This window comes from Camarhynchus parvulus, chromosome 1, assembly GCF_901933205.1.
Source record: "Camarhynchus parvulus chromosome 1, STF_HiC, whole genome shotgun sequence".
Classification (NCBI taxonomy): Eukaryota; Metazoa; Chordata; class Aves; order Passeriformes; family Thraupidae; genus Camarhynchus; species Camarhynchus parvulus.
Window position 1 is genome coordinate 91,518,533 of NC_044571.1, and position 143,136 is coordinate 91,661,668.

A 143,136-nucleotide genomic window follows, 5' to 3' on the forward strand; every position below is an offset into this window, starting at 1 on the left:
CACCTTGCAGTGCACTGAGTCAAATCAGCATGCCACACGTGCTACAGGCCCAGGATGAAGAAACCAGCCAGACCAGTGTGGCCACAAGGGTAGAAAGATCTAGGGGAATCAGTGTCTCAGCCCAGCTCCTGCAGTTTTGCTTTGTGGCTCCCTGCCCATGAAGTGGGGACAGCAGAGAGAGATGGCTCTTGATGTGTGGTCAAAGTGGCCTTGGAGAAAGAAACAATGCAATGGCCTACTTCAGTGCTGAGAAGTTTGAAAGTACGCCTAATCCACCCGGGTTTCCATGGACACATCCGCTCCTGCCATCTGGCATCGAAGGAGTGTGGAAATTTGCTTGTTGTTCAGGGCTGGTTTCCCTCAGATATTCCCGAGCTCTCCCTACGTGGCTGACATGTAAGCATAGGCCACTGCTGTGCCAGGGATCAGCAATGGCCTGTGCTATCCTGACCAACACATGGACAGGGCTCACCCAAAAGCCCATGCTGGCCATGCATTGGCACCTGCACTGGACTGCACCTGGTGCTGGACAGTGAGAGCACATCTCCCTCCTGATGCTCCTGCTTGTTCCACTATGCAGGCTTTCAAAAGCACAAACCTTTACACATGGGACAGTGTTCCCGCATAACCAGTCCTGTGGCCAGTAGGAAAAAAAACCTGTGATAGACGAGTTGACAGGGTTATTACTGTTTTTTCTTCTATTTAGTGACCTCTGTTTTGTATACACAGGTGTTCAGCAAAATAAACCCAGGGTTTTGTTTGAATTAGTTTTATGAAAAGGTACAGACATAGTTAATTGGGTATATATTTGAAGGGCTGTCATATTTCTTCTCAGATAGGATTAAAACAGTTCAATCTGCAAACTCTATTTCGTCTGTCAAAGGGAGATAACCAATTTCACAGACTGAAGTTATTAATGATCAACTGAGTGAATTTTATCCATCTTTTTATATCTTGGAAGGACACCTCACTGAAGCTGATTTTGATCAATTTGTAAGCAATGTCACCTTCAATAAATTCCCATCTGACAATAGATAACCCAGTAACAAGCTGGGAGACAGCAATGGTGATGTAAGACCTGGCATCTATTGCAGCCTTTGAACCCAACTGCATCCCCGCTGGATTTTTAGAGACATGTTAAGGCAAAAGGGGGAAAAAAAAGTAGCATCATCCTGGAAAAAAGCTTTCTTTTCAAATTTGACTCACAGAGATGTTTTTCATTGAGACATGAGAATTACATTACTTATCATAATTCTTTCAAAAGAAGAAGGTGGGAGTGGTTTATTTTCTTATTTTTTTCCTTTTTTTTTTTTCTATCCTTGTCCAGCCTAGCATGCACAATCTTGGAAGTATCTTAGCCCTTCAGTTAAAGGATCCTGTCTGTGTTCTTATAAACAATGCACCACAACTGAGTCCTGCAGTGGTTATCTGCCAGCATCTGATGCCTGGGATACGGCAAAGCACATCTCCTCTCTCCATGATGTACTATTCCATCGATGCTGAGGAAGAGGTATAGACACTCACTGGTGGGAAAATGGACTGCTAGAGCAGCATATATCTGTGCTCATAGCTCTAGTGTCCAACCAGCTGGAGTGTGCTGCAGTCACTGGATAAATGGTTGGCATAAGCCTAATATTCTGGGAAGGCTCAAGGACAGCTAAAGTGGAAATTCAGAGTTCCAGGAACAGTATCTCCTCGGCCACGTCCTTTCTGTACAATCTGCAACCTATTTTTGGAAGTGGTGATAAGGTGAAGAGGGAGCCAGAGTGAGAGGACTGACTGGTGCATCTGAAGATTATTATTCCCTGTGGCTGCTCCATCCTTCTGGAGTGTGGCCACAGATTGTTCTTGCAGTTGCTGCTAGAAGCAGCTAAAGTCACTTGCTGTGTCACTGTGGTTTGTAGGCATGGTACAGTATCTGCTGTGGTGACCAGGTCTGAAAGCTGATTAAAATGCTCCCTGATCCTAGCAGCTTGTATCAGGAAGGAGTCATTTGGGTCCATTTTGGGCAGAAGTGCTTTCTCTGACCACCAGGCTCTCAGTTCACATTATGCTCACTGCACTTTTTAGGAGGCACATTAATTCATTTACTGTAGAGGGTGAACTGATCTTTGCTGTTTACCTGCCAGCTGATGCACAGCAGGATGCAAGGAACAGTCCAAAGTGAGCTGGGATGGCATTTGCTAAATGCAGTGTCTCCTAATACTAAAAAACACACTTATTTCCATTAGGTCAAGACAGCTTCCAAGTCCTGGCAGATCAGGAAGGCAGTGCGGCAGTCCTAGGGAGAATATGCAGTTTTTCTTGTTTTCACTTGATTTGTCTTTGCATATTTTCATTCTTGGAAGTGATCTGCAGGAGTAAGGGCAGTGGCAGGACACTGTGCCAAACATGCTCTGTGCTCTCTGCCCTTGAGTTTGCTGAAGGAGGTTATGTTTGGCAAGAAACATCTGTGGGCCTTCATTGTAAGTGAATGTGCGGACATACTCATTGTATTCCTCAAGGTGGTCATTGTGTGTATGCACAAGGATGGAGGTTTCCTGGAACTGCTTCTGATCATAAAATCATCATTTTCCTTTGTCCTTTTGCTTGATGAAAAATGCAGCAAGTCAGCTGGAGAAAAGAGAAGCAGTCTGAGAGAGTCTGAGGAAACTTCAATTCCCATATTGCCACAGAATGAGGGGAACAGCTGGGCTATGGCTCTCCCTTCGATGCTTTTCTGAAGTGTTATGCTTCAGCTGCTTGAGCCTTTGCCAAGAGCTTGCTCCTTAATGGAGCAAAACCCTGTTTAAGTCTACCTGTCAATGGCAGGGCTGGGGTGGAGGGTGCTTTGCTAGAGTGCTAGAGCTGTCAGAACACCTGTATCAGCAGGTTTGATGTTGGAGAACATGCAGCCGGCACCAGATCAAACTGAAAAGAGACCAGAGGGTACATCCTCTGAGTCACCATGTGATGCCTTCTCACCTCTCTGAGCCACCACTCGCTGAATAAAATCCCAGCCCATGTGGTAGTGAGCAATTTTGCTGCCTGATGAGGGTAGGTCAACCATTGCTCCTTGTAAACAGAGTTAGTAGTTTTATTTCAGAACCAAGATAACTGGTAAACCTGGACTGCTGGGGTGGCATTTTTACTTAGTCCTCTGATAGAATTTTGCCAAAGCTTGATGCTGTCCAAGGCAGAGCTTAACCTAGGCTAACGAAGGCTGGTGAGATGGTAGTTAGCTTTACACATACTGTTGTTATGGGCACCAGCTTGCTTTTTTTTTCATGATTCTTAAAGAAATTTATGTTTTTCTACCCCTGAGACTTTTCCTTGCCATCTTCACTCCTGGGTGCAGCTCTCCCCCACCCCTCTTCACAGGGGTAGTGGAGCCATGTAAATGGTCAGAGCACCTTTTGAGGCAACTGAGGAGGCAGAAACCTGAACAGCGCTGAGCAATAGGGTAGTCTGGGCAGGGGGATGCTCCAAGGGACTGTTGCTGGGAAGGAAGGGGGGAGAAGCATGACAAGATGGATTTGCTGCCTGCAGGATGCAAAGGCTGCATAGCTGTGCTTTGGTGGGGAGGAAACGTTGAGTGGGGGAATGAAGCAATTGGACATTTGACAGAATTGTTAGAGAGTTTTCCTTGTCAAACTGCTTATTTTCACAAAGCAAAACTACTGTGATCAGACTTGGACAGGGACCTGGCTGTGCATGAGGTGTCATTCTATGCAAGCTTTCTGCTTGATCCTTTCCCCAGAAGATCACCCTAAATTCATACAGGGCTCCTTTCCTCCTTTTCTACCCTCTACGTACACACTTGATGTGTGCTGATTTTCAACTGATTAATATTTCTGCACAGCCTTAAGAACTGCACTGACTTAAGCTTGTGACACAACTTGTTGGCGATTCCTGCGTAACACAGTATTGCAGTTCCCCAACTCCAAGAACTGCCTCACACCCTTTGGAGATACCTTGGTCGGTTTTACAGGAGTGCGGAATGCTCGTGTTTCCCAGGCTCCTGCATGGCGGAGTTAGGGTGGTTCATACCTTTGCAGTGTTTATACCGTGCGCTGCAGCGGTGACCAGTCCCATGCAGACCGTCCCAAATATTTTGCTGTGCGCTGCCGCTATCGTCTTCAATGCAGCTGTAGGCAGGCTCCGGAAAGAAGAAGCCCCCACGCTGCCGCGATGATCCGGAGGAGCGGTGGGGGTGCAGTCTCCAGCCCTGCGCTGGACCGCACCTCCACACCCTGGCCCGTGTAGCATCCCTACGGATGCAGCGGCGCCGGGTTGGCGGGGAAGGGGAGGAGGGGGGAACCCCCAATTTGCGCGGAGAGAAGAGGAGGGTGGTGGGACGTGCCGCTGCGCGCCGGGACGGTGCCGCGCGGGGGGTGACAGCCGCAGCCCGGCGGGTTGCGGGGGCGGCTCGGGGCCGCCAGGCTGCGCTCTCGGTCCGGCCGCCGCGCCTGCCGCCCTCCCCGGGCGACCGGGGCTTGGGGCACGGCGGAGCCTCGCCGCGAGCGGGCGGTCCCGGGACGGCGGCGGCACCACCGGCGGCGGCACCTGCGGCGGCGGCGGGGAAAGGCAGGGCTCGGCGGCCCGCTCCGCGCCCCTCGCCCGGCCCGGCATGACGCGGCGGCGCCCCGGCGGCGGCGGGAGGTGGGTGCCGGCAGCCCTGGCCGCGCTCCTGGCCCTGAGAGGTGAGTGCTGCACGGGCGGAGCGGGGCGCGGCACCCGGCACGGGGCATCGCCCTGCGGCCGCGGGGTCGCCGCCGCCGGTGCCACGGCGGTGCCCCGCGCGTGGGGAAGTTTGGATTGCGGTCCCGCCGGGGATGCTCGGGAATGCGGCGGCGGGCGAGTGCTTTTGCAGGCAGGCGTGGGGAAGGAGCGCTGCTCTGCTCGGCTCCTTCTGCTGCCTCCGCTGCACCATCCTTCCTGCTATTCTTATATATACATATTTTATTTAATTTATTTTTTACGGTGCCGTAAAACTTGCTTGAAACTGGGCTTCACGTTAGGCTCAGTTGCCTGGGCCTAGCACCTTGGTAAGCTCACCTGTGTGGAAAACTCTGGTCTATCCCTCAGGCCCTGAGGCAGCCGGGAACTTTCCGCAGAGATGGTGACAGGCTGCTCGGAGCCCCCTGTGTCCCCCCATCCTCTCCTCTGCCTCCTCCTTCCAGGCACACGGCGCACCGCTTCAGCTCTAAGATACGTGCCTGCCCCCGGGGACGTGGAGACTCCAGCACCTCCCGCCCCCTATAGCCCTTCCGAAATAAGGTGTGTTCCCTGGTCTCTGTGCGGAGAGGAAACAAATTGCGTATGACAGATGCTACTCACATCACTTAGTGCATTGCCGGGGAGCACCAGGAGGTGCTGCATTAAGGGCAGCAGAAGAAACTACCAAGTGCAAGATGTTCAGGCTCATCTGTTGATCAGGTGGCAATGCCTCCTTTCAAGTAATGCTAAACTTTAGAGCAGCCTGCTCGGTTATGGTTTACAGAGGTCCACATGGCAATTTTCTTAAGGTCTGGCCTTTAATGCAGACACTCGCTAAGCAGTTTTGCAGAGCTCAGCTCAGCAGTGAGCAGCCCACAGCTTTGAGACAGCTGGGCCACCTTCACTGCTGGGAAACGGAAACTTGCTGCAAGAGGTCCCTGAGACAGAGGGAGGACAGTAAGAAACGATGGGATCTCCCATGAGAGGACCAGAGATGTCTCAGCTAGGTGTAGATGAAACCTCCTCACAGTCGGGATCTGGGTGGAGTCTGCTGCTTGGGTGGCTGTGCCGAGCTGTCACTGCCCTACAAGGCACAGCAGGCTTTCCCCTCTACCCAGGACCTGGTTAGAAACAAGTCTTGTGATGGATAAATGAACTTTTCACACAAATGCCTCAGCCTCAAATGCACCCTGCATTCCTGTCCTCAGAAAATGTTTGGGAGTCTGAGTCTCATGCATTAACTGGAAATTGCACCTGCTGACTTCAAAGAGATGAATTATGGAAAAAAAATAAAGTTTACTAGCATTAAGTTGAAAGAAATAATCTCAGCTTTCATACTTCACACTATTGATTTGCTTTTTTTCCTTTTCCCAGTTTGGAAAGCAAGTTCAATTATTTTCAGGTTCTCAGTGCTACAGATTTTTTTGCCTGCAGTCATTGCAAAGGTGTAAATGTCTGTGGAGTTACTGGACTTGCTCCAGTTAAAGGCGTATAAGTGGTGAAGTCCTTCTGTTGACATGATGTCACTGCAAAAACATACAACAGTAATCAGATATAAGGTTAAAATTGAAGGGATATTTAATCATCCTTTTAAGCATTGACTCAATATCTACTTTTTTTTTTGTTGAGGGCACACGGGGACAGTGGCATTGGACAGAACTAGGTGTGAAAACACACTTTTCCATGAAATATTTTTCTGCAATAGTGTAATGGTTTTTCTTGCAATTTCCTTTAAGACTTCAGAGTTACCTGAATGAAACACCTGTGTCTCAAGCTTGGCTTTATTTTTTCGTTTTGTCTTAGGAAAAGTCTTTAGAAGATGGTGGTAGATGAAAATAGCTGTGGTACACTGTTATTTTTGTGGAACACAACATGGCCATATTTTTTGGTGGTTCTTGAGTTTGAAAAGAAAACGCTGTAAGGGATAAGGAACAGACATACACCCAGGAAAGCTGAAATTAAATTGGGAGAGTTTTTTCTAAACAACATTTGCAGAAGATTAGTAAGTGTGCTTCTGCTCTGGGCTGCCAAGTATGGTTAGGAAGACTGATTTTTAAATTTTTTTCCCTGTTTTTGAGATTTTAGACTGGTTTAGAAGATAGAAGAAAAATGAGGGGTCATATGCAAAGTGATTCCTAAATTAAAAGTAAGATTTAAAAGACGAAGGATCTGAAACTGTAAGAGTGTATAATCAGGCAAAATACTTAATGCCAAGAAAATGAAAGTTGTTGGTGGGAAAAAAGACCTTGGAGGTCATTTCATCATTCTCACACTTTATACGTACAATAAAATAAAATTAGACGTCATAGTGATATTTAAGTCAATTATAGAGCCATTTTCTTATGTTGTTTTGCAATTTGTAGAATAACAATTATCCTTTGTAACTGGTGCTAGTTGCCCATTTTCTGGGTCTATTATATACATGTTAATGTCTTGGGCCAAGGGCAGCATCTATGTTTTCCCTCTAAAACATTGTAAGCGTAATAATTTTTTGTGGAAATAATATTTTCCAAGGAGAAATCTAGGGAAAGATAGGAGGGAATTCTCTTTAGAGCTTTGAAACCAAACCTGGGATTGCTAATCAATCCTCCTATGTCTCCAGAAATAGCATCCTGCAAGTTGTCAAATGTGGTAGAAATCACACATCGGGTACAGTCAGAGTGCAGAACTGACGTGTTGTTTAACTGCATGGTGTTTGGATCCTGTGACACAGAACTGCAACAGGTGAGATTTCAGTGTGTTACAGTCCATTGCAGATGGATCTTGCAAGACCAGGGGGTGAGAGTACCTGGCTGTAGAGGATTAATGCAACAGCAGGTCTACAACTCCTCACATGACTTTTTGGAATTGGCCTCCTGTCGGTCTGAGGTTCTCTCAGCTGAAACTCTTTTGGCCTTGCAGCACCCTTGTCCTACCCACCCATGCTTCCCAGCCCTGCACCAGGTCCTCAGCCCTAGAAAGGGAGTACTGTGTCAGTCCCTTGCCCTTCCATGCTTTTGCAGTTTGTTTTTGGAACAGATTGCCATTTGTGTCAAGCTGTGTGGTTTTGTGACGTGTAGATAAATCATTTTGCTCGTGACCTGACCTTGGTCCCCAGCGGTAGGCACAGATGCATTAACTACTTTTTGAAGTAAGCATCATTCCCTTATTTTGGAAACCAATTCTTTATCTCTGTTTCTTCAGTATTGCCTAAACTGCAATTTTCTTTTTATAAGATTCTGTTCTCAAGGGATCTCAGAGTGCCTCAGGAGCAGCTATATTTAGTTGCTCAGTAGTAATATGGATATACAAAGTATGGTATAAACAACTCCTTAACTTAGGAAACTTAGGAATTATTTTTCCTGCCTTCTTGAGGGAGTAGTGTTTTTATTCTTGTACCAATAGTACAGATGGAGAAAGCAAGACTCAGAGAGACCTTGTGACCCACTGAAGGTCAGTGGATGCTGGTAGTAGTCTTGAGTGTCTTGGAACAAACTGTAACCACAGGAGGATGCTTAAATTTATGCAGCAGGTTAAGCAATAATGTAATGGTCCTCTTTAGGGATGTTCACTACTAAATTGTGGCGAGTCATCTATATTTAGCAGGATGCTACTATCATCGTGCTTTTTAAGTAAAGTGCTTTTAACACAGTTTATTTCAAGGAGAAGTGCATGCACTGAAAATCTGTTCTTTGTAGTTTCCTCCTTGTGGAGCATTAATGCTGCCTTCCCTTTTGTAAGTGTTCAGAGAAAAATTTAGCTCCTGGTTGTTTAAGAGACAGCAATGTAGCAAAGACAGTTCTCTGGTTATTACTACCCTGTTTTTGCACAGTTATTTATAAACATTACCTAATTGAGAGTCTCCAAACTTACTTTGTGAGGGAAGTCAGTTTGATTTACAGCATGGAAAACTGATGTGTGCAGAGATGAAATGATTTTCTTGCTGTCAGGTAGGACATTTGCCCAGCCTCTCCTTTAGAGAAGTCACAATTACAGGGCTCCTGGTCATATGCCTCCCTACTTTATTCTTGCAACTGTTTCATGCCTCGTGCACCAGGGAGAAAGCACAACATTTTTTACTGTGCAGAGTGAACTTTTAAGGTTTTTTTTGTTGTTTTTTTTTTTTTTTCTTAGAAGTTTTAATCTCTTTGGTTTTGGAGGTCACTTGTGTCCTGGCTTCTGCCTTTTTTTTCACTGCTTGAGCTGGGCTGCTCTATTTCATCAGGATTGAGGAATTTGGCTTCATTCTAAATGGAAGTGGAAGTCAAGTGCTTTGATGGTTTTGAAAGGAAATTTTTGAGATAAATTCCATCTTAGGACACTGATATTTTGTCTCTTTGTGGAGTTGTATTATTATAATACAAGGAAGTACCCTAAGCAAAAAGATATTTTGATGTGAAAAGTCAAAATTTTTCATACCAAAGATGCTTAAATTGAATGTTTCTACATTTTTGATTTTTTTTCCTCCTTGTTTTTCTTTTGAAACAGAGTTATGATTTTACAAAAAATCCCATGTTTGATAAGTTTTGGTTTAGTGGAAGTAACTGCAGTAAAGCTTTAGTGGTTACTGCTTTTTTATTTTTACCAGGCATTTAAAAAGAACAGAGATAAAAACCAACTTGCAGCAATTGGTGGTACCTGTGCACAGTCTTTGCCCATTATTTTTGCCATCTTGACACATGTATGCAAACACCATGTACACGTGCATTGCTCTTGTCCTTTCCTTATTCATTGGGCTGTAGAGCATTGTACTGAAAAAGTCAAGTTTCTATTTAAGAAACACAGCAACTATTTGTTAATATTTGTTTCTCCTTCTGGAACAGTCACTGGAGAAATCAGAACAGGACTAGCAGGTTGAGCTCAGTCCCTTATTATTTGTGCATGTGCAGAACCACAGCTCTCCTCCTGGCAGCATAGCAGTACTTGTACATTTGCATCTCTGCATGAAGCTAATTTCAAGTGTAATTTTGGTATTATGCTCATCAGATTGCTTATTTAGGGACAAAAACTTGTGCAGTTATTTTCTCATACTCTCATGAGCCAACCTAGCTATGAGAACATGAGCTTCTGCTTCACAAGCATCAGCAGGAGAAAGCCAGTGTCTGAACTCCACTTACTGCAGTTACCTCTGGGCTTTGATTTTACCAGGAATGTTGAAGCCAGGAGTGTTGTTTGTGGGGAGGCAACGACACACAGTTTACAATCTGTGGTGCATTTCTGCAGCAGCCTGTCCAAGCAGTCCTGGGCCAGGTCAGCCTGCTGGTCTCTGCTGCCATGGCCAAATCTGGATGCTCCAATGGGAGGTGCCAAAACCTCCTCAGTGAGAAACTAGTGCCAAACATTTAGCAAAGGGGAGTCTGGTGTCACGTCTGTGCTACAGGTTGCCCTAGGAATAGGCTGGTGCATGCATTGCTCTGGACTTCAATGCCTACAAAACCCGATTTTCTCTTAATTTTAGGGTATGAGCGCACTCCACTTCCTTGCCATAAAATGAATTAAGTCATGCATTCCTTCTACCAATGCAGAGTGAATAAAGTATCCATCTCCTCCCCTTCCTCAGGCAAGCCCCCCAACTTGCAAAGCAGCAGATGTAAAACTTCTCCCTTGCCAGGGGCCCGGTTGAGCTGGGCTGAGCGAGCCCCCTGGGCCGTGTCCTGAGCTGGTGTCCAGCAGGGTGGGTGTGCAGTGGCTCAGGACACACCAACCCCTCGGCCTCCCGAGCTGAGGGGCTGCGGGTGGGCTCCAGGCTCAGCTCACCCTCTGCCCAGCACATTAACAGCTCTGCCAGGAGCAAGTGGGCTGGCACACCCTCTCTGCAGGCCCACTGGGGGGATTACTTCCTAATCCCCACTAATTAGAAGTTGGCTAGTGCCTGGAAGCATGAGGGTATAGTGATGTTATGCTTTTTTCATTCTATTTTTGGGGTTTTTTGTGTTCTGCCTTATGTATCTGTGGCTGTTCCCAGTATCCTTATCAATGCATGGGCCTCTGTGATTTCTGCTGAGCTCTTGACTATAACATGGGCTAATCATTCTTGGTAGTTAATTATTGTCTGTGCTTAGAAGAAGTAGAAAAAGTAAAACCAGAAAAGGAAAATGACAATATTTTCCTTATGTCTGGTCATGTTTCCTGCTCTTCAGTTATGCTGAACAACCTTTCTTTTTTTCTCTTCAAAAAACAAACAAACACAAAAAGCCCACAAGCAAACAAAACTCACAGAGATGCACCTGTTTCACTTCTTCATTCCCCTTTGATAATTTTTTTCTATTTAACTCATCTCCAAGTTAAATTGTCCCAATTTTAACAGTGTTTGACCATTAAGTGTTTTTGCCTGATGAATGACGAAACCTTTCTGTACCTTCTGCATTTTCAAATGTGCCACGCAGAAGTAACCCCAGCAATTCCAGCTGAGGGTGCAGTTTCAATGTTCATGGTGGCATTAGAATACTTCCAGCATCCTTCTTTTCAGCCTCTGCCTTTAGACACCCTGACAGCTTGCTTGCTTCTTTGACCACCGTTGTATGTTGAACAGATGTTTTCATTGAGCCGTTCACAGTGATACCAAGATATTTTTCTCAAGCGATTACATTTGAATTAGAGCCCCATGGTATATGAGTAGTTCAGATTATTCTCTCAAGTTCTTATTACTGTCCGTTTGGTAATGTTGAATTTCATCCTGCATTATGCTGCCCACTTGCTCAGCTTTGTCAGATCCCTTGGAAGTCTCTCTCAATCTTCTTTTGTCTCAGCCAGCCCAAATCACTTTGCCAGCTTCCTGTCTCTCTTCCAGATATTAAGGAATAGATTAAACCACCCCAGAACTGGTTAGAAACCTGGGGGTAATCCCTTGTAATCAGGGCCAGAGCGAGGGCAGGGGGAGAGGGGCTCCCATGCCTCTGAGCCTGGGCACTGAGGAGTGGGGCAGCAGCTCCAAACTCAGCCTGACCTCAGCTGGCCTGAACCCTTCTGGGGCAAGGCAAGGGGAGGAGTTCCCACACCAGGCAAGCAGGGGACAGGTCTGGCAGTGGACTGGCATCCTGCCCAGAACAGTTTAGCAGGTGCACTTTGAAGTGACAGAAAATTAATTACTTAGTACTGTCCTTTTCCTTGCAAAATTACATTGGATTGCAGGGCCACAAGTTCCCCTGAGCTTGGTTTGTCCCTTATTGTGTACTTTTATGGGCTTCGGGTACTGGGCTGGTTTAACCAAGCGCTGCTGACACTTCCAGGTTAGTCTGTAGCCTCCCTAATGAAGACCACACTAACTTCAAGAACCACCTGACCTAGCAAGAGTTTGCTGGTCTTTGCTAGTTACAGCCACTTGAGAAATTTCTTTCTTCAACTGTTCTGCACTTCTGGACTTGTCTCTTAAATGTACTGAAGTGATTGGGTTTTGGCTTTTGCAGTTGGCCTTCAGTTTTGTTTTCAGTCCTGTCTACCATTTTATGAGGCAACTGTTTAGACTGAATCACTTCTTGTTTCTGTTGTTTGGCCATACAATGTGTTCTCTTGCTTCTCAGCAGTTTTTTGTTTAGTGCACTGAGTACCTTCTCAGTGATGATGCTGAGATTGCTTCCACACACCACTGTACAGTGTAGCAATTTTAGTTTCGCTGCTTTTGGATTTCAGCTGTTTTGACCCTTTCTGCTTCTAATTGTTTTTTCTAACATGTAAGAGGCACAACGCAAAATTCAGCTACTGTATTTCTCACAGGGATGTTAAATTTGATTGTGTAGCAGTCACTGTAACTGCATCTTTAGATTAGTTGCAGGGTTTTAGCTTTCTAAGTGTGCTGGAACAGGTTGTTCCAAGTCCTACCTACGCTCTTTTAGACGCTGCAGAATTGTAGCCTGCTGTGACTCTTAGCTAATTCCTGCACATGTTGCTGAAGTCACTATTTTTTTCTATTTTCTTTGACTTTGTTCTTTTGCTCTCACTCCACACAGTGCAGTTGATATTCTTTACCTGATCAGGAGGCCATTGGGAAATACAGGTTGCTTTAGTGAGAGGTTTTTTTAGTTAACTTTTCTCCCTTTTCAGCCTTAGCTATCTAGATGAGTTTTGTGTATCACCCATCGAGCAGTTTGATGTGTCTGCCTCTTTACCCACGCTGGATTTCCGAGCAGGGCATGAGTCTGTGATGAATTCTGCAGCTGTGGGCACACAGACTGCAAGGCATGTTGGACACTGTGTTGGTTGGTATGGCTGCAAAAATAGGTTGTTATTTCATGTTGTAGGGGCTGGTTCACTGCATCGAACCCAAAGTGCTTCTTGGAGTTTTCTGCTCTAGCTCCAGACCACCTGCTCTGACCTGTGCTCCCATGTGGTCTATCAGCATTAGCTGCACTCAGGAATGTTCAGTTTGCAGGTGATATCTCAGCAAATGCAGCCCTTCTTCTTGGTTAAAGGGTCTCTGGGAGCTCCTGCAAGGAGCGCATCACTCACTCTGCTGCCTCTCACTGCCTGAGACAGTGAAGGGGGCCTGGTGCTCCCCAAGACCCTTGGGGAAGGAGACAGGGATGGGTGGAAGATGGGTTGCTTTAGTGAAGCAGAAGGTGATGGAGGGCTTCTGCAGGGCACTGCTGAGCGTGTGTGATTTCTGGGCTGCTTCCATAACTAACTGTGTGGTTGATCTTCACTGTTTGATGGGGTTTGTTGTCTGAACATCTCCATGGGTTGTGGAGCTGCTCGTGTGCAGACCTGCTTGGCTTTCTGGCTGTGTGAGCTAGTGACTCGGAGAGGTTGGGAGGACCTTGGCTACTTGGCAGAGGGACAGAATGGCCTCAGTCTGTCTGCAGAATCGTCATGTCCTTGGCTTGTCAAGGGCAGCCCTTCCTTTTGCCCCTGAAACAGCTGCTGCGCCCTGGGCCCTTATTACGGGACTCATCCGCAATCAGCGCCTCCCTCTCTGTGCTGGAAATGCCTCGGACAGGGAGAGCAGGCTTGTGCATCTCAGCTGCACGGAGCTGCAGCAAGGCTGTGCTTTGCTTGTTCTTTGGGGAATGCTCCATGCTAGCTCTACTGTAGCTTTTCTGCATAGTTTCATCTGTTCTCGCTGCTCTCGCCCTTATTCCCAGTGGCTGTTTTACCTTTTTTTTTCATTTTTTTTCTTTTGCAAGGCTTCATTTCAGCTGCCACATTGACAGTTGTCTGTTTATGCACAGAATAGGTACAGCACAGGCAGGCTTCACCCACCTCCTGGTCCCTATCCTCCAGCCCTCCTGCACTACGAGCCCCGTCCCCCCCAGCTTCACTCTTGCTGGGAGCTCCAGCCCCAAGCCAGAGGGCTCACAGCAAGGGCACCGCTGCAGGTGAAGGGGGGAGCTGAGGCATCCCACTGCCACCGGCTTGTGTTGCATCCTAATTGCAAATAGCCCTTCCGGCGTCAGCAGTTTGTGGGAATAATTGACAGGAGGTGCCGGCGAGGTGCTGAGTCAGAGCGAGGTGTGCTTGCCAAGGCACTGCAGCAGAAGGAGTCCGATCGCCTCGTGTGGAGGGAAGCCAATGGACGGTGGGTTTCCTAGCTGCCTTTTGGGCCTCTTTCTTTCCTTTCTCTGAGGCTGCAATTCAGCAGCAGTGATGCTATGCATGTAAGGGAAAAACGAGGGTATCGGGAGAGCTCTTTATTTTTTGCCTTTTCCTTTTTTTTTTTTTTGGCTGAGAGCACTGGGATTAGGGGATGTGGGCTCCATTCCCACCTGCTGCCACTGGGTTTCTGTGCTGTCATTTCTGTGCTCTGAGCAAGCAGAAGGGGTAGAGAACACATGTTGGGGGATAGTGTCGAGAGAGTGGCCCTAGTGACAGATTGATGTCTCCTGGGAGAGGAAAAGCAGCATGTGACATCCTCAGCTGGGCAAGGGGGATAGCTATGCAAGCTGAAAAAGCTGCAAAATAAAATTACTGAAAAGGTGTTCTGTCCTGTCCTTCCTGAGGGTTGTTTCTGCTGCAGTGTCCTACCATTTATTTGGGGATTTGAAATTACTCATTTGACATGCAGGACGATGAGTGCTTGTCCTGTACACATCTAGCACCTGATGGACATCCAGGTCAGGCTCGTGAGAGCTTTGTCATTTATTCCTGACCTGCTTGAATATGGCTAACATCAATGTTTATACCTCAGTTAAATCTGTCCCAGAGGTCTGGATTCTTTCCTTTTTCTTGCTTCAGGGTGACTTCAGTCATCTTTGTCTTTCTCCCTCTCTGTAGCTCAGGGTACCTTTTTCCTACCTCCTTTTTCCTACCTTGGACAAAAGTCAGTATTTGTTTCACAGTGATCTAAATATATGTGTCTGCTGTGTGCTGCCTTTGTAGGGAGAGCATACTATTTTTGCTTTTAGTAACCACTTTGTGGAAAGAGATGAGGAGAATGAAGACAGAGGCCCATGTATTTTTCAGAACCCTTCCTATCTATGCTGCGCTCTGCCCACCCACGTTTTTAATGCTAATCCTTGTATAATCTTTCTCTTCACTGACTCAGGTATCTAGCCCTGTTATCTAGATCACCATGCAGGTGATGGGGAAAACTGAGGCCCTGAGATGGGAAGTGCCTTTGCCATGATCATGCAGGACTCCCATGGCCATACTGAGGTGGGAGCCTGCATCTCCTGACTGCCAGCCCATGCCTTCTCCAGTGGGCAATGCTGCCTGGCTACTGATTTAATCAGTGGCCTACTGGATACTTTTCATCCTGAGTTTTTGTGGCAGTGGTTATCGATTCTGAGTCTTTAGAGAAAATCTGCAGTGACTAAATTAAATGCAGTTCTTCCCTCATCCTTGTCTTGACCACCTTCATGATGCATATTTTGCATTGGGCCCCCAGAGAGGTGGCCCTGGGGTCACAGGTGAGAGGACTGTGTGTGCACGGTATCTATCCTCCTCATTTCCAGCTTGCTGCCTGTTCACATGCTGGGTGCACTGTGACACTGGTGACAATCTTAAATAATCTGTGCCTTGAGGATGCTTTGGAGGAAATCTTTCCCAACTGGATTCTGCTGCAGGATCATCCAGGGCTAATCAGGATCAGATCAGGGCTGGTTTGGGAGGCCCAGGATGGTCTGAGCCATGACTGTCCTGCCTTCAAGTTGTGTTTCTGTGTGAGTTTTGCCCTGCATGGTGGAGATGTGCTAGCCAGGGCACTCCTATAGAGAAGAGTGAGTCTGGTCCTCAGGCATAGTGTGGTCTTTTCTTCATTGCTTAAGAGAACCTTGGTCTCCATTTAGTCTAATGCAGCCCTTCTTCCTTACCCACTCTCTACCCATGGTGTGGCTTCACCCTGAAAATAGAAAAAAATAGAGCATTGTCTGTTACAATTGGGATTTTATAAGATACCTATGGGAATTAAGCACACAATTCCCTTGGGTTCTTTTTAAACAGCCTAGCTGATGTGAATTTATGTTGGCAATAAGCAAGAGTGGAAGCAGTCCTGTCAGCAGAGCCGCAGCTATTCTCCCTATGTTTGATGTAGAAACTGCTGTGGTAAAGCTTATTTAGCTTTGAGGTCTGTGTGTCAGGACCTGGCGCTGGAGCCTTCAAGAGGTCTCTGATGTGAGTGGACCCCATGCTCTTGCCTCCTCTGGGGGTCTTTTCAAGCACTCAGAAGGTCTGTGGAAATACCAGTGTGTAATAACACCGTGTGTGGGGCCACTGTGCTGGGCTGAGCTGCACAAATGCACCTGACATCCCCTGGGCCAAGGACTGAGCCTGCTATGAGACAGTCAGGATGATGAAACTCTGCCAAACCAACTCTTCTTTCCTTTCCAAGGGGTGAAAACGTGCATGGATGGTAAGGAGTAGCACTTAATTGCAACTCACTGAATAGAATTTGCTTTGGAGATAATTGAGAGATTCTTCTGACAACTGCAAGAATCCTTTTTTATTCTCTTTCTCCACAACCAAAGAATGACAACTTGCATCAGTTTTCCACAAATGGAGAAATTCAGTGACAATCATTGTACTTTCAATTAAAAAAACCAGTTATGATATAAAATAATAAAACAACTGCTGGAGATCAAACAAGTTGTGGAATATAGCTGTCACTTAGAACAAATCAGGACACAAACAAGAAGAAAAACCTGCCTTCATCCTTGGTTACAAGTGAGAATCCTTTCTGGGATTTTGTTTTTGTGGCTAAGATTAATTTCATTGTGTAATTTAGGTTTCTTTTTGGAATTTGCTCCTCTGGCCATATAGCCAGGGCACAGCTGGAAGCTTCTCTTGCAGCTGCAGGAGGGGAAAAGTGATTCAAGTGATTCAGGTGGGAATGCTGCTGACCCTGTGATCCAGTGCTGGCCAGAGGGTCCCAGAAGTCCACTGTTGTCTCCCGCCAGTGATCTGCTTCCAGCTTCTCCTCACCCCTTTCACCTTTATGAAGACGTTCACTGTGTGGCTTGATGGACGCAAAGGAGTGTCCACCTCTCATTGTGAATTTATGTGAAATGGGCCCAAGTTGTGGAAATCTCATTAAATTAGTGAACTATGTAAGGCTTCCATTCATTTTGGCTTCGCTCAGAGTACAGCTTGGATTATTCTCTCAGATTTGAAGAGTTATTCAGCCTTGGAGCTCAAAATCAACTTAGAGGCTAAAATCAGACTAGGTCTCTTTAGCTTAGCTTTAAAAACAGAAACATATTACACTCAAAGTCCATTAAAGCCAAAAGGCTGTCTTAATGCATGTGTACATACATATAATATATAATAATGCACATATAACTGTACAGTCAAAATAAAGCAGCACTGGGAAATGCATAAGTTAATGATGCCTAGTTATGTATCCTGTATCATTTATGGCACGAATCCTGTATCTTTTATGGCATGAATTTTATAGTCTAAGTGGTAGTAAGATTAGAGGTAGGTGAATAATTTATAGCAAATAATTTATTTAATGAATTCCTCTTCCATTTCTATTTGAAAATTGTTTGTGAACATCCTGCGGTTTCTTTGCATTTTACTTATTTGAAATTACTTACTGAATAGCTTCTACAAATAATATTTGACATGCCATATGCTCATAAGAAGGTTTGTTGTTTTTTTTTAACTGTTTCCTAAGAGGGAGAGCAGCATTTCAGCTCCAGGTTTGGTTGCTCAGCAATGATACAAAGTGAAAGTTCATGCCATAGTATTTCACTATCCTGACAGCTCAAAGTAATTGCTGGAATTAAGCAGTTTCTGAAATGTATAAAGTATTAGCTACTAATTTTTAATAATTTTTCAGACTGTTTGTGGGGATAGGCAAATTCAAAACTCACTTTTGCCAGTGAGTGCTAAAATTGCTCAAGATGTGTTCCTTCCTTGTACATTTACGTCACTAAATTAGAATAGCTGCAGAAATGAACAGAATGCTCTGAGGTCCACAGTCAGCAGTGTGCTGTGCATATGCCTGACTTTAGGCATATTCCTGACTAGATGCATAAGTTGTAGAGTGGCAAATTATGAACTTCAGCATATGTTTAAGTGGTTTTCTGAATTAGGGACCAAAATAGAGAACAAAGCAAATTTATCTTTCATGAAAGTGAGCATACAAGAGAATTCTGTCTCCTCATCTGCAATTACAGGGCAATACATCTTTCAGATGGGGCATGTGGGGGAGTGATGATATAAATGTTGAATTAAGTTGCAGTATTCCTGATTTCATCCAATACAAGGCAGTTTATTTGAAGTTTCTCATACATGTCACTGTGCTTTTTCCCCCCCTTAAATATTGCATGAAATAGCATAAAGAATTGAAAAACAAACAAACAAAACCTCAGCCATTAGTTTCAGTTTTTTTATTTATGTCTTCATCTTTTAAGATTTCTCAGGTTTCAGAATATTTCCATGTACTTTTATTGGCTTGTCATCCCTTTAAGAAAAAATTAATTTGGAAATATTAAATAATGCTTGACAAAAGTAATACAAATAATGCATCACAGAAAGAAGAACTTTCTCTGGGTCTGCAAGGAATAGGTGTGAGTTACTTTAGCATCTTAAAGAACAGTTGCAACAATGTCAGCTGCTGAAGATCCACATTTTTGTGTGCAACTTTTGTACACATTGTGGAAAGCAGCTTCTGAAGCTGCGTGAGACACCCTTCAGCTCTGTAACACAGGTGATGCTTCGTTGCCCTACCTGAAGGCACAGTTAAGCAGTTGTTTTTTTGGGTCTGTGAACCAGTGAGACCTCATATTCTTCCTGTTTGTGTCTTTGGGCTGACCTGTGTGGGGTCTCTTATGTGTAGTAAAGGATGGAGCATGGCAGTGAGTACCTCACCTAATGTCATGAACCTTATGAAATGAAAATTAACATGTTTAAGGTCTTTGCTCTTCTGTCAGAGGAGGGCTTGGGTGCAGGGGCTTTGTGTCCCAAGGGACACAATGCTTCTGGGCCACAGGCCCCATGGTCTTACTGAGTTGAAGTAGCTAGCAGAAGAGCACAGACAGCTCAGGAGAGGGTGGTCTGAGAAGCTGGGAAGAGAAAGAGCCATCTCTGGGTGATTGATGATGGGTGGGATGCAGCTGCAGAAACAGGCTGTTTGGGTGAGGTAGAGCGGTTGTCCCTGCTGACTTGTGAGAGCTAAAATGACCCCCTTGGACCCGAGAGCCAAAGGAGTAAAGTGTTGTGTCTCATGCCAGTGATCAGAAATGCACCCAAGCCATGCTGTGCACCAAACCCCCAGACCAGACAGACCATGAAGACAAGCCTGCCAAATGTGGTCATCGATGTCCATCGGTGCTTGTATGCAAGGAACTTGCACCCATGAGAGGAGGGCTGCTTCCAAAGAGAGGGTTTCTGGACCTCTGTACACATTGCTTGCTCTTTAGGTGATGGTCTAGATCCCAGTCTTGCACACATGGAAATCAGTGGGAGAGTTTCAGCTTCACGTGGTTGGGAAGGTGAGGGAACGTTTGTCAAGCAACAGAAAGGAGGGCTAGATCTGGACTAGGACTGCGTGCTGCAGGGAGGACTGGGGAGTGCCTGGACTGTGCATTCCCCGATCTATGTTGCTATTTGTTGATCCATGCTCCTCACCCACCTGTCCTACTCCATGTACTGCACTGTGATTCCAGCCCCAGGGCTGGAGAAGATCCTGTAGGAAAAGCTGGCAGTGAAATTCGGAATATTGCACCAACAGTCTTTTCTCCTCTTTCTAAGGCTTTCAGAACACTAATCACATGAAATACATCCAAACTTGTTGCTCATGCTTGGCACCTTTTATGACCTCAGTGATGAATGTTAAAACATTGAAACATTGAAATTAAAAAGCAGTCACCTGTACTAAACAAGGTAAACAAAAAATGGTCCCAACAGTCTGCCACGTGCCCTAACACACCCCAGGGATGCCTTTAGCAGCAAAAGAAGTAGCACTGTGCAAGGTTTACAAGGGCAGTGATGCTATGCCCCACAAGGGCTGTGGCACTCGTGTCTATGACAGGAACAGCATCAAGAGACTTCTTGAAGTAATTGCATCCTCAGTATTTTGGGACCGGAGCCTGGCCAGCTCAGGAAGGTGGGAGATCAAAGGCCACTTCTGAATTTAGCTCACTTTCATAGAGCCTTGGGACAAAAATGGCAGAAGAGGTTGGTTTGAGAAGAAGTGTGGCTATGTCTCCATCCAGTGGCTAGTGCCAATGATGATGAGTTGGCATCCCACAGAAATTCAGTTTTATATGGGGTGCTCTCCTAAAATAAACATGTGGCAGATGCAAGGCTGCCTTCTTAAAGCTGACTTTTACAGAGGTCTAAGATGTGTCTTATCTTGTCTTGTGCCTTTCTGTGTTGTTCTGTCTTCGGTGTTACAAACATAGAGTTATTAACAGTATCAATAAAAAATATAATATAACAACAACAACAACAATAATATTTACTATTTTACACTCCTGTGGGAAAGACCCTGGTTATGCCAAGTGGTTCTGCTGTGACTCCAATGGGATGGTGCACAGTTGCAGACCTAAATGGCTGTGGCCATACATCACTCTCTCTGTGTCTCTCTCACAGTCAGCCAGGACAAGTCAAAACAGGCAAAAGGAAAGAAAATAGACAAATTTCCGCATCCATAGCAGCTGGAGTGAACGCCAAACAGATGGGCTCTTCCACCCCGATTATCCTAACCTCCTAAATATAGAAATACAGGCTTTTTTTTCCCCCTTCTTTTCTATTTTTTTATAAATTTAAATTACCCGAGGGGGTGGTGTTAGCTCACGCTAGGGCAGTGCTAACGAGTGCAAATAGAAGTCATCTGCTGACAGAGTCAGATTGTGGCTTCTGCTCATGACTATCCCCCCACCCTGCCCACACACATTTTTTTCCACTGGAAGTGTGGGGAATGATAGGGGCTGAAGCCGTCCTGTCTGTGGGGTGGGGGAATATGAATGTGTGTGTGAAGAGGCTTTTATTTCAAATTCTGTCAGTACTTATGCAAATACACAGAGTAAATAAGCACCAAAGAATATTGTTAAGAACTACACGTCCTTGCCTCCTCCTGCAGATGGTTTGGTGAGTAGATGGGGCAGCAGTGCTTTGAGTCACTGGAGGAGTTCACAGCTATTTTGGTTATCATTGCACAAGCACACTGATAGATACGGGGTAGAAAGGTGCAGGATCTGCTTTTTTATCATGTACCAACTTGCATTTTTTTGCAGCATGCAGAGAGATTGGAGGGATGTCTTCTGGCAGTAGGCTGGTTGTGCCTGAACAACCTCATCCTTTTTGTTCTGCAGTAGTTGACATCAGCAAAGCAGCAGCAGGGCAGCGCTTTGTGTGATTTTTTTGGACTTCTTTTGCTGTATTGAGGACTTGGATAGGAAAATTCTGATTTTTTTTTTCCAGTGGGGAAACACACCCCCTCACCAATGCTGTGTTTTCCATTCATCTTTCAGATTACTTTTGCTCTTTCTTGCCCTGGGGGCAGCATTTTGTACCTGTTATCAGGCTTTTGCTCCCTGACCAGTCTTGGAGAGCAGGTGGCAGGAGGAGGTGCTGCCTGCACAACACAGCAGAGGAGTGTGAGGCCGTGTCTAATCCCTGCCCTGTTCTACACTAGCATGGTGGAGAGTGCACACACCTGGGTCTTGCTTTCCTCACCTCTAGGAAGGGAATGAATGAAAAGGGCATGTTTCTGGATGTTTCAAGATGCTGTCAGGGAAAAGAATTGTGTTGGTGCTGTATTACTGCTATCACTGTAACCATGAACCAAGATATATAATGAGGATAAAGGTTAGGAACAAAACTGCCCTGACTTGGGGCCCAGCCAAGCAGAACTGCAATGTTTTTCCCTTGTCATTATGTACAAGGGTGTGTTGTGCTCTGTGGATGTATCTGTGCTACCATCAGTGCAGATATACAAATAGACCGTGTGTAAGACTTCAGAGACTCTGTGAAGAGGTTCTTTATCTTATGGGCTCCTCTCCATGTAAGGCTAGCACATAGTTTATTAAAGCTCCCAGGGCTCATTTTGCTTGTGTGCTCATGCTCTACTGCAGAAACTCAAATAGCTGCAACCTTAACCCCAGGTGCCAGAGTGCCATACATACCGTTGGGTTCTGTAGGATTTGCATCATCCTTGGAGGCTTCCCACATACAGGAGAGGTCAACAGCTTTTAGAGGAGGCTGGCTGGGAAGGCATGGAGTTTGCACTGTTGAAGAAGGTCTCTAAGAATAAGTTGATCCAGCAGCTGGCTGGGTGACAGAACTGCAGGAGATCCTGCCTTGGGGCAGAAGGATGAAGCTGGTGATTTCCTGAGGTTGCAGTGCAGGGGATTGTTACTCCATGTCTCTTCAGGGTAGAGTGCTTCTCTTGTTACACTGAGGTCGTGCAGAGTGGCTTGTCTGGACTGTGAAGCACACAGATGCTGCAGATACTGGGTAGTGAGGCGACAGCAAATAAATACATCTGAAAGCTTCCCCTGGAAACGGTCTGTTTTAACATGGTGGCGATCATTCCACTAATAATAAGTCCAGCTGAGGCTGTGCTCAATATTTGCACTGTGTCCCCTAGAGGCTGGGTCAGAAAAGGGCTTTGCAGCCTGGATGCAGTGGCAGACCTGTGCTAGCTTCCACGCCTTTGCTTAGGGCTCAGGATAAGCTCCTGCAGATACTGCATGTAGGGGATCCCAGTGAGAGGCACTTACCTGGCTTTGCAGCAGAGGAGCTTTGGCAGGGTTTCTTCACTCTGATTCACGAGTGGCTCTGTCAGACCTGGCTGGCACAGCACAAGGGCACTCGAGCATCTCTGTGCTGTGCACTTGAGTACTCCTGAGCAGCAGCAGCTCAGAGGTGCAGGCACACCCGTGCTGGCCCTGCTCCCTGCCTGCTTGGCAGAGCTGCCTCGCCCAGGCTCCCAGCCCTCCACGCTGGCTCTGTCCCTCGTGGTGGCTGTGCCCCATCCGTGCTGCTGCAGCCAGGGCACTTGGGGCTGTGCTAACCCTGATGGAGCCACCACCACATTTCTGCACCCAGGGCATGGGTAACCCACAGCCGGCTTGGACCCTCCCTAGGGACTCAAACAGCATTTTTAGGATTTAAAAATATAGTGGTACTGCAATCCGAGGCTTGTTGTGCTGCTTGTGTTTAAGGATGCCTGGTTATTTTTAGTTATGTTTGTCACCTTTTCTTGGCTCAGTTTCACTCTTAATAAATGTTGTTAAAAGTCCCCCTGAGTAGCTGGGATTTTCATGATTGTTATCCTATCTTTGCTTTGAGGCACTTTACTATTTTGCCAGATTTGAAAGAGATTGCCTGGAACTTTCCTATCCCTGGATTCTAGCTCAGATTGGCTTTGCATGGAAAATTTTACCCTCCTTTCTCCTATTTTTGAGAATAAGTTGGGGGGGGAAATGGGTTCCTGCATATATGGAAAGAGAAATGTTTTCTTTTGAATGCTGCCTTTCCACCATGTTGTGTAGCCAGGCCTCAAAATGCAGCGGAAGGGCGATCTGTGTGCTTTTTGTCACCTTTGGGACAGTCCACATGAATTAGGTTAGATAAAGAGCCTTTGAAAAATCAAATGTGATTGTCCATGTGCTCAGCAGAGGCAACACAGAATTCATTGAGGAAAAAGCCTCAGAGTTTTCTCTCCTTGCAGCTTCTTTGTGTGAACTGGGACAAACCCAGAGCTCCCCTGCAGATGCCATCAGCTGTCACTAGGAGCAGGGAATGGACCCATGTCTCCCTCACCTGCTTGGGAGACTTCCTTTGTCATACTTGGAGGTGGTGGAAAAGCCACCTTCCTCATGTCCAAGGAGAGAGGGAGCTGGTCAGGAAGGTGACCAAGGCAGGGGTGCCTGCAGACTGAGGAGCGTGGTGAGAATGGGAATGCACTGAAGGGGTGGGAGGAAGAAGGGAGGCAGCAGATCCATATGGGACTGAATGGAGAAGGACTCCCTGGGAGTGAGTCACATTAATGGGCTGCTCCCCCAAGCCTTTTCTGCTTCAGAAAATCACCTCTCCCAGCTTCTCCTGGGGGAAACAACAATCACCCAGAGGGATTGGAACTGGGAGCCTTTATGAGAGATCCTTTGGCCTGATGCGGCTCAGAGGAGACGGGGGCAGGATGAGTCTGGGCCTAGCTGTGTCACATTCCAGAGGAACTGAAAAACTAGAAGAACTGAACACCCTGAAAACCTCCCTAGGGACTCAGCAATTCTATCTTCAGTCTGGGATTTGAGGGTATACCACAAATATAACCTACAGTCACACGTTTATTCTAAAGTCAGTAAACCAGATGATTAAATATAGGCTCAGTTTCTGTCTATCCTGGAGGTTGAAAGAATCAGGGAGTAACAAAAGTACGTGATTTATTTATTTGTTGGTTTTTTTTTTTAGTACATAATCAGCTATATTTTAGCAGTGCCAGTGGATATGGCAGCTGTTGCTGTTGCTTTTCTGGCAGCATCTGGGCTGAATACCTGAGCTGTGTTGATACTTGAGTGATTAGACAGTTTGTTTATAAACTGCCTTGATGAAGGCTGGTACTTGCACCACAGAGGTTAAACAGGAGCTGAATTAACATAATATGAAGGTAATGATTAATAATTGCTACATTAGTAACAAGAAGCAGCAATGAATTTTTAAAATTGGGATAATTTAAATTTCTGTGAAGTAGATTGCCGCTTTCATCCTTTCCCTCCAGGTATATTACATTTCTGAAATGTCTCCTATCCCTTCTGTGCTGAGACACTGCTTACCTTGGCAGGGTCAAAAGATGCTTTTGGGGCAATAGTGCTCGTCCCTGCTTTTGTTCTTGTTCAAAAGAGTGGAAGCTGAGGACAAAACAATCTCTTGCCTGGATGTGATGTGTATTTTGTAGTAGCTGTTTAACCCAGCCTTTTGCATGGAAATGACTCAAAGTACCTGAACTTGGGCCCCCAACCTGCAGTAACTTAGCAGGCTTTTGCTCAGAATCTGTAGTTCAGAGACAAGATAGATGGTGTATTTCAGGGTTTGGGCAGAGTGCCACCTGTAAAGAGGGAGAGTGAAGTTCCCAGAGCACCTTCCTCCTGCCTCTCACAGTGCCTGGGGCTGTAGCAGGTTGGCTGGAGGTGAGAGGTGAAGCTGCTCCAACGCAGCTCCAGTAGCAGTTGATGGCATGGCATTATCCCTCCCTTCCCACTCATCCATTGTGGAGAGAAGGCACTAAGGCCTGTGAAACATATGCTGAGATCACCATGCTTTGTCAGCTCCAGTGAGCTGGATCCTGCTGCTCAGCGGGGTCTGTAAATACTCTTTACTGTGCAGGGAAGCTGTGGGGTCTGGCTGTCCTTGGCTGCTTGCTCCTAAAGCTTCTTACAGGCAGGTCAGTTGCAGAAGTATTTGGGAGATGTCTATTTGCTGCATGGCATTCCTGGGAGCAAGGAGGAAAATTTTCTATTTAGCTTTCCTGGTTTCTTGGTGTCAGATTTTGACAAGACACAAAACCCTGTGGTCAAGGTTACTGACCACATCAAGAGCAGGTGCAGGCAGACTAACTCTCTCTCAGATGGAAAGGGATTTTTTTCCTTAAATCATTCACCAAGTGATTGTGAATTAAGAGTGAATTATTTTCAAATGGATCATGAATTGAGAGTAAATAATTTTTTTAATGGTGTGCTGTGAAGCAATCACAGATAGTAAAAGGAACACCAGCCATTGCCTGGAGATAACTGAAATGCTTTCTCCTACAAGAATCAATGGCAGCAAGAGATCCTCCTCTCCTTTCCTGTCCTCTGATCTCCAGGTGCTTTACTTCATGTAAGTAGCTATTGAATATATGGCTGGTGTTGCTCTTAATTCCTTGGGGAATACACAGCTGGAGAAAGTGTTCATTTCTCTGCAGAACACATTAGTTTCTCCCAGTATGGAAGCTTAGCTTTTTAACCCAAGCAACCTCCCTCTCACATCAGTGAGCCTTGAAAAGATGTACTTTTGTTCTGTCTGTCCATGACATTTTGTACTTTTTTTTAATGGTTTAGATAAAGACTTTCTTACCTACTAGAGGAGTGGAGAATGACAGACTTCTGGGAAAATGAATCTTCCCTGTGTTTCTATTTCCAAGAATGTTCCTGTTGTCCATTAGATAGCTAAGAAACAGAGTGAATGAGAAACATAGTGAACAACTTACTAAAGCGAAGGGAGAAGGTGGGCAGGATAAACATGGTTTATTTGTTTCTTTAATCCTTGCTTTTTACGCTTCCATTTTGAATATCTGCCCCGTGGATGACCTAGGCGGTTCCTAGCGAGCCCAATTAAAAACCAAAGTTTAGTGTATCACTTCTTTTTTCTTGAGGCCTGTGATCTTGTCCTGTGATAATTGAGCTTTGGAGTAAGTCCCAGTGAATTACTCTGAAACTCCAACACCAAAGACAAAAAACAACACCAAACCCCAACTTTTTGTGTTTGCTCATGACCAAAATAGTAATATGCCAACTAAAGGTCACTTTTAGGTTCTACCTTTTTCCAGTGCCCTGGCTAGACAAATCATGCATGGGAAAGGGATGTCATCTAGATTGGGGAGAAGATATTTCCCTTCCTGGTCAAGCCTGATCCAGGATGGAGACTGGGATGAGGAGAGAGAAGTTGACCTGAGATGTTGGGCTCTGTAGGACAGCTGCTGGCTCCCAGGCTCTTGTTGGAGTTGTTCACACTGGAGAAGAAAAGGCTCCAGGGGGACCTTAGAGCACTTTCTAGTACCTGAAGTGGGCTACAAGAGATCCGGGGAAGGATTTTTTACAAGGCTGTGTATTGATAGGACAAAAGGTAATGGCTTCAAACTGAAAGAGAGTAGGTGTAGATTAGATACTAGGAAGCAGTTCTGTACTGTGAGGGTGGAGAGACGCTGGCGCAGGTTGCCCAGAGAAGCTGTGGATGCCCCGTCCCTAGAAATGTTCAAGGCCAGGTTGGATGGGACTTTGAGAAACCTGGTCTAGTGGAAGGTGTCCCTGCCCATGGCAGGGGGACTGGAACTAGAAGATCTTTAATATCCCTTCCAAACCAAACCATTCTATGATTCTACCTAGAATTAATTTTGACTGATGGCAGCACAGAGTAGCACAAGCACAGCTGTGAAAATAAAGCCACAGGTTGGCTTGTAGAATTTCCTGTGATTGAAGTCATAATGTCTCCTCTTAATTAACTGAATTCTGGTTTAATTAATTGAGGGTTTGCCTTGATTTATTCGGTTGCTGAATTGCTCACTCAGATGGCTTGTGTGAAGAGCTGCTGCATTTCCTTGCACAGACTGGAAAGTTGTGCTAAAATGTAATAATCAAACACAAATTCCTGATGATACTGCCCCCCTCCTCTCACCTTGTTCCACTCCTCCACCAGGGGAAAAATAATTGAAGAGGAAGGCATGGATCCACATGTTCTAATGCTTGAAGAAGAGCAAGACATTTCTTGGAACTTGATACCATTTTTGCATTGAGTTATCAGCGTGTCTCTGCGCCAGTCTGCTACAAGACATGGGCACAAGGTCTTATTCCTTGCAGCTGCTCTTCTTCTATGTGTAATGTGGCTCATTTGAGTTTAGGATGTGGTTTTGGGATCATGAGCATGTCAGATGCCCGGCCTTACCGCATTTGCTTCTCACGGGGCAAGTTACACTGGGCGCTCACCAGCAAAGGGTTTTGTTCTCCCCGGTTCTCCCCCTTCCAGCATCCACTTTTGCCGTGTATGTGCCGGACAGCGCCTCCCCCCTCCTGCATCCTTTTCCCGATCCAAAGTCTCCCAGCGATCTTCTTGTTGTTTGTGAGGAGCCAGCAACCCTCCTCCTCCTCCTCCTCCTCCCGGCTGGGAGCAAGGCCCTGATTTCCATTTGAATAGCAGCTTTTCTGCCGAGGCTTCCCCAGCGCCCCGGCGAGCGAACAAGGAGCCCACTGTTCCCGGACACGGGATGTTCAGCCAGCCCTGACGGCCCCGCTGTCCTCAATGCGGCTTTTCAGCCCCTCCGCTGAAGCCTGGGGCGCCGGGCTGGTGGGGGACAGCTCCCGGCCCTGGGCAACATGCCACTCATTTTAAGCAGTCCCAGCCTGTTCCCACTTCTGCCTTTATGGTCTAGCAGAAGCTTGTTTGAGTTGCAGCTGGTTTTCGTGTGGCACTGAGGTAATGAAAAAAAGGGAGGGATAAGTCAGACTGGAGTGGTAACAGGGGATAGGATGAGATGGGATCCTTTGCCAAAGGCTTAAAGGATGAGCGGGATGTGTGTGGGGGTGAGCCCATATCCTGGCCAGGGCTTCTCTCTCCTTAGCTCATGCTGATGCCTCAGGTCAAAGCTGACCTGTGCCTTGCTCCTGAAGTTCCCTTCTAAAAGCCACATCCTGGCCATGCAGCAAGCTCTCTGGGTTGGCTTTTGTTTCCAGACATGCAGGGGCACCTCCCCAACTCCAAGGTTTCAGGGTAAAAGCAGGACAGAGGAGCAACACCTGACCTGCCCTGGAACTGCTGAGAGTGGGCAAAGCCTCCATCCCCATCCCACCACTCGGAGCCTTTGTTAAGGCTGTCTCCCCAGTGAGCTAGTTGCAGGTTTTGTTTTTTTTTTTTTTTTTTTTTAGTTTTCAGCTAATTTTTGTTGAGTTTTCCTTCTAGAAGATGCTGGTGCAGGTGTCATGGTGGATTCCACCCTCCCCCATGGGGAAGCTCCACTTCCCAGCAAGGTGTGGGATAACTTGCCCGCTTCTCCTACTGCTTTTAGCATCCAGGAGCCCTTGGTGGCATGAGAAACCCCACTGGCAAGCCATAAAGGAGCTCCAGACGCTGAGATGTCCCAGGCTGACTGTGGGTGCTGCTTTTGTGAATCAGTTTTTGGTTTGGGGTTGTTTTTTTTTCCTCTGTGGGCAGAGGTAAGGGATTCCAGGTTTGTTTGTGTTCTTCCCCAGATAGTGTCACACTGATGACATTTAAATTCAGTGGAGCAGGCACAGAAGGGGCAGCAGCAGAGCAGGCTTCCCTCTCTGCTGCTGTAGGAAGAGCCAGCTGGAGCGTGGGGACAGTGATGAGGCCAGGCAGACCTCTGCCAAGGCTGGCAGCAAACAAAGCCCACTAAAACTGGTTACAATGTGTTAAATCGCTAGTTCACAGCACACATGAAGGGGAAACCTTTCTCTTCTGTGTGTATGGGTAAATTGCTCAGAACTAAAGGTAATCATTGCTTCTGGTAACATAAATTTTAATGTAGCTGCACCCTTTTTAGCTTTTTTGGTTCTTGCACTGAGTACTGTTCATTTGTTGCTTGAGTGCTGAGTTCCTGCAGTTCTGATTTCCCTTTTTTGAAGAAGACCTTGATTCAAGTGAGCTACACCCCTCTGCAGCACACAAATGATGGAGCATATGCAGGGGTCTGGAGGTCTTGCCTTCACCCCCTCATCTTCCATCCCATCCTGGCAGCCCGATAGGACTGGTGGTGCAGGAGTGGCACTGAATCCTGCAAGCAGGGTGGGGCTCATTCAGGTTGGTGGTGGAGGCTTGGAGCAGGTCAGAGACTATTTCTCTGCTGCCAGCAGAAGCACTGGAAATCCAGCATTCCCTACTCCCTGAGCTCTGGGGTTGGTGCCCTGAGTGGTGGTGTGAAGGATGCTGCATTTATTTTCAACTTTTGGGAGGAGTTATTTGTAATATAAAAGGATAGAAATTGCTGTGGAAAGTCAGTCACAACTTCTTTATTAGAAGAGCACTTCTTGCTCTTTGCCGTGAGGAAGAAAAAGGGATAGAAAAAACAAACTGATTAAAAAAATGTTTCCAGATTTCTGTTAGTGGTGGCACACTCTCAGGCAGCTCAGCGCTTGGTGCTCTTTGAGGCTACAGGGGCTGGAGTGCTCTTATGCTCAGCACTTCAGCTGGCAGCCTCCACAGATTTCCCTAGGGAGCACCACGGATGCTCAGAGCCCAGCAGGATCAGACCTTATATTAACATTACCAAATGATGAAGTGCAAGGCACCCAGAGAAAAATAAGTTTGAGTCCCACTGGAATTCTTGGGCTCTTGTGACAATTTTGAGTATGGAAAATTCAGGCAAGTTTTAACACAGCCAACAAATTGTTGAAGACTTTCTGGGGTGCACAGATCCTGCATGAGGGGACCTTCTTACCAGATAGCTTTTGAATGCTGCACTCCCTCTTACAGAGTTTGCTCTGGTGCAGCTTCTGGAACTTGTTCAGAGTGAGCAGCTCCAGTTATGTGTAAGAGATAATATGTAACTGAGCTGATATTTTTTCTTCCTTTTATTTTTTATTTTTTTACTCAGTGGAATTTGTTGGGAACTCAAGAAGAGAAAAATACAGATGCTTGTGTTACTGCAATATAAATGTCACAGATGAATAGGTTTCTAAATTGTGACATTTAGGAAATAATATCTTGTCTTTTTTGCACTTGGAGAAGACTATAATTTCAGTGTGAATATTTCTTTGTGTTTTTGTTTTTTAAACTTATTTTTAGAAGACTATTTTGCTGGGTATTGAGCATATAAAACCCTGAGATGATGTTGCTATGAGAACCTTCAGCATTTCATTTCCAGATTAGGAGTCTTTATCTATGAGACTGTCGCAATAGTTCAGCTCAGCTTGTTGCATTTTAGTTTTATGAATGAATCTACACGAGGTTATCACCTGGGTGACTTGAATGACTCTCAATTAAGTAAAAGGAAATGCAGAAGTTACCCCCCAAGAAAGCCCAAACCCAACAGTTTCTCTAAATATAAACCCCTCTAAATTCAGCTATAAATATGGTTCTGGAAAAAGCTCAGTGTTTTCTCTTGACAGCTGCATTCTGAATTTACACTTCCTTTGCTGGGAAGGGAGTATCTCTTCATGCTCATCTCTGTGCAGTTCAGCAGGACACATTCTCTAAGAAAAGAAACCCTTCCCAAGATGAGCAGGCTCTTCAGCTGCACGGTGATACTTGGGTACTTTGACTCAAGGTTATTTACTTTCCCTCCCTTTTAAATTTGTTTTAATTTCTATTTTTGTGACATTGGCATCCAGTTTGCTCCATTCCCTGGGGTTTGGGGTTTTTCTTGTCTTTTACATCCATAAAGAAGCAGAGCTCTGGGAGCTGTTTGTTGTGCCTCTTTTACTTTATCACACGACCTGCAGTGACTGCCATTGAGAGTAGGTGGTGAGGGAGAACAAACAGTTCATGCCTGTTAGGATTTCCTGATTTTGGTAACAGTGTGCTGCTTCTTTCAGATCCAGGTATGTTTGAACAGCCAGGGAAAGAGAAGTGGGTTCCACTGGCACGGCAGGTGTATTTCTCCAGCACACCCAGGACCCTGGCAGCAGATGCTGCAGGCTGGCTCCCAGCTCACTCTGCCTGCCATGCTGGATGGGGGGACTGGGAAGCTCCAGTGGACTGGCACTTCCAAGTCTGCATCAGTGAAATAAATTTTTCCATCAGAAGCCATTTCCCTCCCCACAGCAGCTTCCTGTCTCTCTTGCAGGGAGGATGCTGTGGCAGCAGCCACTGCTGCATCTCAGTAAGTCTGTGCAGACAACTTGCAGCAAGTCACAGAGAAAATGCCTCCTTTCTGCAGGGGTTTAGTTAAACTGTGAGTTACATTAGCAGAGAGGGCATATTTAGCATGCATAGGGTGGGCATCAGTCAAGCTGGGCACAAAAGGGCAGGAGCTGCAGGGTATGCAGAGAGACAGGGCTCCCCAACACTTGCACAGGCTGAATGAAGCACAGCACTTGTAGTGGTGCACCTCCAGTGAGTGAGGTCACAGGCTGCACCACCAGAACTGTGCTGGATCTCTAGAGAGGTGTGTGAGTGCTCTGGAATCCTCTTAGAGCTAGATGTGGTGTCAGCAGCACCTGTGCTGCTGTGTGTACTTGTGTGGTGGTCCTGCTGTCCTACGATGTCAAGCTTTGTTTTAACAGTGTGTGAGGAAAGGTAATATTTGAAAGGTTGTTTTGATGCTCTGAGTGGGCTTCACGTTGCCCACTGAGCCTGTGCTGGAAGGCTGCTAAACATTGAGTCATCTGTCCTTGAAATTGCCTCATGAGCAAAGCAGTGGGGATACTGCTGGGCACACAGGGTGGACATTGGCTGAACTGTGTTTCAGGAGGTATTTTCCTGCTCTTTCCTTTGCCATTCCTCACAAAGAGTCAAAACTGGATGACAAAATAGGAAATGGATCCTCCCCAAAAAGTGCCATGCTCAAAACCAGTAGCGATCGGAAGGGAGCGTGCATAACTTAGAGTGTGCAGCAAAGTGCCTGGTCTGGTTTATTCTGTGCCTGAAGGCTGAGCAAGCAGCTCTGAGTGAAATTATATACAAGTGCACACATGTGTGTGCACACACACACAAACACAGAGCTCTGCATTTGCCAGTAAAAGTGCAGTAACCTGCACTCTGCATATGAAAGATCTTGTCTGTGCTAAAGGTCCATCATCCAGGGGGAGTTGTGCTGTCAGGAACTACAAAGGAGAGAATCATTGATATATACATTGCTGGAAAACCTGAAAGGTTGCAGAAGCAGAACTAACTGTGCTGTTTAGGCTTCTTTTTTACATTTTTATTTATTAAAATGCTCTAGATGCAGAGTAGCTCTTCTCATTATTTATAACTGTCGCTGCTGCCTTGAAATGAAACTGCTGGCACTTTGATAAATGTGGTGAAAGCTTGTCTGGTGTCCCTGCCACTTCTCTAAAGTGCCTCCTGCGTCCTCTGCTGAATTGCTGTTTCATCAGTTTGGACAGCAGTGTTCCTCAGCAAATTGCAGTAAAAGTCTAGTTGCATCATCCCATGCTAATGGAAATGGAGCAGGAGGGAGTGAGCCTGTGCCATGAGCATCCTGTAAGTGCTAGGCAGAGCAGGAACAGGAGGAAGAAGACAGCCCTGCTGAGCCCCACTCACCTCTGCATCGTGGTGAATTTGGTGGGATAAAGGCTTTTGTTCAGGGTTGCTGTGACCATGTTTTTCTTTTGCCTTGTGCTGACAGCGAGGATGTCATTCCTGTTTGAATTGCCTGTGCCCAAGGGCAAAAATTAAGTTGTTCCAGCCCCTCCTTCCCATCATCTCAATGGCCATGGTGCCAGGACAGTCAACTGGTGGGCTGTACTGGGGCTGTCCTGATAGCTGAGTGCAGGGAGCTTTTAAAAAGCTTGAAGAATGCAAATCCCCTGAGATCAGAAAAGGCTGAAATGTTCACACTGAAAAATCTAGTGACCAAAACAAAGGGAGAAAGTTTGTTTTAAACAACCAACCAACCAACAAAGAAACTAACCAACAGCAACAAAGAAGAAGCCTCTCAAAACCTTGACTTCCCCTTTGAGCAGAGGGACTTGCTCTTAGATCATCTTGCTAAGCAGAAGCTGCAGAAGCTTGCTTGTGCTGAAGCAAGCCTGTCAGGATGATGAGGCAATGGAAAGCTTGTCCTACAAGGGGAGATTAGAAGAGCTTGGACTGTTTAGCCTGAGGAAAATGGTAGGGGAGGTATGAGAGTGCTCTGTAAATATGTTAGCAGGTAAACAGTGTGAAAAAGGGAGAGTTTTTAAGGCTAAGGAAAGGTGTTTGCAACAGTACAATCAATTATGATAGATCAATTGTGGTAATCTAGTCCAGGAATTAAACCACAGTTTCATTCTGTGAGGTGGGGGAAGTTTGGAGAGCAGCTTCCAAACAGAACAACAGGAACAAAACTCCCAGACAGGCTTTAAGAGGAGTCTTTATCTGTCTGTGAAGGGGATTGCATTAAGAGGGCTGGGCTCTGTGTGCCAGTAAATTCTGTTCTATGCTGCTTCCTGTATTTCTAGTCCCGGATTAACTATTTGGGCTTTTGTATGAGATGTGCATAAATAGAAATCATAGATTAAACTGAATGGTTTGCAACTTCAAACTAATTAGTTTGGGGTGTGTGGTTTTTTGTTTTGGTTTTTGTAATTTGGTTTTTGTTTTTCTTTTTTTTTTTTTTTTTTTTCCCCATCCTTTCAGGGTGTCCTTTTGACCCGAATATGCCACAGCAGCGTTTCACCCAGTGCCCAGGTTTCCCCTTCCTTGTCCTCAAGCCGTCTCACTTTTGTGCAAGCTGTTTCCACCAATGCATAGCACAACTCAGCAGTTTTAGGGGCTGAAAGCTATTTACCAGCTAAGAGGGCAAGAGTACAAAACTATTTTCAGCACTGTGACCCACCTCGGCCAATTGGATTGTGTCTGGTAATCCTATTTGGTGGAGATGGGTTCACATAACCTGAAATAGTTTCTGCTCTTTGCCTTCACCTCCGGTGCCTACACAGCAGCAGGGCTGGGGTGCCTGTGCTGTAAGACCTGACCTCCAGAAGGGAGAAGGGCAGTGGGAGAGCTTGGGCTGAAGCTCCTTTCCAGGAGGTTGTCCCTTTTTCCTCACTGGTGTCCCGTGGGATGATGCCCTTGTGCCATGGTGTGAGGTTGCTCTCCGCCCCTGTGGAATCAGGGATGGATGTGTCTAGCTCTGACCTTCTTATTACGGCCCAGGTACCAGTCTTGGCTTGTCTCTTTGGTGAGGAGCAGTGTTTTGGATTGCCACTGCAGCACTTTCATTTTTGCCTGCACTCCCACCTCCTCATGGTCATGTGTAGCCTGGAATGGGCAGGAGGGAATTGAGTCAGATGAAGAAAAGAACATCAGTATTCTCTTACACAATTCACTTCAAATGTGTAAAGTGTTTCAAAGTAATGAAAAATCTATTGCCCAAATTAGGCCCAGAATTGATATCGCTATTTTGCCCAAACTTTCCAGACAGGATTTGAGGCTCTAGAGCTTTTATTGGTGCTGTAACTAAACAGTGAACTTGCAGGATCCTTTTTTACCCCAGTTTGAGGAAAGAATTGTGAAGTTGCACTGTCTACTTCACCTTTTTAGCTTTGTACCTTGTTGTCACTTTTAGCCCTGTTTGACAAGGGTCTCCAAAATACTGCATTTGCCAGAAGTCATCAAATCATACATCCAGATTAAGAAAGAAAACCCTACTGAGGGAGAGGAGGTCTATAATGTGGATTTAGGCAGAGTATTAGGCGTAAGAATATCCAAGCCAGCAGGCTGCAGGAATCTAGGCTTCGATGCTGCTACTCAGGGATTCCTTGAGTATTTGGGATGGGAGAGGGTGTGTAAAGCTGAATATCTCTGAGTTTGTACAGGGCTACAGAGCAGGAATGTTGCTGAGTTTTGTGGTTACCAGTTATAGCTCAGCTCAGCTGAGGCACTTTCTGGCCTTGGTTACTGCAACTTTCATCCCTTTGATTGATGGAGAGTACCAGGCACACTGAGCTGGGCTCACATGCCTGCCTCCTCCCTCATCAAAAAGGAACAACTGTGGGCTAATCCCCTGGGCAGCCCCAATGGCAGTGAGAGATCCTGTGCCTTCCCTTGAGGGGTAAGATGAGATGTTCCCTCTGGCACAGCTCCCACAGGTGCTGCTCAGCCATACCATGGGTCAGTGCTGCTTCTGGGTTGTGCCTGTGCTTATCAGAGCTATCCCCCTTCAAGGAAATAAAACTTGGAATTACAGAGGCATGTTCTCTGGAGGAGTGGGAGGAATAGGAAGGCTGAAGATAAGGTGCAGTCTGGTATGAGAACCACAGAATATTCTGAGTTGGAAGGGACCCACAAGGATCATCAAGTCCAGCTCTTAAGTAAATGACCCATACAGGGATTGAATCCACAACTTTGGCATTCTGTGGTTATTTTAGCACCAGGCTCTAACCAACAGAGCTGTACTGAAGGTCCTTTTCCTAGCAAAACATAAACTGGAGGTTGTGGTGTGTTACTAAACCCAGTGTCAGCTCAGGCATGGGACTTTTGGTGCCATGGGTGCTGGACCAGGCTGAGCCTGACTCCCAATGCTGTGTGTGGTGAGCCTTTGTCTGCCCTGTGATGCAGCAAAACAGTTGGCAAGTGTTGTCAGAGACCAGTGCATGCAGTGCTTTGCACTGCTTTTGACAGTGCTTTTCATCATGGGCCATTGCAGATGCTGAGTTAAGCCTGGCAGCAAACCCAGGAGGTGGGCCAAGTGTGCTACAAGCTAGGGCAGGCTGGGGGAGCATGTGGAGTCACCCTTGTGGAGTCACAGGATGGGGAGAGCAGGGGCAGACTCCTGGCAGTTTCCCTTTCTTTGCAGCATTCAGACTCAGCATTCACGGCGCGATGGTTTGATTGCTCCAACCTGCACCTTCTCCCTCACCTGCCCTCCTGGACTGTGCAGCAGCAGCTGCTGCATGGGAATGAAATGCTTTTCCTGCTACACAAATATCCAGCACTGCAAAACTAGTCTGGAGTTTCTCCCTTTCCCCCCCATCCCAGTATCCTTGTTCCTCTGTCTTCTCAGGGATCATGTGAGTTGTCCCAGAGACATTCAGCAGTGACATGTGGTTTATTGTTGCTTCTTTTTTCTGCCTTCTCACAAAGTAAAACCCTTTTCTTCTTTCACTGTTGGCTCAGCAAGGGCATTGGATTTGGATCCAGCTTGAAGATGAGCAGCCAGCATAAAACCTGGGCGAGTTTTTGGAGTAAATAATACACCCAATTCATCTCACTGTGTCATTTGCACTAGATGTCTTGGAAACCAGAGCCTCAGTTGGACAGGCAAGCCTGCACCAACTGGAATTGAAAGGATCCCTCCAGCCTGAGTGCTGGCATCCCTGGAGGGATTTCCTTCTAGGCTTTCTCAGTTTACCTGGACAATAGTCATAAGCTTAACCTTTCTTGCACATGCTTTAATCTCATGTTTCAGACTGTCTGTTAGTCATCTGTAGGGTCAGGAGGGCATTTCTCTCTCTGATCAGTGTGGCAGATCTGCTGTAATCTGGTGGGGTTTTTCTTCCTTCTCAGTACTTTAGGGCACATTTTACTTTTTCAAATTTCTGGGCACTTTTGCCTAAAAAGTTCCTGCTGATGGTGAAGGCAGAACATTGCAGGGTGTCAGCGGAATTCTTTATGTGCATTCCTATCCCTGGGCACTCTGCAGTTAAAGCTCAGCAGCACAGGACACCAAGGGGAGGGTACAGTTTCTCTCTGTGGGACCTTTTCATATCAAAATGCCCATTGCCAGGCTGCCAGAAATTACATGGTGTTTCCAGTCTCACTGTGTCATTCATCTTCCTAGTGACTGGGATGCAATTCATCCAAGGACTGGCAGGGTGCTTGCAGTCTGTGGTGGGGATCCAGCTTCCTTGGGGATTGCCACCAAGTTTTCCTACATCCTGCAACAAATGTAGCCTGTGTCCTCAAACTGCTCAGATCTAAGGGCTGCTGTCCTCCCCTTCCCTCTCTCTCTCTCCCCCATATGAATTTTGCCATTCACCTTATTTAGTTCAGAATTGCAGCAGTCAGGGTATTAAAAAAAAAAAAACCAAAAATCTATCAATAATATGTGTTTAGAAACGAGCCTCCAGGGTGTTTAATTAAAGCAAATGTGATGGGAGGCAGCCAAAAGGCATGTGTGGTGTGTGTGTGCGCACAGACAGCTGCCATGGGGGAGCAGCACGTGTGTACGTGTGGGTGAGACAGGGAATAAAAGATCTGGTTAAACGGATCCTTTCTATCCGAGCTCCAAATATAATGTTCTTAAATGAGGAACCCATGAGAAAACAACAATCCTCTCATGAAATACTGGAGAGGCTTGTGCCAGGAAAAGGTCAGCAGCCCAGCTCTGCAGGGCTAGCACAGCTGTAGGCTGGGGCGGCTGAGAGTTTTGGTGGGGAAAAGACATCCCAGCTAGCCCTCTCCTGGGCACAGGGGCTGGATTTTCCTGCTGGAATCAAGCTGGAAGGCTGATGGCTCTCACCTAGTTTGAAAGAGACAAAAGGCAGGCTGGGAGAGGGATGCGTGGGCTTTTCTTTTACCTAGGCTTTGGTTGCTGACAGGAAGTGGAAAGAGGAATAGAAACAAAGCTATGAGTTTCAACTCCTGTGTTGTCCCTGGCATCCATAAAATCTATACCTCTTTCCTTCATGAGCTAATTAGCACCTGGATATCTAAGGACCTGATTTTATTTTCTTCTTCTGTTACTTTGGAAGACACAGAGAAACCTAGGTGTACTGGGGAAGTAATTCTGACCTACTAGACCTGCCTTTTCTTTTTAAATCAGTTTCATAGAATCATCTACACATTGTGTCCAATTTTTTTCAGCTTGTGTTCTCTATTTGCCAAAAATATTTAGCTTCTTCCCTTTCACAGCCCTGCAGAGTCCCTCCTCAGTTGCCTGCCTCTGCTGTCCCAGAAAAGGGAGGCAGAGGACCCTGGTGCCTGGTAGATCTCCCTGTGGGAGCCCTCAGGGAGGGTTGCCCTTTTGTGGGAGCTGAGGATGTAAAAGGGCCGTGTGCCTGCAGAGCTCAGTGCTGGCTGCAGTGGGTGCTGCAGCGAGCAGCTCTCCGGCTGCCAGTGGTACAGGGTGTGGGTGCCACAGCTGTGTGCAAAGCCAGCATCATTCTCCTGTGCCTGATGCCCACTTAAAAACAAGGGGGAGCAGAAAAAGGGGTTTTGTTTTCCAGCTGAAATAGCTTCAACAAGTCACAGGCCCAGTCCCTGTAAATGCAGCTGTTGTGTGCAGCCCTGGGATGAGTGAGTGGCTCTGTTGTGCTTGTGCCCAGGCGGCCGTCAGGCCCACAGGGGCTCCTCTGAGCTGGGGGCTGGTGAAAACCAGAGGATGTGATGGTGGGAAAGGATTGCCACAAGGATGGTGATTTGCCACCCATTGCAAATAGCCTTGCAGCTATTTTGCCATCCATTGCTAATAGCCTTGCAGCAGAGGTTTGCTGAGTGTGAAGTGTAGCTGTGGCTGCTGCTGAGCTTCTCAGCCATAGGAGAGCAGTGAGCCGTCAGGCTAGCTGAAATAAGAGGAATATTGCATCGAGGTGTTACCTAATGATGGTGGCTTTGTAGTCTATGGAGCCTGCAGTCATGTGCCTTCTTTGAAATTCAGGTTGGTGAAAAGAATTAGGGTGGAAAGGCCCATCTAGTCCACCTGCAGGCAAGAGCAGTGCAGCCTGTAACTTTACATTAAGGACTTCCAGCTGCACTTTTGCTGTCAGGTTTGGCGACTGCACCACCTTTCTCTGGCTTCCCAGTGAGCTCTAGACTGCCTCAATGTGTGTGGAGCCATTGAATGTGTTGAGTTGTAAGGGAGGGTGGCTGCTCTGTCGAGCACCTGGTTCAAGCTGCTCCTCCATGATGCCATTACTGTGCCACAGCAGGTAATGCAGGTTCTTATCAGCTCTAATTAATGCTACTGGCAGTGGTGACAAGTGTCCCGCAGAAGTGTGAATCTAGTTTAGGGAGACTAAGAAGCCAAAAGAAAAAAAAAAGAAATAAAGCCTTCTAATCTGATCCACTATGCTCAGGCCAAGAGATCAGCAAAATGATCAAGCAAGGAAGAGAAACAACTTCTGGCTACTAGATTTTGCATGCCTATCCAGGCCAAGTGCTGGGGTTAACTATTAAATGATTGTAGCACACTGAACATCAGTCTTGTAACAAGCTTGGATAATACCCTCTTGTGAATTAACAAGGACTGCTGATATCTAAGTGCTTTTCAGCTGTGTGTTGCCAGGAATAAGTCTCAATTCTGGGGGCCTGAGTCTCTCCTCAATCTGAGTTTAATTCCCTCCCATCTGCTGTCTGTATTTCCCGACGATCCTTGCCCAAGTAGGGCACAGTGAGTGTTTTGAGGGGAGTGGGGACTTGCTGGGCTCTCTGTGGGCTGACATTTCCCAGTCAGAGAATTTCTGCTGTGTGGGGTGTCCAGGATCTGCTGTGGTCTTTGTGCCCCCGCATGAGCAACTGGGTGCTGCCTCAGCTGAAGCATCCTGGGGGCCTCTGCTGAGGTGCCTCTGCTGGTAGAGCAAAACCATCCAAGCTTGTGCAGTCTCGAGCAGGGGACAAAGGCAGTCTCATTCCCACCATTGCTGGGAAAAATGGGGATAATTATCTCATTATTCCTGCAGCCTCCACAGCTCCCAAAGAACGAGTAAGTGGTGTGCAACAATGCCTCTGCTGTAAATAACGCCTTCAGCACATTCCACTGAAGCAGAAGACCGAGGTATAAAGCACTGTCTGCCCTCAGACCACGCTCACAATCAGCAGTGGGACCTTGGTCCACTGAACTTTAAGTTATGGGTTTTTGTTTTTGTTTTGTTTTGATTTTTTTAGAAGTGGGGCAGGGAGCTCTGTGTGGGCTTTCTAATGTTTTATTTATTAAATCAAGGGCATGGGTGCATGTTCAGTTTGCAATGGTTGGAGTTGTGCAAGAAACCTGTGTCACCCTTGTCCTGGATGTGACTGGCATCTTCACTCAGTGGGCAAGAAGGGGGACTTGTGTCCTGGCTATGCCAATGCAAATCTGGGGAGTACCACTTACTCCTCTTGGATCTGTCAAAAGGAATTTTCCTCTTTTGGCATCCAAAGTGTCCCTGACATCCTTATTTGGAAGGAAGCAAAATTAAGGGGTAGGAGCAGGAGAGGTTTTGCCAAAGTTCATGCAGCCTGCAGAGATCTAAGAGCAGAACTGGATGCCCTGACTCAGGTTTATTTGCTTTGCCTTGTTTAAAAGGTGTCCCATAAAAAGAAATAGATGCTGCCATCAGGAGCAGAGAAGTTTCTTTTGTCAGACTTCTGCGTGTTTCACTGATCCATTGCTGGTTTGTGGAGGTTACTGCAGTGCTGCTGATGCCTGTGCCATTATCTGTGGGTGCCTGAAATCTCCGGGAGTACATTTGTTTTTTTTCTCTACTTGTTACTCACATGAGAAATATCAGGAAGCCGCCTCCCAGATTTTCCTGGAGTGTTCCTGGAAGACTGAAAAAGTGTATCATTAAGTTTCTTCATTCTTGTCCGAAAATTGCACTGGCTTTCAGGAAAGGAGCTATTTTGCATAGCATTTGTCAGGCAACTGGTTTAATTAAGTGTTAACATAAAGCAGAAGGTGAGTTTTCAATGTTTCTTTCAGTTTCCTTGCTCAAGCTTCTGTTCTGTTGGTTGTGATGTGACTATTTCATTAGCTCACAGGACATGTCTTTGGCAAAAATTAAGAAGCTGAGATCTAATGTTTCTAATGTGTCTTAAAAACAACTAAAAGAGCAGGTGTAAAAAAAACCCCATCCATACATTAATGTTCATTTAAGCCTCAGGCTGTTGCCAACCCACAAGAACAAAAATCCAAAGACCTAAGCATCCTTCTCCTGCAGCCCTTCTGGGAGCAAGACTGATGTTGGTTGGCACATGAGCTTTCTCTGTGCCACCACTGTGCCCCAGCTGGGCAGAGCAAGGCAGGTGTGGGTGCTCCTTGCAGAGAGGAGAGCAGAGCCAGCTGCAGGGAGCCAGGGCAGCCTCCATCACTTTGTCCCAGGCTCTGATGTTGACTTGCTACAAAATTTGAGTGCCTCCTTTTCCAGCAGATAAAACTGGGAAGGGTGACTGTTGCTCGTAGTGGAAGGAGGCAGTGTGTGAATTGGTGGGGGTTGTGCTTGTGCCTCTGTGAAGTGCTGGATGGATGTAAAATGTATTTATTCCCTTTCTGGTCCCAAACCAAAAACCCTGTGAGGCTGTGCAGAGGAGGGATCCCTCTTCCTTGCAGGCCATCTGCAATCCTTCCTGCCAGCAGCCTCTGCTGCTCCCACACTGAGCCAGCAGCTCGCTGGTATGTTGGGGCTGGCTGGCTCTGGGCAAGTGGTGGCTTACACAGAGGGTGGAGCTTTCTGAAATCCTGCACCTAACCTCGGCAAGGACAGGCTGTAGCCAAGCAATAAGACTTCTCCATCTTTGCCACACCATCTGTCCTCTTCAACTTTCTGTAATCTTTCAGCTGCTGGATTAGAAATTATCACTATGCAGTGCTGGGCTGAATCCAAAGCAGGGTTCCTCCTTCAAGTGATTGAGGAGAGGAAAGCCTCGCTGAAATGTGGTGTATCCTCCCTCCTCCTCAGGCCCTTCAGGGTCACACCTGCCCATCTTGGAGCATCCTGGAATGGTAGAGCTGGATTTATGCTTTGTGTCTTGATATTTTCCCATGCCATGTGCAGGGGTAGAGGGGATAGCACTCGTGATTTAGCAGGGCAAGTGCTGGGAGAGGAACACAACTGCTAATTTCTCCTCTTGTTTGGCCTTTGCTAAATAACATGTTCAAGGCTGGTGCACATGTGGAAGAAGTTCTGAGTCCTGCACTTGCTCATTATCAGTCTTTCTCGAATCAAAGGAGAAATTGATCTTTCTTCTGTGTTTTTACAAGCCCAAATATTTTGAGGAGTGAGACAAAATGCTTCCTTCCTGTGTACTGTTTCTAACATGCATGTTATCAAGTGTTGCATTGTCAGATGTCTCCTTGCTGCTTAAAACGTTGTGCCTCTTCTTTCAGCACCAAAGGCATTCTTTTCACAGGGGACACAAAATGGGGTGGTAAGGCTCAGTACAGAGTGACTGGTGCAGGATGCTGCTGGTGTCCCCCAGACACTGGAGCAGGCTTAGTGCCACAAATGCATCCAGGACTCTGGAACACAATAAGGCAGCTTTCCTGCTCCTACCCTGCTGCTGGTACTGCCAGTTTTAGCAGAGTGAGTGCTGCTAGCTTTTTCTTGAGGTTTCCCAGTTGTATCTTGTATCTGGAAGAGCATTTAGTAACCTGTGGTTTAAGCACTTGTCAGTGACACTGAGGGCATGACATCTGCCTACCTACAGAAGTGCTGCCACGCCAAGGGGCACAGCACATGACCAGGGTCCCTCAGTCTGGAGAAGTCACTGTGCTGGCTGGCATGGTGGGGAAGGAGGCAGTGATCTGTCTCAGTTGGAGGACCCAGGGAGATGCCTGGTTCCTCATACCAATCATAAGCCAGCAGTATTGTATAAAAGGCTGGTGCAGCTGGTTATAGGCATTATTTTAGAATGTGTTTTATTAATGTTGAAATTTGAACCAGAAGAGAAACAGCTTAGTTGGTTATGCAGTACCAGAAGGAATAGGGAGCCATTAAAATGTATCTGGGTGAGCAAAGCTGGGTGCACACAGAGGCAGCACATCTCAGCAGTGAGAAGGGGTCCTTGGGTAGCAATTATTTTTCTGACAGAAGCTGCACTTCTGCTGCCACTCCATGAGGTGCAGTGCAGAGAGGATGACTGCCTGGAGGGTGCTGCTGGGAGGTGAAGCTGTGTGCAGTTTCCTCAGGGAAGCAGCAGCTCCTTTGTGAACCATTGCTCTGTGTGTGCCCGTGTTAATGGTGCTGAGTTGCCACTCAGTGTCATATGTCCCTGCCTCCCAAAAGAACCTGCACTATGGAAAGGGAGCAGAGAGGGGAAAGGAAAGATGAGAAGCAGAGGATTTACAGGCTCACAGGGAGGTGATGGGGACAATGCCTACATGAGATACTGCAGGCAGAAGTAAGCTCACTTGACCTTCTATCTGAGCCTGTGGATGAAAGCCAGTGCTGGTCTGAAAGCCATGAGATTGCTTCAGTACAGCACTGGGTATAGGCTCATGCTCCTTGCATTTCAGCATGCCAGTCACAGCTGTGCAGCTTCATCCTGGCTGAATCCAAAGCACTGCTCCTCCTTCAAGTGATTCTGCCTGAAATACTCCAGGTAAATATACCCATGGCATTGCAGGTGCCACCATCTGCTTATAAGCCCCCCCTTTTTCCCAAAGTGCAGCCCACCTGGAGCCCACCAAGTGTGTGTTTAAGGGAAGGCTACTCAGGCTGTCCTCTAAATGAGTAAAATGGCTCAATTGTGCACCAGCTGGTCCCATCACCTTCAGATGTAATTGTTTAATGTTCATGTTGTACATCAGCTTAGCAACTTGACCAGTCGTGCTGTGGCTCACACAGGAATCCCAAATATCGCAATGCAACATTGCAGCATGACTGTTTCTCCTGAACTGCACCTTTAAAAATAACAGTTAGGCTGAAGATCCCAGTTTCTGTTTCTCTGCAAAGTTGAACATTCCCATGCTGTGGACACCTTTGTTGTCCTAGCAGATGGCCTGCAGAGTGTCAGTGTTTGGGAAGTCACTTGCTACAGTGGTTGGAGGATTATGTTCGGAAGGGCTGGGTTTACCCTGTGGAATGATCCCCAAAATTGCTGATTTGGAGAGTCCTTTCTATATACTGCAGTTGTTTGCACACAAACCTATCATCTATTCTCCTCCTGGGATTTGCTGTTTATATGGAGGAGAGCAAATAACGATTCTTCTGCAATTTCAATGGAAGCCAGGGAGCTTTTAAGCAGGCAGAGCAGCTACTGGCATTCCTGTCTCTCTGCTAAAGAAATGGGCTGACTGCTAAGAGAGATGTGAGATGTCACAGTTCCTTTTCATCCGAGGGATGAAAAACACTGTACAGGCATTTAAGCTTTATAAAATCTCCCTGCAAGGTGTAGGAGGAATTTTTTACAGATGGAGAAACTGAGACAAAATGCCTTACTGCTGCTTGATCCATTCATTACTGAAAGAATTGAGGACAGAAGTTGGGACACCTATTCATAGCACTGACCACAAGGTCCTCTCTCCCTGTCACCTTGGGAGGGACATAGCCCATGCAGCAGTGCTCCTGGGAGGGCTTTCAGTGTCTACTTTGGTCAGGAGACTATTTTGCAGATGTGTCCCCTCCATTCTTGCAATGACATTGCATCTGACCTGTATTTCTTACAGATAATTTGTTTCACCACCCCATTTCTATTATGTCAGCCTGCAAGACCCATCCGTACGGGCTTCCCATTCCCTATCCCTCCCTGTTTTCAACCTATGCCAGTGCACTGCTTACTGGAATCATAAAAACTCTCACCTTGTGTGGGCTTTTTGTTATCCTGCTTGTGGTTCTGTGCTCTCCTTTCCGTATGGCCCTGCCAGTTATGGCACACACAAAACCTGTCTGTGGGGGAAGGGAGCGGGCTGGGAATGCCCATCCTCGGGGACACGTCTGATCCTGCATGTTGTGAATGAGAGATGCTACTCTGTCCTCCCTTCCTCTTCCCTGCAGTGAGCTGACCATCTGCTTACCTTAATGGACTAGAGATTAGCCTGGGGGTTAAGTTATCAACATAATTAACCTAGATTTCTCCTCTACAGCTGAGGCAATTTTTGCTTATCTGCTGCTCAGGTGACGTTGTGAAATTCAGATGGCTCTCGAGGAACAACAGAAACTGGAGCAAGTGGAGGGGAAGACTTTCAAAGTTTGAAATTACTCTGAAGCCCCCAAGGCACAGAGATGAGAGATGATGAAGCTTGTGCAGGATCACGTATGTTCTCAGCTATGAGAACGGTATTGAAGAGAAGTCTAATATATTATTAATACTGCCTGTTCCTTATGTGGAGGGCTTTTCAGGTCTGTGTCTCAAACCAGGCAAGACTCATTACCTCTGTTTATGGAAATTTGTTCCTGGAACACAGGCAGAAAGCTAACAAATTGAAAATATTACATCCCTGTGTTTCTGTCCAGGTGACTTTTGTCGTGTACCTGTGGGACACTTCCCAGCCTGTGCTCAGTGGTTCAGTGACAGGCTATCATTCCATGCTGCAGTCATGTATCACCAGAAACTCTCTTCATGCTGGCTTAGGATGCTAGAGCTAATGTGACTCTACAGCCACGTGTGGGTGGCTTTTATGCTACATTTTCCTTGACAGTAAAAGATTGCAGTTGCCACTTCAGCGCATCCCTAGCTGCCTTTCCTGCCCTAGATTCAGGCTGTGTTTGTGGATAGTGCTATTGGACTTATGCTCAGGCAGCCTCTTTTGCAGGGCCCCCATTTTCAAAGGGCACCAAGTTCCTCCACACACCCCCGGGGTTATTCTGCCCGTGGCCACGGCATTCAGGCCATGTGCCTCGGCACTTGGATTCAGCTGGCCGTGGGTGGGGATCCCTTGCAGAGGCTGTGAGTGTGGGAGCGCTGTCTGACCCATCCCCGCCGGCACTTCCCGTGCCAGAGGACATGCCACTCGAACGATCATTGTAATTACCGTCCTGCAAGCTTTTAATCCCTTGGTTAAATAAAACCAACAAATGATAGTGGGAGCAGGAAACTGCAGCCGGCTGGAGGACAGCTCCGCCAGGAGCAATGAGATGTGTGAATGAAGGAACGCCCGCATCCTGCCAGAGACACCTAATCTTCCTAATGGTGAAATTAGCATGCAGCTTTGGTCAGATCCCACCCACACCTCGGTGCTCAGCTGCAGACATGGCACAGGGGCAGGCAAGCTAGAAGGAGTTCAAAGAATAACAACGATTAGGGTGCTGGAGGGCAGCCGAGGTATGAAGAAAGATTAAAGCAACCAAGTGTGTTTATAATGGAAAATTGGTGATTAAGGGGGGAAACCTAACTGTCTTCCTGGAATTTGAAGGGTGTGAACTTGAGGTAGAGGAGCTGATCAGAAGGGTAGCAGGAGGCATACAAGTAGGAGTGAGGTGATAGGAGTAGGAGCTCAAGGAAAGAAATGTAGGTAGAATATCAAGTGAACTCCTAATTACATTTTTTGGTAATGAGTGACAACGGTAAGGATACAATTTTTTTGGAATGCATATATACAGACAGAAAAATGCTGGAGGAGTCACCCTCTAGTAGTAAATTATCCTGTAACAGCAAGGACTGGACTACCTGAGTCCACACATGGTTTGGTCCCTTTGCCACATCTTTTTTGTTCTTTACAAATATATATATCTAGGAGGAAACAAACAGCACTAGCACTTGTGATTTTCAGTGGAGACATGTTGCAAATGTTACATTTTCCAGTAACACTTTACCCCACACTGTCAGTGTAAAATCTGTCTGCTGTCAAACTGCAGTGGGGTGTCAGTCCTCATGTCTCTTTGATAAGGTCTGGGAAGGATTTGGAGGACATTAGCAGCACCCAACGCCCCCAGGCTCTGCTTAGAGCAGCTGTCCTCGGTGAAATGGGGGGAGCCTTGGTGGGGGAGCCCTGCTGGTGCTGAAGATCGAGACTGAAAAGCCTCAGACCATGCCTGTATTGATTTTGTACGTAGTGCTTGGTATGGCAAATCAGTGTGCCCATCATGCTGTTGGGCTTGTGCTCTGCTTTTCAATTAAGGCCTAAAATTGGCAGACCTGTCTTTTTGGGTGGCAGAGATCAGTCACAGTGTAGAGAGGCTCTCCCTTATCTTGGATGTGGAGGATTTGAGTTTCCTTATGAGGGGTTTGCAAACTCTGTCTGGGCTCTTGGAAGAGCACCTGTGATTGGAACACAATGACAGGCACCTAATGTGTTTGTCCTTTGTTGTCCCATGATTATGCCCATGCAGAAAAGGCAGGATCACTCTCCTGACAGACAGGTGAAACATTTACTTGAGTGCTTCTAGTGATGGCTGTGCTGCAGCTTTCTTACTGGCTGAAATGATACCCCACCACCCCTCCTAGTAAGCCTCCCTATACCCTGGGACATACATTATACTGTATATAGAATCATAGAATCACAGAATATGCTGAGCTGGAAGGGACTCATCATGATCATTGAGTCCAACTCCTGGGCCTGGACAGAACACCCCAAGAGTCACACCATGTGCCTTGGAGCATTGTCCAAATGCTTCTTGAACTCTGTCAGGCTTGGTGCTGTGACCACTTCCCTGGGGAGCCTGTTCCCATGCCCAGCCACCCTCTGAGGGAAAAATGTTTTCCTTGATATCCAAACTAAACCTACCCTGACTCAGCTTCATGCCATTTCCTTGAGTCCTGTCACTGGTCACTAGAGTGAAGAGAACTGTACCTTCCCTTTCACTTCCTCTCCTGAAGATCCCAAAGACCACCATGAGGTCTCCTCTTGTCCAGGCTGAACAAACTAAGTAACCTCAGCCAGTCCTCACAAGGCTTCCCCTCCAGACCCCTCACCATCCTTGTGGCCCTCTTTGGGACACTCTCTAATAACTTAATGTCTTTCTTATATTGCAGTGCCGAAAACTGCCCCCAGCACTCAAGGTGAGGCTGCCCCAGTGCAGAGCAGAGGGGGACAATCCCCTCCCTTGCCTGGCTGTGATGCTGTGCCTGATGCCCCCCAGGGCACAGCTGGCCCTCCTGCCAGGGCACTGCTCATTCAGATTCAACTTTCCATCAGCCAGGATCCCCAGGTCCCTTTTCACAGAGCTTCTCTCCAGCCACTCATTCCCCAGTCTGCACACAGAACCAGGGCTGCCCCCTCCCAGGTGCAGACTCTGGCACTTGCCCTTCTTAAACTTCATATGGTTGATCCATGAGCTTACACATTCACCACCTCCCTCACCCTTTCCCTGCCCTGCCTCTGCAGCTGCCTGCATGCTTTCCATAGAGTTTGAAGAGTTTTTTTGTTGGCAGGAAATGTTGCTTAGAATGGGTTCCCATTGCAAGCATCTCACCTCGATGATCTCCAAAACAATGTGCTTACCAAGTTTGTAGCTGCCCATGCTATCTGTAATGCACACAAATTCCTCACCTTGTACCTGATCTGTTCTCCTGCTCCTGCCTGCCTTTCTCTCCAAACCTGCAGGATGATCCCCTAACTGTGTTCCTGTTTTTCACACCACTGCCCAAAGGCTGTGACACCAGGTACTAGCATGGCAAATGCTGACATAGTGCCCATCCTCTACTATGGTTCTTACCTGGGGCAGCTGCTCCCCATCTTCATCATCCTAACACAGAGTGACTCGGCTCCACTGCCCCTGCAGTAACCTGCCTTGCCATAAATTGGAGACCTTTACAGCTGAAGGTTTGCCTCCAACATCTTTTTTTAGCTTGCCTGGTATAATTCTCTGCTCTGTGACTGCTTGCAGACAGCACTGCAGGTTTTATTTCCAAAGCAGGCAGAATTGTAATTAAGAAGTCCCAAAATGAACTCAGCCTTTCAATAACAAAGCATAATAAAATGAGCTCCTAACAAGACTGACAGGAGAGCAGTCAAGCTATTTCAGCATCCGTGTAGACATTTTACCTGACATAATAATAGCCAGTTTCTTTCAGCTGTTAAATCCATTTTCTCTGTTAGGGTCTGTCAGCTGCTGTCACCTCAGGAACCACCAATAAAGGGGTGCATCCTTGTCTTTCTGGGGAGGTAACAGCACCAGCTAAGAGGTAGAAGCTTTCAGCCTGGAAAATTTCCAAACACCTCTAGAAAGGAGAATCCTGCCACTGGCCGGCACTGAGTAGAGAATCAGATAATGGCAACCAATGGCAATTGCAGGACTGATCCTTTGCCTCCTCCCCACAGGCAGGCAGCTCTGAACAGCTGTGGTCTATGATAGCATGTAGAAAATCAGGGTCTGCAGCCTTATGTTGACATGGACAACCAAATTTTGAGATCTGGTGTCTTGAGAAACTGATCTTTCTCTCAGGCAGACTTGTATCAGCTGTTTCACAGCCAATGCATACTTGCTACACACTAAAATGTTTGTTGACTTGCAGCTAGGCTGGTGTGCTGGGAGGCTTCCATCTCTGTGCTATGGCCCACTTCTGGTGCTGCCTGGTCCTAATTTGCCTCAGGAGATGCAATTGAGCTGCTGGTCCTGGCTCCAGCAATGCTTAATGAACCTCTCCATCAACTGGCGTGGATAAAATTTGGCTGGGTCTTGTTACTGGGTCTTGCCTTCCTTGTCTGACAAGGTCTAATGAAAAGCTGCTTGATTGTCATCATGTCATTGTCATCCTGTGTCTGTGAGAGAAGGCAGGTGATTGCCTAAAGAGCAAAGGATCCTGGAACCCTGAAAAAGCCTAGACTTCCTGCCCAGGCAAAGACCCTTCCTTGAAGGTATTTCCAAACCCACAAGACCTTGTGGGACAGCGTGGATACAGAACAAGAGTAGCCTTTCCCCTCTGTGTCCAATCCCTTATCAACTCAGGGAGCCACTGGCTGCCTGCTTTGGTGAGGCTGCTCAGGGTGGCCACACAGTGCTGAGGATGTGTCTGCCAGCAGGGAGCAACCCTGGACTGACTCTGCACCAGGGAACAAAGCTGTGCACAGAGACAGTTCTTCTTTTCACCTGCTCCCTGCCAGGAGATGAGGCAGCTCCTTGCCTGGGAACTTCTTGCAGGGAGCAGCTTGGTGGCTGGGGTCATGCTGGAGGGAGCTGCAGCACTGGCAGGGACTGTGGGGCCAGGGTGCAGAGCTGTGTGGTAGGACAGTGCACTTGTGCAAGTGGTTGTCAGTCTCCTGGCATCTCCAGAGTGCTTGACAGCTGGGAACACAATGCAGACAAGGTTTATGTGAAAGGAAGTGACAGCAAGGAAATGGAAACCTCTGGAAGCATACCAGGGAGTGAAGCCTCGTCATAATATACCCCCAGGCCAGATCAGAATTACTTCAATGCAATGATTCATTATTTTTTTCTTCTGCTTTTCTCTCAGCAAGGAGATGCTGCAGATTTTGACTGGTATTGCTGAGTATGTAAAATATCATGTTGCACACTTCAAGGAGATGCTGGCCAAATAAAATATGAGTCCTGCACAAAAAAACTAGTTTGAATGTGAGTTTTCAGGATAGCAGAGCCTTGGCTTTCTGGAATCATAGTAGTTTACAGTTTGCTTTATTTTGCAAAAGGAACCCAAATACTTTGGAGCTTCTGCTGGTCAACCACAAAGTCCAGGAAGTTTTCCTTAGCACCTCCTACCATGTAAGTTTATATTTGTTATTGGAGGGGTCTGTGTCTTGTATTTTCACCAGATTTCAGACCGACTTCAGTGTAACAAGGTAGGATGAAATGCTCTTTTATTAGAGCCTGGACGCCATGGGGATGTGATAGACCATGTGGTGACCATCTCTCTTTTCCTTTTTACCATACTGACAGAAAAACAGCATCTGGTATTGGTTTTCACTTTCTCCTGAGAGGGAAGAGATGGGAGTAATGTCACAGTGTATATGTATGCTGGTGCCACAACTGTCATTAGAAACCTTTTGAGGCCAGTGGGCATCCCTGACTGGTGGTCATGTCATGACTGGGGGCCAACATTTGCCCACAGTAGAGCAATGGCCAAACAGTTATTATTTCTCCTCTGCATCATGATCTTTATAAATCTCGTAAAGCAGAAAGTGGTTATGATCATTTATCATTTGATGAGCTTCAGCTTTGTGTCTGGCAGATACTAATGGAGAAAATGCTGTCATCCAAACCCAAGCAGCCTTCAGCTGGAGTTAAATTACAGCACTGCTGAAGAGCTACAGATTTGAGAAAGAAAATAATCACAGGTGGGCAGATTATTAAAATACAATGCAGATGATACCTGGAGGGTAAATATATTCAGCTTTGAGATGACAGTGATATCTGAGGAGTGTTTTGACAGTGGAGAAGGCTGGTATATATGTGCCTTCACAGTGAGGACCCCTGGTTACACAGCTGGAGAGCTGATATCTTTATTTCAGCAACTTGTTTTCCATCAGAGAGGAGGGCTACTTGTGTCTGATAACTCACAGGCAGCCTGGATGCATCTTCTTTTGCTGTGTTTTGCAGTAGGCTTCCTGCAGCATCCCAGGAACAAGAAAAGTCTTGCTGCAAAACTGTGTGCTTTGAGAGGCATTGCAGAGGCTGGCTTAAACAGCCCTGGGCTGAACAGCTTGCCCTGGGTTCCTGTGAACCACCACGTGGCTGTGACCACAAGCAACAGCAGTCCTGCCCAACCCTAATTCCTGAGGAGCAGTGTCACAGCTTCTCTGGATACAGGTGACTTCTCTTTCTGCTCAGGTGTGCTTTCTTCCCTGGCTCAGCTCACCCTGGCAGCCTCTTGCCCCATGCATCATGCAAGCTTCTCACTGTCTGTCCTGCACACACTTCAGCTGTCTGTTCTGCCATACCTTTACTTCACTGCCTGGCTGGGGAAGACACATTCATGCCAATAAAAGTGACAAATTGCCAAAGAGGGTGAGATACAGTTTTAGTAACTGGCATAACAGTGGATTTGCTGACCTGGCACAGGGAGGGGAAAGGGAGAGGCTTGTGAATTAATTACAGTGCTGAAGCAGTGCTGAGGAGAGCCTGGCTTTCTGCTGGAAGTGGTTCAGTTACTTGGCTGAAGACAGAGTCCACCTGCTGTACACCTGAGGAGGCTGCGAATGCACAGGGTTGAGGGTCAGGGCTGCTCAAGGAGTGGGCCTGGGTGCTGTAAGCTGCATTGAGACCATCTGCAACACTCTGCCCCCCCATCCATGACTTGTCACTGCCTCCCCTGTACTGGCATTTTAAATCACACCCCAGAACTGACTCTTTAGAGAGCTGCACAATTTCTGGGGCTGGTGTGAAGGCAGCACGACAAGATGCGGGCAAAGTTGGGATGTCAGCAAAGCATGATCCAGTCTGCTTTGAGCCCTGCTCCATACCAAATCCTGATTCTAGCTTTGCCACTGACCTGGGCAAAGACAGGCCACCTCTCCATGCTGTAGGCAGAGAGGGACAAACTGCTGTTGTGGTTAGTTTTGCTCACTGTATCCCCAGATGCTTTCCAGTAGTCTGGAAAAGTCTGGTGCTTGCCTTGTTTTGCAAAGCTAAAGCTGTCTCTGGAGTGCCCCAGCCATGCTGTGGTCCCCTGTCCCACTTGCAGGGCTGCAGGAAGATGAAGATCAAGAATGGATCTCTCAGCCCTGCTGTTTTCTCTTCTGCCCTTCATCCCAGGCACCAGCTTGGGGAAAACTAATAGGTAAGTGTCTGTGGTGGAACATTGAACAAAGTGGCTCCAGTTCTTCCCAGTTTTCTGAAAAATTCCAGAGGAAGATACAGAGGGTGGGCAAACTTGGTACCATAGGAAGGTTGGAGGCTCAGAGGCTCAGCAGTGGGTGTTAGTTCCAGGAGAAAGGCAACATGTTGAACAAAATCTCCAGAGATTTCAAGTTTTATGAGTCTAGAAGGAAGATCACCTCTTTTGAAAAGTGTATTATCTCTGAAAGTAGAAAATAATTATTACTGGTGTGATAGTTACCTATCATGTTTACAAATCTTTGTTGCCAAAGGAAAAATATTTCAATATAGTTTGAATACAAGTTGCCTCCTTAGGGACCACCTTATCTCTGATATACGACTGATTACTTGGCCAGAGAAAGGTTATTGCAAGAAATAGACTTCATCTTTTAAGCATACAGCTGAGATTTCCAGCAGGAGTGAGCACCACACTTTCTAAATGAATGTTTTAGTAGGCAATGAAAGCAGAGGAGTGCAGCTAATTAAAGATGTATGTCGAATAAAATAGATGGAATAATAAAAGGTAAACAAATATTAGAGAAGACAAACATATTGTCAAAATAGAAGTCAAAGCCAGCCAGCGGAGAGAGGGAAGAGTCCTATGTGGAACAAAAGCAGCCATTTTGAGAACTGTGCTTAGCATTAAATTGCAAAGAAATACAAAAATAAAATGCAATTATGACTATGCAGCTGGAGGACAAAGCTATTATGATGATGATGCAGAGCCATTGGTAACTGTATGATGAGAAAATGTAAAAAAAACTTTCAGCCATCTGGTCAAGCCTAGTACTTACACAGTTCTTCTTGCTAATGGTCCTCGCATCAAGTATGTATTGTAAGGCTGCATCCTTAGCAATATTTTAAAACTGGATCTATAGTAATAGGACATATGACCAGACATGCAACTAAATGCACACAAACCTCTACATTTCCCGTCAGCTTTTGAAGAGAGAATCCTGCCTGGTAGAGACTTCAAATACATTTTTTCCTTATTGGCATTTGTCAAAATCTCTTTAGCTTCCAATACATCTGAACAGAATCCTCCTTGCGCTTGGTTTCTGCTTTTGCTGTGCCTCCCCTGTAAAGTGAATATAAGTTACTGAGCAAGTATTGGCTTACTCTCCCTCCAGTCAGACCTGTGGAAGGGCAGTGGGGGGATTAACATAGGGAGCATGTAGGCACCTGAGCTGGAATTTAGCCTTGACTCTGGCTCATCACTCTTAATATTATTAAAAACAGGACCACAGGACCTCCAATGACTAGAAGTGGTCTGGTTCTTAGCTTTATCTCTGGTCTGAAAGCCAAGGTCTCCAAAGCATGGCTCTTCTGTGGGAAGCCTGGGCTTGCAGAGAAAACAATCTGCTTGCAACTCCTCTTGGGCAGCATTTTATTTTTTCCCATGAAGGTCTCCTTGCTTTGCTATGGGCTTTTGCGTGGTTGGGCTCAATGAGTGTGGAAGCAGTGGGAGCCTGGCTCTGTGCAAGCTGTTAAGAAAGGGTGGTTACAGGTTTCTTGTGTTTACAGGGATGATTGTTTTTGACATGTCTTTTGGTGCATCTCTGTTTGGGGAGGATTGAAGGGAGACCTGATGTCAGAAAAGAGGGAATTGAGTGTGGGTTGGAGCAAAGCAGCTCTTTGAACTTGGAGGTGGTGTCACCACTGTCGCTGTTGTTGGGAGCTCTGGGGCAGAGCAGGGGATGATTTCAGTCACAGCATCTTTGTGCATCTCGGTGAGATGCCCATTCAGAGAGACATGATTACCTAGTGTGGTCTGACCTCTGTGGGCCCTGCTGAAGGAGGTGAGGCAGTGCAGTGGAGGGCTGCTCTGGGCTGTGTAAGCACTTTTGATTCCGAGTGATGGTTGCTCAAAGGCAGCTGGTACAAAGGGCTGCCTGGCAGCAGACTCCCCATGACAAATGCTCACTGGGCACCAGGTATTCCCAGGGCTGTTGTGGAAGGAGGTTGACTGAAGTCACGTGTTCAGTGCATGGGGACCTGCCCTCAGCCTCAGCAGGTGCCCCAGGCCCCCTGGTAAGGCAGGTGCACAGCTGCTCTGAAAGGGTCACTGCCTTCTAATGCTGTTGCTGCTCTGCTGGCTGCACGCTGGGGACAGAGAGGGAGAGGAGCTAACAGTTTTTGTTGACAAAGCTGTCTTGATACCTGTGTAGATCTATAGGCAGAGTTGCCTGAGGAAAGATGAAAAATTAATGGGGACATTTTCACCCTGGCTGGCTCACATGCCATTTTAATCCTGCTGCCAACATGACGGGCATTTCTGCCTGGGAAGAAGCACCGAGTGAAATCCAAATTGTTTGACAAGGAGCAAAACCAGCTACTGATGGGGCCTGGGGCAACAAATCAGTTTGTAAACACTCTGCTTTGAGGAAGGTCTGTACACAGATTTTGTTTGTATGGCGGCTTGGAGCGAGGTCTAAAAATCTCTGAAGTGTGCACTGTCTTCAACAGAAAGCAGTTTCTGCTGCAAATGGGGACAAATGGGCTGGTAGTGAGGAACAGGTGAAGCTACCTGTTTTATTCCAGACTTGGTCTATGTGCAAAATAGCACCTGTGTAATGGAAGGGATGATTTGTTTAAGTGTGCAAATCTTCTGTCTGTTCCTCTGGTTGAAGGAACCTCAGCTGGTAGGTAGCAGGCACAGTGACAGCTAATGCCAAGGGAAGTGTCATAAAAGCAATGGCTGTTGGATTTCACAGAGAAATGCTGAATAATGTGCTGAGCTCAAAATGTGGGATGAAATAGAGCATTAATTGCTTCTGGGGAGTAGGGGAAGTGGGATCTATGGGTGCAAGAAAGGTAGAACAAGAGTTAGTAAATTAATCAAGGTTTGCCCAGGCTCACGTAGTTCAGGTTCCAGCACCATTTCCCACAGATCTCTACCTGGAGCTGTGGGGTGAGCAAGCAGTGAGTGCACCCCAGGGGTCAGGATGAGAAGGGACACGCTGCTCTTCATGTAGTCCTCCAGTAGTCACTGCGTTATCACAGCCCATTCTTTGTAAGCCAGGCAAAAGAATTTGTCCTCTTTCCAGGGAGATCAAGCCTGAAATGTAAAAATAGTCCGATTTGGACTGGAGCTTAAACCTAAAGTGATTACATGACTTCTATTAAAGCAAAAAGCAAACAAGCAAACCCTATTTTCCTCTGGTGATTACATAACTCACAAATCAGATGAATGGGCAGTCTTCAAAGCCATGGCCAGAGGAAAACACCTGTACAACTTGAGCCCAGTGGCTGTGTGCTGCAGGAACTGGTGCTCTGATGGAGACTGACCCTTGTAAGCACTGTTCTTGCCCTGCACGTACCTTGCTCCTTCTCTTCAAGGGCATATGTGCCTTTTCCCAGCTATATTTGGTGGCTTCATAACCTCTTCTTCAGTATGGCATTTCTTACTGCACTGCTGTCTCTCTGCTACGGGGTATAGAGTTGCTCTGTCAGTCACCTGGGACTTGGAGGACTGCAAACCAACTGCTTTTGCCATTGCCTGTCAGCAGCACGGGCAGCAGGGCAGCTGTGTGTTGTACTGAGAGAAGTAAGAACAGCAGAAGAGGTTGCATTTACAGACCCTGCCTACACACTGTGCATGTATACACACAATGCAATGCACATGCTCCTGAAGAGCCTCGCAGACATGTGATCTGAATGGCAGACCAGGATTTCTCTGCACAGAACTTCAGTAAAAACTTGTGTAAATCAGTACCTGCTGGGGTCCTGCTGTGGTGATTTCCTATAGTACAAGGAAGTTTACTTAAGTGAGGGTTACATACCCCAAATGATGGTGTTCTTGAATCATCAGCCGAGAGATAGTTGTGTGTTGTGACTTGTGCTCTGTGTGATTTCTCAGGTGCCTTTGTCCTCACTGCAGGTCATCAGTCAGTCTCTCAGCTGGAAGTTGTTGCTGAGCAGGCTACACGTTTTTGTAAATGCTGAGGATGAAGGATATGGTCTTCCATCTTTTTGATACATCGCTTGAGGGCTTTAAATTTTTCCTGCCCTGAAATCCTTCTGGAAACCTGGCTTGTGTAAAGCCATCACAGAGTGGCAGATTTGAGTTGCATATCTCTGAACTCAAGGCCCTCCTGGCTGGGTGTCCAGCAGGTCTCTGACCCCTTCACCTGGTAGAGTGGTGGCAGAGGGAGTGAATGATTTCCCATCAGCTTGCCTGCTGCTCTGGAAGTAAAGTGTTAATGTGGGAAACAGCACTGCAAAATGCATTCATTAAAGATGGATGTGGAAAAGATAGGTTTTTAGGGGATAATGGGTATGCTGGGAGTGTGTAGGTAAGGCAGGGAGTTGCCATGTCAGTTGCAATGGCAGGACCTGGAGGACGCCTTGCCTGCACTGCTGAACGTGTAGACTTATCTGCAGGAGTGGAACCAGCACTTGGGCTTTAACCCAGGCTGGTAGCAAGGACTAGGCTCACATGCCAGGTCCAAAATATGTGTGGGGCTGGGACAATAGCCACAGAAGAGCTAAGGATTACTCTGCAGTGAAGGTACTTGTCTGGGAGGGAGGTAAGGGGTTCTGGGCTCCTGTAAGCAGCTGGGTCACTGAGTCAGAGACACAGAAACAGAAGGCTGAGCAATCCAACATGCTGCATGTTGGTGATGGGATGAGCCCTTTGCCCTGTGCTGCTGTCCTTTTATAGGTTTCTTTCTTGCACTTCTGCCTCTTGAATTCATATCCTCAGGCTGTTTGCTTTGCTCAAAGTTTATCAGTATTCTCCTAAGAAAGGGGTTGGATTGTTTCCTGTCTGGGGACAGTTCACAGTCAGAACTAAGTAGAAAAAGCGGCTCCTTCATGTGGGAGCATTGGGATCCTGCTCCAGGCAAAATGGCCACTGCTTCACACTGTGTAGGAAGGCCCCACTGCCAGCCCCACTTGCCTGCATGTCACAGGGTAGAAACAGGAGAGAAAAGCATACATCAGAGACAGAGCTGGGTGCTTGAGAGTGTGGTGGGGGCTCCAAGTTTGCAGCAGGTTTTCTGCAATGAGTTCCAAAAGGCAGCTTGCTCTCAGAGGGGCAAGAAGACCTATTAGTACAAAGAGGGGTGACCTAACCCCCAAAATGTAACTGCCGGTGGAGTTAACTCCTTGATCACTATCAATAATATCCAGCAAATACGTAAATGCCCCAAGTCTTAACTGTCTCTAATGTATTGCTGAAGTGTGAAGAGCCTTGTTGTCTCATGCTCTGCTGCTACAGCATCCTGACAGCTCCTTTGCTTCAGAGACTTCTCGTAAAGACATTGATAGTTACAATGGAAGGTGGGGCAGAATACAAGAAGGAGCCAAACTAAAGCACATTTGATGTAAAAGCATATGTGAACATAGATACCTCGACCCTGAGTGTGTGATTCTCATTGCATTCCATTTGCTCAAGTCTTGCATTTAGCTGCCGTGGCTGCTGCCATGTCAGCCTGCTCTCATGGCTCTCAGCTGCTGCAGAGTACACCGGCTCTGCCTGATCCAGTTTGGCACCTCTGAGCCTAACACTGGTGATGCTTTGAAGCTGTCTGGAGAGGGAAGCTGCCTGTGGAGAGTGTCTGGCAAAATTTAGACATAATCCTGCTTCCTGTAACCCTATCCATGAAAAGGACTGTGTTTCTCCAATGGAAGGCAGTGCCAGCAAACCATGGTGCTCAATCTAGGCACTCAACTTTCTTGTTCTTGAAGTATTTAAAGAATCTTGCATTGTTAATCATGATATCTACTGGTACTGGATCCTCTACACAACTTGATTGCTTCAGCAATCTACACTTATTGCCACATTACAAAAGTTGGTTGTTTTTTTCCTGAAGAGCTCTACCTAAAAGAATACCCTCTCCTACCAAATGATGCATCTCATTCTCTGTGCCTGAGATGCATTGCACAAGTGACACCTTGATTGTGCTCTTCCTGGTTATTGGCAAGCTTTCTCCTTCTCCTCTTCCCTCGTATTTCTTGACTGCTCTGTTATATATGTGAAAGTGCCTTCTGTTATGCTACACCTGCACTGGGCACTGGGTAGTCGAGCTGATGCATCGTCTGCTGGGTCTGGTACATCACACACAAATTATACCTGGAGTAACCTCCCTAGAGTTTTATAGCTTTTTTCCTTTTTTTTTTTTTTTCCTTTTTCCTGTTCATGGTCTCATTGGGTTTTTCTGCATCCATGGTCTGTCCCAAGGTAATGCAGAGCAGCTGCATCAAAAGGGCTGCAATCACAGGTGAACTCTGTCTCTCACAGAGCAGATGTAACGTGGGATTCTTGTCTGAACCATAACGGGGTGTTATGCCATATAGTCAGGGCTCCCCAAGAAAGGTGAGGAATCAAAACCAAGATCAGGCTGAACATCCCCAAGGTTCCTGGATGGAGGGCTCCAGACCACCAAACTGTCCCTTTCACCAGTTCTTTCCAGTGTGTTAGATGTGATCAGTCTTATCACCTCTGTAGTCCTGCTGCCTTGAACATTGTTCTGCCATTCTGCCTGTGCTGTGCACCTTGTTCATCATGGTGCTATGCCACACTGCACGAGCTGCTCAGGTAGGGTAGCCCTCTGGCCTGTTCCTTGTGCTTTGCTCTAGAAATGCCTCATCTGCTCAGGCAGAGGGAAGATTTCTCTTTTTTCCTAGTACATCATTGGTCTTGTAAAAGACTTAAGTGACTCTGTTCAGTGGTGCAGAAAAATGGACTCTGTGTTTTCTGTCTGGTGGCTCTTGCTTCTTTTTAGTTTTCTCTGAGTCTCATTCTTTCCCTGTGCCCCTCTGGTCTCCCAGTTTGTCCCACTCCAAGCCATGCACAATCAGGGGGTCTTACTCTTGCTTCTGCTTTTCTCCCACCGCTTCCCTCCATGCGCTTACACAGAGACATGCTGTCCTCTTGGTCACCTGCCTTCACCCAGTGTCTGGGGCAGGGTGCTCAAGGACAGTGGCTCCTTTTTCAGCCATGCCTGTCCAAGGAGCCTGGCTGTCTCCCAGGCTTCATCATGTTCATCTGCCAGCCCAGGGCTACCCTCACCTCCCTTGCCCTCCAGAAGCCTTGAACAACTCTTCCCTCCCAGCAGTGCCTCCTGGGGTGCTGTGCACATACCCAGCCACCGAGTCTATGCAGACCTGGCAGCTCTTGTACACTCAGTTTCATTTTACCTGTGATGTGGCTGGAACACAGCCGCCCTTTGTGATCTGTGTTCCAGCAGTAATGCTGGCTCTGCTGGCCTGCAGCCCCTGTGGCAGGCCCAGGTTGCCCACCCCACAAACACACCGTAGGCACCATGTGTGAGCAGTGCCTGCCAGCGCTGCTAAAGGACTCCTGGCATGCTTGGCCTGACTTGTGTGTAGAAGTTCAGCCTGTATTTGCTGTGGTTTTTGAAATCTTTCAGGAAGGGCAGAATGAAATCAGTTGGGTTTGGCAGTGAGACCTCTCAGCCCTTCCTTCTGCTTAGAACAGGGGTGATGTCCATGTATTTTTATCTCCACTTTGATGTTGAATTCCATGTCTTTATTTGGCTCGCCGTCTTCTTCCCTCTGCCTGGACGCCTCTGGCTGTACCTGGTTATATCCAGCCCTTTGGCATCCATGCAGGGATTCTTGTGAGGGTGGTGGCCACCCCCTCATTCTCCACCTGTTTCGAAGATTTGGGGATAGGGTGGGGGTGAGGACTTGGGTAACAGTTGCATCTGGTGGATAGAGTTAATCCCTGGAGTCTTGAGCATCTCCTGTTTTACTGGCCTGCCTGGTTTCCTGCCTCCAGCCCCTGCCCTGTTGGGGTAAGGTTACTGAAGATGGAGGGGGGTGGGAGCCACGGGGGGAATGTGTCTATTCTGAGGAGCTGGGTTTGGTTACCACTCCAGCACATGGCATGCCAGAGACGCTTGGGTATCGCTGGCAGGGAACCTGTGGTACTGGGGCAGGGGGCAGGAGCTGCACCATGGGAGCAGGAGAGCATGGCCAAGGAGCTGCCAGGCTGCAGGACCCATCTTTCTTTACCCAGATGATTGCAGAGATTAAATGTGTCGAAGACCAGGAAGCAGTGGCACTGAAGGAGCATACAGCAGCTCATCTATTAACCTTAAATTATTCCTTCTCCTGAACTCCCCACTACCATGCTTCCTTGGCAGTGAGGGAGAGGATACAGATCTGTTTTTTGCATGGATAGCCATGGTGAAATGACTCATCTGAGGATGTGGGGGGTTTGTGGCACAGGGATGACCAAAGCCTGGGTCACAGATGGCCTGGTAGATCTGTAACTTATCTGCTAGATGGTAATGTGTGTTGCAGAGATTGCTTGTAGATACAGTATTTTGGATATCTACAGATAATGATAAGGCATCATTCACATGTAAAGTGCTGTTCAACACACTTTATAAGTCCTGCAGGTACAGAAGCTCAGTTTGGAAAAAGAGACTTCATGGCCTTAGGAGCAAGGCACAAGGCAGGGATATGATGAGTTAATGTACTCAGCTTGGGCTTGCTCTAATTTTCTCTGTGCTTGCTGGCGACATATGGGTGAATGAGGACAGTGCTGCACCTAGATGTGTGTCTAATGTCACTGTGCAGTGTGTGGGCATGCCTAGAAGGAGCTTTCTTATATCAATTTGCATCTGTACCTACCTGGTACTTACCGTCTTTTATAAACCTTTAAAGAAAATGGTATTTTCACCTGCTGACACACAAAAAAAAAGCTCATTTGGGAAACTTGTCTGCCTGAAGGTTCTTGTCCTACATCCCACACTCCTGCAATGCTATCTTCTTCTGCTGACATCCCCAGGATCAAGCACCACAGCACTTGCAAAGAGTGCACACATCTTCAGGCACCTCATGCCCTGCCAAAGGATTCCACATGACCACCCCTACCTCTGCCCAAACTGTTAACACTGAGCTTCTTCCTACATCTCTTTTGACCCTTAGAAATATCCTTTGCTTTCTCCTTTCCTTCGTATTTACTTGACCAGGTACTGGCAAGTGCGTGGCTTTACGATCTGTGTGTGGTGATTGACTCCCTGGCAGGAGAAAACAGGCAGCTATCTGTTGAGTTGTTACAACAGTTTGTCACAACACAAATTTACCCATCTCCTCAATGTCACAAATCTTACAGGAAAGAAACCTTGGAGATGTCTACTGCTTTGTTAAATTTTCTGACCAGCAGGTTTGAAAATGGTGTGGGTGACAAAATACTGATGTATACCCACACAAACTCTTGGTGTGATCTCAAGAAATGACATAAGTGTTGTATATATAGACAGTAATCATAGCTCTTTGTCTTAAAAGCAAGACCACATCTCTAATTTGACTACCAATCAAGTTTTGTAATTTTTCTTTCTAAATTACTTGTGCAAACTCTCTTGGTCTTTTCTGAACTTCTCTGTGGTGGATATTTAGTGGGCAGTTGTGCTTGGACCAGTGTTCTGGTCTCACTGCTGCTGTGCTCCTCTGGCTTGGAGACCCCACACATCACATCTTTACCTAGCTAGGGGCCCAGTGGGCCAGCCCCCATTTCCATATGCTGTGCGTGGATGCTCCAAAGCCCATGGCAAAATATCTGTGCCTGATTGTCCTTGTTCCCTGCCTGGTACAGCACGTGCGATTCTCATTTGAGAGGGATGTAGGACAGCTGTATGGGAAAGCATAGCACTGTTTAATGAATAAAAAGACATTTACAAAACAACAGGGTTTGTTGTGGCTACATGCAGACTTTACACCAGACAGAGATGCCAGCATTCCTAAGAATCACAAGCAGAAAGACTATTCACAAGCACAGTCAGCTGATTAATTTATTCACTAACAGTAATTTTTATGAGCAAGTAGTCTTGAAAATAGAGTATTTAGGAAATAAAATCAGTAGTCCTTTTTAAGAATTCCAGAGCTATTGGTGGAAGTAAAATTGTTTCATACTTTTCATTATGTGATGCTTGATAAAGTGCAGAGGAGTCATACTTTCTCAGTCTGAGCATTTTTTATATATTGCCTCAGTAACCAGAACTAGAGCTGCTGTCTTGCAGCTATTACTTATTGTGCTGTTTCAAGAGATAGGTTCAGCTCTTACTGCTTCTTTGTCTGCAGTGTATCAAAGTTTCATATTTTTTCCTTCAGATTTTTTACCTATGACATTATGTGGCTCTCCCATGATGGTCTTTTTCCCTATAGGATGCTCTTCTGGTGTCTCCTGCTCTCTCAAACTTCTGTCGTTGGTTTTTAAGCTTTCCTACTTTAGCCCCTCATTCATGTTCTCACCTTTTTGTGTTCTTTTGTCCAAATACTCCACCAGTTCTTCATCCAAACACATTTTATTACAGTCTCAGTCACCAGTTCTGCCTCTAGATATCTCCCTTTAATGTTTTTTCTGTTTGCAATGGGTTTCCTTTTCAGTCCTAATAGATCTGCCTCCTTGCCCTCGTTTTTTTTCCAAGTCTGTTCTCTAGCATCTTACACTAACTTCTTGTACCCTGTTTTAGCTTAAGATCTCTTGGAATCATATTTTACTCTTAATGTTACCAAAGACAGTGGTTTCACGGGGTCTCTAAGTGCTACAGTAGTACGAATACATATTTAAAATTCATCATCCCGCTAGGGCACATTCCTGATGTCCTAACCTAGCAATTCCCTCGCTCTTAGTGCGTGGGCTTTTCAAATGCTGTGATAGAGAAGTATATTGTAGTCACTTAGCAACCAGAACTGGCTTTTTGAAAGCAAAAATATTGGTTTTGTTTGTGAACTTTAACAATTGCATGCTCAGGAAGTCAATGCAGTGTTTGCAGGGTTGCAGAATGAAGATGCCCTGCTGGTTTATGGGCTTGCTTGCACGCTTGTGTGTGTGCATGCTAATCTGCTTGCTCTCCTTGGTTATAGATGGGACAGGGTATTTTCTTGTCCTCTTCTTTTGTACCTGATTTGCGAGAGTGTTGCTGAACTCCACTTAAAGGCGGTCAGTGAGAACTTTGGTGCTCAAAAATCTGGAAAAATCCATTCCTCTGCTGCAGAGGCAGGCTGCCTCCAATGCATCCCCAGCTGTGAAAAGTTCCAACTGCCCTTTATTCAACAGCCAGCGCTTCCAGCTTTGTCCCTGGCAAACTCTGCAATGCAGCTCCGAGTGATCAATGCAAAAGGTTTTGGCACTAGAAAACTAAAAGTGTGGGTACAGCACAAACCAAATTGAATTGCAAAATAAAAGAGCTCAGGCAATTCTCCTGATTGTATTATTCAGCTTCACATTTATTTAATTAAAGCTGGGCATTTTCTAATTAAAACGCAGCCCCTGCAGGATTTCCCGCTTGCCGCCCCGAGGCGGGATGCGGCGGGCAGGGCTCGGGGGAGCCTTTCCCTGGGGATGGGGGTGGCCTCGTCCTGCGGCCACGATGCTGCGGGACAGCCGGGGGACACCGTGCCCGAGGGGGTGCCCGCGGCCCGGCCCCGGGCTGGGGCACACGCGCACAGCATCCCGCTTCCAAGGCAGCGCACTGCCCTCTAACGCTGCTCCCCGGTAGTGGAGGAGGGAAGCCTCCGGAGGTGCCCACTGGAGGGAGGGAGCCCTGCCCAGGCTTCGGGAGAGAAGCGGATGTTTTCAGTCCCGCGGGGAGAAGCAGGGCATGGTTTGGAGGGACGCCTCGAGGCCAGCGGCGGTGTCAGACTCTCAGTCCCTAGGCGAGCCTGGTGGCCCTGCCTTGCAGAGGAGCTGCTGTGGTGCCTTCTATACTTACCTGACATGGGCTTTTCTTTCTGCAAGTAAACTTCTCCTGAAATTTGCTGCAAAAGAGCTCCAGGTCAGAAATGTTGCCCCAGGGCTTTATTTATAGCTGTGACCTGTCTTAGGTGAGGCCATGGCTTGAGCTGCTGCAGAGGCAAGGTTGCCCTTTGTCAGTGCTGCCCTTTTTGCTTCAGAGAGGCATGTCCAAGCTGCACACTGCAGTTCTGTCAGAGATGTCCAAAATTACCGTATCTTGCAGATCTTGTGGGGGGGATTTCCATCCCTTTGAGCCTGTGTCTTAACAGAGGAGCAGGATTTGCTCCTTCTGCTTCCTAGAAGTGAGTGCCTGGAGGTGGGTTTGCCTTTGCCTTCTTTGCCAGGGCGCCATTGGGTAGGGGCTCTGGTGGTCCTGGCAGTGGGCTCCCCTTTTGGAATCATAGTTTGCCACAGGGAAATCAAGGCACCAGGAAGTGCTGCTGTTTTAGATGCTGGCCTGTGGGATCCAGGCTGCAGCACAGCAGAGGCTGCATGGAGCTGTGGTGCTGGAAAGCAAGGGCTGGAGGAGGGCTGCAGAGGTGCTTGGTGTGGGGTGACCTCCCTGTGGCACAGGAAGGAGAGTGGTGTGGGGCAGAAAGCTTCTGCCAATAATGGAGTTCACTGTTTTCCTGACCTGAGGGCAACTGGGTACGAAGCTTGGCTGGGAATGGCTCATCATAAGACTGTCATCAGTTGGTTTAAGTCGATACCAATTACAAGGTTATTAATTAAAAAAATGTGACTGCTGTGAATAATGATTGTAACCCTTTATTTTCCAGATAGTCACATTGCAAATATTTTGTATGAATTAGAGCTCTCTACATGCACTGACTGATAAAGGCTCTACTCCGTTAAACATGTGTTTTAAATGTCATAATAGCATCTTTTTAAGTGTTAGGATTGATGTTTTTTCTTCAGGATTGTGATTTTCCAGCCTTGAGGAATCTTCTTTGACTCAAGAGTCCCTATTCATGCGTCTTCTGCTGTCTGAGAAAACATAAAAGTTCCTTCAAACAGAGCACAACATGAAAGGGTGAATATTCAATCAGGCATGGAAACCCTCCTGATGTCATCTGTTGTTTCCAAAGAAGTTTTCTGGCATTCCACTAAGTGTTCCCATGCTTTGATCTGTGGGAAAGAGATACTGGGGTAGTCACCATCCTTTACTGGCACTGAGATAAGAGCTTACTGCTCATATTATTGCATATGAGTCGTGTTCTGGGGTCAACCTCCAGACTGTCTGGCTGCCACATCCTGGAGGATGGAGCTTGGGGCTGACTGCTCCACATGAGGACTGGTGTGTTTGCTTAAGCAAACCTGCACCTCTGGGAGTTTCCAGAGTGGCCTGCTGGACCCTTTTTTTGTGTTCACAGAGGGGCACAGCCTCCAGGGGAAGAGAGGACTAGAGGGAGGCAGTGAGAGAGCTACCTGTACACTGTCTCACCTTGTGAAGCAGCTGGTGCTGCCTTATTTCTGTTCTGCACCTGAGGCTCAAGAACAAAGAGCTGCCTGGCTTTGGTTTGTGGTTCATCAAGCCAAACTTAGGGACAGCTCTGAAGTGAGCTGTCCCCTACCTCCAAACCTCCCCTCTCCCTACACCTCTAAGGCAAGCTCTGAGCCTTACAGTGCTACTCAGCTGTGCCTGGAAAATGCTGTCCCCACCCTTGCTGACACACAACTTGATGGATTTGGGGGCATGAATCCTTCTCAGGGACGCACGTAGCCCTGGCTCCATCACCGCTGGGCAGGACAGATGTGAATCCACGTGCATCGGTGACGCAGGCAAACTGGATTTGGCCAGCTGCCGGGGCTTTGAATGTTCATTTTGGGGGAGGGAGGGAGGGAGGGAAAGAGGGAGGGAGGACAGGAAAGGGGAAAACCTGCCCTCTGCCTGCTTATGGTACTGAGGTGCCTGGGGAGGGAGCAGGGGTTGTGAGCAGAGGAGGAGCCAGGGCAGGCCTGCTGCTTTGCCAGGAGATCCTTTCCTTGTTTGATGGTAGAGACATAATATTGTAGGGCCAAAGCACAGGAGCCGGCTGGAGCTGTCTGTCCTTTTTCTGCATCTGATGGATTTGCGTGCATCTGGGGGTGTTGCTTTGTTTTTCCACCCTGTGTTTTTTAGTAATAATCCCCTCCAAGGTTACAGAGATATCATTTGTCAGGCAAGCCGACAGAGCTCTTTCTTACTATGGGATTACATAAGAGAACACAGGCTTTATTACCATTTTAGGACATATTAGCATTGTGGATTATTTCCATAGAGACTGAGCACAGTGGCAGCTTTCACTCAGGGTTCCCTCATCCTTCCTCCCTGCCAGCATCTTACTTTTAAAAAATTATATCTATTAGTGAAAAAACAAGCAGGAAGCATCCTATGAAGCCTGGTCCATGATCAATGTTGTATGTGGGGGGCTGGCACAAGTGCCAAGAGTGCATTGCAAGACTTCTCTCAGAAAGAGGGATTTCAAGGAAATGATGCAGAGCAGCAAGAAAGCAGACATGCCTTCTTCATTCCTGCTTGTCTGTGTGCCTTCGTGTGAGGCTAGGGAGGGCTGCTGCCCCTGCCTTGGTCGTTGTTTGCCTGTGGAATCATGGCAGGTTAAGTCAATGCTTCATGTCTCAGGTGAACAGTCTGTAAAAGGGGGAGGTTAATTATGCTGGGGTGTCCTCTTGGCCATGGTAATGCATGAGACTAAGATTTATCAACAGCATCTTTTCTGTGACAAAAGCCAGTCCTGGAACAGCTGTCTCACATTGGCTGTGAGTCTTTTGAGCTACCAGTAGAGTAGGAAAAGAGTGTGGAGCATCACTGTAAATAAATGCAACTGCACATTCCTCCCTTGGAAAAGCATCTGGCCATACTTTTAAGTCCTGCATTTCTGATGCATGCTGTAACCAGGCTATGGGCGGATCTCCTCCACAGATGGACTAGCAGGGGATATTTTAGGTCTTTTTTCCTCAAAACTTATGGAGAACAGAGATACTCTTCTTGAGCAAGTCAAGGGGATCACTGAACTATAAAATTTGGAAACTGATTTCCTCCTCTTTGATGTGCCTCTGCAACAGCAAAAGTGTTGGCACATCTCATGGCCTGGCAGACATGGTAGTGGGGAAAATTCTGGCCTTGAGATGTGCTGGAAGTGTCTGTTACATGTAGGGGTTTGTCATGAACCTTAAACTGCATTGTGCAAAGCTGATAGACACAAGTGCCAAGGCAGATGCCAGCTCACTTGTCAGTGACCTGTCTCCATGTCTGGTAAGCAGTCTTTTGTTCCACTTCTTTCTGGTCTTTTCAGGGATCATAAGTCATCTAATTAGTGTTTCTTCTGCTGATGCTGCTCATATATAACCACTAACATGAAAGTTGTACTAGACTTGAGCAACCCCCAACTTAGGGAACACCTGCAGTGTTTGCACTGCAATCATATGTCACAACTATCCCCCAGGGCCAGTCTTACAAGACAGCAATCAGAGAGCTAGCTTGTGTCCAAGAAAGAGGCTGCTGCTCTGTTTCTTGGATGCTTCTGTTCAGACCCATGCTCTAGTGTGTCTGTGTGCACGCTTCTTCCCTGCCAATGAAACCAGTGGGATCTGGGTTGCAAATGAACTCCAGTGACAGAACAGACCTCTGCAGAAGAGGTGCTTTCTACAGGAGAAGGAAGAACTAAATAAAAATTCACTGAGGATCAGTCATTCTTGAGGATCAGTCATTTTTGAGTGACTTGCTGAAGAAAGGCAGGGAGTTTGAGGTTGTTGGAGAGGTGTGGGAACGTATTGTTCGGTTCTGTGATGGCTGCTGTAGAAACTCACATGAATTCCTGGACAGCCACATACTAGACAGTTAAAGGAAACCAGGCTTCAGATGTTCTGCTCAAGAAGCTTTTGGTTCCTCTTTGGAAGAATAAGTTTAACCAGAGCATTAAGAAAGTAGCTGTCCTGTTGTGACCCTGGCAATCGTGTTGTTTCAGTGCTTTATCAGCACAGTGCATCCTTAACATGTTACTGGATGTTACTGCATCCAGTAACATCCTGGGATGTTACTCTGAAAACCTTGATATTTACCTGTAGGCTAATTGCACCAGAGTTTTGGCTTCTTTTCTGTCATTTCAAAGAATTAGTTATATTTCTTGCCATTAATAAATATGTTCTTTGCTGCTGTAGAGAAATGTGTCCAAGAGAGGAAAAAGAAATAAAGTGAAGTTCTCATTTTTGTGACCTGCTTAGACTTACCAACTTTGTGCTCTCTCATGGGCCAGTCTCATGTTTTCTTCTCAGCAAAAGGACCTAAAGACCCTTTAAAGCCCTCAAGAGACACAAGTTTCCAGCGAATGACTTGTGGCTGTGTAAGTAACAGGATGCTTTGCTCACACAAAGTAGAAGAGGTTTGGATCTTTAAAAATTTTTAGTTGGACTCCTCATCCAGTCATAGGACACTTGTTGGCCAACTGAAAGTATCCTATGATCTTACTTTCTATAGAAGAGACCAGGTGTGATGTTTGAAAGACTGAGTCTCTCAGTCCTCAGAGAAGTGCATTTACAGAAATGCTGTGTAATCTAAGATGTCTTATCCTAGCCAAAGTGGGCTACTACAGCAGACTCCAGCAAGGCAAACTTGTTTGTGGGAAACAGCCTAAGGAAAAGCTGTTTTGGCTGGAAGAAAAATCCCTGTGTGTTCTACTCTGAACTGGTATGGCCTCACCTTGAATATTGTGTGCAGTTTTGGGCACCACAATATAAGAAGGATGTTAAGCTGTTAGGAAGTGTCCAAAGGAGGGCAGTGAGGTTGGAGAAGGGCCTTGAGGGGAAGCTGTGTGAGGAGGGGCTGAGATTACTTGGTCTGTTCAACCTGGAGAAGAGGAAACTCAGGGGAGACCTCACTGCAGTTCCAGCTTCCTCTTGAGGGTGAGAGGAGAGGCAGGCACTGATCTCTTCTCTGTGGTGACCAGTGACAGGACCCAAGGGAATGGCCTGAAGCTGTGTCAGGGGAGATTTAGTCTGGATATTAGAAGAAGGTTCTTCCCCCCGAAGGTGTTTGGGCACTGGGACAGAGTCTCCAAAGAAGTGGTCACAGCACCAAGCCTGGCAGAGTTCAAGAAGTGTTGGTGGCTGGAGATTTACCCAGAGATCTGACTTTCCCTCAACTGAAAACAGGACAAAGAGTTTTCTTAGGTGAAATTTGATACAGTTCAGAAAATAATCGTTCTAGGATGTTCCTATCAGCCTGTGGAAATCACTAGAGAATCCCTTAAGTATCAGATCCTAGACATGCTGCTCTGCAGGGCTTAGGGCAAGTGCTTTTCTTCATGGCAGCAACACCAGCACCCACACACTGCAACACCTTGATGTGATTCTTGAAGGTTTTTGGTATTTGTGGGTGGGCTGCAAGGGTTTGTGCCTTGGTCTGATGACTGACACAGCAAACCTGCAGGCCTGTGCAGGCAGTGGGGCTGGCTGCATTTCTCTTGTAAACAACATGTGCTCTTCCAGGAGCCTCAGAGAAGGGCACACATCTGAACTGGGCTCTCTGTGGGAATGATTAGTATCTGTTTATCACAGCTTCCATCAAAGCAGAGTAGCAGATAAATAAAATGGAGAAGAACCTTCTTTCTACCACAGCTCCAGGAGTTCCTTCACCTCATACTTGCTTATTCATGTGGCACAAATCAATTTTCCTTGATGCTTAGCTGGGTTGCATCTGCAGAACAGCAGGGACATGAGCAGGCATCACTTCTGTCTCTTGTGGTCCTCAAACGCTCTTTGAGCAAAGTTCTGACTGCAGATTCTCCAGTGTCTGCAGCTGCTGAAGATGCAGGAGACATCCATCTCAAAACTTAATACCCAGTATCTTGCCTAAGGCACCTAACTTTGGTGCATTGGGAAACCTGTGAAAATGTTTGTCAGTGATGGAGGGTGATCCTTGGGGTAGTCCCATTAACCTCCATCAGAGCTGTCCTGCCCAGGAGCCCTGTGCACACAAACTGCTGCCTTGGGAGCCACAGGTGTAACTTAATTCTTCCTTCTCTTTGGTTTTGTTTGATAAATCCCTCACCAAAGTAAGTGTGCATGAGGACTTGGGGTATATTAGATGGGCTGCATTTAGGCTGTTTCCTGTGTGGAAATAGCACAGTAAAGCTGATGTGTCCTAGCTGCAAGCAGCCTTTCATGGCATGTAGACAGAATTGTTCTTTTTTATAAGTCATCAGACTGTGCCTGCACAGGGCTCTAAAAAGACCATGATAACAGCCTAATTTCTCTTTTTATGCTCTCATGGTTTTAGGGGATTAAAAAAGAAAGAATTAGTTGAGGGGCACCTGGTCATGCAACAGTCCTGTGGGTGTGTTGGTATGACCCCTGTGTGACTCATGATATACTTGGAAAATTTAAAGAAGCTTACCCAAAATGAAATTCCTTATCTACTTACTTTGTGTGGTCCTGTCTTCAGTTCCAGAATGGGAGACTTTTCAGGGACTGTAGCAACCAGTTTTGCTTATCTGCTTCAAAGAATGGTGGGTGTGATATTAAACTCCTTGTGCCTGCACTGTATTGAACCCCCAGTGTTCTTAAAAGTTGCCTTTGTTAGATACCTGTCCTTATTTAGTGTTTTATTTGAGCACTGTATGTATGGTGCATTTGTACTCACCACATACCCAAGAGTTGCTTCATTGCTTCATGCTTCACTCTGTGAAATAAAGATAATTATTCATCTTTAGGCATATTATAGGGTATTTGGTAGTCTGAATGTTGCTGTGCATGGGCTTGCCTCTGTGTTGAGATCTTCTGAACTGGGGCTGATTTGATGCCTTGGGAAAGCAGCGTGATTGCTCTTCCAAGTGACTTCCAGAGTCGTGTATATTTCTTGTAGGACAGAAAGGAGGAACCTGAAGATGAACCTTCAGTCTGAGAAAAACACCCTAATTTCAGAGTTATCCTCTGTTTCCAGGTACACTGACACCAACATTTCAATTTGTGGAACCCAGTTAATCTTGCAGCAAGAAGAAAAACACCCTTTGACTTATAAATTGAGCACACTTAATGGGGAGCAGCATAGGAGCAGTCATTATTAATAATTATTTGCATAACAATAGCCTTTCTTCCACAGATCTCACAAAGCTGGGCAAACATGAAATAATTCAACCTTGAACTACCCACATGGGAGGATGAAAAGTATCATTATCCACATGAACAGTTTCTCTGCATGATTTTACTAATTATAGTATAGCACTTAGGTGTTGTTATATGTGCTGTGTTAGAGGGTAAATAACATTTTCCAGAGAGAACCAAAGGCGTTTCTCACCCAATCAGACTCTTTCCAGCACTCACACTATATTGTCTCCAGCAATGGGCAGAATTATTCTGGCAGAAGGTGAAGGAAATGGGCAGCATAGGCAGAGCTATAAATAGGTGAAATGCCTTGCTTATGCCCTGCAGGAATGGGCCTTTCAAAGAACTGGATCAAGATAGTAACTCAAGTTGCACACCCTGCACCATACCAGAACAGCTTCCACCTTCCTCTGTCACTTGGAGGGATCTTGCAGTGTAATGCAACCCTCCCAAAAAGACTGTGCTGTTCCATTAGCACTGCCTTAAGATTTAACCAGGTTGGTCTAATGAGGTGTGGGAGCACCTTCTGCTTTAAGATGCTTTGAGTGTTAGGGAAGCAGCTACTGCCTCAAAGCCCTGGGGAAGTGCCACTGAAATACTTCCAGCTACCTGGAAGCCTGTGGGTATTCCTCCTTCCTGGCATCCGAGACTTCCAGCAAGGCCTTTGCTGTGCTTTTTTCCTGCTAAGCTCATGGAAAATAGCTGGCTCTAGGTTTTCCTGAGGACAGCCCAGCAACTGGGCATGGCGGCGTCTGAAATAAATATAGTTTTGGAGGAGAGTTCATTTCCCCTGAATTAATGCAGCCTGACACAGAGCGCAGGAGCATGTGCCATCTGGTCAGATCTGCCTTGATTTTCTGAACAAGGGGGAGGGTAACCGATACTTTTATGAACTGTGCTTGCTGCACAGGCGAAAACAGTAATCCCCTAGGTACTGAAAATGAGAGATGCTAATCTGAAATTAAAATGGGTAAACACGCACAGGCCCAGTAAGGTCGTGAAGATCAAAACCTTGTTCTCTAAGGAAATGAACATTTTTATCTTGAGAAGCCCCAGGCACAGCCATGTAGCCCACCAATTTAATAGGAGGTGGTGGGGTAGCACGCTGCTCTCGCAGGGTCAAGCTTGTTCCCTGCACACACAGGGTGTAATGTAATTTCCTTCCTCATCCCATGATGCTTGTATGTCCTCTGCAGAGATTTCGCTCCTTTATTACCTGTCCATGCCGCCTGCTCCACCCCAGGCCTGTTTGCCATTGCCTTCTGATGCTGCTGTATAAATTGGGCTGGAATATGTCCCTCTCATTCCTCCTCAGCTAGAGAGCAGACATTTAATTCTACTCTAGCCTGCAGTCCTGCCGAGTGTGTAATGAAATGGCCAGGTTCCGTGGATTCTCCCTGGGAGGGAGTCAGCAACAGTCCAGCGGTGTGTTGTACTGCAAGCTGGGATGCTGGAGGAGATCCTCATCTCCTTCCTTGTGCTGCCATAGGAGCAGGGCTTGTGTGTTCACGAGCCATGGGCGAGGATTCTGTGCAAGCTGCTGGAAAGTTCAAGGCAGCCACTTGTGCCCTGCGGCGATGGCTACGAAGTCATGGCTGGCCGTGACTTTGGTACAGGACGGGCTCCTAAGGCCAGCCATGCTGGCCTTAATTTGGCAGATAATGGCTGAGTAACCCAGAGGCATCTGTAAGGCAGGAACACAAAGTGTTTGCCTTGTTTTCCTAACAAAATTGTGCCCTGGCTGTGTGCCTTTCAGACTTTCAGCCATCACCCTGCAGTACAAAATAATGATGAGGACTCTGAAGCTTTTCTGCAGATCAGGTGAGGCCGGCCTGTGGTGCCACCAAGAGCAAAGAAGACAGCAGGGAGGTGGCAAAAAGCTGCTTTTGCATGCAGCAAAGCACTGAGGGAATCTGTCAAGGTGCAGAGAGAGATGCAGGTAATAACTTCCTTTACCTGCCTGAGGTTTGTAGTGCCTGCACTGCTCAAGGATAAAACCTGTCATCCTTTCACATATGCTTGGCATGAAACAGAATTGTGGGCTAACAGAGACCAAAACAGAGGCAAAATTGGGGTGCAGAAACAGCAGAGGTGGTCACTACGTTTTTTTCTGGGGGTGTTTGCACACATTCATGGCCAAAGCCTGTCTTCCTGGAATTCATGTCACTGAAACACAGCCTTGTGCCTCCCGCCTAAGGGGTCATTTTGTCTGCTGCAATTAGATCTTCCCTTGGAGCTGTGGGTTCAACCCGCCAGTGAACAGTGGGTACAGAGCACACAGAGCCAGTGTGCGCTGCTTGCTGTTGGGGCCGGCACCCGTTCATGTGGATGTGAGGGCTGCAGGAAGGGGAAAAATTGGAGGTGTGTTTTCTGTGTGGTTAGTTCAAGGAGAATATTGTAGCTCTTTTGGTCAGGAAAGATGTGTGGGGAGGGGACATTTTCCTGTGGTAGCTTGGTTGTCCCTTTTCCCTGATGAAAAGCAGGAGCAGTACCTTGATGTATTCCTATCGTTCTAAGATGTAGGAAAACTTGCCTTGCTTTTTAGGGGAAGCTGCATTGCAATGTTTGGGTAAAATACGCTATCAAAGAGGGTGAAGGTTTATCTGGCCTGCAAAATCCACTTAAAGGGTCAAGATTGAAGTTTAATTCATGACAGAGAGATTCTGGCTCAGAACTTTCCATTGGTTTCAGGAGTGCTGGAGTCTGATCATCTGTGCAAAGAGCATGTTTCTATTAAGGTACTGTATTTGTTTCTTTCCTGTCCCCCTCCATCTTTTCTCCTGGAAAGAAGATACCTCCAGAATCAGGGAGCTTAACTCTTTCACTTTTTTTTCTTTAACTCTCAACCTTGGTTTTTTCTCTGGACTGGAATGCCTAGTACAATCATGCAAAGGTCTTTTATTTATGTTTGGCTGGGAGCTGACCAGATGCCCCAGCCTGTGAAATAATCACCATCTGTTGATTGTAATTGCAAGGCAAAAGCCAAAAGCCTGGAAGGTTTTTTCAATGATGTATTCAAAGAACTGCAGCTTGACTCTTCTGAATAAAAACAAAAGCTTCTGCTTTGGGTCAGACCTTTTTCCTTTTTTTTTTTTAATACTTCCCCACATGGTGAATGCCTATGAATAGCTCTGCTACTCATTCCCTCCTTATCAGAAGCAATTTGGCTTTGAGCTTTCTGGGTTTTTTCACTGCTGTCTGAGAAGGTGGCATCATTGCTCTGCCCTGGTGCGTTGTGCCCCTCATCTGCAGCTCGGCACTTTGATGGGGAACAGGCTTGTCTGAGGTCCCCCACACACTGAGTTTCTTCTCTCCCTTTTTTATCTCTCTGACATCCTGCCATTCTCACATCAGTCAAAGCTGTCTCTGGGGAAGAAGGACAATGCCGAATACTGCAGGTGCAGTGAGAATCAATAATTCATTTAATCATAAATTAATAAATGATGATGCTGCTTGGGGAGAAGGGGAGGAAAAGAAAGAACATTAATAAAGTGGTTTCCAGATCAATTCCACAACTCTGAGACACTGAAGGAAGGCTCCAGAGGGCCTGAACTTGGTAATTGTCAAGATCTGTAGGAGTCCCTCAGTACCATCCTTGCTGTTGCTTGGGTTTAATTCAGTGATACGCCTGCTGTCTGCCCCCTCTCCTGCGGAATTTGGAGGCTGCAGAACTTCGGTATTCGCAGGATGCAGAGCAAAATGCCTCTGGGTGGGGCAAGTGAGCCGTATAGAAGTTTTTCTGCCTGCTGGATGAAAGCGTTGCAGTTCCTCAAGTGCTTCTGCCAGGCACTGAGAGGAAGGCAGGTCTTCACTCCTAGCCCCCCAAGAGCTGAGCTTGCTTCTCTGGGACCACGGGGTGCAACTGAGTGTTGTTCCCACCGGGTGACCTGGGAATACTCAGTGCTGTGCTGCATCTGGCCCTGCCCAAAATACTTGGTGGTGAATACATATGTGCAGCCCATCTGCTTGACACTGTGGCATATGAAGGCAGGGCAAGCCAGGATTTAGCCGTCAGAAAATGAGGAATAAATTTAATAAGCATGTTGAGTGTATTAACCTCCAGAAGACACCTCTCAGACAGGCAATGCCTGTTTGTTCCAGTAAGCGGGCAAAGACTTCCCAAAGCACTCCATTCTGTAGTAGTGGGCATAATGAGTGGCCAAATTTGTCACAAGCTGCCACCAAGCTCACGTTTCTCTCCGGTGTGCTCTGTCCTTCCCTGAGCCTGTAGTAATGCAAGTCTTTCACAGCAGCTAAGCTGAAGGCCCTCAGGGCTGCTGAGCACTATTACTCTTGTTTTCTCCTTCATTGGCTCTTAAGTAACATCTGACACAGGGGTTTGATTTGGCTTTTTGAAAATATGTACGACCCCAAGGATGTTTCTCATGCATTAAGTGCTCTGTGGGTCTTCCTGCAGTTTGAGCTGACTTAAATTTCTATGAGAGATGAAAATGTTTATTTTTGTCATTGTCCAGAAGGGGTCAGGTCTGTTTATGCAATGCTTAGAGAAATTCAGGAACTGTGCCCCTCTCCCAGCCCTTTCTATGGTCAGCAGGCATCTGGAAACATGAACTCCCTAGGGGCAGGAGGTCTTTACTATGTATTTGTATGTCACTGTACTAGTAATGGTAATGAATAGTGGAATTAGAGCCTCAGTATCTCTTTTATGTAACCATGCATGTTGCTAATGGGCATTAGATTAGCCAGAGCTGCTCAAACACCCAGCAAGGCTGTTTCCCTCAGCAGTGGTTTGAATTTTGCCCAGTGCTTGTGTGCTGGGCAAAGCGTCTGCTTTTCCTAGAAGGAAGGAACAAATCGATGCAACCGAGGGTGCTGTTGTAGCTTGGGAGCTGGGATCTCAGACAGTGCAAAGACTGGGAGACAGAGAAAGGATCTCCAAAATGCTCTCTCTGGATGCAGTAGTATCTATTTTCTGGGCTCCTTCTTTCCTTTTTGTTATTTCTGATTTAAACTGATTCAAAAGCAGAGCAAGGCCAACCTATTTCCTGGTGTGAGGTCTACTTTTTTTCTTCCTGGTTTAATCTCATAACTCCTAGTTATTACCTCCTCTCACTCTGCAGTGTTCACATGCATCAAGTGCATCTTACAGTTTACTACCCTAGGGTTGTTCCTTTATAAACTGTATGCATTTAGCCTTGCTTAGTCTTCTGTGCATATTCTTCCATGTCTGTGTATCAATCACCTCTGATTTTTTTCTAGTTTGCTGTTCATCTATTGATGATGAGGAAAAAATGATGGAATTAACCAAATTGAATCCTTGGACTGGTTGTGTTGAAATGGTGTGGACACTCTCCCCTCCCTTCTTTCCTTTGCTGTGTTGAGATGCACTTCTACTTCCCACTCAAAATTGCCAGAGCCTGATTTGCTAATGAAGCACATCAGGATTTTTTTCATTTGCTTCTTTTCTGTAACCTCAAGTTTCAGGGAGTGAAACAGTTTCTGTGCTTTCTCCCTTCTGCTGCATATCCATCTTTTAGATTACTGCTCTCCAGAGACATTAAATGTTTCCTTTTTTCTGTGTTGATGGGTTCACTTTGTGGCTTTGGTAAGTCCAGATGCAATCATCCTCTGTCCCACTCATGCTACTGTCTGCTTTAATTCTCAGACCATTGCCCTCACATGCTCAATTTTAAGGAGCTATGTGTTCATTGAGACCCTCTTTCTTTGTCTTCCATTATATTTGTAATTTCTCTGTAGGGTGGCAGCTGCAAATTTCATGGACAGTTAGTGTTGTTTTCCTGTGACACTGTTTTAATAAGGCCACCATGGATGAAAACCCCTTGGCATGTCATTTGTCATTTCCCAGTCCAACAAAGCATATTTTCTTTTGGTACCACTGGCCAGTATTTTGATCCATGGGCTTTTGGTTCCAGTGGGGCAGTGTCAAATCCTTCAAATTCGTAAAGCTTCAAATTCTCTTCACTATCTTTCCTCTGTGTGCTAATGTGTATGTGTATTAAAAAGCAAAAGATTTTACTTGTGTATTTCATGTGATTTTATTCTTTACATTCTTAATGACCCCATGTATTTGTTTCATTATTTCACTAAAGCTAGACATTGACTTAAAATTAAATATTGCTGCCTCTATTCCTTACTGAAAATCTTTATTATGTTTGCTTTTTGGCTGGTTTTGTGGAACCTCCCTAGCTCAATATAAATAGTCAGATTATTTGTCACTGGGATAATACGTTTGTCAATGCCTCACCATAACAAATTAGACCCCTGCTCCTGCATATATTTATGCAGGTGCTTATATGTATAGATTGCCTAACATTCAGCTCTATATTAGTTCTGTTGATGTGAAAAATGCTTCTAAAAATGTCTCTGTCTTTTCTGGATTAAGTTCTAGGATGTTGCTTGCTTTATTTCATTTGTGGACATATAATTCTTCAAGGTTTTTTGCTTCTGCTTTTTAAAAACTTGCTTTTTCCCCCTCTTTTCTAGTCCAAAATTCTTCTCTTTATTCTTATGGCTAGAGACAGATTTACAAAAGCTGTTCAGCCATTTCTGAACTATTCATTTCATCCTCATCCTCACTTATTAATGAACCCACCTTCTTTCTGGCGCTGCTTCTCCTCCTGATGAATTTGTAAATCCCTTCTTATTCTCCTCAATGCCTTAGGCAACATAAATTCATTTGCTTTTTTTTCCCCCCTTGCCCTTATCTCTTCCTTGCATCCTTAACTGGCACTGTATATTCTTGTTTAGTCACAACCCCCACTTTCATTTGCAGCAAAGGAATTTCTGGTGATTTTCTTAATGAAAAAGCATCAATAGGAAAACACCATGCTGTACATTACTATATGATCTGAAATGTTTCATTTAAAAGTTGTGTGTTGTGGAGCTTTCTCAGGGTCAATTTATGTTGCAGTCACTGCATAGCAAAGCCAGCATTTTGGCTTAAGCAAAATTTCTTTGCTAAAATTTAAAAGTGCTCACCATGGCTTGAGCAGGACAAGACAGGCAGCTGAGCAAATGGGAATTCCTCTGCTTTCTGAGTGGTTTCATGCTCTGTGCTGTGTTGACTGCTCATTGCAAGAGCTGCTCTCCTTCCCTGGTAGGAGATATAGAAAAAGCTTCCTTTCTAAGGGGAGTCCTTCTAACCCAAAGTGTGTGGTGGAGGTCTGTGAGTGTTTCAGCCACTTGCTGCTCAGGAGAAGGCAAAGAGCTAAGAGGAAACCTTGGCTGAAACACTGAGTGGCTGTAAAAGGGGAGAAGAGGCAGGAGGTCTTTCCATCCTTGGAAGCTCCACTTGAAGATGGATTGGCAACAGTGCTGTGTTTGAAAATAGGTGTGGGGGTGTGTGAGCTCCATCAGCATGTTGGGCAGGCAGAAATGTCCCATGACCTCTGTGACTGCTGCCACCAGAGATGGCAAACCTGCCTTGGGCAGCAAGGCTGGAGAATGTCTGGTGAAGGAGTCTTTTGCATGAGATCTGGGAACAAATAAACCTGGAGGCTAAATCTAGAGGCTCATTAGAGAAGACCACTATTCAGCCAAGGCTGATAGTGATCTGTAAAAAGGCCTGTAACTCAGCTCATGAGAATGGGGCTTTAACACTTACCTGCCTTGTGAACTCAGAAAAGTCTTTGCCCATGTTCAGTTTCCCAGTCTCTTAAAACAGGGACAGTGATGCAGGCTTACAGGGCTTTGGCAAAATCCCGACTGTGAAATGCTCCCAAAAAATGGGTAGAAATGGAAGTGTTTCTTTTTTTAAGGGAGTCAGAGTGAAGCTCTTTGTGGAGCAGGGCAGGAAGAAGTGGATTGTATTTAGTGGTTCCCACCACATCTTTTTGTGGTGTTCTGACCCACCTTTCTCTCTCACTTCCTCCCTTTGTGGATGCCATGGAGAACAGCTATGCACAAGCAGAATATAATGAGATCATGAGTTCTCATGTGACTCTGAGACCAGAAGCCATTCTGTCTTCATCTTCCCAAATCATGGTATTCCTTCACACCATTCCTGGACATGGACAAGTCAGGAGTCATGCAGAGACCCAAGGAGGTGAAAAATGAAGGCAAAGCACAAAATATGCTTAAAGGCAGAGTTTACTCCCATAGACCCATACTTTTCCCATAGACCCATACTTTTCCCCTTCTGTGCCCCACAGTGTTGGGCTACATGAGGGTGGGGAGCCTGCCCCCGTAGTAGCCTGCCCCGGTCAGTATGTTGGTTATTTTCTCAGAGGAAATGTCTTTTTGTTTACATGGGGGAGAGAGAAGCTTAGAGAAGAGACCTGGCACAAAGCAGTTGGGATTTGGTTAATCTGCTTAGAAATACATTAATCGGAGGATCAGATGCTGTCAACAATACTCTTTCCCCTCACTCTCTTCCCCCTTTCAGTACCTTCCTCATCACTGCTCCCACTGAATCCTATTCCTCACCCTCCTCCCTGCAACTCTCATCTCCCCTGCTGTGAATGCCAGGGAGTAATGAAGGACAAGGAGATTAAAGCAAAATTAACAAATAAAATATAAATCCTAGACCTAAATGAAAATTAAAAATGGGTATTCAGCTGTTTATTTATTTCCCTAAAAATAGCCTTGTACCCCAGCCAAAATAAATGTAGCCAGGATTTCCCTGGGAAGTTCTGGAGAAAACAGTCAGGTTTCAAAAGATGAACAACTAGTGGAAATTGTGTCTGTCTGCTTTTCCCTCCGATTCCATCCACATGGCATTATCATGGCATTATGACAGTGACTGGAGAAAAGACTGCTCCATCCCTTACTGCCTTCAGCAGAAAGTGCAGGTACTCAGCCTCTGGCTGCCATCTCTTGTCCAAAGATGAGCATCCATAATTGTCAGCAGTCACAATTTAGGGGGTGTTGTGAATAAAAGTGGAGCCAGGCAGTTCGGTTTCTCTTTGGACAGCTGGGACAATAATACACACAAGGACATTACCTGCAGAGGGAGAGGGACTCTGAAAGGAGTTGTCACTGTTAGTGGCACATTGCTCAATGTCCTGTTGGTTTTGCCTGGCCTCTGGGGAATTGGAAAGGAGGCTCAAAGGTGGCATTCCATGACTACCTGAAGCCAAGGCTGAGGCCAAAGTTGTTGCTCTCTGAGCTCTTTTGTAGCAGAATTACTGTTGTCAGAAGAGTTTTTGTTCTACATGCACTGTTTTCTTCTAACATTTTTGTTTTATGAATTTTTCAAGAAAAGCACAAGAACAAAAGGCATTGCAGTGAACAAACAATCAGTACCAACTGGGAGATAAAGAAAGAAAGTAGCTAGCAGTTGCTATCCTCTTAGTATTTGTTTTTTTCTGCACAGACTTTTATATTCCTGGGTTTTGTTCTCAGATGTGCAGCACTCTATTTCATTCTCTGTATGAAGGTATAATCATAGGCAGTGCAGGATATGTGGCGTAGCTTGCTTAATTTCAAGAAAAACATTTCAATTCAGGGATCTCCTGACCTCCAAGCCATTATTTTAACAGCATTACAGTTGCATTAATTTTGGAGATTTTGCAATCCCATGTTAATCCACATTCCATTGAAGCCAGTACACAGACACCCATTGTCTTAAGCTGGGGTTGGTTCGGGTCATTACTCTTCAAATTGTGCTAAGGCAAAGGATGAGAATAAAGGGAAGGGTGCAGTGGTTATCAGAGCTCAGTTTCTTTTTGTGTTTTCATGGGTGAAGTAAAAGCTGTCTTAGAAAGAAATTGAGGTGGTAAATATTTTTACAGGAGAATTGGGGTATTTTTGAGAGGGAAGGAAGCATGAGGAGAACATGAGGCTGCTGCCTAAGGGTGCAGCAGTATGTGAGATAATAATAAGAACAGAATGTTTTGGCCACAGAGATCTCAGTGCTTTATCTGTTCAACAAGAGGATGTGTCCTTGTGCCAGTTCCCTTTCTCAGTTCCCTCATGCTAGAACACTGCACTGAAGAGAAGGTGAGAACTCACCCCTGGTTCTCTTCAGTGTGTTTTAGAGGAAGATCCAAAGGAAACAGTGCTGTTTATATAAACACATGAAGAGATGCACTCAGCTACTTGAGGACATGTGAACCCCATTAAAGTTGGTGCACCCCATCTCTGCTTGGCTTGCCTCCTGTATTCCCCCACCAACGTCACCCACCTGCCAGCTAAGTGTGGCTGCCAGGCTGTGTGATGGTGCCTGCTGGTTGTGTCCTGCAGGTCCTTTGCAGGCCTCTTTTTCCCAATGCATTTGTAGTGCTGATCTCATGACCTGTACTATAGTGTGAACTGTTGGTGCCCTGGGACAGCACCTTCAAAAGATCTGGGCTTGAGCACTGGATTTACAACTAAAAAGTGGTCATAAGATATTCCTGATGGCTGTGTCCAGACCTTGTGCCAGTAAGGGAGAAATACTGAATTAGCACGGACACAAATTCTTGTGCCTTGACTTCCTGCCAGCAGGTGGGAGATAAGGATCCAATAAAACTGTCAGAGATGTGTACCTTGGACAGCAGCCCCACACACATGAGGTGCTTTGTTACTTCTGGTTGGGAGCTGGGGCTTTGATACCTGCTGGTTGACATTACAGCACTGAACCAGTGTGTGTAGGGATTTTGTCTGTCTGGGCAAAGGAGGGTGTGATAACATTGCTGCTTCTGTTTTGTTCAACACGAGTAAGAGTCAGAGGGACTGCGGCAGCACAGATCTTGCTGTGAGCTGCCATCAGGAAAGCACACAATGCCCTTGTCTGACAAAGCAGTGTCATCACTGCTTTTCCATCCTCTTAACAGCAGAGGCTTTGCTGGGTCTTGCCTCAGGCCCCGCGATTGAGCTACTGGTTGGAATTTGGGTTGCAACCGATATTCCAAGAAAGAAGTCCTTCAATGAGGAATCTTTTCCCATGTACCTTGTCCCTGGAGTGTCGTGAAGGAGGTGTGAAAGAAAAGTTGCCTCCTACCAGTCTCTTCCCCTGCCCAGGGGCTTGCCATTGATTTCCTTGCTCATAGCCAAGACCTGACTTGACAGAGTCCACAGCCTGATGTGCTCCTTCTCAGGCTCAGTGTTGTATGTTGGTGTGGATGTGTGTTGCTGGTCTGAGAAGGGAGTTTGGAAGCACTGGGGTGGTTGTCCCTTCCAGCATGGCTGCATACAACACATGCACTATTGCTGAGCAAGCTGCAGGTCCCTGGGAAAGTGGACTTCCTATACAATTCTTTTTTTTTTTTCCTGCGACCTCCTTCACATCTCCAGGAGAGTGTCCCTACAGTTGAAGCATGCAGAAGCTTGAGATCTTGGGGCACCTTTTTAGGCCAGTGATATGTGGACTGTGGTCTGGGACACAGGTGAGCACTGTGTAGGTAAAACTCTAACAAATAGAAACTCAGTTATTTCATTCAGCCACTCTCCAAAAATAAGAGTGGATTTGGGGCCAGAAGTTCAGGCACCACGATTCTGGTCTGTGTGCTGCTTAGCAAAGTAGCAGGCTAAGTCTCAGTCAGCCATATACCCTGCATTTAAAACTGCTTGAGATGGAGTTTTCAGCCTCCATGGAACACTTTGTTACAGAGCTTGGCTGTTGTCACAGCTAGATAGCTAGTCAGAGATCTCGCTGCAAATTTTGTTGCTAATAAAGATGATTGGTGGGGAAAAGAGAACTATTTTTATCATGCAAATTAAAAGCATACTACATTTATCTTTTAGCATTTTTCTATCTATTTTTCTTCTGTTTCTTTTCTGTCCCTTTGATGTATCTCCCTATCCCTATCTCATTTTCTACCTTCCTTCTTCCATGATTATCACTTTCTCCTTTCACAGGGAGCAGAAAGAAGCATCTGCTGTGCTTTTTGAGATCCCACTTAATCCTGCCTGATCTCCCATTATAAGAAGGCTCCTGTCCCTCTGGTACCTTTGTGCTTGGTACAGATGAGTATGGCAGAGCCCTGCAGAGGGTCCTGTGCTTTTGGGATGCTTCCCAGGTAGTGCCTCCAGCCCCATCTCCTTCCTTGCTCAATCTAAACAGCTCATGCTCAGATGCTAATGTTATCACTCATTTCTTCCAGCCTGATGGATGGAAGATGGATGGAAGTGACGCCTGGAGCTTTCAAATATGTTCATTAATTAGGCCTCCTGGGGTGTATTCCCGGCTGACCACTGTGTGCGGCGCGTACGCGGAGCTGGCGGGCGGGAGGAGAGGGCATGCCTGGCTCTGGAGCATACGCTGTGCATCCTGCCGCTTTGCAGGCTTGCTTTAACAGTTGGTCATTCCTTAAAGCCTCAACCCCCTGCAGAACTGGAGAGAGCCTGGGATGCCTTGGAGGGGCAAAGAGACGCAATCGAGTTTGACAGGATTTGCACCACAAATTAAGTGCTGAATGTTCGCGTTTGACACTCCAGTTCCATGGAGCTTTTGGGTAGCCCTTCACAGAGAAATCTGTCAGAAACCCAAGCATCCAGAAAGCAGGGGGAAAGCCACTCTGCCACCTCCTGTTTTTCACTTCTCAGAGGATGCAAAACACCAAATTGGTGCTGCATGGCCTTGTCAGCTCTAGTGCGCTGAGGAGGAAGGTACTGTCATGGCAGGGAGCTTGCAGAGTGTCCTCCCTCCACTGCCATCCTACACCTCCATGCTTGGTGTTTCATTTTAGATGGAATGGGGATGTGGCAGCAGCACCACCATTCTTCTTGATTGATTAAAAGTAAAAGTATGAACCAAACTCATTTAATTATGTTGAGCCAGGAATGTTCTTGTGAAAAGACTAACAGTAGCTTGGTTTCATATCACGAATTTCCCATTTCCAAAGGTAGATGTATTTTTTCCATCTGTCCTCTGCAGTTATGGATTATTGCTGTATGTGCTGTCTGGCTTTCAGCCTAGCAGAAGTACTTTACTCCATTGTTGTATTGCATCCTAGAGCCTGGAAAAGACTTCACCTCTTTGTGACTTGGGTGCAGAAATACATGTCAGTAGGTTGTCCTATACTGAGAGCTGGGCAAACAGTTCTAAAAATCTGTTCCTTTGATGGAAGTCATCCCTGTATGGGTAACAGCCTTGTGCCAGTCTCAGTACAGCACAAACTCCCACAATAGCATCCTGTCATTAGAGCTGAATTCCTTCCCTGTGGCCTGTATTTACTGTCATCATACAGAACATTCCTGTGGCAGCATCAACAGACAACTCCTTCTGAGCTTCTGTGGTTCTAGGATTTACCCAGTGTCTTTCTCAAACTCTTGGTTCCTCCTGCTCAGCGACTACTCTTGTCCTGCTGTGTTGTTCTTTAGCCACTCCACATCCTGCTTAGAGATAAGCAAATTATCTGTGGAGATACGGGGCTCTTGCAGAAGCCTCTGTTGGGTAGCCTTTCCATGTATCTCTGTGGGCTGTGTGTATTAAGCCATGCTGATTTACCTCCATAAGTAGCCACCAAGTGTACACTGTTGCATTTATTCCTCTCTGCCCTTCAACAAATGTTTTCCCCAGGGTCATATTCTAGCTTGCGACCAATCTCTTGGAGTATTTATTGTGTTCAACCCTCATCTAGCCTCGGGGTAGGCCTCTGCTCCTTGCATTGGTCTCTCTGCTTTTTCTCCTGCTTTGCCTCAATACCACATGCCCAAGCAGCACAAAGCACTCTTGGGTTGAAGGGACACTGTCCCAATTCACAGCCAGGCAAAAGGAGTCAGGCAGTCAGATGTACTGCTGGGACAGCTGCTGAGGTGGATGGAAAGGTCAGAGGCTGTCCCTACTCCCCTTCCCCTGCCAGAGGTTGCCGTCAGTTCAGGGTGCCAGCGTGGCCGCCTGCATTCTTGTTCTTTGTGAATGCATTCTTGCTTTCTGATCCTCTCAGTGTGGCCTATGGTAGAAAATAAATTGCTTTTACCTATTAACCAGGATCTTTTTGCCAGAGCTGTGTGGGGAGAGAGCTATTACCCCAGCAGTTCCACTGGCAGGTATGAGTGGAAGGCAGAGGGATGAGGAGTGAGAGGGATCCTTCTCTACACTTCTGGGAGCAACCAGGAGCAGCTATGTCCTCAGCAGGAGTGACTACCCCTCTTCTCCCAGCAGGTACAGACTGCACAGCCCAGCATTCGAGCCCACATACACATTTTTCAGTGGCAGGCTGGACTTTGACAAAGTAAGTTTTAGCTTTCTGACTTTAGGCTGATTTATCTTAGCTGGCTTTTATGGAGTCTGAGAAGCAGCCTGCAACCCTTTAAAAGCCTGTGCACCAAAGGTTGGAAACCCCTTCTCCACCAGGCAAAATCATCTTCATGCTTATGTGAGTGTGTGCAGCAGCATTTGCCTCACATTGTGATTTTTGAACCGGAGAGAGGTGGTGTGAGCACTCGCAGAAGGCAAGGAAAGCAGGTCCGATGAATACTGTCAAAGCAAATTCAGGCTTATTATTCAAACAGATGTTCATGAATATATTTTGCCATACTTGCAGAGTTTTAATTGTAATCTGACTTGATGGGCACATGAGTTTAAAAGTAGAAGACTGAATTTATGGAAGGAGAGATGATTTGGAAGATGAACTACCAAGCTAGAAAGTGAGGGTTCATATCTGGCTCTGCACAAGCATAGGCACATCACCTGGGCATACTGATCCTTGTCTCCCCTGGGTCCCAGGGGTGCTCAGATCCTGCTGGGAGAGCACATCAGCATCCTGAGCAGGACTATTTGCGTGCTGAATTGTCTGTTCATTCATAATTATTGTTTTCTTTGCTTTACACTGTTGGCAAATATAGTGGAGTTTTGCCACTTATTTGTCCTCCTCCCTATCACTCCCCTGTACCCAAGTCAAGGCCTCTCCTCCTTTACTCTTCTGCTTTCTCATGAGAAGCTGTCAAAACCTTTCATGGTGGCACTCCTGTGAAATCAGGTATCTGTGAACTTTTGGTGATACAATGACTTCACTGCCTGGTGAGCAAGAGGAGAATCTGGGAAAGAAGCCAAAGCATGATTCTACTACAGTGATTATTATTATTTCCATTAGCAAGTATGGCAGGAAAAGTTATGGTAAACAAGGGAGAGATAAGTACAATTTGTAGTTGTTTAAACTCTTCTGTGCATTTTTTAAAAATTTGTTTCTTTTTCTCCCTGAATACAAACACTGATTTAAAGCTACGAAAGAATTGCTTCATTTTCACCCAGAGCCGGGTGATATTGGGGGCGCCCACATGTGGGGCAGCGCAGCCTATTCATTCTCACACAGTACCTATCCCACAGCAGGTAGCAGCCCTGACTGCAGATGAGATGCCCTCTCATCTGACAGCATCTGGAGGGTCAGAGAGGCATCAGCACCTTCCTGAGGGGGACAGTCCCCTCCAAGAGTTGTGCTGGCTGCCCGTGCAGCTTCCTCGCCCAGGAGGTGCGTGGGCAGCACTCACCTCAGCTGGCACCGTGGTTCATCTGGCCTGGACCCAGCTGGCTGCAGGTGAAGGCAGCCTCCTGAGGATGGTCTCAGGTGGAGGATTTGGACAGGAACAAGCTTGAGAGTGCAGAAAAGAGCGTAGGAGAGAGGTTGTTTTGTGATGGTAATTGCTGGCATAACTGTGCTGAGGCAGCTGTTAAAAACAGTGATGCTTAAAGAGAAAGTTTTACCCCTTATGGTAAATGACGTGGTAGCACAGACTCTAGAGATGGAAACCTCCTGCTCAGCCTCCTGCAGAGCTGTAAGGCAGCAGCTGGTAAGAGAACCATGGCTCCAAAAATACCTGTGGAAAATGCAACACCTCTGCACATGCTGCCTGGTCCCTTGGTTCCCCCTCCGGGCAAACAAAAAGGAGCACAAAAAAGTAAGTAAAATTGAGGGCTCAGCCTTTTGCAGCTCTTGGGAACCACAAGTAGGTTTCTCTGAGTTTTAAGGATACCCGGGGAGAGCAGTGAGTACCTGCTCTTGGCTTCAAGAGAAAAGAAAGAGTTTGGGGAGACTTCATTATGCAGAGTAGCATTGATCTGAGATTTTAATAATGCAGTGGACTTGTAAATGTTCCAAACTGTGAGATTTTTGAATTAATTTTTAATCCATGGTTTAACATTAAAGATTAACGTGTGTTTCAAATTTCAGAAAGGGAATTCACCCCTGAAAGGCTAAGACTTTCTTCAGTGTCTTCTTAGGGTTTTGTTCTGTTTTACCTTTTTTTTTCCCCTTTTTCTCCCTGCTGGGTGCATAAAATATAAAAAAAATAGATTAAAAAAGCCCCAAACCAACAAAAAACTCCCAACAAACAGCAAAAAAAAAAAAAAAAAACCCACAAAAAAAAAAAAAAAAAAAACCAAAAAAACAAACACCCCAAAACAAAGGAAGGGGAAAACCCAACACACAGGCTGTGGTTGGGGAATTTTCAACTTGTTGTTAAACCATTGTCCATTTGGACTCTTTCATATTAATGCTGCTCTGTGTGCTTTTAGACTTGGCAGGAGAAACAACATCTGTGTGAAAAACTGAGCCAGCTGTGCAGAAAAAAATGTTAGTTCAGAGCAGTTGTGTACTGTGCTGCTTGGGCATAAGCAACTTCTTGCATCTGCTGCAGAGGGAAAATTTGCAAAATGTTTTCCTGAGACTTTTACTCTAAAAGACAAGGGAAGCTCATAGCAGTTTTATGTCTGCAAAAGTTAGCAGCTGTTGTAAAAGGGAATTCAGGACATCATGGGAAGGGAAGAAGAGAGGGCAAGCATAAAATCAGATGGCACTGTTGGGCTTGACCATCCGGGGTTAACTCCAGATCCTGGCATCAGAAAATAAGGTGGTAAGGAGGGAGCTGCATTGTCAGGTACAGTAACAGCAGCATCTGCATTCCCGAAGTCTCCTTTCTGCATTGCAAGCATGCTATGATTGTACTCTGTGTTTTTTGAAAAGCTGCTCAAAGGGTTTGGAGCATTTTATAAGCATTTGATAGTTCCTTGAGGGTGCCTGCTTTGTGCCTCCCAGCCTGGAATGCTTTGGGCCAGTGCTGCTTGCAGAAAATATTTGCTTATAGAATCATGTTGGCCTCCAATGGAGCTGAACATAGTGAACCTTCTTGGTTATTCTTTTTTCTCCTTGGTAAGATGTGTGTGTGTGTTAATTTGAAATCAATACTAATACTTAGTACAGTGCTGGAGAGAGTGATTAATAGGCAGAGCAAGGCCCATGAATCAGGTTCTAAAGTCCTGTTCCTGTCTTGCCATTGACCTGCTGCATGGTGTTTGGGTGAGTTATATCCTCGCTTCATCTTGGTTTTCCTCACTGCAAAATGGAGACTCTGCATTTCTTCCTGGCATATTTTAGAGCTACCAGTGCAACTTTCTGCATTTGAGTTTTTCAGCATGATGCTGTGTACACAACTAGAGTGCTGGAGGGCTGGCACTGGCTGGAGGGGAAAGTGCACAGCATCTGGGAAAAAATCAGGCTCAGTGATCTTGGCTTGGATGCTTAGAGCTGCAGATGCTTCAGCTCTGGGTACATGATGAGCAGGGAGAGCCTCTCAGCTCTGGGATGTGTTTCTCTTTGCACCCTGTGCTGGCAAATGCCAAAAGGACACGTAGCAGATGGACAGCAGATTTGTATTAATCTGCCTGTGTACATTTCATCTGTTGGTCCTGCTTCCAACATACAATGTGGGTATGATCAGCCCAAATGATTGGAGTGTTGGGAACTGATTTATAGTCAGGAACACTTGCACCAGAGCTTTGGCTTTTGGTGCAGGCAGGTTTAAGAGATTGCACTTCCAGAGGGCAGGGAGCATGGAGTGACTCTCCTTCTGAGAAAGGACTGCAAAGTGCTTAAATTGATGTGTTGCTGTGGCTTTTGTGTGGAAGTCTCTGTGCCTTACACTCTTCCCTTGAGCCACTTGGGGGCCAAACTTCACATGGAAACATCTACAGCTCCAGCACTCTGGGTGTTCCCATGAAAAGGTTGTGATGGAGTTGTTTGTAGCTAAAGCAAGGTAACAAACTGGACATTTATTCCAGGGAAGCCCTCTCTGTTTCATTTCATTTTCTCATACTGAGAGATCAGGTCGTGTAATGGAAGGACCAAAAATCAGGGTAAATTTCCACTGGGAAAAGAGACTATTCACATGATCTTGCAAGGCCATAGCATATTAAGTATGCATGTGTGTATTCACTGCATTGGTACTGCATACAATTATGCAAAGTCAGAATTTATGTAATATCTAAATATATGGCAAAAGTTTAAATGGATTGAAATAAAGTGTTCTTACCTTATTGAACTGAAGTGTGCCAATATTACCATAATTAAATGGGGAAGTCAAAGCAATTCATTTTGTCTTCACTCACTGAAAATGTCATCAAAGTTGATAGTCTTACAATCTATTTTGATTTTAATGAAAACTCTTCTTTTCCCAGTGGAAAATTGTCCTTTTACAACCTCTTTTACACAGCTCAACTCATAATCTGAAACATTCAATTACTGACCTGACATTTGCCAGAGCAAAAGACAAATTTGGGTTTTCCTTTCTTTAAATTTAAATGAAAAAGAGCCTACCTTTTTTCTTTTTTTTTTGTTTCCTTTCTGTTTGCTTGTTTTTAATGATCTTAATAATTTTAAATCCAAAGTAGTTTGGAATTAATGAAGTTTAAGATATGGAGGTCTAATGTCTTTGAATATGCCCATGTAAACTGGTTTCAATCCAACTGCTTTGAGAAACTTTCCTTTAATCAGTTGTATTTGGAGACAGGGAAGTTTCATGGTGATTTTCCACATTCTTAAGCCTTAAAGGCTCTGTCTCCTATGAACAAGCTACAGGAGTGGTTTTTTTTTAAACCCCAGTTTGGCAAGATACTCAAACATGTGCCTAATTTTTAAACATATATTTTAAAATATATTTCCACTGCCTTTAGTGGAATTTCTAGGACATATCAAATGCAGCCAGGCATCAGTGTCTGGCTGAGCAGCCCTGGCTCCAGGTGGGCTCCTGCTAGCCATGGAGGTGGCAGCTTTGGTGGAGCAGGACTCAGTGAGGTCACAGAGCAGGGAAACTTTTAAGGGGGCTCAAAGGTGTGGTGAACCACAAACTTTGGCCAAGTATCCTTCCACTTGCAAAGCTTTTGCACTCCACAGGATGAGAGCATTTCATATATGAGACACAAAATGGGTGTGGAAAGCAGATAGCCAACTTGTTGCCATGGCCTCAGCCAAAACTTACGGTTTGCTGGACCAGATCCTTTAAAAATTTGATACTCACCCTGGTGACAGTCCCTCCTGACTTCAAGGAAAATGGGATCAGTCTATTAATGAAAACTTTTTCTCTCAGAAAGGACTTGGGAGATGGATTCCTGGGGGGTTGCCTTTATTTTCGTATATTTAAATATTTTAAACTATACTATTCAAATATATAAAAATATTTAATTTTATTTTGCTGTGTCTTAGGCACCCCTTTGTTAAGGGGTGACCCCACCATAATCCCCCACAGGCCAATATATGCAACCATGGGGTAATGATGGTGCTGGAATATTCCAGTAACAGGGAAAGACAGGTGAGATGGCCCCAAGAAGCATTTGGAGGAGCTCCCCTGCATTTGGCTTGGAGAAGCGAAGCCATTTCTTGGAAATTATTTCCAATCCCCGAATCCCACTGCCCACAGCCCCCTGAACTTCCTAAACCCCAATCCCAGCTCTCATTCTACCACTGCAGCCTCACAGTCTTCTCCCTAAAGCTCTCCTTCCCCAAGCCAACCTCATCCCCTCTCTCCAACCTGAACTTTGTCCGGCCCCACCAGCTTGACCCCACCCTTGCAGGTTGGGATGTTTGCACTGGAGTTTGACCTAAGGATGGTTGTCTGGCAGCTGCACTCCACGCTGCTGCCTTTCCCCACCCCATGAGTTGTATATTCCAGCCTGCCCACACATTCATCCTGCTTTCCCCTGTGCCAACTCCCTTCACTGGACTTTAATCTTATTCCTTATGGGCTCTGTCCTTCCCACTCAATATACCATTGCATATATTTAAACCTTGAGTTGTTTTCCCTTATTAAGTAGTTTATCACTGTTGCAATCTTTTTTTTTTTTTTTTTTAGCCAGGAGAGAAGGAAGAAATTTATTCTTTCGACCATAAATCATTTACAGAGCTGCTGGGCTGTTAATGTATTTTTTATGTCTCCGCAAACAGAAAATAGAAGTGAGTGTCTTAGTAAAGCTTTGCCAACCTGTTTTAATTTCAGCTTCCTAACCCTGACTCTCTGTTCCCCAGTCTTGGGAGCAGGTCCATTTCCCTTGTAGAGGCACCAGTGGATACCTTCTCCCCAAGGAGACAACGCTGCTGTGTCAGCAGTGTCACGTGCTGGTGCCTGCACTTGGCACTGATCCGCAGCGTGACACATCTCTGCTGACTGGGCTGTGCTGGGAGAATACTAGCAAAGAAATGGGATCAGGGAGGGTGGGAACTCAAGCCTATTTCTGCTTTTAGAGCCTGGCAAGAGCTCTAATTAGATGCCCACTCTGGGGTAAGCATGTTACATGCAGCTCTCAATTCATCCCATGCAGCCTCAACCTGTACTTTTCATGCGTGGGCTCAGGTGTGGTTACAGAGACCCACAGGGATACTTGAGGATGCTTTCAGAGACAAGGGCTGGCCATGGTGGAGCTTCCCAAATGTTAAGAGCTGCCTTCAGTGAGGTTTTGCAACCTGCTTTGGGAAAATTAAGCCAATGTGTACCTTCACTGCTCTTAGTCAGCTCTGTGCATTTTCCCTCTTTCTGGAAACATAGATACCAATCTTTGTGTAAAAGGTGAATTTCATTTCTGGTGTGTTGTGACAAGCAGTAAGATAATTAAGAGGAGGGAAGTGGGAGGTGTATGTTGGCATCCCAGCTAGATGAATGGGTAAGTCTGCAGCTCAGAGCTGTTGCTGCAGGCTTTTTGCAAACTCAAGCTGAGCTTCTTACCTTAAATGTACTTATAGGAACATTTGATAAGCTTTCATCCCCAAGTCACTTCAGCTAAAGTAACTGGCTGTGGTCATTTAAAATGTTCTCATTCCTAGACATCCATTACTGTAGGATGATGCCTTTGCTGTAGCAGTGAGCAGAACAGGACAGCATGTCTGCAGTGCAGCTTCCCCCTCTCACAGCAAAGGAAGTTAGAATGCCCCCACACCTTCCTCAGCAGGTTATGCTGCTTAATGCCTAGCTGTGAGGTAGAGGAACTGCTTCTTTTCAGCTTTTGCTGGCTTTGGGGCAATAACCTTGTGTTGAGCAACAAGGCAAACAGCAGAGGATAACAACATCTGCAGCAGGATTCCCCAGAGCTGATCTATCACAGGAGCAGGGGGATGAAGGAAAAGGAACTGTATTTTCCAGTCTTAATTTTCTGAAAGACAAAGAATAGGGAAATAACTTTCTGTGCCCAGTTAAACTCTTGCTTTCCTCCTTGTCTGTGCCTGCTATTTGGAAAATAGTGGTTCAGGCAACTCTGAAGGACCTGAGGAGAGGGAAATGACTGGCATCCTGTTGCAAGGATGGACCACTCTGTTTGTACCTTGGGTATCCTGCCTTGTGTGGCCTTCAGCTATCTTCTGTAGACAGGTCGCCTGCTCCTGATTTGCCCACCTGAGTCCCAGGGCATGAGTCATTGATGACTCTGATTCTAAACACAGCCAGGGCTGGACAAAATTGACACCAAATGGTCCTACAGAGTGGGCTGAATTAACCTTACCCACCCCTCCACTCTCAATTTTGGGGAGAAATGAGTGAGCTCCTGAGTTCCTGTTCCCCCCTGAGTCCCCTCTGGCCTTGCTCATCTGCTACAGCAAAAAAAACCCCAACCTCTGAAGCGCAGCTGCTCCTTGAGTCCTCTGCGAATGCTGTGAATTCAAGGACTGCCAGCTCAGATGGCAGCAGTTTCTGTTTCCAGCCAGTGCCGCATGCATCTGGGGGAAGTGTTAAACTTCCCATAATGTACTTAATAGTGCAACACTACACCATGGAAAGGGGATTAACGCATGCCCTGTGCACAGCCATTGATTAGTTTCATCCTAGCTAATGTCATTGTAGACGCTATTTTTGTTCCTCTCAATGTTCCTTTGTATTTTTATAATCTTGCTATAATACAATGCAGTTGTTTTTCTGCCTCTAACTTGCACACATATTGCATGCAAGGCAGCAGAGATATGCAAGGCATCCATCCCAGCTGGAGCTGCAAAGGTGGCAGCTCTCCTGGCAGCTTCAGCAAGGCTTGATAGGAGCACATAAGAGAAGCCTGTACTGGGATCACAGCAGGAATCCAGAACTGGGAAGGAGCATTTGGGTCATTGGCCCCATGGAGGCTGCATCTCTAAACCAGATTGAGGTTCTTGTTTTCACTTAGCACATGCCAACAAGCTGCTCTATCACTATATTCTTCTCACTGTTCACAAACTTCTTCTGCATTTCAAGTCTGTGACTAATTAAACAGAAGCATTAAGATCTATTGGAAAAGCACAGTTCAGGTGCTCAGGGAGCTTAACATCATGTGAACTCTGCTACCTGGAGACCACAGCCCCTCTCGATTTCCCTAGCAGGTTTGAGTACTCAGCAGTTCAGCAGATCAAACTCTTGAGGTCTAAACCCGAGCACATGAGGGTCTCACACTAATGGGGACCCTCTGAAGACACCTGAAGGTATCTGGCTTGCTTAGCAGGATCCAGGGAGTCTGTGCCAGAAACAGGGAAAGAATCAAATTCCTCAGTATGTCATGAGAGCCCCTTTCCTACCCCTGCAAGAGCTAATCCAGCTCCTCTGACAAGGACATGGAAGGGAACTGACACCATTCTGGAAGTATGTACAGCTGAAAGCTTTTCTGCCGTTTTTGTTTTGGTCATAGAGTCCATTCTTCATCCTGTTTACGGCTGCAGATTGGGGAGGTCAGCACAGGGAGATATGCTCTGTGTCATCCCAATCAGTCAGTTGCTTGAAATCTTCCTCCCAGCTGGCCTGCAGAGAAAGACTTCTTTCCAAAAGAGAAGATGGCAGGGGTGTAGTGACTGCTGCTCAATGGTCAGCAGCTGAGGCCAGAGTGGAGTGGGTCAGCAGGAATTTTCCCCTGTTAGTTTTCTGTCAGATGAGGTTATAAATGGTAATGAAGAAGGGTCAGTGTGATCAGCACAGTTTCAGAGGTACTGGACAGCTAGTCCAGTTCTTGGCAAGAACCACTGCAGGGCTCAACTTCAAGACCCTGACACTGTGTTTTCTCCCTGGATTAGTGTCTGCAGCCTGCATATCCTACAGGTTGGGCAGCAATCCTGAGATTACTCTTACTAGAGTAAAATAGATCTTTTCACTTGGGAGGCTCTATGCTGAGAGGATGACTTGATACCACCAGCTGTGTCTGATGGTTTCTCCAGGGATAAAGGTGCCTATTGATCTGCATTTAACAGGAATGCTAACACTACAAACATCTCAGAGGAAAAGTTAGCATCAGTATATTTTTAACACCTGTTTTACAGACACCTTGCTCTAAACCATGCTAGATGGGATGGTTTTCCTGCTGTTTGTTCCAGTCTGTCCTGCAGAGCCAACAAAGATAGGAAGGAAAGTGTTGGAAATTATTTTGCCTTATACACTGTTCCATTGTCTCTCACAGGTTACTATCCCATTGCTAGACCTGTCAGACACTTGTATAACGTGCCCTCAAACTGGGGCACAGAAGCAATCCCCCTATGAATGTCTGGAGCCAACTTTGCCCTCTTGCTGTGAGATGGCAGAGGGGCTATTTTTGCTGGAGCCCTTCCTCCCTCACTCCATTACTCCCACTATTATTGTTCCAAGGGGGTTTCTACCAAGCCTCCTTCTCAGGAAAATTTGTGCTAGGGCACCTTGGACCCAGTCTACTATGACAGTGTGAATCTGTCCCAAATACCTGCTCTCAGAATGACTTTGGAGCCTGGAAGTTTTTCCACGGTAGAATTTCCTTAATGAACTGGAAATAGCCTAGCTGGGCATAAATTCAGATCTGTGCTCCATTGCAGTGCTTGGTGATGTTGGTTCCCCAAGCAGGGTGGAGTCTACTGCAAGCTGCCTCCAGACACCGGGCTGGGTAAACACTGTGTTTGGTTAGATAGACTCTGAACTAGCAAGTGTACCACGCCCAGAATGAAGCAGGATACACAGTCCCTGGTGAGAATGGGCAAGACCAGTATTCCAGTATCTTGTTGAGCAGCCAGTTTGGATGCTGTCGTATCATGCTGGATGACTTTAGTGTTTCTGTGTTTGCAACTGCAAGCCAGGCTCCTTCGGGGGCTTTTGAGTGTTTGCTGCAGAGGCAGGTGCTATGGCAGGTGTACTGCCTGCTTCTGTTCCTGTCTCCTCCTGCTGTGAGTCACTCCTTCCTGGGCTGTAGGTTTTGCTGCTGCTCAGTGTGTTGGCTTGGCAGTGTACCTCAGCTCATTCAGGGTGGAAGACATTTCTCCTCTTTAGCACAGAGGGTAGCTTTGGTCCCAGACTCAGAGATGTGAGGCAGGCAAAAGGCACAGAAACTTGTCTTTTCCTTTCATCTCAGGAAAAAGACTGCTCTGCAGTTTCTCCCTCCATTGCCTGCGGTTGCCAGATGGAACAGTGTGCTTCTACCCTACTATGAAAACTTCTTTGTGACCTCATCTTTGCTTCTCTAACAAGGGACCCAAAATGTCATACTGCTAAAGGTATCTTCCCCAGCATGTGGCAGCAGGATTGCTAATTGCACTGGGACAGGCAGGAGCCATTCCAGCCATTCCCTGGGTTTTGGATGCAAGCTGAATCAGCTTGAAGCTTTATCCTCATTTTCCCCACAGCGACACACATTCCTGCACATTTTCCCTTGGGGTCTGGAGATGCAGAATGCACACAGCTGAGGGTTTCTTTCATCCCTTTCACACCTTCTTCCCTCCTTCCTCCCCTGGCCATTTGCTTCCCTGGCTTGCCAGCACTGCAGAGTGAACCTGTACTCTGGTCTCTACCTTTGGGTATCAGGAGTTTCCTGCTAGCAAGTGCCAAAAGCTGCTGATTCTGCTGGTGATCTCTGGAAGAAAGGTGTGGCAGTGAGTGGGAGCTGGGAATGATTTTTTACAACTTAGAATGAGTCAAAGTGCTTAGGTTTGCCCATGTCTTTCAGCTTCACTGTATCTGGTATATTCTGAAGGCTCTGTGAAACTTGCAACCCCTCTAGGGCAGCTAGAAAATGTGGCAGCATCTGACTCTTCCTTACACCCACCAGGGAGGGCAATGTGTGCTGTGGGACTGTGTCCTATGTGCTTCTGTCATGATGTATAAATTACCTACATAGACTCCTTCATGCTTAGCAGGGAGGGAGCTGGAATAGCAGCTACTTGGAAAAGCAGCAGCAGCAGCAGCGCGAGCCATCAAAAATGGAATCAGTTCTGTTGCCAGAATAATTACTTGAGCCTAAAAATGTGAAGAAATTCTGAAAGAGCCTCTGCAGCCAAAACATTCTTCTGCTGACTGGTTTGCTGATAGGGGACAGAAAAATGGAGCATCCCTTCTAATTAGTGATGGGAGCTTGCTGCCTCGGGATCAAAGGAGAACGCTGTTTGCTGAATCAAGCCAAGATCAAAGTGTCCTACGTACAGGAAGGGCCCATTCCTCTTTCTGCTGACAGTGGTGTACCCTGCTCATCCTCTGGGCATGCTGCTTACAGGGCTGCTTAATTACTAAGTAAGGAGGAGACTGCAGTCACAAGAGAGGGTGTAATGGCCATTGTAATCCAATTCTGAGAGATGATTTGGTGGTGATCGATTCTTTGTCTCTCTGAAATCACTAAACTTCTGAATGTTTAGAAAATACCTGGATTGTGTAATTTTGCAGAAGGAGACTTCTTACAACATCCTTTGCTTGATTTTTCTGATCTCTTATGTGTAATTTGACTTAGTAGGCTGTATGTGTGTGCATATATCTATATTTGCATTTATATCTACTCGAGGGAATTGAAGTCCTCATTCCTTAGGCTGCATTGAAAAATCCTTATCCCAATAGATATGCTAAATTTGAAATCTCTTTTCCCCTCTCTCCTCTGCCTCCCTCCTCTTGCATTAATGCAAACCCACATTTTTGCAATGTCCAATTTTGAAATATTTAAAGATGAATCATTTGGTAGAGTTTTCCTAGTAGATGTCACCCTGGGCATACAGGTTTTTAAGTGTGTGTGACTTTGTGTGCATCCATCTGTGTTTTGGGCCATGCCTGTTAAACGTGTGGAAGAATGCAGTCCCAAAGATACTTGCATAGATGGACAAGTGCATGTGTAAATGTTACATTTTCTGGTATCTCGAGATGATGCAGCATCTGAAGAGGGTTTGGCCTTTGCTCTTTCAGCTGTTTCACTGGGAAAGGAGTCATGTTGCAGTACTGCCTGCCCAGTGCTGTGCTAGCACACCACCCTACCTCCCTGTTCGTGCCGCTGGAAGAGGACTTTGCCTACCTTTCCTCATGCCTTGTTCAATCTTCCTTCTCAGAAGTGGCTGTGTGTGTTTTCCCCAGCTGTAGCCCTGCAGGTGCCACACAGCTTTAAAGCATTCTTTAATGCTTTGTACCTGCCTTGCATACCAAAAGAGCCAGAAAAGGGCCAAAGAGCAGTTGGCATGCCCTGGGCTGCCTGAGGTAAAGGCAACCCTGAGGAGCTGGCTTGCCTGGTGGTTTAACAAGGCAGAGATAGGAAAGTGTGGTGTGTGTGTGGGCAGTGCTCGTCTTGCAGGCCAGGTTCAAAGCAGCTCCCCTTGATAAGACAAATGAACAGAGACCTCAGCTCCTCCTTAGTGCTTCCCTGGTCCATGACATTCAAATTAAAAGGGATACTGTGGTGCCTTGAAAGGAAAAGGAGATAGTGTGGGCTGTGGGGTGTTGCAGCATAAGAGTGGGGTACTGGCAGGGAAAAGTGAATACGTGTTTTCTTTCATCTTTAAAATTGCTCATGAGTACATTGCGAAGTTCTCAAATGTAGCAAAAAGTATTTTTATGGTGAATAAATTATGCATGTTCTATACTTGTGTTTTTATTATTCTGCAGGATGTTTACAATCAACTAATAATAAATATTAGGAGGAAGAGGGTGATTAGAAAACCTCATCATCTTGATGACTGAGTGATTGATGTAACTAATCCTGCAAAGCAAACTGCAAAATCTGACTTTTCCAGTAAATTGGAACACTCACACTTAAGTATTACTTTTTCTGAATGACAAGGATTTGAATGTGTGAGTTTTTTATGGAAGGGAAAGTGGAAGGGATGAGGAATGAGGCTGAAAAACACACAGTGCTGTTCCAAATTGGATGAGTAGTTTCTTTTCTTCTCATGGAGAGGATCTCATTAAATCTACACTCAACATAACAGAAGAACTTCCTGCACCATGTTGGAGAGAGAGGTCAATCCAATAGATGTTCAAATCATTGTGACTCCCTGCACACTGGTTAGCACATTCATGATGCTAGGCTGGATGAGTAGTCATGGCAAGACAGCCTTCAAATTTCAGCCTGCAGAAAAGACAATTCCTTGTTGGAGTCACATTCAGCAAGGGAGATCTTCAAAGTTGACATGGATGACTTCTGGGCTTTGGGCTACTGCCACTGCCTTGCCAGCCATAAGAAAATGAGGAGTCCAAATCCATTCCCAGCCTGTTGCCCACAGACATAGCTGGAAGGCAGATGCCTTGTGATGAAGGTGATGCTTATTACTGGTTCTTCCAGTTATTTACTTCTGCTTGCTACTGACAGACTTGCATAGGAGACTGATGGATTAAGCTTCCACCAGCTGTTTCTTATGTGCCACTAATTCTCTGAGATGTTAGCACTGGAGAGTAACTGTTTCCCTAGGGGTTTCCAAAACATTCCATATTTTTAAGTATGTCCAAGACAATGAGGAAAGTCAGACTTGGGGTGCTTTTTTCCCACAAAGTAAGAAACTTGTGAACTTGAAGAGGTTAGAGTGAAATTTTGTCTGACTGTGTTCTGAAGCATTTCTGACCCTCCCTGAACTACGTGGGGCTTTAAAGGTAGGAGATGTGGATGGAGGAATGGAAGTTTGGAAGAGGCAGCTGAGTATTTGCCAAGTCCTGGAGTAGTGCAACTCAGGAGCAGTCGCTTCAAACACCAGAACACATGGAAGGCTGTTCAAGTGCTAGAATCTTTGGGTTTGTAGCGTCTGAAGCTCAGCAGTTCCAGGCTCTGGTGCTGCATTTCTACATTAGGCAGTCTGGGAAGAGTTTCAGCAGACAAGCATGTGGGGACACTCACCTTTTCCTCAGACATCAGCCTGTTTGATATCTTGGTAGTTCAGGTAGAAAACTCTTCTCATGAAGCATTTCACCTTCAGCAAACCACTGTCTCTTGGCAGAAAATAGAAACTTTGCAGACAGTCCTTCCTGGATTCAGCAAGAGAATAGGGTGGTCTGCAGACAGCACCTGGATGTTAGCAGTATTCTGCTGTTGCCTTGGAGCTTGAAAACTCCTTGCCTTCTTCTCTAGCACCCTCCCACATGCTTTGAACAAGAAAATGGTGAGCTGTCATAGAGAGACATAGCTTTTTGTAGTCAATATTTTGACTTTGTGGAGAAAAATGGTTTAAAGCATTTTATTGCTACTTAAAGTGATGGTGGAGACCCCTTGGTTAGTTTCATTTGACAAGATTTTGGTGTTAGGAACAGAGGTATTTCCCTGTGTGATTTGAGTCTTAAAATGGCAGCCTTGAGCTGCTGTACTGGGAAGCTGGGGCTTATCAGGCTTTCATCTTTGTGCAGCCTATGTGGAATGCAGAGAAGTGGACAGTGGAAAATAAATGAGATTTGATGAGATCCTCCAGTAGCAATAGTAATTTTTCATCACCTAAATAGAAATGACTGGACTGGAAAATATTTTGACTTTTAACCCTTTAAATTAAAAATATTGTTTAAATGCTTCTGGTCTTGCTGTACTTTATGAGGCATAGAAGTGGGAGGAGAACTGTGTTTCTTGGTTAATATTGCAGTTTCTTTTTCTCATTCCCTGGTGTTGGGTACCACTAAGAGTCACGGGTTTGAAAACATATCTCTTTCTCTTAGAGACGGCTTGGCTGTTCTTATAACCCTTTACCTGTTGCCAAAAAAAGATCACTGCTGTTCTAAGAGGCTCTGAAACTAGAGTGCCCACACATAAAAGGACCACATATCTACATTTGTCTGTAAAAAAATGTCTGCATGAGAGCAGAGTGATCTGTGAGGAAGGAATAGAATTCCTTTTAGACTGATATAGTAGGGTACAGCTGTGTAGGAATGGGATACTGAGTTGTGACCTGCAAGTGTATGGGACCATCTGCAGTGCTTTGACCTGTGTCCTTCTCCTAAAATGCTTGAATTGTGTGTCCCTCTCTTTCCAGGTCTGGTGTGTCCCCTGGAGGTGTCAGTCAGTTCAGGGAGTATCCAGGTTGCCCGAGGCCAGACAGCAGTGTTGCCCTGCACCTTCACCACTAACGCTGCTCTCACTAACCTTAATGTCATCTGGATGGTCATTCCTCTTTCCAACGCCAACCAGCCTCAACAGGTAGGTCTTTTCTTATGGGAGCAGATATTTCCTTGGGCTTTCCTGTTCCCCACCATGTTCTGGATGTAGGCCCTCTACAATGCTGAGTCCATGGTGGTCCCAGAACTTCATTGTCCCTTCACTGCTGAATGTGCTCTCTGGGTATCACATGAATGTGTTTTCTTCAATGTTTTTTAACAAATGCATATTGTGTCCTTGTCTGGATGTGCAGCTGGGGCAAGTGTATGTGATACTATTTTGCTGCCCCGGGCCCCTTGTGGTTTGTGTGTTCAAAAGAGCACAGGAAATGTAATCCAGGTTTTGGTGCACTGGATGTGAAATTTGGAGGGCCTGGGAGTAGCTGCAGCTTTAAACTTGTGAAATCTATGTAAAATGTCCTCTAACACATAACTTCTCATAGACTCATTGTCCCTTTTAATTCCCTTCTTGTTTTTTCACTGCCTGTAGCTTTTTCAAGTCGTTTCTTATGAATACTAGCAAATGAGAGTATATAATGGTGGGCACAAGAATCATAACCTGAGATATGCTAGCCTGTTTTTTGCCCACATACTCTGACAACAGAAGAACGCTATTTCTCTGAAATACATCTTGGGTCACACTGCCCTGATCACATTTTGTATTCAGTGTGAGAATCTGCACTGAAGCATACTTGCTCCTCAGGGACTTGGTCTGAGCACAGTCTGACTGGTGGAGGCTGTGCAGGTTCAAAGGTTGCACTGCCTGTCATCCAGCTCATCCCAAAGTTCTTCAGTAAACAGTGTCAAATCATGGCAAGATCTTACTGATGGAGACTCAAAATGATACTGTCCACAGATGCTTTTCATCAAAGTATTCACTGACCTGCAGAGAGCCTCTGCTTCTGTACATTGATTGTGTCTAGGCGGGTAATGAAGGAGACTGGTATTGCCAATCCAGATACACCAGAAGATTTGGGTACCTTTCTGGTCTGTAACCTTTATGAACATTTCTATTGATGTAAAATGGGCTACAGAGTGTGTTCCTGTTTTGGAGAAAACACCATTGCTAGGATGTATATTGAGGTTTGGTTATTCGGAGATCTTTTGGTAACTGGTCCTTTTGATTTCGCAGCTCATGTTTTTCTTGCTGTTCTTCCTCCTTGCTCAGCTCCTGCAGAGTGTTGTTTGAGCCTTCCTTTCTTTTCCAGGTTATTCTCTACCAAGGGGGTCAGATCTTTGGTGGTGCACCCCAGTTCTATGGGCGAGTGGGGTTTGCTGTGACAATGCCAACCACCAGTGCCTCCATCTTCATCAACAACACTCAGCTGTCGGATACTGGCACCTACCAGTGTTTGGTCAACAATCTTCCCGACAGAGGCGTCAGGAATATTGGAGTCATTGGACTTACTGTCTTGGGTGTGTTTATTGGTATTATGGGGAGCAGGGGGTGGGGCAGGGACAAGGGGATCTCTGTGCATGACAGTGCATCATGAGCAACATGGTACTGTGTGCCTTTGAACCCACAGACATCCTGTGGTGAGGAATGGGCTGCCTTGTGGATACTGTGGGAGTTTGTAGGGCACATAGACTTCATATGCAGGCAGTGTGTAATGAAGTTTTAAAATGTGGTGGAGAGAAAGTTTTTGTGGTGGTATTGTGACATAGAGTTGCAAAGTAGCAGGAATAAAGTACGAGGGCATCCCAGAGGGCTGAAAGGAGCGTAAGGGGTTTGGTGCATAGCAACAGGAGGAGAATGACTTTATATCTTTGCTTCCTTTCCATGAAAGCTGTTAGTTCTGGATGCACCCATTGATGCTAAATACTCCAAAGTGCATGCCATTATAGGGATATGAAAGCAAAACCCAATCACAGTAAATTTGTGTATAGTTCTGTTAACTTTCACCATCCTTGCTATCTCAAAGACAGTAATATTCACCTTTTTTTCAAGGGAGGGATCTAAGAGAACTGGGTCCTGTGAAAGTCAGCAGTAGTCTGTAACCCCAATGGGCTGGTGGGTCAGGAATCTTTGTGTGAATTGTCTCCCCCCAAACCATAATGAGTTCTTGTCTGCTGCCTGCTTCTTGTCCCCTTGACAGCTCATGCCACTGTCCTTGCTTTCCCCAGCAGCACATGTCCAGAGTGAGCCTGTATTCCACTGTTTGGTCACATTTCCTGATTTGCTATCACCTTCCCCTCTTCTCTCGCAGTTCCTCCTTCTGCCCCGCTTTGCCGAATCCAGGGGTCCCTGGACGTGGGCAGCGATATCACACTGACCTGCAGCTCGGAAGAAGGCATCCCCCGGCCAACATACCTCTGGGAGAAACTGGACAATGTCCCCAAGTTGCCCCCAACTGCCACACAAGGTGCTCATTCTGTTGATTATCCTTCTTAGTTCCCAGGTGGCAGCCTGGGCTGTCCCTTGTCTGAGCCGCCAGAGGTGGCACAGCTCATTGAGTGTCTGCCATCATTTGCATGGTCCCTTTATTGGAACGAAGATTCCAAAAGCCCACGGTGGATGGGGTACCCTCCAGAGGCCACTTAAATTTTTATGGTTTTTTCTGGTCCAGAAACATGTTCCCCATTGAAAAACAAGGATTGGGTCGAATGGAAGAGAGAGAGAGTGATTTCTAGATGTTGGCATGTGGCTGGAAATTTCAGCTGCCAACCCACCTGCATTTTAAACCAAATGAAAGACTTATAGAATGGAAACAGGGAAAAGAGAGACAGAATCATCCTGGGAAAACACAGCCAGCTTCTCACAGTTCTCCATGAGGAACTGATGCCACAGTTCTCCAATAAATTACTGTCGGAGCTGCTTTTCAGATGTATGGAGAAGCAGGGCTCTGATCAAACTGGTGTTTTCGAGCCTCAAGTCCCACTCTTAGGTTTTCTTAGCCTAGGTGTCCTGATCAAATACTGAGAGCTGTACTTTTGCGCTTTATCTTGCTGTATTTTAAGAATATGCCACCTTTCAGTTTCATGTAATTCAGGAATGAGGAATATTGGCAGAGCAGGAGATGGGGAGCCCAGAGATGGGAGAGTAGGGGTTCTGCAGCGCAAGACTGAATTCAACAAGTAGATCTGGGTATAGGTAATTTTGCATCTCTTTCTTCCCCATTCTTACACAATGCTGAGAGTCCCAAGCTTTCATCTGCAGAAATTCCTCTATAAGAAGAGAAAGAAACATGTAGTGTAAGCTCCTTAAGGCCTAATCTTGTCTCTGTGTGTGTATGTGCACGCACAATGCTTCCATCTAAAGGTTATTTCCTAATTTATTTCTCTCTTAATAGTCTCACACCAAAATTCTCTATTTGCTGGCTTTGCCTTTTCATGATTTTCCTCAAGCGGGGGAGGGATTTAAATCCTTCTTTTCTCTCTGACTAGACCAAGTCCAGGGCACTGTCACTCTCCGAAATATCAGCACTGTGTCCTCAGGTCTTTACCAATGTGTGGCTTCAAATGCCATTGGAACCAGCACTTGCCTTCTGGACCTGCAAGTCATTGCACGTAAGTATTTTGCCAGGGGAGGCTTGGCCACCTGTTTCTGTCTTGTGACAGTAAGGTGTGTAACCATGTTTGCTGTGAGCCACCACATGCCTCTCCATCAGAAGACAATCATGCCCTGGAATGGGAAAATTGCCTCTCTCCCCTCTCAAGCCACGCAGTTTCATGTGCTTGCAGATGGCCACAGCCCATCCCTGATTTCTTTTTCATGCTCTGTTCAATCATCTCCACAGCTCACCCACGGAGTATCGGCCTGATTGCAGGAGCGGTGGCCACAGGTGCCGTTGTGCTCGTTGTTTGCATTGTGTTGGTGGCTGTAGCACTGTTCTACTGGAAAAATAAACACAAAGAAGAAGAAGAGGAGGAAATTCCCAATGAGATAAGGTAAGGGTCAGGGAAAGCTGGTGATGGGGGACCTCCAAGCAAAAGCTGTAGCTGACAGGAGTGAAATTGGAAACCTCATTTTTGTTAATCCTGGGTGTGTTCCCCCAGGTCAGATGTCCATATATATCCAGAAAATGGAGGGAGAAAATGAAAAATGGTAACAATACATTTTCTTTTCAGTATTGCCTTTAATGTCTTTAATCCTTCTGCCAGCAAGAGGGATGGGACTTCATGTTGTTAGCTCTGTAGGAAAGTGATGTGGTGGGAATTCTGACCCATAATGCCAGATAGTGCTATCACTGCAAGCAGTGATAGCTAAAAAGTTTTGGAGATACAGCTGTGATATTCTCCAGTCACAGAGGTTACAGTCACAGCTATCACTGTCTGGCACTGCCTGACTTTCTTTGAGCATGGGTCATTTGCCTCAGTGGCAAATTTGGCACCGGGAGCACACAGGACCTACACATAGCTAGGTCCTGCAGAGAGGGATGAGCGAACAGGCCAAGGAGCACTGCTGATTCACATTGGTGCTGTCCTTCTCCTTGGATCGATGACCCCAGCACGGTAGTTAGGGGTGGGGGTGTTGGACAAGTGGGCCAGTGTCCTCCATATGCCCTCACACCTTCTTCTTCCCAGAGAGGATGAACTGCCACCCAAATGCTCCTCTGCCGCAAAGACGTTCCACGCTGATGCGTCCTCATCAGAGAACGACACCCTCACCTCCTCCAACACCTACAACAGCCGCTACTGGAACGACCCCAAAGCCAACCACGCCACAGACTCCTTCACCCGCTTCAGCAACAGCAACGATGCTCACCAGCCCCCCTTCTCCCGCTCGGGGAGCACGAGTGCCCGCCCCGTCTATGCCAACGGCGGCCACCCGTCCCCGGCTCCCCCTAAGACACTGGTGGTGACGGCCAGCACGGCGCCGTCGCCTCAGGAGGTGATCCGGAGCAACGGCTCGGTCAGCAGGAAGCCACGGCTGCCGCACACCCGTTCCTATGCAGTCAGCCAGGCCACGCTGGAGCGCATCGGGGCTGTGCCCGTCATGGTGCCCGCCCAGAGCCGGGCTGGCTCCCTGGTGTAGGACCGTGTGGGCGGCTGGGAGCTGAGCAAGGGGCCTCTCATCCCCGGTGGGGCGAAGAGACCCTACTCCTTCCTGAAAGGCAGCGAGGTGGTGGGGGGGTCACACACTTCCCTCTCCACCTGCCCTCCCCTCTCGAGGCTGCTGCCAGCTGGTGGGACAGCCCTGGCTGAGCCGCTTTCCCCCCAGCTGCTGGAGCTCCTCGTGCCAATGGACACCACAGATGTGCCAAGGCCAGAGGAGCAGGGAGGTCAGGATGTGCTCCCGGGCTGCTGGGCCCCAGCTGGGACATGCACTCGGGCCTGACCCTGGGGAGAACTTTTGTTTTTATTTCCTGTTGGTTTTGTTGGGGACTGATTCCATCCATTTGGGTCTTTCAGGGAGGTTGGGGAGATATATATATATATATTATTTTTTTTCCATTATTGTTGCTGTTTTGTTTCCAAGAGGATGATGACCTGTGTTGGGGCAGGGAAGGCTGCACAGCCCCAGCTTCCCATGGCCCTGGCTCCACTGTTGGATTAGGGAGTACTGTGCACTGGGGCTGGGTGTGGGGAAGCATGGAACAGGCTGGAAGGGCGAGATGAAGGCACAGCCACCAGCCCAGGCAAGGGGATGGTTGGATGAGGGCGTGGGCCAGGAAGCATTTGTCTTTATTTTTTGCAGTTCTTCCCCCCACCTCAGCACACACAGACACACACAGGCACACACACACACAGACACAAGCAGATCCTCAGACTGGGTGTTTCTCCTGCACTAGGTTGGAGTGCCACCAGAGCCCTGTTTATAGCTGTGGAGGATGCAGCCGTCTGAGCATCTTTCCCTGAGACACTCGGTGCAGGGCAAGGCTGCACCGCTGCTGCTGCTGCTGTTGCTGCTGCTGCTGCTCTAGGGCTTGGATCTCTTTTTTTCCTTTTCTTGGGGTGTTGCTGGGGTTATTCAGGAGGCAGAAAGGAGCAGGGTGGTGTGGTGGAGCACCAGGCAGTTTCATGAGGCATCTGTTGCTCCTGGGCTGCTCTGATTTGGGGCAAGTGACTTCAAACCCCCCAACTTTGAGGCTTGCATGGTGGATTTTATTCATCAGGCTATGCAGGGCTGGGCAGCATGGCAGGGCTTGGAGCCTTCACAGAGAGGCATCAGAGTTTTCATTCCTGCTCTCCCACGTGCACAGACATGTTAGCAGGATTTGTTTCCTGCATTAGAATGCAGAGGCTTAATGAAAGCCCACACACTATCTCTCTGCCTCCCCCACTTCCCTCAGCATCCTGGGACTGGGTACTGGTGGCATCTGCCAGTGGCCCTGCCATCTCCTTGCAGCCTGGCAGGTGGTTGTGGCTGGCACCTCTACTTTTTTCTATTGCAACTAAATAGCCTTAATCAAAGCCAAGAGTTGAACCTCTGAAGGAACCTGATGCCATTTGGAGGGCTGGACTGAGGGCTGGGGTTTCCTCTCCTAGAGAGCACTGGTTCAAAGAGGCCATGCCTGGATAGGTGTTTTGGCCCTCCTGCATAACACCAAGCCTTGCACAGGCAAAGGCAGCAATCACCTCAAAAAGCACCAGAGCCCTCCCAGGTCTGCTCTTGGAAAAGCAATGTGGGGAGTCACAGGTGACTTCCATAGTTCTCACATTGGAAAAGGGTCTGTTTAAGCCAACAGACTCTTCCTCCTCCCCACTTTCCTTGTCCCGGCACGGCTTTACTTTCCCTAGCAGTGCACAAACCTTGGGCAGGGCCTTCTACCTGAGCAGTACAAATGCAAGCACAGACTCTGAGGAAGAGGAGGGAGAGGTGAGAGCTGGGTTCCCATGTGGACACACTGGCTTTTTGGGGGACTGGAAGCTCCCAAGCAGCACTAGGTTTGAAGATTGGCTGAGATTTTGTGCCTTCTTTTCTTAAAAAAAAAAAAAAAATGAAAGAAAAAAGATAAAAAATCCAAAATCCCTTCTTTCCCCCTCTACAGCACTGCATCCAGAATGTGTGCAAAACCCCCGGGTGGTTCCTCTGTGTGTGCACACATTTCACTGGTGCAGTCCTGTTTCCTGCCTGTCTGCTCACTTTGCTGCTGGGTGGTAGGATTGATGGGGGAAGAAGAGTGGCTTTAGAAACCCTAATGGGGGAAGAAAAAAACCCAAAACAATCAAAGAAAAGCCCAGACACATTCTCTCTGCTTTTGTAACAACCCCTGTGTGACATTTACAGGAACACTGCCCTCAGCAGGCACCCTCCTCTACTGGGAAAGCTCTTCTGGTTCCTACCCTCCATAAGACTGTTTGCTCCTCTTTCTTTGTTCTTTCTAATTGTATAAAATTCAATAAAATTTTATTCATATAAAAAAAGGACTTCTGCCTGCCTGCTGCTGCTTTTTTCTTCCTCCTACCTAATTCTGTAGCGACAATGACTTTGGCCATTAGTACTTACCCTTGATGTGACTGGCAGTAGGCAGTGACCACACAACCGAGAGCTGAATGTTACTAGGCCAGCCTATTTGGTAGTGAGCTCTGGTACTAGAGCCTTGTTTTTCTCATTCATAATAGTCTGACACATTGCCCTTGAATGTACAATTTCCCAGGCTTGCAAGGTCGCTACTTCTCTAGACAAAGGTGAGTTTTATTTTCTGTCTTTTGGCAGGGGAGACCCTATGCTGCTTTGAGGGATGTGGGAAAATGTTTTTTATAATTGCTAAATTTTGCTCTTGTATTGGTTTTCCAATCAAAACCATGGCATGTTTATCCCAGATTCAAAATCTAAGGCAGTCACTGATTTTCTTGGGCATTTGAATAAGTTTGATGGGGGAAAATATTAGGAAATTAACAGAAGAGCTGATCCCCATAGAGCATGTGAAGTTTCAGTGTCTGAGCATTCACACTCTCACAGCATTAGGGGACTGCAAAGAATACACTTCATAGTCTGTGTCAACAGCTGCTACCAGAAGGTTATTATTAGGGCAACTTGATGTTTTTCCAGGGATTTTGCATTTTTCTCTCCATGTTTCATTTTCCCTATTCCTTCTCTAAAATCTCACAGATATTCTGAGAGTGATTATTAAAACCAGAAACCTGCAGACCCAACAGCAGTGGTAACTCAGCCCTGCTGCACATGCATCATGTTCTCATTCCCGGGTATTTTTCAAAACCTACTTCCAAATGCTCTTGCAAATGTGTTTTCAGCTATAGACCTTACTGTAAATAAGACAGCTGCATTGCCATTTTCATGAAGTTGTCATAGGAATCTTAATGTTTCCATTTGTCACCTTTTGACTGTGCAATCTTGATGTGACATTAATAGCATCTTTACATTTTATTCCCATGATAGCCCTGTCAGTATTCTGCTATACTATCCATCCCTTGCCCCTGGTTTGCTCCTTACATCATTCTTCTGCATGTCTTGTTGATCCAGAGCAGGATTTCCTAGGATGTAGGATGGTTTACTAGGTTTGTGCAGCACCTGGAATGCTGCAGTTTTAACCTGTAAATTGTGCCTAGTGAGGTGTTGCTGCAATACAAAATAACTAAAGAAAACAATACCAGTTAGATAACTTGATAGTGCTCCAGAGTTTCAATTTATCACTAAAAATCAAACAGAGGTTCAAGCTATTGCAGCAGTAAATGAGTCAACATTGAAATGGTTGAGTTTGCTGACAGCCTTCAGTTCCAGATGCGCCATAAGGATTGTCCATCACATGCCATGGATGTTACTTTAAATGATGGTACCTATGGCTATGTCACCTTCTACCAAAGAATTCAGAGAGGAACTTGTTCTGAAACAAGGATTAACTGTACTTTTGAGTGCTGAGACAGAAATAACCATGAGAGGATGCTTCACACTTTAGAAGTGGATATCTTTTTAGAGGCTGGTGTAGATGAGAGCTCAGTTAAAAATATTTGGGAAAACTGGTCTGCAGACTGCCAGAAGTTTTTTTTTTAACTTACACAGCTTTTGGACTCATATCTGCTGATTCATCTGAACTAAAAAAATTAAAATTACTCAGATGCATGCACTTCAACACACTCTTGCTGAAACACAGATGAGTTTCCAGCGGAAACCAGTCAAACAGATGGTATCCTGTCCAAAACTGCCTGGTTTCCCTATGAGGATGGGGGATGCTCAGGACACCAGTCTTTCTTGCATCATGGTTTAGGCCCTCATTAAGAAGACATCAAATCAGGGTAGCCTCAGATGACACCCAGGAGGTAACTGGGTGATTGATGATACTGGGCAGAGGAAATCAAACAGATATTTTAATATTGGAGAAATGTTCATGATTATCATGGTTTCATAAAGTACATTGGTAAGCTCTTGCAGGTTACTGGATTCTTCTTGAAAGCAATATTTGGCATCCCAGCCTCATTCACTTCAGGCATGCAAGTGTCTCTCTGTGTCTGCACTCTAACCTGGATCTTCCCAGCCATGGCACCAGGTTTGTGAGCAGGTGGATGAATCTGTGCATGTGTCTGCCAGCACCAGGTGAACCCAAAATGGTTCAGCAGATTCTCTTATGATGGTCTTGAACATTTCTAGCTCGTGGAAGACTGAGGAAGTACATGCCTTTCACAAGTTCACTTCTGAGCAATCCCAAGTGCGCTCACGTTAACTCATGGCCTCTGTTTAACAGAGGTCTGGAGCAGAGCTGTTGTCAGATTTCTCCATGACTGAGTTGCCTCTCTTTCTGTGCTTTTTCCAAGGGCTGCTGGCTATCCTGCCTGCAGCTTGTTTTCCTGATGCCAGCAAAGCAGTGTTCACCCACAATGCCCTTGTTACAGGTCTGCTCTTGCCATGAGAAAGGCAAGAGGTGCTGGTGAGGATCAGGAATATGGGTGTTGAGAGAGGGAATGCAGTGCCACTGAGCTCACTGAGCCATGTCTCTTCTCAGCTGGGGAGTAGATTGACATCAGGGACAAAGCAAGCCCCGAAAGCAGGGAGAGTGAAATGCTGTGGCTCTTTTTCTTCACATTGCTTTCCTCCGTGTCTGCCTCTGTGCATTGCACGTGCCTGGAGGATGTTACTGAGAATTACCAGGTCTGTGACCTAAGCAAGGGAGGGCACATGCAAGGCATTTCCTGAGCCTTGGCACTAGCTCAGAGCTCTTGTTGGCTGGTGGACAGCACAGAGAAAGGTTTTCTTAGGTCACCTACACAGCCATGGAGGGGGAGAGGGAGACAATATGTGGCAAGAGCTTTGATCACGTGAATGCTGTTTTTTAGCAAGGAGAAACTTGGTAGTCTTGGGACTTCCTGACTCTAGAGCTCTGGCATATTTTCTTTGATGTGTTTCCATGGACAACAACATCTGAAAAAGCCCTCTTCCTTTCCCTGTAGTAGAGAGCACTGCTGATGTGCAGCAATGGGGCAGTGCGCATGGCTGAGGATCAGACTCCTCACTAAGCCTTCTAATGCCATTTTCTGCTTGTTGTTTGTTCCTGATTTCCTTCTTCCTCCCACTTCCTCTGTAACATGTTTGAATGAGAAAGTGGGTTGGCAGGAAATTTAATCTATCCATGTAAAAACAAGCAAAAAACCCCCAACCCCAGAAAACAAATAGCAGTAAAGAAGAGAGATTAAGACACAGCTTGCGTGGTTGGCTGGCAAGTGATGCTTAGCAGTGGATGTAGCCTGGGTCAGGTCCTGGATTTGGACTTATTAAATCATACTTGGGAAGGGATGATGACTTGCTTCCAGTCGATATGCTTTAATGGGAAAACTGATGTGGTACATGCTCAAAGAGAAACATTGGCTCAGGGACTGGATACAGTAAAGCCCAGAGGCTCTGTATTTTCTTGCTTTTATTTAAACCCACTATGTTTGGTAGAGTCTGCCTTCCTGGATGCTATCAATATCTGCAGAATTTCTCTCAGGTAGCTAATTTTTCTTGAATGATCACAAGACCCTTTGGCAAACAATCACCAGGTTGTTGTCCATGTGGACATTTCAGACAGGGAAAAGGCGTGAGATCTGGGTTGCAGCAGCATTCTTTAAATTGTGGCAGTTTCTGAGGCTGCAGAATAGCCCTGAGACTTTTTTTAGTGCTTGGCATCACTGGTACAGCCTTTCCATCTGGGATCCTCTCCTCTCTTCTTAGATTGAGGCTTGTGGCACATTTGCCCCTGTTCTCCACATGAAGGACCAAAGGCAGCAGGGGCTAGAATTAGCTCCATTGAAAATCCAGTGTGACTTTAGATTCTCAAAATTAAGATTGTTAGGGATAGAAGCTATTACAGAAATGTGCCATGGACAGAAAGCAGCTCTTTTGGCTGTGGTTTTCTGCTGGGATTAATTTGTATAAAATCAAAGACTAACTTTTGGTGACACAAACGACAGTATTAGGTGCACGGGCACACAGGTCTCCCACCAGCTCTCTCCAGGGGGCACAGCTCAGTGGCTGCAGACCGCAGTCTGGTCCTGCTATCTGCGAACACAGTCTCCACAGTTTAGTTTGCCCATCTTCCTGGTGTGTGAATGCATCCTCCACTTGCTCATCCACGCTCGGGGACACGGCAGGAGGTCGAAGCACGACAGTAAAGGGTGAGAACGCCCCGTGCTTCTGCTCAACCCAGTTATCCAGAGCAGACATCCCGTTTGTTTCCCGGGATAACCTGTTGCGTAGCTCCCAAATCGCGGTGGCTTTCGCCGCTCCTGCCGTCGTTCCACCAGTTGCACACTGGCCAGGGAAAGTTGGTTACTTCTGGGAAAGCAGGCGGGGAGCTTCGGGGCGATGTCCGCAGAGCGGCTGCACGTTCTAATTCCCTCACTGCCGCCGGATTTGGGTCACAAAGATCCCCTTTTTTGGTGGCTCTACGCTGACATCCTCTGGAAGGATGCAGAACTTCAGCCACTCCCGTTCGCTGCTGAGTTTGCCTGCCCATGGCTGTACCTCCTTCCAGCTCCCGGGTTGGCTTTCCCCCCGTGATCCTGCAAAGAATAAAGTGCTCTGCCTCGTGAGTATGAACACCTCTTCCCTTTTTCTCCTGCGACAGTCTCCCAGGATATGCTCTCACTACTGCGGTATCTGCTATGCTGTGATGAAGAGGCTTGAGTACTTTGTGTCCCAGGAGCAAATGGTGTTGAGCATAGCCTGCCTTTGGCTTCCCAGCTCCTGCTCTTGTTGTGATGGTCTGTGGCTCAAAGGCACGGGGAATGGGCTGGTGCTGGGGCAGTGCCAGGGAACAGATGGGGCACAGCGTCAAGAGCTGCTGCCCCCACATTTAACTGCATACGCCAGTGCAACTGGCTTCTTAGAGGCTCACAGCTGGCTTAAACTTGTCCTGCTGCCCTGCTGAGGCTGAGAGGAGCTGCCTGGCTGACTTTTATAGCTCCTCCACACTGGGACAATGCTTCAGAGCTCAGGAGAGAGGCCAGTGGAAAAACCACTGCAAACTAACTTTCATGTGCCTGCCAGCCAGCTCTGGGGATTCAAGGATTTACCGACCTTGTGAAACCAGCAACCATATCCCTGCTCATTAATGGGCCCAGATTAGTTGCAACAGCAAGGACATGCAGAGTTTGGGGTCAGATATGTGAGCAAAGTACTTGCTCATGCAAGTCCGCCGAGGCTTTGGTTCAGAAGGCAAGGTGATTACATGTAAACCTCCCAAGTTTGATTTTCTTTTCAGCTACGTGTTGATGGAAAGAAGGAAACATGACCCTAATAGATTTTGGATGTGACTAAGACTCCAAAGTGTTTTGCTTTACAAAGAGCCACCTCTAGCCCCAGGCAGTGGACTCCTGGGATATTAGAAATCAAAACTTTCTTCCAGACCTGTGTTTACTAAAGATGGTGTATGAAATAGTCCAAACCACACTTGAAAGTTTATCTACTCAACAAATAGTGTTTTCCTTGAAACAAGGCTCATAATCAGGATTTCCATGTCATGCCCTCCTTTCTATTCTTGTCGGTCAAATCAAGAGCATTCAGCCCATGGGGCTTTTCTGGTAGTCTTTCAGCTGAGTTTAATATAAATATTGTGCCCCCATCTGTCCCCAGCACACGCCAGACCCACAGGATGTCTGACCTTTCCTTCAAGTGACATGGAGTTCCGTGTCCACTGGCTGGGAGGGAGCTGCAGCTCCTGACGGCTCTGTCATATTTTTAAGCACAGAGTTCAAGGTCTGCATAAAAATTGATCAAATCAGTCTCTGCCTGTTTTAAATTGGTTCTTTTTGGCCACAAAGGATTCTTGGACTGTAGATTTGTGTTTTCTTTCCTTTTCCAAACGTTTTTGGAAGTTATCAGTGAGTGTCTATCTTCTAAATATAATGGCCATACATCTTTTGCATTGTATTTCAGTTCTCATAAACAGAAGTCTCAGCACTAGACTTGTGTTATTCAGAACAAAGCCATTGCTTGTTAGGGTGAAGCACAGAGGAAAGGGAGTACACCTCACGAATGCAATTGCTACACAAGGTATTTGTGGGAGAGAACAGTTGTGAAGTTGTTTAAAACATGGTCACCATGATTCTTCCCAATGTATTAATTTCTTTCATATCCTTTTCACTGTTCATTTAAAGCTTTTGGTGGATTTTCTGCTGCTAAGCCGTACTTAATAAGCAGGAAGAGTATTCCTTTTCATACTAACAGATTACCTTTAACACTCACTGCTGCTGTTGAAGTCAATGCCATTCCACTGGGAATCACTCCACGCCTACATTTCCTCCTGTCTTTATCAACAATAAGATCAGGGAAAAAATGATATGGTCATGTGACTTGGAGAAGCAAAAAGAAGCCTCCACCTGAGAGTGTCACACAATGAAATGGAGCTGTTAAACTGATTGAGTTAACCTGGGGCAAAGCCCAGTGTGCGTATGAGCGTGCATTTGGGGCTGAGAGCAGGGTAGGTCACTTTAGGGGAAATGAATGAAGGCAGCATTCAGTTAACTTGCAGCAAGGGTATTCACCCACAGTAGCACCCCAGTGTATGGAACACTGGTTTGCAGGCCAGGTGGTACTGAAGCCATAAAACACCTTCATATAGTTAAGCCAAGTTATATTCACCAGCCAGTCACATCTCAGCCACTAGGGAGTTAAATTCAAACTCCTTTTTCAAGCTTAAATATAACTGTTCTTTAAATAATTCTTTACTTTGTAGGTATGTGATTTATATCCTTTAAGGGAAGGAAATTACTCAAGAGGATAGAAAAAATAGTACATTAAATGAAGACAAATACATCGGGTGCTCGTGATCCAGCAAACGTGCTGCTGGGGTTCTAGTCAGATCTGGGTTTCACTCTCAGCTTGCCTTTGCCTCGCTGCATTGCCTGAGGTAAGTAGGAATGCAGGCACCCAACCTGGGGGGCCACAGCTGGATGCCTGGAGTGCATGTCAGAGGCAGACCTGCTGGTTAATCTGGATGTAGGAGCCTGAGAGTGAAAATATTAGCTGTAGTCTTGCTGAGACTTTTGTTCCCCAGCTGGAAAATGAGTATAATCATAAGGAGCAGGATTGAGAATGACTTATAAAAAAACCTTCCATATAATCTACACACACATGCCGGTGTGCATGTGCACACACAACCCCCCAAGGTCTGACCTAAGAGGTCCAACTATATTTGATCCCCTGCTGAAGGATGGTAAGCTTACTCTTGAAGATCTCTGCTCAGAGAGTCCACAGTCTTAGTAGGCACAAGGATAAAAGGGAATGCTTCCAATATTGGTTTTGACTGACTGCCTCATAAGAGTTTTATATATGAACAATAATCTACATATTTCTTCATATGCACATTGCCAGCTCCCAGTGTAACTTTGCCAGATACTGCAGAGAGGATATGCTAGGAATACACAGAACTCTGTATTTTTCATTGATTTGCACTCAGAGACTAGGATTTTCTTTAATCCTAACCTGCATTTTCAAGGAACTGCCCAGTTAATTCACCTCCTCTGTTGGCATTGCAGCTCTTCAAAGAAGATGACCAGCCACATTCAAATTTGCTCTTGGGAGATGGGAGAAAGGATTTACTTCAGTTTTAGTGACCTTTGCATATCTGGTGGCTTCATCCAAGTGGACAGGAAAGCTGAGGTGGGGTGAGGGGGCTGGTTTTATTTAGCACCAAGCAAACTCAGTCCCAAGGGTGTTCCCTGAGCACAGGAGAGCTGTGTAGTATCTCCACAGGCAGGGCTGGGGTTAGGGTATGCCTGGCCAGCACTCTTATCACTCTCAGGTACGGCTCTGGGCCCCCAGCTAACTCCAGAGCCCTCCTCAAGCCTGAATGGAAAGACAAACTTGCTTTGCTAATTGGAGAAAAAGAGTAAGTTATGGTTTTCATTAAAAAATTATAGGTTTCTGGTGCTCCCTGTAGAAAATAGAGAGCATTGGCTCTCTGTTGCATGTTTGGCTCTCTCATGTTGCATGACCTTGAAAGAGTGACCATCCAATGGTTTTGGGGAGCAGCAGCTGGGTTTTAAGACTTGCACTGCTACCAGAAGGAGCACTGCTGCTCTTTGGAGTGGCACAAATCTCAGTCTTCTCTGTAAACAGGTGTCAGGACTTTGTCAGTGCTGCTCTGGTGGTTCAGCTTTCTTTCAGGATACAAGGTAGAAGCATCAGCTCTGTTTCCTGGGCTGCTCCTGACAGTGGCTGCAGCACTAAGAGATTCCCACCATGTTGGTTATTTGCAGTCATGGAGTGTGCTCAGGGTGAGCTGTGAAAGCAGCTGCTGGGAGCCTTCACAGTGAATACAGTGACAGCCACAGCACAGGCAGGGGCAGCTGCATCTGTCTCAGTGCTGTCCCTCCTCATATTCCCAAGACAGCTGTCTTTTCAAGCCATATCCCAAAGGCACAGTGTCCTACTTCCTCAGCCTCCCGCTCCCAGACCTAGGCCTCTCTGGTTTTCTCCATCTCTTCCTCTCTTCCACCCCTTTATCCTCTCTTGGTGTTTGCCTCAGAGAGACCTTTTGTTCCCCACCTCAGTTTTGCCTCTCCTACTGCTGAAAAGTGTGTTCCCTCTCTGTGGAGTCTATTCCTTCTCTTCCAATCCTTCTCTCTTTTCCCTCTCTCCTACCACCTTTAGTCCTGCCCACATGGCTGAAGCCTCTGGTTTAGTTTCCTTTTCCTCACTCTGGCTTTCAGCTCTGTGGATTTTTACTTCCTCTGTTCATCCATCTTCTTTCTCCTACCACTTATCTCCATCTCCCCCAGCTTTCCCAGTTATGTGGTGAGGTCCAGTTAGCCCCTGTGTGAGTCCCTGTAGGAACTCAGGTGATGGCTGGCAAAGGTGGTGAGCGCAGTGATTTCACCAGCACCCAATGACTTTGTTTTGCCATCTCTGCAGAGGGCAGCTTAGTCTTGTCCACACCTCTGTAATTCAATGGTGGTGGCAGCACAGCTGGCAGTGAAGGTGGTGCCTGTGTAACAGGTTTATCCCTTGGGCTTTGCCCTGCCTCCAAGTGCAGGGCTTCTGTGTGAATCACAGCATCACAGAATGATTTGGGTTGAAAGGGATCTCAAAGATCATCTCCTTCCAACTTCTCTGCCTGTGGCAGGGACATCTCCCACTAGACCAGGTTGCTCGAAACCCTATCCAGCCTAGCCTTAAACACTTCCAAGGGCAGCCACAGCTTCTCTGGGCAACCTGTTTTAGTGTCTCACCCCACTCACAGTGAAGAATTTCTTCCTAATATACAATCTAATTCTAATCTCTTTCAGTTTAAAGCCATTCACCCTTGTCCTAGCATGCCATTGTAAGATGTACATCTTACTTGTAGACACCCTTTAGGTACTGGAAGGTTGCTACAAGATCTTGCTGGAACTTTCTCTTCTACAGGATGAACAACCCCAATTTTTTCATCCTGGCTTCACAGGAGAGGTGTTCCAGCCTTCTGATCCTTTTTGTGACCTTTCCCTGTGGACTTGTTCCAGTAGGTGCACATCCTTCCTATGCTGGGGGCCTCAGCGTTTGGCACAGTACTCCAGGTGGGTCTTGCAACAGCAGAGGGGCAGAATCACATCCCTTGACCAAATGCTGATAACAGCCCCTGAAGTCCCAAATGATGAGATCTGCATCCGAATCCACCCCTCCTTAGAGGGATGTACATGAGCTGCAAATAGCCTTCCTGTCACCTGTAATTCATGGAGGATAGTAAATGAAAGAAGCAATGAAAACAGCCGGCCCTGTTCCTGACCTCCCCTAAGGCTTAGCAGGGAGGCCAGACAGGATGTAGAGACTAGCTGGCCTCGTGAGTGGGTACAGGGTGTTTGTGCTAGACAAGGAGTGAGCTGAGTGGGCAGGAGCCGGTGTTTGGAAGAAGTTAGCCATGATACTGTATGGACAGTCTATGCTATGTGGTTACCTGGTGGACAGGGAGCTTTGGTCTCCAAGGCTGCCAAAGTAGCGGCTTCAACTATCAACCCATATCCTTTTTGCAAGGTATTAAAACCAGAGTTTGATGTTCAGCTGCCAGATGGTTTTGGTTTTTTTTTTGGGGGGGGGGGGGGAGGGAAATATATATATATATATTTCCTTGGACAGAAAATAAATCTCAGTGACAGAAAATAAATGGAGGGCACCGAGTTGTCACTTTTAATAGACCGTGAAAATGACGATTTCTCTCTGGGTCACCTCTGCAGCCCCGCAGAGGTTCCCCTGGCCTGGCCGCTGTGACCCTCGGAGCTGAGGGGGACCCGCGGAGAGGAAGAGCTGCGGTCCGGCTGAGCCGCCGCGGTCCCGCAGGGCGCAGGAGCTGCAGCCCGGTCCGGTCCGAGTTCCGGGGATCCCGCAGGGCACAGGAGCCGCAGCCCGGTCCGGTCCGAGTTCCGGGGATCCCGCAGGGCACAGGAGCCGCAGCCCGGTCCGAGTCCCGTGGATCCCGCAGGGCACAGGAGCCGCAGCCCGGTGCGGTCCGAGCCCCGCGGATCCCGCAGGGCGCAGGAGCCGCAGCCCGGTCCGGTCCGGTCCGGTCCGGTGCGGTGCGGTGCGATGCGGTCCGGTGCGGTGCGGTGCGAGCCGCCGGGGCCGCTTGCGGGCCGGGACCGTCGGGGGGCAGCAGCGCCCAGCGCTTGGCAGCGGCGCCCCCGGAGCTGGCGGGGCCCTCCCGGCTGCAGCTGATCCCCGCGGCCCGGCTGCGCTCCCAGTCCCCATCGCATCGGGCTGTGACGCTTTGACATGAAGCATATGCATCCCATTTCCCTATCCGCCCGGCTATTTGTAAACCTAATTTAAGCGAAATCTCTCCCTGCTCTTATCGTTTCGCATCGCTCCGAAGGAAAGGGTGGGAGGGGGAAATGAATTCAAATGAGAGAGGTGCCAGCAATGCACTTTTTTCCCTTCCCCTTCTAGTACAATAGCTTTGTAATCATTCATTTGCTGCGTAGGAAGGACTTAGCACCCTTGGGTGCAACCTTCATGTCTTTTAGGGCCAATGTCAGAGAGGAAAAATGCTTTAGGTTTCCTGGAAAGGGGTGAAGGAGACTGAGTAGCAGATGTGATTCCAGCTGGGATCCACCACGGTCCTGCTTTGGTAGGGAGAAGGGCCTGCCTTACTGAAGGGCTGTGCTGAGCTGCTCCCGGGCTGGGGTGGCAGCAGGCAGGACACACAGGGAAGCTGTGGGATTTTGAAGAAGTGCACAATTCCTTCCAAGTTATTAAAAAATGTCATGTGTTTCATTTGCAGATTAGTTCAGTTTGTTTGTTTTTGACAATATTCACAGCTATTATCGGGAAGCAGGGGAAGCAGCCTATGGTGTCCCAGCAAGTAAAACCCATGAAATTTGATTAAATTTTACAGTTAGAAAGGTAAAATATTTTACCTCCATAAATTCCTACCAAAGTAGTTTCAACCAGCTACAGGTTTTTCCCTGTCATTCTTCCCTGCTGAGATGCAGCTTTGCTGTTTAGTTTTTAACATCTGCTCCTGCAATACAAAGGAGGATTTAATTTTCATCCTAGGTGAAGAACTGTTTTTTAAATATATTTTTCCTCTTTGTTTGTTGTTTGTTTCTTATCATGATAAAAGTGGTAGGAACTTTTAAAGATAGAAAAAGGCCATGGCAGTTTTTGCAAGGAGTTTAGAGCTTGCTCTTCTGAAGGATGCCAGAAGACTGACAGTAAGAAGAATGAGAGGGCACATTTCATGTGTGCCTTTGTAGTTTTCTATTCAGTAATGTCAGTGTGTTTGGAGGAGCAGAGAAATGCTCGCAGGTGTCTGAGAGGAGACCTTGGAAAGGCAAACCTCTCATCGAAGGAGAGACTTGTAGAATGGCCGAAACAACTTTGCAGAAGGGATAAGGAAACCGACTTTGGTCACAGGAGCCTTTTAGAAGAGGCAAGAGACTACTCAAGAGGCTTCAGCAAAGCTGCTCCTAGAAAGATGAGTGAAGACACAGGTGCAGACAAGTGGGTGGAAGATGGGTTGTCAAGGGAAGGGCAAAATGTGTCAGATGGACTGCAGAGGGGAAAGAGAACTGGTGAAGAATGTTTTTGGAGGTGTTCTGAGCATAAGGATGAGAGAGAGGATAATGGCAACAGCATCTTGTAAACACTGAGGCTCAATGTGTTTCATGGTCAAAGCTCAAGGTAACACAGGTCCAGAGATGGGTTTGTTAACTTCTATGCATTCTGAGGGGTCTGCATCATGCAATGAATGCAAACACCTTTCCAGTGGCAGCTTGGAGATGTGTATAGCTATTACTCAGCCTGTAGTAGACCTCCTTTGAAACTGACTGGCAAAAAAGAAAGATGGTAAAAATTTGGTATGACATTTCCATGCAATATTGTCACAGCCAATGTGTGCTTTTCCTGGGAAGGAGCATAAATATTTTTCATCATAAAAAGAAAAAAATTAAGTTCTGGCATGTGTTTATTAGGTTGGGCTGGTTTTTTATTTTTCCTCTTTCTCCCCATCAGCTTGTTTTATTTCTTCTAGCTTTGAGTTTCTTAACATAAAGTCAACATTTTCTCCATCTGGGGACATTTGCTATCCTCTCCTAGCTGTCAACATATCTCAGCTGAGAAGGTCTCTAGATTTTCTTCTCCACTGTGAAGATGGCTACCTGGAGCAATTCAAACCTTAGAAATGAGAAAAGAAGCCTTACCATTAGCATTGTTGTATCAGCCTGTGAAATCTCAGCACACCAGTGGTACTGGGAGGCACACGTAGCCCCAGTTGTTGTCTGCCCGAGGTTTTAAGGGTCTTGCTGCCCTGCTGATGAGGAAGCAGGGCCAGCAGGGGCAGCTGGGTGGCTCTTTGGAGCCCCTGTGTGAGGAGCAGTGGGTTTGACAGCACTGGCAGCACCCTGCAGCGCAGTGATTTGATGAGAGGAGCATCTGCTGAAGACAGATAACAGGACAGGAGAATCCTGCAGCCTTGCTGAATGGCAACTCAATCTTCAAGCTAGTGTTTGCAACACAGTGTGTTCTACTCCATCTGCTTTCTTCTCCAGAGAGGTGAAGGGTGCTTATGGACACCCTGGAAACATTCTGTATGGATTGACCCACTGGAAGGCTGTTTGGCAAGAGGAAGCTGCGTCTGGCTGCAGCTCAGAACTCACCCATGTTACTTCATTGTGAGAATGCTAAGTATGAAGTAATTATCCATCTTTCTTGGGGAACAGTAGAACACAGGGAGATGCTGCACTGTAGCCATTTTCCTAGTTGTGTCTGATGGTCGCCCTCCAGGAAGGAGTCAGGACAGCAGTTCTGATCCTTCACAACTGTCCAGTGGAGTATGCCCATCCTGCCTCTATACAGAACAAAATCAACTGGACATCCCTTGATTCCTTTCCCAGTCCATTGTGCTGCTCTGGACACCTTAACCCACGCAGTTAGATTAACTAGGCTGATTCCTCCAAGGGCTGAGGGAACAGAGGGAGAAATTCACTGTGACTATTGGTTCATATTTGAAAGTGAATTTTCATTCAGAACAGAGCCACGTCCACATGACTGCTGCAGCTAAACCAACCAAGCATTGAATTGAGACTATTCAGAACAAACTGTCCATGAATGGCCTGCGGGGCAAAAACTATCTGCAGGAGAAATTCATGGGTAATTTTGACTAATGAATGAATTTGGGAATTTGGCTTGCAGTTTGCAGACAATTCACAAATAGAAAAAAAAATGCCATAAGAAACTTATTGAATAAATGATTTACAGTGAAATATTTGTTCAGCTCTAATCTCTGTTACATGTATAGTTTACGGTGTTAGAAAGCATTTTAGGATTAGCTGTGGGAGCTATATGTCAATGGACAGCCTGTGAAAAAACCCCTTTCTGTTCAGAACAAATACATGAAAAACTGCTAATGTCACCTGCTGCAGAGGGAGCCTGGGAAAGAGCCCATGCTTGGGAAAGGACACTTGGATGCCAGCAGTGTCCCTGGGCTCTTCAGAGGAGAAGTTAAGGCTTGAAATTAGTTGTTCTGCTTATTGCAGTAACTGAGAACAAAAGTGGGGTGGTGACCTATGTGTGGCAGCCATTTGAGAGTCATTTTGCTTCTGCAATGATATTCACTGAGACACTGAGCTGTGATCAATTTTCACCAAGGTTGTAAGAAACATAACTCAAACCCTGTTATTTAACAAGGGTGTTTATATATTAGAGGTACTAAATGTTCATCTGCCTGGAAGTTCTTTGCAGCTAGGTAGAGCATGACTCTGCCTACAATCCATAGCATTTTAATGCTGCTAATGCTAACAAGTCCTGCTGGGAGAAGACTGGCTACACCTTGAATTAATATGCTTTCAGGTCCATGTGGAAATGTTCCTAACTATCCTCTCTGGTGTGCCTCTGGATTGTGTTCCACACTGCATTGCCCCATTTCAAGACCAGCCTTGTCCTTCTGTGCATGGCCTCTCCTCTGCAGGGTCCCTTTGGCTGGGACCTATCCATATCTCCAAATGCTTGCCAGCAGCCCTGAGAACCTCTTTTCCCTGGTGAATGGTATGGGGTGGGACCAGCTCAGTGCTTCTACATGACACAGGCCACAGGAACTGCTCCACACCCCTCCTTTGCAGCAGCAGGAACTGGCTTCACTTTGGCAAAGCTGGAAGTGGAGCTGACTTCTGAAACTCATCTGACAGTGGAAATAAGGTAACTCAGAAAATGCTGGTCCAGGACAAAACTGAAAATGTTTTTATTTCGTGTTGGAAATCCTGGACAGCACTTCTGTGTGCCCTTTCAAGTAGTGTGATGACCAGCTGTTTGTCAAGTCCATCCTGCTTTTTTCCCCCAAGTGCACTGAAGGCTTCTAAACTGAGTCTGGCTGTGGGGAGATACACCATGCACTAAGCCATCGTATGAAGGGAAGCTATACAAGCAGCTTGCATGGGATTCCATTGGAAATTAATAATAAGTTTGGTGTGGCATTTCATGACAAGTGTATTCAGGGAATAAACCTCATCCAATGGATGTGAGTTTGAGCTGCTCCTGTGTTTCTCACAATATTATCAAAGATGGATCTCACCCTTCTTTCTCTTACAATCACTGGCCATAGTTGCTCCATATCCCACTTCTGTTACTGTTCCCTGCTTGTTCTTCCATCCCTTCGTCCACCCCCTGTGGCTCAGTTGCTGTATCTCCTCCCTGGGCTGCTCCAGATACTGGCTTCAGGCAGGCATTAACTAATCCAGAATGTTCCATAGCAGACTTGTTTAGGGTAGCAGTAGAAATAGAAGCACAGACAGTGAGAGACAAATGAACATTGGCTCATACTCTTGTTCTTCTTTGCTTTTAGTAATGTTGACATTTCAGGAAATAAATGGCTCAGATTTGACTGTGAAGACATTTCCAAATGCATGGAGGTTTTAAAGCATTTGACTTTAGAACAATTACTGTTAAAGTCTATTAATTTTGTGGCATGATTCAGATGTCAAAAATAGAGAACTCACAGCAATGATAGTACTCTATTTTTGTACAAACAATGCATAGCAAAGCAACTTTCCTGGAAGTGCCCATCTTGCAAACACTTCTTTTCAAATTCTGATTCATCAAGAGGAATAGGAACTGGAGGGAACTATCCTGAAGCCATACTGGAGAATTCTCAAGTTAAGAATGATCTTAATAACATTGTTCTCTGTTTTTACGGCTCACTTTCATTATTGCAAATCAGTGTTTCTAAGTGAATGTCTTCTGTTATCCTTAAATCTTACCTGGTGATAAAGCAAATTTCTGAATAATAGGACACGCATTCAGACACTGGAACCTTTTTGGGCTGCTTTGTCTTTATTTAAGCTCAGGCTGGCAAACCCTTGTTTCATCTGCTGTCCTGTGTGTGGCACTGTAAAGTCGTGAGGAAATCCACCCTCTACTGCAAGGAGCAGGGCCTTGGCAAGCCCTCACAGTACAGGCTCCTGCATTGTGAGCAGACAAGAATTGCTATGCTCCTCTTTTGGGAAGGGACAAAGGAGCAATAGAAGAGAAATCAAGAGAAAGCAATGCACTGAAAACATGATGCAGACTGAGGACCTGTAGAAATGCAGTGAACCCAAAGACCCATTCACTGAAGTGTGGGCAGGGTTTCTTTCAGTTTTGTTTTTCCCTAGTACTACCCTTAAAGAAAGCAGGACCGTGGACAGAGAGTCCAGAGGGCAGTATTTTAATCAGTGTTCTGACAAATATGAACTATGGAAAAATGTTGAGTGAATTTGGGTTAATTAGCCTGCAGAGAAGAAAGCTGAAGGGGGAAGGTGATAGCAGTCTATTAAAGGCTTCTACAAGGAAAAAAGGCAAGAAACTGTTATTCTCATCCATTGTGGATAGGACAAGAAATAATGGGCTTAAATTGCAGCAAGGGAGATTCAGGCTAGAAATAAAATGGCCATGGCAGTGAAAACCCAAAATTATTGCCTGTGGAGTGTGAAGATTCCATTACTGAAAAGCTTTTTAGGAGCAGATTAGGTGGGCTTTTGCCATGCATGGTTTGGTTCTAGTTCATCTTACCTCATGGAAAGATAAGGTAGGTGGTGTCCTGAGGTTCCTCCATGCCCTTCTACTGTGTGGTTCCAGATGTGCCTGGAATTCAGTCAGCTCCATACATGGGTTGGAGAACTGGTGGCAAAGGCAAGAAGATAATCCTCTCACAATAAGGACACTGATTCTGTGCTCCCTTGTGCTGTGCTGTGTTCTCAAATGCCTGTTGAAAACACACTCAGGTGGGTTCCCTTCCAGTGCTGGTGGGACATAGGTATTAAGGGGAGGGCTGGAATCATGGACAGTTGAAACAACAAGTGTCCTCTGCAGCAAGAGATGTCCTGTCACATTTATTTTCACGAAGAGATAGGGTTGGTTCAAAATAGTTGGTCAAACTAAGCTGTTAAACTCATGCTCATGCTTCAAATGTTTTTCAGATTTTTTTCTCTAAACCTTCTTTGTCCTGATCCCTGTTACAGTTTTAGTAATTCCTGAAAGTCCTTTTCCCCGTGCTGGTTTATGCTGTTCCTGATCTTTCTCCTTTTAATCCCAGGGGAATTAACCAACAAGTCCATCTGAAAGCCGCAGTTCCTCCTCCTCTTTCACCCTCCCTCTGTTCTTTCAGCCTGCCCTACAGAGACCCCACTGTCCTCAACGCTGTCAAATCCTGACAAAACCAAACAGAATAAATACTCTTTGGTTGCTGTGCATTTATGCCCCAGTCGCTGCCTTTCCCCTCAGAGGAGGAGGGCTGGGCATCTCTGACTGTTTCTTTGACCATAGGGTGACACCATCTCTGTCAATTCATGATGCTCAGAAAATGTTCACTTTCTGCTCCTTCCCAACCCCCAAGGTCTCTCCTGTGCTGTCCCAGATGTTATGCAAAATACAGCAGGCATTTATCACACCAGGCATGTTTAGATGATTTATAAGGCAGTACCACCTGCCCTTCAGTCTCCCAGAAACATGTGCTGCTGACATTCTACAAGGAAATGCTTGTTCCTCCACTCTGAAGGGCTGGTGACAGGCTCTGGAAACCAGGTGGGCTGGCTTTCTTGTACTCCAAGGAAGAATCCTGGAAGAGGGAAGGAGGACAGCAGGTAGTTTGCTGAAGCTACAGCAGCCCAGCCCCTGTGCACGATGCTCCTGAAATCATGAGCCTTGATTTCCAGGCCTCCTCACACTGAGGCACAATCCCACACACTTTCCTGGCTGCTGCTGGCCCAGCCTTCTGGCATGGCCCCCTGCCTGGGGTGAGTTTCCTTTGATACCTGTGTGCTGAGGTGTTCTTGCTGGCAGGACCTGACACCTTGTTTTTGCCACCTGAATGGTTAGCAATGACTTGTACTTAAAGCTAAGCCAGCTCCTTCAGCCTGAAGTGGGGATGGGATTGCTTTCAGGAGCAGGCATTGCTTTCATCTCAGGCAGCAGACATGGCCAAGCAACAATGTCTTCTTGGCTGCAGCTGGAAGAGGACATGGCATCCAGCCCTGATATTTGTGACTGTGGAAGTGTCACCAAACACAGGCAAAAAGAGCTACGAGCTTGATATTATTTTAAATAAGTCCAATAATGTTTTTACCTGATGTGTGAAGGATAGAAAATAAGGATAGAAAATCATTAGCCTGTCTCTACACAGTCTGTAAACATCTTCTGTGCAAAGCTATCAACAGCCTAGGTGAAATATGTTGCAGCTCCTTCCACAGGGAGAGCTCTGAAGGGAAATTTCCACTGGCCTCCTGAGGAGACAGAGCTGGTCATCCATGCCTGGTAGGGCCATCTTACTGCTTTAGTCATGATTACTTCAGCTGAAAAGCAGTGCTCTGCCAAGAAAATATGATCCCAGTTAGTGTCTAGCCAAAGTAAATAAACAGTGAGCCCTGCTCCTCACTCATATTGCTGTGGTATTAAAAGCCTTAGGAAAACCTGACTCCAGATCTTCTCACATCGTAGTTTCTCATGCTTGCATACCATCACAGCCCTATTCTGTCTTCTGATGGCAGTGTCCATTTGTGTGGCCTCTATTTTATCAGACAATATCTTGACAATAGTGCTGGAAACATTCACAATGTCATAGGAGAGGAAACTGCAAGTTTATCAGTTCAATCCCTCCTTGGCCCCATATTTCTTGTATATCTGACATGAAACTCAGTATGTATTATACCAAAGGGTGGAGAGCAGAGCAGAATTCCCTTAAAATGCTTGAAGTTTAATGAGAGTGAACATGGAGCCCCCCACATGGCATGAGGTCAGGTTGACAAGCAGTGAGCATGCACATTGTGTCAGGAAATTATATGTAAAGCAAATGAAAAACAGAGATGGCCTTAGGGTGGATTTCCTCTGAGTATGAGAACAAGCCCAAAAGGAGAAGAAGCTAGGTGTAGAAAACAGGCACCTCTCTCTTTCCTTGTGCTCCTTTGTTTGGAGCTAAGCAGAGGAGTCCAAGGGTTAGGTATGGGTGGAAAATAACATCTCCCAGTCAGAGACAGGGAGCACTTGATAGGAGGCAGCAGGTTATAATGACAGCCCTTGCCAAGGTTTGCAGAAAGAGCTCTGGGTTTGGCCCACTGGGGTGGGCTAAAACCTATCTGTGCACACCAGCTTTGGGTAGTAAAGTTTATGTACTGCAGTGCCCTCTTCTCACAGCAGCTGTGTTTTTTCCTGCTTTCAGTTAGCATCATTGTGAGCTCTGCCATCGTGACATTTTACAGCAAACACCCATCTGCAATATTTCCTCAGTGATGAGAAATGCTAGATTTCAGTCCCTCTGTTTTCTGACAAGAGTAACAATGCTTCTTCCTCTGGAGCAGACGGCTGCAGGCATTGTATTATATTACTGAAGCTTTGTGTTTCTGGAGGCTGTTGTTTGGTTAGACTCCCCAGAGATACAGATTTGCCAGGATTCCCTTAGCTGTCATCAGAATTTATAAAACAAAACCCCGCCTGACCCCCAGTGACAGGCTGTTGGGATGGGAAACCTCTGTTAGCCCACAGAAAGCAGGTAAACAGAGCTGGGAAATTCTCTAGAGGCCCCTGCTGTACCACAGAATGGCTCTCCCAGACTCCTGTGCATGAGAGGAGCAACAGGCATTCCTCAGGGAGACAGGTCAGCATCTCCATTATCCAGTGTGCCCATCAGAGGCTAAATCTCCACCCTTTTAATTTCACCCTATTCTTCATAGCTGTAAGACCTTTATTCCTCCCAGGACAATTATTCTTCCATCAAATACTTGTAGCAGGTTAAGTATGCTCCTTTGGGTATAGCTAGGCAGCTATGCATATTTAGCTCTCTTTTCCTCCCCAGGAATCAATTTCCCCAGCCCTTTAATAATGTTTACTGCTATTCTCTGAATCTGTGCAGTTGCTGGTATTTTGCATTGGTTCCCATTCATCTCTGGGCTTTTGATGAGCTGTAAGGTTTCATCTTTGCCCTTTTCTCTACCAACAGAGAGGCAATCTAGTGAAGCAGGTGACTCTGAGTTAATGGCATTTTGTGACTGTGATTCCCTGCCTCCTTAGGCTGCTGGTTGCTCTCAGAGATCAGTTACTTGTTGCAGCTTTTCTCACTGGGCGAACCGAGACAACAGCAGTTCGCTCTCCTGTGGAGTTCTTGGAGAGCTGTGTGTGCAAACATGATAGAAACACGAAACTGCACAGCTGTTATTGCTGCCTGGGGCAGTGGCTGGCATGGGGAGAGGGCTTCTCAGGCAGAGCCCTGCCCTGCCTCCTTCACACACCCCCTCACCAGCAGAGACGCTTTTGTGTTCCCTGGAGTCCCTCTCTGCTGTGCAGCTCGTGTCTCTCTGAGCTGCGAAAGTCTTGGAGGAAGGAGGGCAGCTAAAGCTCAGGCTGGGGGCAATTATGTTGCTTAACAATTTCACCTCCCTCTGATTCTTCCTTGTCAGTGAGGAGCCAGCACATTAACTCTCAATAAATTAAGTGATTATGTTGTGTTTTAATCTCTGTGTAATATTTCACTGTTGAGTTTTCTAACAGAACCAAGACACTTACAGCTTTTTCTCCTTCCTCACCCCGGTATTTGGCCCCTACAGGAGCAGCTTGGTTTCTCCCAGGATCTTGGATGCCAGTAAAGTGCTCTGCTCAACTTTCTTCTCTGCCATCTGCCATGCTGGCATTTCTTGGCCTCAGAACAGCAGATCAGGTTTCACCTTAATCAAATTACAGAGCACTGAGGTGAGAGCTGTGCTCTCCAGGCACTGTGACTCGGACTGAAGTGGGACACCACGGTGGGCACAAGGCAGCACATTCCTGCCAGCGAGCTCCCTGGTGCCAGTGCACAGAGGACAGGACCTGAAGGAGAAGACAGAGCAGCTGAGAGCTGGGTGCCTCTGCTTTGCCAGAAGTGTTGAGCAAACACTGCTGGCTGCCCAGCTGTAAGGAGCTGACTCCAAGCCTCCTTACTGCAGGCATCCTATCAAGGCTGATATGTGTCTGCCTGGCTGGAGAGGCATCATCAGCCAGTGGCAGAGACAGGGCAAATATGTGCCAATGGATGTGAGGCTGGAAAATGTGTCAGGCTGAATCCTACAAGCATCTTTTTGTGTCAGGGGAGATGGATTGTAGGGGAAGGAGCTTGGCTTCTTTTAGAGTTGGGGGAGGGAGTTTTCTTCAGTGAGCTGTTCAGACACATGTTGTGGTCCACATTGTCTGATGGCCAGAATTGGACTGAGATGAAATTCTGGTCTTTCATTTAGGATGAAGTCACTTTCCCATGTAGTCACAGCTACTTTCCAGCTCTTGCAGCTGCTAAGCCCCACACCTTACTCAAATTTTATTTATTCTGAAGCTACCCAGATGTCTGTAAGTACCCTGGGCTGCAGGCAAATACCCACGGTCTGAGGGCTTGGACAAAGAGCTGAGGAACACCGTGTGAACACTGAGGAAGAGGAGGGGAATTCCCACTTCTTCCTCTCTGTAGGTGCCCACAGAGCATGGCCCTTGCCTGAAGTCTGCTATTCTGCACAGAGGCTGGGAGCAGGTAAAGTGAGAGGTGAGAGGTGAAGGGAGAGGTGAGAAGTGAAAGGTGAAGCGGCTGCACAGTGCAGATGTGTGAGACATGCAAGCAGTGGGGAGCAGGAGGGTGAGCACAAGGCCATGAGTGATAGGGAGCCAGGCTGCAGAGAAGAATTAGTTAAGGGTAACATCAAGGAAGTAGGTGAGGGAAGTAGGAAAGTTCAGAGCAGAGCTGAGGAGCAGGAAGGTTACCGAGGAGCAGTTTGGCCATGACACTCAGCAATAACATTTATGTACTGCTACAGCTTTTAGTCAAACAGAAAAAAGAAGACCAGAGGCCTTAAGATGTAGTCCTAGCCCCAGCTACATACCATCCCTTGGGCCAGGCCTAAGCTTCATGTAGGTTTTGGCTGGAACTGTGGTTAGATTTGATGTGTAGATGTATGGCGTCATCACCATGATATTTCCTGAAAAATCCTCTTTACCCAGGATTTTCTCCTGGGAAGCTGAGAAGCCTCAGGGAGGAATGAAAACAATAATTGTCTGATTGCTTTGGAATGTGGTCTGGAGATAGTTTACCAACAGGTGCATGTTTGATTGGTTCCATGTGAATTGTTTTAACTTAATGACCAATCACAGCCTGTTGTGTCAGACTCTCTGAGTCAGTCATGAGTTTTTATTATTCATTCTTGTTAAGCCTTCTGATGCATCCTTTCCCTTTCTTTAGTATAATTTTAATAGAATAGAATAGAATAGAATAGAATAGAATATATTATATATATATATATATATATATATACATACATGGAGTCAGATTCTCCTCTCTCACCTCATCCTGGGGACCCTCACAAACACCACCTGCTGTCACATTACATCCAGACTAGTGGAGATGCTTACATGGACAGAGATTTGCACAAGGAGAAGTTGCAGACCAGATACCCTTGTTGTGCCTTTTAGTACATGTAGATTACGGACTGTGTCTCCAGCATTGTTTAATTTCAGGGAGATCTTCTGTCCTTCAGGGTTGCTATGTACAATGTTCATTTTTTCCCTTTGCTCAGTGGCTATTTTGGAAGCCATCTTAGATGCCACATTCTCCATTTACAGAGGGCAAATCTAGGCACTTGCATGAACATTTGTGAGTGTAACTTGGGAAGGGAAGGAAAGGTGAAGTATTGAATGATTGAATCCTTGACTGGCACTAGTTACATGTGGCAGAGGTTGTGGTGAGAGCCCAGGTAAGTGTCTCTGGCAGACCTTGATTGAACAGTGTAAAATTCTACAGCTCTTTAGGCATACTTAGATGAGTGTTCTTAGGTCTCAACTGTGAGGGCAGTCCTCTCCTGGGAAGGGCTGTAGCAAACAGCAGGAACTGCCATCTTAAACTGTGTTGGCTCAATCACTAAAGAGCTGCTAGTGTGACAGTAAAGGAGAAAATGTCTGCAGATGTGCCATAAATATGAATTTGCGATCACTTGGCTTCTGTGTTACAGCAGTGTTGGAATCTTTGTTCCTCGGCACCGTGTGGGGTTGTGGGCTGTCCACACCAGCAGTTTTGCAGTTGACCACTCAAGGCAGCTTGTGAGAAAGGTAGAAAGAGTGCTGTCACACTGTTTAAGAAGAAGGCACAATTTTCACTTGTCACAATCCCCACTGAGGAAAAGGTACCACAGCTGATGGTATAAAATTATATGATATATAAATACCATACCCAGGCTGCCCTGGGAGCTGCCAGTTGTTGTGGCAATGGTGATGCTGCCCAATGCAGGTGAGGTCCTGACTCTGCTCCTTCACAGGAAAGATGCTTGCCCTTGCTTAAGTGTTTCCTCAAGATAAGAGCAACAAAGGCTTAAAGGTGTGAGCAGCTACTGCTTGAGCAAAGAAGCTGCTCTGAAGCAAAAAGCTGCTCAGAAAACTGATAGGAATAGAAAATCTGAAGGAACCCACTGCTGTAGTGGCTGGTACCATAGGTGAGAGTGCACTGGGCTATGGGAGCTATTGTTCCCACAAGGACACTGGCCTACAGGGAAACTGAAGGGCACCACCTGTTCAAACTGTTCCTTAGGAGGCCATGGATCCCTGTTTGGAAAGAGATGCAGTTTATTGGCTATCTGCTGTAAACTTATGAGAGGAACTGTGCTTTCCTTCAGCACCTCTCACTTGAAATGTTTCCAAAATTACTGACTTGAAATATGAGGCCATAATCTGTTTATAGGTGGAATCTGGGCACAAGAGAGAGGCAAGGTGCACAGCATGTTAGCAAGGATTACAACCCAAAAATACCAGTCACACAATCTATCCAATCTCATCTGAGAGAAGGGAGACAGGCAGGGGAGGCAGATGTTTGACAACAGGTTTTTTCTGAAGCAGTGAGGTGATGCTTAGGAAGGGGTGCTTTTTAAAAAGAAGGCTCCTAATATTTTCTTCTGTTGAGAACAGGCCATGTCCCTTTGCCAGGGAATGCAGATGCTACTTAGCTAGAGAGATGAGTGACTTGGGGAAAAATCATCACTTGTTTTCCTGTTTAAACAATGATCCTTTCTCGTAATGATAACCAAAGCAGGAGTCAGCATCTCTTGGCAAACAAAGTGGCATTAAAAGCATTTGCTGGAAATGCTTTCCACTTTGTTCTTGAAAAATATCCAGAGGATATTGATAGAGTAGAATAGGACTCTGCAGCAGGGGTCCAGCTACTGTAATTTGAAGTTTGGGAGGGGAAGGGCCAGAAGGGTGGTGAAGAACCTTTAGTGAGATGCAGGAGTTTCTTCCTCTGGGAAACTTCGTATATTAAACCCACTAATCACTGGATGCCATCTGGCAAAATCCAAAGACAGAAAATAAGCTCTTTCAAAATATGTTTAGAAGCTATAGGGATACGTCATGTCTGTTGGGGGGATGATTCACTAGCATGGGATAAGAAAACCACTGGGGAAATCATCCCTAGCATACAGATGAAGCCAGGAATAGAGCCCAGCAATGTTGCTTTGAGCACATTGCTGCTCTGTTCCCATGGGATGAAAGCAGCAGCAAGGACTGACAGAAGATTTGCCTGTTCCTCAGAGAGAGCAGGTTGTGCAAGGAAGCACAAATGGTTTGCATCCTGCCTGGCTTTGGGCTCTGCAGCTCCTTCCCAGTCAGCCCATGGGGTTGCTTTGGAGGCTGTACCTGGCAGCAAGGAGTCCTGTTGAGTGTGTGGGGGCTCCTGTGGTCCTTCACAGGATGGGAATCATGGTTCCCCTGTGCCTGAGGCTACACAGCTTGCACTGTGGAAAGTGGGCATGGCAATCCTTCAGGCTGTCCTCCAAGGCTGGAGGTGCAGACAGTGCACACTGCTGGACAGGACTCCAAGGCCTAAGGTTCTATCAGAAAGAAGCAAACACTTTTCAGGAGCTAGTCAGAGATGAGCTGAACTCCCACCAGAACTCAGGCTTGTCTGTCAGCTCACTGACCTCCCCCAAAGCAAAGCAAGAGTTCCTCGTCACAAAAAGAAGTGCAGTAGAATACTGCACCCAAACCCTGTTGAAACAGGAGATGAAAAGAAGAAAAGAATAAACCAGAGGTAAACCCCAGTACTTTACATATCCTTGGAAAACTGTCAACTCTGGTGGTAATTAGAGCAACTGAGAAAACTATTTAAGAGTCAAGGCAACTACTTTGCTCACTGTCTAAGGGTCATCCCAACTTCCTTGGATCTATTGAGACTTACAACATTTATAAAATCAGAAAAGATTCCTTGGCCTGTGGCTATCTTACAGAGCATCAGTGCAATGAAGGAAAGTCCTGCCTTCTGCCCCAGAGACTTCCATGCAGATGGGACTCTGTGCTGACCAGTTGACACCCTGAGTGTACTCCTGTGGCTTAAAAGCTCTGACCAGCCTCACCTGGACACTCCACTCAGGCACCCTCCACCACTGGTCAGGGCTTTTAGGCTCCAACCCAGACTCTCAGTCCTGGCTTGGGGCTGTGCCTCTGATTTGAGAAGACACTGTGGGTATCTTCAGCTTTTGGCTCATCTTCACTTGTGGAGCAGCTGTGTTTTTGTTGTCTCCTGATTTTAGGTGAGTGACCTCAGCCTCAAGGAAAAAGGGTGGGAAAAGTAGAGTATTTTGCTGATTTCCTCAGCAGCTGGTGAACACCTCTCCCCACCCCCCCCTTCAAAAAAAAAAGTTATCTATGTATCTATGCATTATCGCTTCTGTTATGGAAATGAAGGAATTCAGAGAAAGTGATCACTAAAAGGAAATGACAGACAGATTTCCAGTTTTTCCCATGTGGAAAGGAAATGTCAGACTTTCTTCTTTATTCACTTGTTTCTAATGTTTCTAGTGCCAATAGTTTGAACAAGTCTGCCTTACAAATCAGGAGCTAGCATCTGACCTCTCAAAGAAAGAAGCTGAAATGAAGCATATATGTGAGTATTAAAATGGGTGGGAAATCTGCATTGCCTAATCTGCATTTGCTCCTGAGAATGAGAAACAGGCACATTTTTGTAGTGCCACCAATCTGTGGGACTCACTGCTGTGTGAGAGCTTTGGGGTTGGAAGCTCAGCAGAATTCACGAGGTGATGGGGTGTTAAAATAAATACATATTTACATTAGACAGGTGAAAAGTGCAGAAGGGGCGCCAACCTTCATGCTTGAGGGTGTCTGCTCCCTGACAACTGACTGCTTCAAGGAAGAAACTTCCCCTGCTGGTGGTTGTTAATTGGCAGGATGGCACATTGTCTTCTGCAGCTTCTTGAGCACATCCCAGAGGGAGCCAGGCCCCTGAACTGCATGACCTTCCCACGTGATCCAGTCTAGCACTTGTTTGCCTTGTTTCCTGGTGCTGTGAAACACCAGAAGCTAATGGTGGGGTTGCATTGAGAATGTAGTGAGTCGGCAGCAGTTTAGTAGGAGGTGAAAATATTTGTGCTGTGATCTGTTGACAGATGTGTGAATTGTACACAAACACAATGCATGAAGTTGTGCAGCAAAGAAACAAGTGATGTGTGCTTCTAGACAGGTTCTTCTTTGCTGCGGAGTTCTCACTCCTGCTGCTCATTTCCCACCTCCAGGCTGAACAATAAAATTTGGCAATCTGCAAAGTGCTGTGAATCCTGTCTCCAGGATCTGGTGCAAGCTGCAAACCTGCTCTTTGCTGGCTCCTCAGGGCTGCTGTGGGTGCTGGGTGGTGCTGCAGAAGGGAATGGAGGGCCTGTGAAGCTAAAGAGTGCTCACAGCTCTGTGGGGAAGGCTCTGTACTAGACTAAGGATGGTAAACAGAAGTGAGAACTCAAGGAACAAGTACTCACTACTCAGTCACTGCCAGAGGCAGGACAAAGAACTGAGTTCTGGAGCCCCTTGCATGTGCTCCAGCCATTTGTCAAGGCGGCTGGACTTGTATGTCTGTGTTAGAGACTAGAGGAGTGTAAATGAAGAGGGCAGAAGGATTATCTCTGTGGAGACAAACAAACACATCTTTCCTCTCTAGATTAGAAGAATGGTAGAGGAAAATATGGGTAGGGGCTTTCTAGAATTTTCCTTAAGACAGTAGCAAGTCCTAGGGAGGAATATTACAGCAGCTTTTCTACTCTTGTCTCCTGTTGCAGCGGCAAGCTGTCCCCATCTTGTCTCTATTTGTATTGTGCTCACACTTCCCAGCCATGTCTGAAATGGGATACAAAGAAGAATAGTAGAACTTGCCCTGAAAGTGTCACCCCTAATTAATATCCTCCAAGGCAGCTCCCTGATCAGTATGCAGATGTGGTTTCAGTGCAGCTCGTTAATGGGCTCGCTCCTCAGAGAACGGTACTTGGGTGTGACACTGCTGGACTGTGCTGCCACAGGGCGGCATCCCCTGGACGCCTCCACGGCAGCCACCACACAGGGAGAGCAGGTCCTGCCTGGGAAAATCCAGTTGTGGCTGGGAGTGGAGTCAAACAAGAGGGGTTGATCTGGTATGGTGGAGGAAAGAAGCCCAAAGTATGACCAGAGACCTGGCTGGCAAACAGTGTGGACAAGGAACCTCACAAGCTTGACTCCTATATTCTCCACATCCATGTCTACTCATGGCCATCACTTGTGTACTAAAACCATTTCTTTCTCACAGAACTGTTCTGAAGTTGCTCTGCCCAGCTCTAAAAAACATATAAGTTCAGTACTTAATACTTCTGTTGTCCCTGTTTCTTGCCTATTCATGATCAAAAAGTTTATGAGTTTATTTCATAGTTTTTATGACAGAAATGGTCAGACTCATTCTGCACAGGCAAAATCTAATTTTTATGGAAACATTCCTTGCAAAACATTTGTTGTCTCCCACCAACCTCTTCTGTTTGGACACATGTTAGAAACATTAAGAGGGAGAAAAATCCAGCAAAAATCCTCCAAGGCCTACACTGGTACTAGTAGGGATGACAAAGTGAAAAAAGTACTACTTTATCAAAGAGGTCAGACCAAATGCTGGGTTTCAACATGCTGAGCCATCAAGTGTGTGAATTCTGGAGTCTCTTAGAATCAGTGGTTCAGTATGGACTTGAAGAAATCTACTCATTTGGGCATCCCTTCAGCTCTCTGGAGTTGTTTGGGTGACACCCAGCAGGCCGCCAGGCTTGTCCCTTGCAGCAGCCTACCACGGCATGACCTCTGCTGTGCAGTGTTATATCCTCCAGGATTACTATGTGAGAATTACTACTCTGAGTGTGCAAGCACCCCTGCCCTCACTATGTACCCTTAAACCCCTCTTTTCTCTGCCACACGGAGGCAGAGAGAGTTCATAAAGCAGAAGATTCCCCCTCTGTCTTATAGCCAGTGCCTCGGGCCAGCATCTTTGGCCCAGAGGAATCCTTGGTCCCCGCTGTCCCTCAGCTCCCACAGACAAGTTTTGCAGTTTGTGGGATGCAGTTTTTCTGTGATCCTGTATCCCTGTGCATGAGGTGATGATGATTCGCTACAGCAGCTGATTGACAAAATATTATCAAAGGAATACAAAGCAGGGAGTGAGCCAGTGTGTAGCAGGAAGGCCACAGACCTCTGTCTGATAAAGTCCAGGATATTTTTCCTTTATACCATTTCTACATAGTCAAGAGCTGAATGTGTTTTTTCCCCCATATTAGTCAAACCTTTAAGTAGCAAATGAGAGGAGTTTCTGGAAGCTGAAAGTCTTCTAGGTAGAAATAATCCATCATTACAAGCCTAAGGCTTAGAGGTTTTTTAGCAGATCTTTAGAAAATGGTCAATGAAAGGTCTGAGACCAGAAAAGTTAGGAATTTAAAAGAAGCTGTACTAAGAAGTGAGCTTTACAAAGCATAAATTCCCCTTAAAGCTGAGGTAAATCAAGGCTAAGCAGCATGGAGTTAAATAGGTGAGCCTTCTGTACCACTGGGCTTATTCAGGATTTCTTAGCAATTAAAGTTGCTTCTTAATTAAAGGTACCTGCAAAAGATGTTTGGTTTGCTTGTATATGGATTTCTTTTGTCTCCTGAATGACACAGAGTAGAACTTTAATGGTTTTTTCCTTCTCTTTGAGTTTTACTACCAAAAATATCAAGACTATTGAGTCTGAGCTTTCCTAAACTTGCTGAAGGATTTACTTTTGAACTAATTAAAGGGTCCCTTTCTACACTGAAGTCTTAGCAAAGCTTTCCTACCCCTCTTGCCAACTAGGCATTAGTGTAAGGTAAGTTTCTGAAATGCTTGGATGTTCAATTCTGCTACAGCCAATGAGATAGGTTTGTGTTCAGGTCCTGAACAATTGGCTTAACTCTAATATCCCAAGCTGACTGCCATCCTTGATTCTCAGTGAAGCATTGAGCACAGCCAAAGTAGCAGCTCTGTATCATCCTAATCCTATTCTTGTCAATATGCCTGGACTGAATGAATGCAGAGCAGTGAAGAGACCAGTCCCTCCCTGGCATCTCTGAAAAATATAACATGAATATATATGTTTGGTCTGAGCGCCCAGAATTTCTTTTTCTCTGAGGAGTGGATAGTCGCCACAGCAAGCTGGGTTCCTTAAAACCATGAAGATCCTGATCTTGCTTTACCTGGAGAGGACAGGATCAGATATCTGTGTGTGTCCCTTCGTATCCTCTCACTATGTCCTTGAACTGTGTCAGCTCTGGAACATTTTCTCACGTCTCTTGTATAGATCATTGGAAGAATTTGAAATGCTAACCTGCCCTCTTGTCCCCTCAACACATTGTCCCAAGACAATTTGGTGGAAGAGACATTTCAGTTGCCCTCGGATATTTCATAACTTTAAATATTTTATAACAAATTAAATGTTAATTGTGTGCTGTCCAGGGGAGAAAATCATTGTAGTATTCAATTAACATTTAATATATTAGCCATCAAATATTTAAATAGCCTCTATCCAATGGATGTATTTCTTCTGCATTATCTACTTAGCTTCCCACAGAACTTTTCACCAGGATGCAAGAGCAGAATAACTTTAAAAGGATAGGGGAGAAAAAATTATGTATCTGCCTATATTTTCTTACTTTTGAAGTTTTCCAGCATAATATAGAAGCTCTGGATACTGGTGTGGGGGAAAATCAGCAAGCTGGTAGCCCCTGCAGTATTGCTTTGCTGTTCTTCAACTCCCTGACTACAAGTCATGACCTCTTTGAGAAGATGCCAGGAGATCTCTTAACTGTACAGTTGCCTCCTTAAGTCATTTCAAGGCTTCTTTGTTGTGCTGTGCTTCAAAATCAGCTTCTGTTCTCAGGGCCCTACAGCTCATGGCTCCTGCTTACGTTTCCAATTTGGGTTGCTTTTACGTTTTCTCCCCTTGATCTGTCCTCAGTGATCACTTCTGTCGACTCCTTCCTTCACTGACAGGTTTGTCTTCTTTCCTGTCACCCTCATGTGCTTTCAGTACCTTCTATAAGGTCTGTTCATCAAGCTTCTCTTTTATTCTAAAAGTAGCAGACCTCCTCCCCATCCTCCAAAAAGAAATACAAAACTTTGCTTGCTACAATAACAAAACATATGTTTCTGTGGGGAAGAGATGATAAAATCATTCCTTGTAAAGCTTACACGTGACAGATGTTGCCTGGTAACTCCGGGTGGGATGAGGCTGGTTCCCTGGAGCAGTGCATTAGCAAGATGTGCTGCCTGACTGCACAGGGTTAACACACAAAATAGAGACTGTGGGACAGGCACTGGCTGGAGAGCTGTCTCTTGTGCCACACTGAATTGGTAAATGGCTCTGGGTGGCTGGTGTTAATGGGCTGAATTTGGGATATTGTTCAGGGACTTCAGAGTAGGAATCAGGTAGAAGATTTGCCCAGTGTCTTTTGTTTTGAGAGGTGTTTCATCTCTGTGCATGGATAGCCATGTTTGCAAAAGCTGGCCCTGGTACTCTCAGTACCGTGGTGCCCTTGTAAAGTGATGCTGCTGATTGTAGGGAGCTGGGTCACATCAGGAGAACTCTTGTAGAACCCTTCAAATGGAAAATCCTGTCTGGACCTTGGCTACAAGCCCATCATGTGGTCCCCTCCAAGATCAAAGATATATTTCCCACATTCTTTGGATAAATATATTTCTTATCTGGTTTTTAGTCTCTCACTCTGTTTCAAGGTGTGATGCTTGCATATGTTTCCTGGCTGGCTTGGCAGAGCTGAACGTGGTATAATTGTGTCTTGATGCAAAGCCCTCAGCAAAATGGACTAAGGAGATGGATATTGGTGTACTTATTCCAGGTCATGTTTCACTTTTGGGGTCCACAGATCAAAATCTGGAAATGGTGGTTTCAGCCACAAGAAAGATTCTGGGCTGGGAATATTCTCATCTGCAGAAAAAGCATTGACATTTTTATCTATTTAGCTTATCAAAGCGAAGGATCTTGATTGTGGAATAAAGCCAAAAGGGAAAGAATTTGTCTGATCTAAGACAGCTCTTTAGTGCTCAAACATGTGAAGGGAGCTGAGAACAGGAGATGGAAGCTAGACAAACTGGGAATGGAAATAAAGCACAGCAGAGTAATGAGCTGTTTGGAAGAGATCTGTCAGAAGCAGGGAATTTCATCAGCACTCAAGTCTTCAGTCCAATCCTGTCAGCCTTCTACATGGGCTGCATGGTGTGAAGAGAAGTTGTGAGTCTGATGCAAGAACTACAGGTGGAGATTATGACCTGTGCTCTGCAGGAGGACAGAGTAGCCCTAGTTGCTTCTATAGTCTGTATTTGGATAAAAAAATATTATGGGAACAAAAGGGCACAGAGATTTCTTAGGCCATGGACCTTGGTGTGTTGTGTTACTACAGTACTCCAAATATCTACCATGAGAATTTGCCAGCTTTCTTGCTGGTCAGGTGTGCCAAGTTGCAATAGCCAAATGGTACCTAATTTAGACCATATCCAGGTGTCCTTAGCCCTTCAGTCATCCAGCACCAGGGACCTGTGCCCAGATGGTGGCAGGCATGCTATGGGGCAGAATTTTTTCTGTGTTTATATTTGCCCTGTTATGGCTGTGAAGTTGAGCCTCCTGAGTTTTTACTGCTGTGCCTGCCCCTCCCTTCCAGGGACAAACAGGGTGCTGAAGAGGCAGGGGGAGAACAGTGTGGGCTCTGGTCTCATTCCAGGAGCCCACAGTGTAAAACACTCTTGGTGTAAACACAGCTAATCTGAGGTTAACTCCCTTTGCCTCTCCTTCTCTTACCTCTAGAATAAATTGCCCACATATCTTCCTGATGGCCTCTTTAAAGCAGAACAGATCAATTATATGGAAATATATATGTAGGGCTCTGAAATAACAAGCCCTTGGAAACACCACACTGAGTTTGTGATGCTGTTTGCAGAACATGGACCTAATTGGTGTGAAACCTCTATTTACAAACAGTTTATCTACTTGCCTGAAGGTTTCTGGGAGGGATATCTAAAAGGAGGGGCTTGCTTTTTTTGCAAAAAGTGCTGTTTCTGTGAGAAATTGAATAGCAATGGCTATTCTGGCTTTCATGCAGTCAGGGATGTTTCTGCTCTGGACTCAGGTCACAATTCTTTCACTCACCTGTGCAGTACTGTATGTGTTATTCAATTTTCTTGAGATCTAGTACTTTGGTATCTGTATGTATGAAGAAGGCTTAAGGTGTCTTTTAGAAGCTCAAGAACTTCTTAAAGGCTTGAATAAATATAACTTTAGTGTTTCATGTCTCTCTTGCTCCTCTGATGGGACATGCTTGGCACTGTGTCTGTCTCATCCGTTGTAGGGTAAAGCAGGAGGATGGAAGATTGTGGTTTATGCTCAGTACTCTTTCCCACTGGGAATGAGGGGAGCAAGATTTGAGATTTAGTTGATAAGCAGAGGACTGAGGAGGCTGAACCATTATTGGGAAGCTTGCTTGTTTGGAGAAAGTGCGTGTGGGGAGGGGGACTTAAAGTAGTGCTGTGTTGCCAGCTAGATCTCATCACTAGAGCTGGAGAAAACATTTGACACTGGTTTGGGGCAAGACTAAGTGGCCCAAGGAGCAGCCATGAAAACTGCTGTAACGGGCAAAATTGTGTATTAGTTCTGTAAGTCTGTGTGCTGGAAACAATGCTGGCCATTTCCTGGTGACAGATAAAATCTTTGATAGTTTCAGGAGCCCTTGCCAGAATTTGACCTCATTGAGAGGAAGTGCAGTTGGTCCCTGGCCTTCCCTTCATTTATCCCTTACTCCTCAGACTGTGGAAAGCAGGTTGGGAGAGCCTCTAGCCTGTTCTCAGTAGGGAAATTTCCAGTTTTCTTTAGTGTACTTTCTTGCCTTGTGGTTAAATAGCTAAGAACTATTTTTTTTAATGTTCATCACCTTGAAAGGAGAGTCTTGTTGAATAATTTCATCTGCTTTTTTGAGATTTGGGGGATGAGAAGGGTAGACCATAGATCTATGGGAATTGGTGTGAGAGAAATGATGTTCAGTCCTCCAAAGTGTGCTACAGCTATAGTTAGAAGGCAGATTAAATAGCACATTCATGTCTCTTGTATGGATGTTAGCAAGACAGGTAAAACCACAACCACGGTGCAGGGCAGGCCAGTAATGCTGCCATCCCCATTGCTGGCAGCTTTGGGGCTTTGTCTGCTCCCCCAGTCCCATCTGTGATTCTCTCAGACTGCTCTTGTATTTGCTTTTTTCTGTGTTTGTTTTCAGGCTGTCTGTCTGCTTGATCACCCCTTTGCTGTCTCTTGGTTTGGTGTTGGTGGTTTCAACCTTTTATTCCAATGCCTTCAGTGCTGAGGAAGGGATCTGGGGTACTTCCCTCATGCACTCCATCTCTCCCTTTGCTGGAGTGATGTTCATCAAAGACAGACACTGGTTTGGCTGCAATGGCCTGCATGCTTTTTTGTTTTGATCCTGTCCTGCTTCCTAAATGCATCCTTCTAACCTATACCACCTATTTTTCTCTAAATTTCCACAATGTTAGCACAACCTTTCCATCCAGTGATGCTGGGGAAACACACTCTTTTTTTTTCACCAGGACTGTAGAAGGGACCTGTCTGGTTTTATCCCTCAGTCTGGTTTCACAGCTGTACTCATGTTCTAAGCCTATCCATATGCTCTGAGCTGTGAGGACACTTTGTCCCGTCTTGGCTTTGTCTTTTAGACTGCATGGTCCACAGTAACACTGTGCCTTTCCACTCTGTGCTGCATCTGGCAAACTGAAGGCACTCGGCACACTGTCAGTACTTAACAGAAATTAAATAGTAGTAATACAAAGATACCTAGAGAGATTAGAGACTTGGTACGAAAACAAGTGAAGAGTCAACTTGGCAAAAATGAAAGTTAATGCACCTGGCAGTGATGGGAATGTGGGAAAATGGAGCCCTTTATGAATATTTAAAGTGTGTAAACACCAAGTGGAGAAGGAATTAGTTAATGTGTGTTGGGCAGAGCTAGCAGTGATGGGAAGAAATACAAATGAGGAAACCTTTATGGTGAGCTCATTGAGCAATTAAATAGTTTCCAAAAAGGAAAGGCTAGGAGTTACTTTGCCTGGGATGTAGTAAAAATGCTATAGCACACTGTCTGAAATTCTGGGACCACTCAAGTCAGTGAGGAAATGTGTTCTGACACAACCAAAGCCAAGATTCCCTCCCCAGATAAACGTGAAAGTGAATTGGCAAAAAAATTGACTGGTGATTGAGTGTTTGCTGTTTTCAGAGCTGTTTTGATAGTTTCCCACCAATGCGATATATGGTGGTGGCTTATGAGAACAGATAAACATAAAATACCAAGTATGGCATTGTATATAAATAAGACCAGTGTTTTACAGTTCAAGGCATTGTTATTCTACATGATCACAGCATGCAAACATCTGCAGAGTATGCAAGTAATATATGAAGGTATTTAGTATGAGCACCATGTAGATTCTTGGGGAGTTGATAGGCAACAGTGGTTTTCAATCTCTTTTAGTTTGCGAATCCCTACCAAATATCCCGAGATTGAGGACCCCTGGATGGTGAATTAACATAACAGTGTCTCTTCTTTATTTTTTATGGAAACTGTAAATATATC

At 46.2% G+C, this 143,136-nt stretch overlaps 1 protein-coding gene across 3 annotated transcripts; it reads left to right on the forward strand.

The window, feature by feature from the left end:
* Nucleotides 1-4,571: 4,571 nt before the first annotated feature.
* On the forward strand, nucleotides 4,572-108,204 carry IGSF11 (immunoglobulin superfamily member 11). Of its 3 annotated transcripts, none has more exons than XM_030960680.1 (7): nucleotides 4,572-4,682; nucleotides 100,773-100,936; nucleotides 102,102-102,309; nucleotides 103,101-103,256; nucleotides 104,278-104,400; nucleotides 104,631-104,781; nucleotides 105,418-108,204. In XM_030960680.1, the coding sequence occupies exons 1-7, from the start codon at nucleotides 4,610-4,612 to the stop codon at nucleotides 105,866-105,868; spliced, it is 1,326 nt and encodes a 441-aa protein (XP_030816540.1). In that variant the 5' UTR covers nucleotides 4,572-4,609; the 3' UTR covers nucleotides 105,869-108,204. The 3 variants fall into 3 exon arrangements, with proteins under 3 accessions (XP_030816540.1, XP_030816548.1, XP_030816556.1); XM_030960688.1 differs by having other exon boundaries at nucleotides 104,329-104,400; XM_030960696.1 differs by lacking the exon at nucleotides 104,278-104,400.
* Nucleotides 108,205-143,136: the final 34,932 nt, after the last annotated feature.

Coding starts and splice junctions, on each gene's coding strand:
- IGSF11 (XM_030960680.1), top strand. CDS start 4,610: ATGACGCGGCGGCGCCCCGGCGGCGGCGGGAGGTGGGTGCCGGCAGCC. Junction 102,310..103,100: donor CATTGGACTTACTGTCTTGG/GTGTGTTTATTG, acceptor CTTCTCTCGCAG/TTCCTCCTTCTGCCCCGCTT. Junction 104,401..104,630: donor GGACCTGCAAGTCATTGCAC/GTAAGTATTTTG, acceptor TCATCTCCACAG/CTCACCCACGGAGTATCGGC.